Source organism: Staurois parvus, unplaced genomic scaffold, assembly GCF_062004578.1.
Source record: "Staurois parvus isolate SC_StPar_1 unplaced genomic scaffold, SC_StPar_1.0 ptg001302l, whole genome shotgun sequence".
In the NCBI taxonomy this organism is placed as follows: Eukaryota; Metazoa; Chordata; class Amphibia; order Anura; family Ranidae; genus Staurois; species Staurois parvus.
Window position 1 is genome coordinate 9,771,700 of NW_028319098.1, and position 144,179 is coordinate 9,915,878.

Genomic DNA, 144,179 nt, shown 5'->3' on the forward strand with positions numbered 1-144,179 from the left:
ACCAAAACCCTCAAACAACACAGTCGTGCCCTGGAGCGACTATGGCGCAAAACCAAATCCCAACAAGCCTTCACCCGATACAAATCTGCCTTCCACACCTACACCTCCTCCCTCCATACTGCCAAACAAGCCTACTTCCTGACCCTCATCAAGGCCCTCTCCTCCAATCCTCGCCGACTCTTCTCCGCCTTCAACTCTCTACTCTCGCCACCCCCACCTCCACCCAGCACCTCACTCACTGCCCTTGAGATTGCCAATCACTTCAAAAACAAGATTGACAAAATTCGCAAGGACATTGCCGCAACTCACACGCCGTCTCAACTCGTCCCCTCTCACACAGCTACCCCCTCATCCCCCCTCCCCCTCGACATAACCCACAGGGACTTTGTCGCTGCTCAAACTCCCTCCAACCCCCTTCCCCCTCACTCAGCTACCCCCTCTACACCCCTCTCCCACGGCCCCACCACTGCTCTAACCTCCTCTCCCACCCCACCCTACATTCCTCATACTGAAGCTCCCCCAACACTCCGCACCTTTGACCTTACTACCATCGAAGAAGTCTCCAGGATCCTCTCTGATGCCCACCTCACCACCTGCCCCCTTGACCTTATCCCCACACAACTCCTACGACCTCCCTCCCCCTCCATCCTACGCTCCCTCACCCACATCTTCAATCTCTCCCTCTCCTCCGGCACTTTCCCTTCCCCTCTGAAACATGCACACATCACCCCCATACTTAAAAAGCCCTCCCTGGACCCCAATGACCCGAACAACCTCAGACCCATCTCCCTGCTCCCATTTACATCTAAACTCCTTGAGCGCCTAGTCTACGCCCGCCTATGCTCTCACCTCAACGACAACAACCTCCTCGATCCCCTACAGTCCGGCTTCCGTCCCCTACACTCCACCGAAACTGCCTTACTCAAACTCTCCAACGACCTGCTAACCGCCAAAGCTAATGGCCACTATTCAGTGCTCCTACTCCTTGACCTCTCTGCGGCCTTTGACACAGTCGACCACCCCCTCCTCCTCAAAAAACTACACTCCCTCGGCCTCAGAGATTCTGCTCTCTCCTGGCTCTCATCCTACCTGTCACAACGCTCTTTCAGCGTTACCTATAATGCCACCACCTCCCTCTCACTCCCCCTCTCTGTTGGGGTCCCTCAAGGCTCTGTCCTCGGGCCCCTTCTCTTCTCCATCTACACCTCCTCCCTTGGCCGACTCATACACTCTCACGGCTTCAACTACCACCTCTATGCCGACGACACACAAATCTATCTCTCAACCCCCCACCTCACCCCCTCGGTCTCCGCCCGAATCACACACCTGTTGAGCGACATATCAGACTGGATGTCGCTCCACTTCCTTAAACTGAACCTCTCCAAAACCGAGTTTCTTGTCTTCCCTCCAGCCCGGACACCACCCCCCATTGACTTCTCCATCATGTCCAACAACGCCACCATCAAACCCGCCCCGCAGGCCAGAGTACTTGGTGTTATTTTGGACTCCAACCTATCCTTCCAGCCCCAAGTCCACTCTTTAACAAACTCGTGCAGACTCCACCTCCGCAACATCGCCAAAATCCGCACGTTCCTAACTCCAGAAACCACTAAACAGCTCATCCACTCCCTCATCATATCGCGACTCGACTACTGCAACTCCCTCCTCACTGGCCTGCCTCGCCGCTGGCTATCCCCGCTTCAGTCCATCCTGAATACGGCTGCCAGACTCATTCACCTTTCCAACCGCTCCGTTTCCGCCACCCCCCTCTGCCAATCCCTCCACTGGCTTCCGATTGCGCAACGGATCAAATTCAAAATCCTAACGCTGACATACAAAGCTGTCCACCATACTGCCCCGAACTACATCACTGACCTAATATCCAAGTATCGCCCAGCACGCACACTCCGCTCCTCACAAGACCTCCTTCTCTCTAGTTCCCTGGTCTCCTCCTCCCATGCCCGCCTCCAGGACTTCTCCAGGGTGTCACCCATCCTCTGGAACTCCCTGCCCCAACCCATCAGATTATCACCTACTCTCCTCTCCTTTAGGCGCACCCTGAAAACCCATCTCTTCAGGGAAGCCTACCCCGCCCCCTGCTAACTTGCCGACCTCCTCCACTCTTCCTACCACTCCATCCCCCACAGCTATCTCCTCCTGTGCCACCATCCCCTCCCTCCTAGATTGTAAGCTTGAAAGAGCAGGGCCCTCGATCCCCTCATGTTTTGCATTGTATTGGTATTGTTCTGTCACATGTTCTGTCCCCTTTGTAATGTACAGCGCTGAGTGAACTATTGGCGCTTTATAAATACTGTATAATAATAATAATAATAATATACTCTCACCTCTTTATATGACCCAAAGTGCATAGGTCAAATAGTTGACTAGAGCAAACTGCCAAAAAGGTGGTATTTGTATCAAAAGCAGAGTACAAAATACATCCATTTTGATGTATTTTGTACTCTGCTTTGGATTTAAATACCGCCTTTTTCGCAGTTTGCTCTAGTCAACTTAGTCTTTTGTATGTTATTGTTTATTTAATAATCCACACCTCTATTTATGGTGAGTCAGAATTTTTGATGCGTAGGAATTCTTTTTTTTTTTTTTGTTTATAGACCAAATAGTGCCTTTCCCTTTTAACCCGAGTAGGTATACTGTATGGATGACTCTCCTCACTCTGCTGCAAACGGTCTCGTCTCCTCAAAATTAATCTGACGAATCAGCCATTTTCCATTACATCGACTGCTTTGGTGGGTTTTTTACAGGCCTCGTCAAGCTTAAAAACGCATCAAAAACGCAAGTAGAAAAATGCAAAAAGGACAAAAAGCAAACTGTATAGGTGTGAACAGATCCTCACTGCTGGAAGGTGTAGTTGCACAGACTACATACCCACAGACACAGTCATTGTATTGAACTACCAAGAGCTCCATCTTGTGGCTAATCTATAAATCATAGTTAATGCAACTTTAAACATTGAAAAGCAATGTAAAAATCTAAAAGGTCATATAAAAAATTATAACACAAAAGATTATAACAAACACTGTAATATCTAAAATATGAACTCACTGTAAATGCACTGCATTAATGTTTACAAGCTAAAAAGGTTTGGGCACAATTCTGATATTTCGGTAAAGTTTGAATGGGTGGTTTTCAGTGCAAAGAGTAGCTGCTGCTAGCAGTGTAACCGATTCTGACTTCATCCCAATGTCCTATCACTTTTCACTTACTGAATAGCTTAGCTGTATTACTCTTAATTAGCTGAAAAAGTTGTCTACAGTTCAGGTCACCAACAGTGCATTCCAAGAGATGTTCTTATTTTCTGGCTTATCCTGTTTCTGCTGTGTGAAATTAGCGTATGCAGGAGTTCACACATTGTTCTCAAATAGAAAATATTTTAGGCTACATTACGCTCAGAATGAAAGGCAGTTGAACTTGGATGGGGGTCAGATAGCTCGCTTTCCTGCTAGAACCTAGTAAAGTTACATCAAATGTGTGTTTTAGTTACAGATGTACCAAGACAGTATACCCATGTATGTTATGGTAAGGAGGGACTAAGACTGCTATCACACTGGTTCACCTCAAAAACGCTTGAAAAATTACTAGCGTTTTTGGAGAGTTTTTGAGGCGTTTTTCAAGCGAAAGATCCTGGATATGTGACTTACTTTTGTAGCTCAAATTGGGCAGATTTGCATGTTTTTGGCAAGTTTTTATTCCCAAACCCTAGCAACAAATGATGCAATAGATGATATTTGGCACAGTTCACTAAGCGGTATCTTATGGCATCAGAGTAGGATACCGCATAGCATTTTTTTAAAAGTTTGAATTCACTAAAAATGCTACTAAAATACCGCATGAGTTATTTTATCAAGTCATGCGGTATTTTAGTAGTGAAAGCCATGCGTTAATGTTTGTTGACAGCGGGGTTCCCCACTGACAGCTGAATGTAAAAGAAAGAATTGCTGGCAATAAAAAAAAAAAATTGTCCATAACAAGCCCTTCAGGTCTGGTATGGATTTTGAGGGGAACCTACATGGCAAAAAAAAAAGGCGTGGGCCCCCCAAAATCCATACCAGGCCCTTTTCCGAGCATGCAGCCGGGCAGGTCAGGAAAGGGAGGGGAGACAAGCGAGCGCTCCACCCCCCTCCTGAACCATACTAAGCCACATGCCCTCAACATGGGGGGTACATGTTGAGACAAGGGCCTCTTCCCCACAACCCTGGACTGTGGTTGTGGAGGTCTGCGGGTGGGGGGCTTATTGGAATTTGGAAGCCCCCCTTTACCAAGGGGGTCTCCAGATCCGGCCCCCCCCCCCTATGTGAATGAATATGGGGTACATGGTACCACTACCCATTCAAAAAAAAAACAAACCGTGTGAAAAAAGACAGGAGACAGTCTTTGACAAGTCCTTTATTAAAAGAAGGAAAATAAAAGAATGTCTCCCAAAGTAGATCCAACGCCAATCACGATGCCCGCCGCTGACCCGAAAAAAAAAAAGGCTCCTCTCCCAACATCTGACTCTAACCTATCATGAATTCACTGAGCTCCTTAGAGTGAGGCAGACTGCAGGAGCAGTCTGCATGCCTAGGTGCTTGATTTTATACATCTGTAGCCATGGAGGTGATTGGAACACTTGAATCCAATGATTTGGAGGGGTGTCCCAATACTTTTGGCAATATAGTGTATATATATATATGGACTTGTTTCCTTATTTGGTACTCATTTATGTAAGAGACACTGCTTTTGTTTCACTGCATCATTATTTGTATCATGCACTGAAGAGGTGGCATTGATAAGCTGCACTGATGAGGAGGCACTTATTGGCAGCACTGATTAACACTGACAACCTACAGTGGCCAGTCTGCACTGATTTTCAGTGTAAACAATGTGCTCACTGTGCCGTCAGACTGGCCGGTTATCGGCTCTCCTTTCCTCACACACACAGAATTTGAGGAAAGGAATACCAATAACTAGCAAGTTTGTTTACATGTGACCAGCTGTGATTGGACACAGCTAATCACATGGTAAAGGGATGCTGTGATTGGCCCATTACTGTGATCAGCTGTGCCCAAATGAGGAAGGAGGCGTGCATGTCCTACCAGAACTGGAAAGTTGTGCTGTAGCCGTCTTTCTGCTATATAGATTTTGATTGATAGTTGGTAGATTCAACCATAATTTATCAATAGCTTCTCTGTTGTCACTGTGCAATCGCATGATCTGGTTGATCAAAATATAATCAAATTAATGAAATAGCATCTCAGTCCTACCGATCAAGGCAACACAATTGATCATTTTCCAGCCTCGCTGATTGAGTTTGATCGAATTCCATCAAAGTTGAGTCTAAATTAACCAGAAGAGACATTGTATTTATTCAGGTATTTAATTGGATACAATCTATATACAGTATATTCAATTATTTGCTGATTCAATAATTTTTTATTGAATTGCTTATTGATGAGATAATAAAATCAAAGCATGTATGGTAAGGTTGCCACATCATCCTTTTAAAACCGAACACATATTAATTACACAGGTTCTGTGGCTGATTAAGGTGGTAAATGAACTCGCATAGTGCCTTATCTGCATTAAACTAGCCTCAGAACCTATATAATTAATATGTGTTCGGGTTCAAAGGGATGAGGTGGCAACCCTAAGGTATGATCACCATATATCTACAACTTTAAGAAACCCTAAAAATGTGAAAATGGATTTCCACAGCTGTCAGTATAGCAGGCAGAAATTCAAAGGAGGGCTTTTCAGAAGGCGGTAAGTATTTAGTATAACCTATAGCGCCTGAACTTTCAAATGAGGCCATGTTGTTTAGATTATATACACATGCACTGCTCAAAAAAATTAAAGGAACACTTTTTAATCAGAGTATAGCATCAAGTCAATTACACTTCTGGGATATTGATCTGGTCAGTTAAGTAGCAGAGGGGGTTGTTAATCAGTTCCAGCTGCTTTGGTGGTATGAAATTAACACCAGGTGCAGGAGATGGGCAACAATGAGAGGATCCCCAAAACAAGAATGGTTTTACAGGTGTAGGGTCAGGGTCACTACTGGTAGCATGAGGCGATACCTGGAACTTACAGAGGTTGCACAGGCAGTCCAACTCCTCCAGGATGGCACATGGTTTGCTGTGTCTCCCAGCACAGTCTCAAGAGCATGGAGGAGATTCTAGGAGACAGGCAGTTACTCTAAGAGAGCTGGACAGGGCAGTAGGTCCTTAACTCATCACAGGACCGGCATCTGCTCTTTTGTGCAAGGAGGTACAGGATGAGCACAGCCAGAGCCCTACAAAATGACCTCCAATGGGCCACTGGTGTGAATGTCTCTGACCAATCAGAAACAGACTTCATGGCCTGACATCCTCTAGTGGGCCCTGTGCTCACTGCCAGGCACCATAGAGCTTGATTGGCATTTGAACACCAGAATTAGCAGGTCCACTACTGGCGCCCTGTGCTTTTCACAGATGAGAGCAGGTTCATCCTGAGCACATGTGACAGATGTGAGTCTGGAGAAGCCGTGGTGAACGTTATGCTGCTTGTAACATTGTTCAACATGACCGTTTTGGTGGTGGGTCAGTGATGGTCTAGGGAGGCATATCCCTGGAGGGACGCGCAGTCCTCTACAGGCTAGACAATGGCACCCTGACTGCCATTGGGTATTAGGATGAAATCCTTGGAGCCATTTTCAGACCCTACACTGATGCAGTCCTGGGTTCCTCCTTGTGCATGACAATGCCTGGCCTCATGTAGCAAGAGTATGCAGGCAGTTCCTGGAGGATGAAGGAATTGATACCAATGAATGGCCCCCACGCTCGCCTGACAAAAATCCAATATAACGTCTCTGGGATATCATGTTTCAGTCCATCTGATGTTGCCAGGTTGCACCTCAGACTGTCCAGGAGGTCAGTGATGTCCTGGTCCAGATCTGGGAGGAAATACCCCAGCACACCATCCGTCGTCTCATTAGGAACATGCCCTGACGTTGTCAGGCATGCATACAAGCACGAGGGGGCCATACAAACTACTGAGGACCATTTTGAGTTGCTGCAATGAAATTTCAGCAAATTGGACTAGCCTGCTGCATCATTTTTTCACTTTGATGTTTGGGGTGTCTTTGAATTCAGTCCTCTGTAGATTGATAATTTTCATTTCCATCAAACGATGGGGCATCCTTATGTTCCTAACACATTACCCAGTCCATATCAACATACAGTGGGGATCGAAAGTTTGGGCACCCCAGCTAAAAATTGGTATTAATGTGCATAAAGAAGCCAAGGAAAGATGGAAAAATCTCCAAAAGGCATCAAATTACAGATTAGACATTCTTATAATATGTCAACAAAAGTTAGATTTTATTTCCATCATTTACACTTTCAAAATAACAGAAAACAAAAAAATGGCGTCTGCAAAAGTTTGGGCACCCTGCAGAATTTATAGCATGCACTGCTCCCTTTGCAAAGCTGAGACCTGCCAGTGTCATGGATTGTTCTCAGTCATCATCTGGGAAGACCAGGTGATGTCAATCTCAAAGGTTTTAAATGCCCAGACTCATCTGACCTTGCCCCAACAATCAGCACCATGGGTTCTTCTAAGCAGTTGTCTAGAAAACTGAAACTGAAAATAGTTGACGCTCACAAAGCTGGAGAAGGCTATAAGAAGATAGCAAAGCGTTTTCAGATGTCAATATCCTCTGTTCGGAATGTAATTAAGAAATGGCAGTCATCAGGAACAGTGGAAGTTAAAGCAAGATCTGGAAGACCAAGAAAAATATCAGACAGAACAGCTCGCAGGATTGTGAGAAAAACAATTCAAAACCCACGTTTGACTGCACGATCCCTCCAGAAAGATCTGGCAGACACTGGAGTTGTGGTACACTATTCCACTATAAAGAGATACTTGTACAAATATGGTCTTCATGGAAGAGTCATCAGAAGAAAACCTTTTCTACATCCTCACCACAAAAATCATCGTTTGAACTTTGCAAATGAACATATAGACAAGCCTGATGCATTTTGGAAACAAGTTCTGTGGACCGATGAGGTTAAAATTGAACTTTTTGGCCGGAATGAGCAAAGGTACGTTTGGAGAAGAAGGGGCACAGAATTTCATGAAAAGAACCTCTGTCCAACTGTTAAGCATGGGGTTGGATCAATCTTGCTCTGGGGTTGTGTTGCAGCCAGTGGCACAGGGAACATCTCACGAGTAGAAGGAAAAATGGATTCAATAAAATTTCAGCAAATTTTGGATGGTAACTTGATGCCATCTGTGAAAAAGCTGAAGTTAAAGAGAGGATGGCTTCTACAAATGGATAATGATCCTAAACACACCTTGAAATCCACGGGAGATTACATCAAGAGGCGTAAACTGAAGGTTTTGCCATGGCCTTCACAATCTCCTGACCTCAACATAATTGAAAATCTATAGATAGACCTTAAAAGAGCAGTGCGTGACAGACAGCCCAGAAATATCAAAGAACTGGAAGACTTTTGTAAGGAAGAATGGGCAAAGATACCTCAAACAAGAATTGAAAGACTCTTGGCTGGCTACAAAAAGCGTTTACAAGCTGTGATACTTGCCAAAGGGGGCAGTACGAGATATTAACTCTGCAGGGTGCCCAAACTTTTGCAGATGCCATTTTTTTGTTTTCTGTTATTTTGAAAGTGTAAATGATGGAAATAAAATCTAACTTTTGTTGACATATTATAAGAATGTCTAATCTGTAATTTGATGCCTTTTGGAGATTTTTCCATCTTTCCTTGGCTTCTTTATGCACATTAATACAAATTTTTAGCTGGGGTGCCCAAACTTTTGATCCCCACTGTAGATATCCAGCATGATGTTTTTCCCCATTGAGATCTGATGTGTTTTCAAAGTGTTCCTTTCATTTTTTTGAGCAGTGTAAATATCTCAATAATGACTAATGCACCCACTATATTGACCCTCACCATGAGGATGTACATCTAAATCCTGTCTGTCTGGCTAGATTTCAGGTCATCATTAATTAATACCTGTCTGCTTAGTCCAGTCTCTGGGGTGTCTTCATAGGAAACAACTGTCTGCTTGCTAGTACAGCTGTGCTGCTTTTAAATTCTTACCATGGGTACAGGGAGGGGACTGGGGAATGTGAGGAGAGGGGCACAATAATATGTTACGTTACTGCTTATATATGGGTTACAATTGTGCTATGCAAACACGTTAGGCTTCATTTAAATGTGCAGTCGAGCTGTGTTTTTGCCACCGGCCACCCCCCATTAAGCTGCAATAAGCAGTGGGCGGGGGTGTTTACATGCTTTGGTTTGCACCCATTGCAAAGTTCACCTGACATGTAGAAACTGTCATTACCACAGCACCCCATCAATCAACCTGTAAGGCAAATATATGTTAAAGGAGAGAAAAATTCCAAACGTTTTTCTTTCATTTCAGAGTAAGGGAGGGTTATGATCCCTGTCAGGTTTTTTTTTGCTGCCTGTGTCCCATTGGGAAGAGTTACCTTCTCTTTCTGTGTCATAGTAAAAACAGGAAGAGAGCTGAAATTTGCATATGAATACATCATTGCTGTCATGCTGCCACCAGTGGACAGTGCTGTGTGGGTGGAGTTTTTATGAATGAGCGGTTTTCCTGCTTTTACGTGTTTCAGGGCAGCGGAGGGTGGCATACCTTCAACTTCCAAGGAAGTTGAAGATATGCAGGTCATAAATTTATGTTAAAAGATATGCTTTCAGAAGCTGCAATTACAGAAGACACAGATGTCAATAAGGCCCTTACCATGGGCGGTGCTTGAGGTGTGGCAATGGCAACCCCGTTCTTGCTCCAGGGGCCCATGCGGCCTGGTTGTAACATTGGGTTTTACACTGGGGGTCAGTAACCCATCAATCACAATCTACCTGTCGATCATGGGCAGGTGATGGGTAGATCGCATTCCTTCCTTGTCGACCCCTGTAACCTGTATGGGATCAGCTGGCTCCTCCTCTTCTCCCACTGGCTGCTGCAGGAGATGTTTCAATATGGAGAGGGGCTGGTAAAAATACTGGCCCCTTCCATTTCTGACTGAACACATTGAATAATCAGTACCGATCACTCACTGTGTTCATTCGTAACTGAAGCATAGTAAACTGTGTTTACTATGCTTCAGTTTGTTAGTGAACAGGAAGCTCTGTACAAAGCTATTTCTGTTCAATCATTCTGTGCAGCTAAGGCTGCAGAGATAGAAATTGTGGACTGCGTCCTCAATCTTCTTTCTCTGTCTCAAATGTGAGACATCGGGGGTCTATTTAGACCTCTGATATTTCAACTAAGCCCCCCAACGGGCTGCTAAAAAAACATTGTAAAAAATAATAAAACTGTAACAAAATATAATAATAATAACAATGAAATCACTACTGACACTTTCCACTGCCTTACTGACACCATCCACTGCTCCACTGACATTGTTCACATGCTATCTACTGCTCTACTGACACCGTCCACGATTCTACTGGCATTGTCCACTTTTCTACTGACACTGTCCACACACCATTCACTGCTATACTGACACCATCTACTGTTCTACTAACACTGTCCACTGACACCATTCACTTGTCTACTGACTCTATACATACACCGTCCACTGCCCTACTGGTCAACTTTTGCATCGGGCCTATGAGATTCAAGCTACGCCTTTGGCCCTTACCTTTTCTTCCCCACTGTTTTGCTCAGGGTGGAGAAGCAAATGAAATACCAGGTATGGAGGACTATATCACAGCTTAGTACGTGGACTCCAGCATCTTGTAACATACGTAGAGCTTTCTTTTCACTCCTGGTGTTTGAATGATGTGGTGTGGGAGTGGGGAGAAGTTGGGCATACTGCTGCTGGAGGAATCTGTAATAAAGTGAACCTGTCGCTGCCGCACTTGCATACTGATGTTGCCTGTTACCAATGCTGGCTATATCTTAATTCAAAACTCAATAAGACTTTTTGTAAAATAAAGCGAACATGTTGTTTTGTCCTACATGGAAAAAGACAGGATCACTTTAATGGGTGAGTTCACGTTTTCGTAACTTTTTACACCTATATTCAGGGTGTAGCAGGTAACATGTTATGATCGGACCGACCCTCGCACCCTCCACTCCCTGTTGTGACAGCTATCTTCTCCTCCCCGCTATCTGTCACAATTATTTTAAAAACGTGGCCCTGTGGGGCTCTGCCTTCCCGGCCACATCACTCATTCACAGTATTCTGTGAATGGGAAAACAAGTCCTGGTAGCCTTTGCAGCTGTCAGCTTGTAGGTTTCAATGAATTAAAACGGGGCTCCACCACACCATGGTAGTTCATTGAGCCTTCCTGTCAGTATCTGCCTGTCCATACTGGATGTATGACCAAGCAGATATACTGATAGGACAGGGGAAGACCTGCACGGCATCATCGCCGGTGCCCTGCTTTAGAGGCTCCAGAAACAAAAATAATAAATGAACATTTTTTTTAACCTGCAAAAAAATGTACATTTATTATTTTTGTTAACCGCTTGCCTGCCGCCCTACAGCAGAAATACTGCTACAGGGCGAAAAATTACGTATATATACGCAATTAAAATTTCTGGGTAGGAAGCGTGGTGCACGCTGCCCTACCCGCGCCGCCATTGATGGCTAGGCATGGCAATCACTGGGTCATGGCCAGAGATTCCTCGCCGGCACCCAGCAATTGCCTTGCAAATGGCAATGTGTAAACAACACAGGTCTATCTCCTGCCAGCAAGGACATGCTGCTTTTTATTTCTCTGCACAGCATGTCTCCAAGGTAAAACAGCACACTTTTGAGCACCCAAAAGTTAACCCCTTCCTGCCCAGTGTTATTAGTACAGTGCCAATGCTTTTTATTAGCACTGATCACTGTATTGGTGTCACTGGGGATGTTAGTGACAGTCAGTTCCCTCCCGTGTCAGAATGCCTGCTGCAGTCCCGCTATAAATCGCTGATCGCTGCCATTACTAGTATAAAAAACAAAAATTCCAGTATACATACCACCATATGTAGATGCTATAGCTCTCACGTAAACCAATTAATTCACATGTACTGGGTTTTTGTTTTTAGCAAAGACATGCAGCAGAATACATTTTGGCCTGAATTTATGATGAAATTTGATTTTTAAAATTTTTTTACTGGACATGTTTAATAACAAAAAGTCAAAAATACAGCATTTTTCAAAATTGTCGATTATATATAAATGGTTTTATAGCGCAAATGATATAAAATGCAGAGGGGATCAAATACCATCAAAAGAAAGCTCTATTTGTGAGAAAAAAAGGACATAAATTTAATTTATGTACAGCGTTGCATGACCGCACAATTTTTTGAGTAACGCAGCACCATATCCTAAAAAATGGCCTGGTCAGGAAGAGGGGTAAATCCTCTGGAGGGCAAGTGGTTAAAAAGTGAATTTATCCTTTAATGTTACCAATGGAAAGTTCTTGTGTTCACACCAGATGCCTTTAAAGCTGAACACCAGGCACACATTCTTTCATTTAAATGTATTCATCTGTAGCCACAAAAAATATAAATCTGCAATAGAATGCTTTTGCAAATCTAGATATTACCTTGTAAGAGTAGCAGTGACATCATCGTTGGGCTGAACATAGCCTGCACAGAGAGCATAGCTATGGGAGGCACCCAGCAGGCTCCACCCACTACAGACTGCCTGTAGAAAATTACAGGAGGGGGGTGAATCCACACCAGTCACCCTGCTCAAGGAGACAGAGTAGCAGTGACAGTCTTTATTAGACATGTGCAGTTTGTTACATTCAGAATTGAAATTTGAACTCATTTTTTTGTTATTTAGGGATTCAGAATTACAATAGTAACGAATTTACACAAATCTGAAATAGAAAAAACTAACAAAAGAACTAAACTAACTAAAGTAGAAACTAAATATTGTATGAAATTCAAATTGAATTCAGAAAACAAGAATAGAACAAAACAGAATAGAAAATAAATAATAGAAATGAGGAAAACAGAACAGAAGAGAATATACAATAAAATAATAGAATAATAAATAAGGGAACAGAATAGAAAAGAAAATAGAAAGAGTAAAGCGGCATAGAATAGAATAGAAATTAAGAGACTAGAATAAAAAAACAATAGAGTAAAATAGAAAGAATAGAACCAACTCTGAAATCCGAACAGAATAAATTCAAATTCGAATGCCGATTTGATACTTGAATTCAATTCGACTGAATTCGGAAAATTCAAAAAATGAATAAATGAAATCAAACTCAACAAACTCTGAAAGCAAATTGAACTAATTTAACTAACTAAAATTAACTAAACAAATCTTTTTCGTTCAGCATGTCTAGTCTTTGTTACAGGAGGATCCTCCATAGAGGAAAGGTTTGACACGGGAACACACAAAGGACTCTGACATTCATGTCTCTTGTATTCACACAATCCGTGTTCCTCCCGGGACTCGGGATTAACAATTCTCTAATGTCAGTCTATAGGATTAGGATGAGAAGACAGGAGAATGAATACTAGCAAACAGGGAAGAACTCAGTCATCACCATCCTCTCCTCATTCCCCCATCCCCATCCTCTCCACATTCCCTTATCCCCATCCTCTCCACATTCCCTCATCCCCATCCTCTCCACATTCCCTCATCCTCTCCACATTCCCTCATCCCCATCCTCTCCACATTCCCAAATCCTCATCCTCTCTTCATTCCCTTCCTCTCCTCTCTACATTCCCTTCCTCTCCTCTCTACATTCCCTCATCCCTATCCTCTACATTTCCTCTTCCTCATCTTTTCTACATTCCCTCATCTCCATCCTCTTTACATTTTCTCATCCCCTCCACATTCCTTAATCCCCATCCTCTCTACATTCCCTCATCCCCATCCTCTCCACATTCCCTCATCCCTATCCTCTCTACATTTCCTCATCCCCATCTTCTCTACATTCCCTCATCTCCATCCTCTTTACATTCCCTCATCTCCTCCACATTCCTTAATCCCCATCCTCTCCACATTCCCTCATCACCATCCTCTCTCCTCTCCTTGTTCTCCGGCACATGCGCAACACAACACCGCACACAGGCTGAGCGCAAGCGTGCCGGGAGAGGCTTCGTCTCAGTCATGTGACACGTGACATCACCCGTGGAGGGAGGGGGCGGGTTCCCATCATGGCGTCAATGCAGGTGAGTGTTGCGCGAATGTGTATCCGGATGACCCGTATGTGGAGCCTTCTAATGCGGCGGGGAGAAGGGAGTGAGTGTGGAGGGCGTACAGCCGGGGCCTCGGGGGAGATTCTTTTATTAGTTTCCTTCTAGTTTATGGCTCCAACATCCCTATACTGGAGACCTGCGTGCTGTCACTTCAGTCATCTCTCTGCTACTCACTGTGTACTACTGACTGGCACTTCACAGACAGCCCGACACCATCCCATATACACCCCGTACTCAGCCCGACACCATCCCATATACACCCCGTACTCAGCCCGACACCATCCCATATACACCCCGTACTCAGCCCGACACCATCCCATATACACCCCGTACTCAGCCCGACACCATCCCATATACACCCCGTACTCAGCCCGACACCATCCCATATACACCCCGTACTCAGCCCGACACCATCCCATATACACCCCGTACTCAGCCCGACACCATCCCATATACACCCCGTACTCAGCCCGACACCATCCCATATACACCGCGTACTCAGCCCGACACCATCCCGTATACACCCCGTACTCAGCCCGACACCATCCCGTATACACCCCGTACTCAGCCCGACACCATCCCATATACACCCCGTACTCAGCCCGACACCATCCCGTATACACCGCGTACTCAGCCCGACACCATCCCGTATACACCCCGTACTCAGCCCGACACCATCCCGTATACACCCCGTACTCAGCCCGACACCATCCCATATACACCCCGTACTCAGCCCGACACCAGCCCGTATACACCGTGTACTCAGCCCGACACCATCCCATATACACCCCGTACTCAGCCCGACACCAGCCCGTATACACCCCGTACTCAGCCCGACACCATCCCATATACATCCCGTACTCAGCCCGACACCAGCCCGTATACACCCCGTACTCAGTCCAACACCGTCCCATACACACCCCGTACTCAGTCCGACACCGTCCCGTACTCAGCCCGACACCAGCCCATATACACCCTGTACTCAGCCCGACACCATCCCGTATACACCCTGTACTCAGCCCGACACCGTCCCGTATACACCCCGCACTCAGCCCGACACCAGCCCATATACACCCCGTACTCAGCCCGACACCATCCCATATACACCCCGTACTCAGCCCGACACCAGCCCGTATACACCGCGTACTCAGCCCGACACCATCCCATATACACCCCGTACTCAGCCCGACACCATCCCATATACACCCCGTACTCAGCCCGACACCAGCCCGTATACACCCCGTACTCAGCCCGACACCATCCCATATACACCGCGTACTCAGCCCAACACCATCCCGTATACACCGCATACTCAGCCCGACACCATCCCATATACACCGCGTACTCAGCCCGACACCATCCCATATACACCCCGTACTCAGCCCGACACCATCCCATATACACCCCGTACTCAGCCCGACACCATCCCATATACACCGCGTACTCAGCCCGACACCATCCCATATACACCGCGTACTCAGCCCGACACCATCCCATATACACCGCGTACTCAGCCCGACACCATCCCATATACACCGCGTACTCAGCCCGACACCATCCCATATACACCGCGTACTCAGCCCGACACCAGCCCGTATACATCCCGTACTCAGTCCGACACCGTCCCGTATACACCCCGTACTCAGCCCGACACCAGCCCGTATACACCCCGCACTCAGCCCGACACCATCCCGTATACACCCCGCACTCAGCCCGACACCATCCCATATACACCGCGTACTCAGCCCGACACCATCCCATATACACCGCGTACTCAGCCCGACACCATCCCGTATACACCCCGTACTCAGCCCGACACCGTCCCGTATACACCCCGCACTCAGCCCGACACCATCCCGTATACACCCCGTACTGAGCCCGACACCAGCCCGTATACACCCCGTACTCAGTCCGACACCGTCCCATACACACCCCGTACTCAGTCCGACACCATCCCGTACTCAGCCCGACACCAGCCCATATACACCCTGTACTCAGCCCGACACCATCCCGTATACACCCTGTACTCAGCCCGACACCGTCCCGTATACACCCCGCACTCAGCCCGACACCATCCCGTATACACCCCATACTCAGCCCGACACCAGCCCGTATACACCCCGTACTCAGCCCAACACCGTCCCGTATACACCCCGTACTCAGCCCGACACCAGCCCGTATACACCCCGTACTGAGCCCGACACCAGCCCGTATACACCCCGTACTGAGCCCGACACCGTCCCGTACACACCCCGTACTCAGCCCCGACACCGTCCCGTACACACCCCGTACTCAGCCCCGACACCGTCCCGTACACACCCCGTACTCAGCCCCGACACCGTCCCGTACACACCCCGTACTCAGCCCCGACACCGTCCCATACACACCCCGTACTCAGCCCCGACACCGTCCCGTACACACCCCGTACTCAGCCCCGACACCGTCCCATACACACCCCGTACTCAGCCCCGACACCGTCCCATGCACACCCCGTACTCAGCCCCGACACCGTCCCATACACACCCCGTACTCAGCCCCGACACCGTCCAATACACACCCCGTACTCAGCCCGGCACCGTCTCACACACACCCGGTACTCAGCCCCGACACCGTCCCGCGTGCACCCCGTACTCAGCCCGACACCGTGCCGCGTGCACCCCGTACTCAGCCCATACACTGCCTGCTCTTAAACTCCTCTATAATCATTCTGTTTTCATACTCATCCTATTCCCTGGATACTCAGCCTGCGCCTTTGACACCCATCCCAGCCTGCGCCCCTGACACCCATCCAGGATGGATTTGATTTAAATCAAACTGATTTAAATCACTAGTCAGGCTTGATTTAAATCCTAGTTTTCTACATAAAGACTAATTCTTGCTGGTATAACTTTAATATGCAAGTAGATGAAGATTTTTAGAATCACAACTTTTCATATTAGTTTTTTTTTATCCCCAGTTTAATAGGTTAATCATTCATATTTGGACAACTTTTCTGTTGTACTGAGGAAGGAGAAAAATAATCTTTACCTTAATAATAACAATTTAAATAGATTTATTCAACTGAAACAACAACATTCCAGCATATGTTATTTGCTTAAACATCCATGTTTGTTAACTAATTTGGCTAAACAAAATATATATATTTTAAGAAACTTAGACTGTCAGCCCCTCCTCCTCACACTTAGTTTCACTTTCTTCTTGTGCAGATCTATTCCACTCCAAACAATCAGAAAAATATTGTTTCTATTCTATTCACTGAACTTCTTGAAACTTAGCACTGAAGGGGTTGATTCTGTATTCATAGGTTTGTAGAAGTTAGGATTAAGGTCTTTTTCTTAACTCTGTTCATGTTATAACATTTTTGCTGTGAAGAAGAGGCATGTGATCTCCGCTGAGTCAAATTCAGTTTTGAGAACTGCAAAAGTAAACCAATCATCTGTGATAATATCTTGTAGGTAAAGAAACTGCCCAATAATCTTACAAAAACCTCTGGAAGAGCATGACATTGTGAATGGATTCATGGAATTTATTTACCAAACAAATTAAACATATACAGCCTTATTCTACATAATTAAAAAATGAATCTTTATTTCATGATGGAATAACCTTTGGATGGTAATATATTTTCCTCAAAAAGCATTTTATTTAAAAAAAATCGATTTAAATAAAAAAAATTGTTTTTTTTAAATTTTTTTTTTAAAAATAATTGATTTTTATCCACCCCGCACCCATCCCATACTCAGGTTTGTGCCCTGCCTGCACATAACTGACTGCTTTATAGCATTTTTTTTTTTTTACTGTTGGGTGAAATGTATTAACTAATACAGATATGGTGATATTTACCTTTTCTTGGTCTAGTTCTGCTTGGGACTTGTTTTTACTAGAATGTAACCCTGTGTTCACCCACATCCAGCAACACCTGGGTGTTGTGTGTAAACACCACCATCACAGACAATTTCTCTTTGGTGGATTCTGGTTTGTGTACCTGTGTCTATGTTGATGTCAGGCAGTTCGGGAAGGTGGGCACAGTGTTTCCTTATAGATATGAAACTTTTAGGCTACATGCACACCTTTGCGCAGTGCAGTAAAATGAATCCTTCTAGCTGCTGCTTTGTTGCAGTTTCCACCTAAACACACCTTACATTGTTATCAATGTTGACATCTTGCTTGTGACTTCTTTGCAACTTTCATGCGACTTTGATATTTTTTAACTTTGGCAAATTATAACAATACAGATGTTGACACACATTATTACCGTATTTGCCGGCGTATAAGACGACTGGGCGTATAAGACGACCCCCCTACTTTTCCTGCTAAAATGTAGTGTTTGGGCTATACTCGCCGTATAAGACTACCCCTCTTCCAATGCACACCAGTGGGAGGAATAGTGCCCCATCATTGATGTCAGTGGGAGGAATAGTGCCCCATCATTGGTATTAGTGGCAGGAATAGTGCCCCATCATTGGCATTAGTGGCAGGAATAGTGCCCTATCATTAGTATCAGTGGAGGAATAGTGCTCCATCATTGGTGTCAGTGGGAGGAATAGTGCCCCATCATTGGTGTCAGTGGGAGGAATAGTGCCCCATCATTGGTATCAGTGGCAGGAATAGTGCCCCATCATTGGTATCAGTGGGAGGAATAGTGCCCCATCATTGGTATCAGTGGGGGGAATAGTGCCCCATCATTGGTATCAGTGGCAGGAATGGTGCCCCATCATTGGTGTCAGTGGGAGGAATAGTGCCCCATCATTGATGTCAGTGGGAGGAATGGTGTCCCATCATTGGTGTCAGTGAGGAGTGGAATAGTGCCCCATCATTGGTGTCAGTGGGGGGTGGAATAGTGCCCCATCGTTGGTGTCAGTGGGGGGGGAATAGTGCCCCATCATTGGTGTCAGTGGGAGGAATAGTGCCCCATCATTGGTATCAGTGACACCAATGATGGGGCACTTTTCCTCCCACTGAGACTTGCTGACCCTGTTCTCGTATGGTGCTGCTGCAGCCAGCATATGTGGTTGCAGCAGCACCTCTACACAGAACACTTACCTGCTGCTCCGGCACTCAATTTTCGCGGGGCCGCTCGGCTCCGCCCCCTCGCCGGTGATTGGCCGCCTGTGTGCCTTTCCTGAGCTACAGTTCTGGCGGCCAATCACCGGTGAGGAGGCGGAGCCGAGCAGCCGCACGAACATCCAGTGGCCGAACTGAAGGAGACGCCGCGCTTCCTGGACCGGATCGTCGTGGGACTGGATCCAGGTAAGAGACATCAGCCCCTGCAAACCCCTGTACTTAATGCCGCAGCCCCCCTAAACATGTGTACCGGCGTATAAGACGACCCCCGACTTTTGAGAAGATTTTCAAGGGTCAAAAAGTCGTCTTATACGCCGGCAAATACGGTACATAGTTAGTCTGGCTGAAAAAAGACAAAAGTCCATCCAGTTCAACCATAAAAAAAAGTTATCATCCTATACCCACAGTTGATCCAGAGAGAGGCAAAAAACCCAGCAAAGCACGATCCAATTCGCTCCTGCAGGGGAAAAAATTCCTTCCTGATCCCCCAAGAGGCAATCGGATATTCCCTGGATCAACTTTACCTATAATTATGTTATTGAACTTGCAAAACCCTCTGAAGTCGCAGCCAAAGTCACAAAGATAAGACAAAGAGATGACTTCTTTGCAGCTTTTGTGATAAACCCCTTTGCGCCGGTGCCTCCCGGCCCTTTAAGAGTTTCAGAAGCCGGGAGGCGGGTGGGGTTTTAGTCATGTGACCGCCGTGATTCACTGTCACGGCGGTTACATGGTCGGAAAAGGTCCCAATCGCAAGGGGAGATCGGGACCTTTCCGTGAGTCACGGATATATGTGCTGGGAGCGTGCAGGGCGCGCACATATATATTTTCTAATGGCACACAAATATGTAGCCACTCAGCGTCAAGGCCCAGACAACAAGAGGCTGCATATTTGCGTGCGCTCAGCGTCTAGGGGTTAACATTGCAGTCTATGGTACTCATGTCGCAAGGAAGATAAAGAAAAATAGTGCAGGCAATGCAGAGTCACACTGGAAGTCGCACGACTTTGGGGTTGCAGCAGTGTGAACTGAGCCTAAAATCATATTTTAACTAATGAAGGACACCTTTGGGGTATTTTGTGAGGGTGGTATAAAGATCAGAGTCTATTGTGGTAAAATTGAACCCATTTTTATACAGCAGTTTTCAGGGGGTTGTGGAGAAACCTGGTGCGGTTATGTTTTGAAGTGCTAAGTGATCAGCTGTGTCTTAGATTTAAAGTAGAGGGGAAAAGGGAAAAAGTGTAAGAAGGTAGTTTCTTGTAGAAAAAATTTGCATGTGCCATTTGTTTAATTTTTCTGTGCATACTGCCTATGGCCCATGGGTCTCACTGCGAATACATCCAATTGGTTGGTCAGTATAACTCCAGCACACTTGCATAGGAGTTTCATCATCAGTGGCCAAAGAAAGAAGACTTCGTATCAGGTACGTTTGTCATATTGTGCAAGTATGAAAGGCATTATGGCAAGTGTACTTGGGCCTCCAGGGTGACTACAGTTCTAATTTAACCACTTCACGTCCGGACACTTTTACCCCCTTCCTGTCCAGGCCAATTTTCAGCTTTCAGCACAATCATGCTTTGAATGACAATTGCACGGTCATGCAACACTGTTCCCGTATGAATTTTTTTTGAGACAGATAAAGCTTTATTTTGATGGTATTTATTCACCATTGGGAGTTTTATTTTTTTTTGCTATATAAATAAAAGTCCAAAAATTTTAAAAAGTATTTTTCTTATAAAATTTTGCAAATAAATAATCTTTCTTCATAAATCTTGGCCAAAATTTATTCATATGTCTTTTTAGTAAAAAAAAAATAACCCAAATTAGTTTATAACCAAAAATTATAATTTTTCCACTTTTTTTTACTTTTTTTTTTTTTTTTTTTATATTATTTGTTTTTTTACATACTGTCGCCCTAGCAGTAGTGTCACCTTGGTGACACTGTACTACTTGTGAGGGGTTATGAAGATTTTTTTTTTACACTGATTGCTTTTACACCCATAAAGGCTATAAAAGCAATCTTTTCTCTTCTCTGGCTGCATTTTTGCAGCCATTGAGAAATACTGTGTTAGCTGTGATTGGTTACAGCTTGTCACATGGTACAAGGCTGTTGTGAATAGCCTTGTACCATGTGACCTCTGTGATCACTCACAGATTTCACATGTAGTAAGCAATGATGTCAGAAGTGCTTACTACTCTTCATGTGATCACTGATTGGCCAATCGGTGATCACATGATCGGGACCTCGCACAGAGGTCCTGTGCAACGATTGGTGTTCCACTGTGTCTGGAGGACACAGCGGGCACCGGATTTCGGTGCTGCGCACTCCCAGGCAGCGCGCACAAGCAGGGGGCGGGGAGGCCGTTTATAAACGGCCACCTGCCTCTGCACTGCCACCGTCCAGCTGTTTATATACAATGGCCAGACGGGAAGTGGTTAAAGGATAAGTTCATCTTCGGGCTTACTGTTCCCCACCCAGTAACAGTAAGCCCGGGATCTTTTCCCCACACCCGCTTTTACAATTTTAATAAAAGGGTGGCCATGTGAGGCTCCTCCCACACGGTGGTGTCGTTCATTCACACACAGAGTTCTGTGAATGAATAGACTACAAGTACAGACGGCTCTTGTGGCTGACAGCTTGTAGTTATCAATGAACTGCAAGGGCGATGGTGAGCATCCTCAAAGTTCGTTGATTCTTCTTTGATCTAAGTAACTGCTTGCCTATACAGGCAGAGAGCTACACTGACAGTCTGCAGGAGCCTGACATTGCACCTGTGATGGTTGTGAGTACAATGCTTTCCAGGTTCCTAGGAAAAAAATAATAGTAATTGCACATTTTTTTTTTTTACCTGAAAATGTATCCTTTTAGCTGAAGGTCAGGGTACCAAAACAAGGGGCCCAATCAAACAGATGGCTGTCGACAATCTGCTGCCATGCACAATATGTGTGTAAACAGCTTGACCAGCAGTAATGCAGCTAGATTTGTACCCTGTAAAAAAACCTATGTACAGCACCACCGTTGTTTGCAGGTAACTGATCATTTGAGTGGTCATATGCGATTAGGGGCTTTGGTGGGCACTGGACAGTTTTCATCCAGGCATAGGAACAATTCAGCATTTTAAACTGATCTTCCAAGGTGATTGTTTACTGAAGTCCTAAATCTGTATATACACCAACGTTTCAAGGGTACACAGTCTCTTTTTCAAGGTGACAGTTTATCTTGGAAAAAAAGAGACTGTGCGTATCCTCGAAATGTTGTATCTACTGAGATGGGACCTCAATAAACAGTCATTTTGGAAGATCAGTAGCAGTGCTGGTTTTTTCTATGTTTGGACCTGCATGGTGTCACTAGGCAAACACCCATGGGCTATATGAGGTTTGTGGTTTGATGTATTCCAAGTTTGCATCTGGCCACACACAAACCAGACGCAGCTGATCGTTCAGATTATCTGCAGCTGTAGCACAGATTACTGCTGGAGCCGCATGTGGAGTTTAGCTGCATCTGAACACTGCAGTCTAGCTTCCCATCTGAAGGAAGCCATCAGGACAAAGTTCAGAGAAACCTATAAAACATGCAATATAAAGCTTTACTTGTAAAATTATCCCCTACAATTCGGTCACATGACCTTGCTTGTCTCCTCCCTATTTCCAGACAAACCAGTCTGGGAAGATATTACAGCAGAGGCTTTCATTTAGTAGCATGTGATGAACCTGCATGTCACTGTGAGATTTGCCTTGCGAACAGTCGGTAGGCATTATAGAAGGAGATAAATGCTGTCAGTCCCTGTATGGACAGAGGGAATGGTGTAGAGGAGCTGATGGCACTAGAGGGTTCCACCATCCCTGCATACTCTGAGCTGTAATGCCAGCAGGAATAGAAGAATCGCTATTGTTTTATTTTGCAGTGTTGCCACTACAGCCCATGGGTACTGTTACCCAGACTGGGACTGAGATTTAACATCTCATTAAGGCAGCATAGAAATAATGTAAACTGACTTCTAATTATGAGGAAAAACTTCTACTCTGGTCTTTGCAAGGTTTGGGCTGCAGCAGGCACACAGTATGGGGGCACCCAGGTCTAAAGTAGGCCATGACATGATACTATGAAAAACACGATAACCTTCTTAATTTGAATAGAGCCGCTGTGTTCACTAACATCCTCCTTCACATCATGATCTTTATCACTACAGCTGAATTGTACTGTATATAGGGCAATCCATGTCCAGGGTGCACCTAGACTGTTTACGTTCTCTGCAGAAATGAAGTCTCTGTGCTGCATATTTTTAGACTGTATACTCTTCACACGCTACGCTGAAGCTTTCCCATAGTCTCTTGGTACAAGGTAAGAGGAGTTTGTGCACTAGCAGAAATCTATGACATATTCTTAAAGAGCCCCTAGAGTCATTTCACTAAGAGATGAGTGCTGTATGAATTTGTCCTTAAAATAACTCCAGTAAAATGGGATATTTGTCTCCGATGTAGTCAATTCATTTAGAAAACATGCCTTATTTAACTAAAGTAAATAATTGGCTACACCAGAGGGAGATTGTTGTGTGAATGAAGGGACATAGAATTATTGTAAAACTGTCAAATCCGTATGCTAAGTTTGCACATCTGCAGGTGGAAACCGTATGCAAAATTGTGCGTATTCCTGACTCAGAGAAATGCTCTGCACTTTAGCAGACACCATTATTTTTTATGGCACTCCCACATATTGGAAACCGCAGTGTGTTTTTGCACCTGCCACAGCACCAATGCCATTCAGTGCGATTAAGAAAAAAGGTCAGGGACTTTTTCCCATGCGTTTCTGCGGGTAGGGCGGATAGTTGAAATGAATGGCCTGCCTACACGCACACCAGCACAGATATAAACAGAGCCTTAGTGTGCCTTCATCCGCAGAACACTCAGCCTCCAGTGCAATATTATATGTGTATCATCTTTAGCTAAGGGCAGAACATTTCCACACTGATTCACTTTTCTTTTAAAGTCTAAATTTACTTAACAAAATACAACATAAGCACAAGGGACATTTCTTCCCTTCAGGGTGAGGGGTTCCTTGTGCTTGTGTCTTCTAGTCTGGTGGTAATAGAACTGAGGAGCTGTCACAGGCTCTCACCAAAAGTTCCAAACACAGCTTCTTGAATGAAGTCCAATCTATGAATGTAGGACGGGTGGATGATTAAAGACCTATCCCCTCCATTCATGGATTGTGTTTCCCTGCAGTCACTGTAGATTCAAATGTGACATCCACTGCAGGAGAGAGGAGCCTCCGCACACTGTGGTGGGAGGGGGTCTTTTGCACCATAATACATCCTAAATATGGATATAACATGGCGGAGTCAGCCTTTAATAAAGGAGACCATATTTGTTGATGGTGAGCAATGTGAATTATAAAGATGATTTCAAAATTCTGCTAGGATTTAATCTTTAAAAGCTGGACTGCAGGACTGTGGCTGATGTCTGGATGAATCCAGATACTTAATATAGGTTTTTTTTTTTCCATATCCCTGTGTAAAGCTTAGGATTTAAGCAACTCGTATGTCACACAGGGCAGCTTCTGCTGTGGTGGCTGAATGGGATGATGGGAAGCAAAGATAAGGGGAGTATGAACTGACAGGGAGGGTGGATTAAATCGGAGCTGTTGCTTTTGCTGGATAGGTAAAGAACAGGTTTACTTTAAGCTTTTTGTATTTTTAGTGTGCTTAGTTTCCCTTCTTAAAGCAGAACTACATTCTTTCAATCAACACTAAGAGAAGTATGGCCAAAGCCATACTTCTCTTCTGGGTCACAGGAGTGCACATATTTTTGCACTCCTGTGGCCCAGATTCAGCTGATAGAAGGCTAAAGCCCGCTGTTGGGCTGACATCACAGAACCGGTCCAGGGTCTGCAAGGATCCAGAGTTTAAGGTTGGGCTCCATCTAGATGGCTGAACAGCAGCTGGCTCAGCAACGCAGCATGCCACTTTCCCCCGCTCTACAGCCTGGCATTCCAGTGAGCACTGGAGGGGCAGAGCAGAGAGCGGTGATTGACAGCCACTGTTCTCTGCTCAGTGAAGACCGAGAACTGAGCAATCAGCAGTCATGTGAGAGTCAGTGGGGGAGTCCACAACAAACTATGGTGGATAAAAATCAATAAATCCTGATGTACTGTACTTGAGACCCAAAAACTACAGGACAGTACAAATACCCCCCCAAATTACAATTTTCAGAAATTAGACAGTCTGAGGTATTTAGTAAGAGGCTTGGTGAGTTTTGCAGTTTTTTGTCAAAATTGTGTCACCAATGCAGTATAGCGTCATTATGTAACTGGTGTGGTGGTGATCAGGGACACTGACTGGTGACAGTATGTAAAATAAATAAATAATAATTAAAACAATTTTATTGCTTTTTATTTTGTATGCTTTTTTGTTTTCTACTCCTGTGACCAGAGCAATACAATGTTACTGTAGTAACACTTTACTACTCTGAGCAAGTGATCAGGATTTTTTTTTTTCATTGACATAAGCTAGCATTTTTACTGAATGAAACTGATTCACTCAGTAGCTTTTGTTGTGATCAGCTGTGATTGGCCACAGGTGATTACATGCTACAGATGGTCTGTGATTGGCCCAGTCTGTACATGTGACCAATCACAGCTAGCAGCACAGTTGTAAGCAATGAATAGCATGAAAGGAAACCATTCATTGTTTACAACTGTCATATGATCTGCTGTGATTGGTGACTGATCACATGACACTGGCACGGGGCCAGTGTATTGATCTGGCAGCGGCTGTATTTGGTGGACACATCTGTTGACAGATCATGCTGGAGCACAGTCTGTTGGTTGTGTGAGGTACGATTCTTGGAGGACGTCATATGACGTCCTCCCAGGATAATAGGGTTCCTGCTCGGCCATTATGTTACAATAGATTGGGAGGGAAGGAGTTAAAGGAGAAGTTCACCTTTCAAGAAAAATAATAAATGCACTTTTTTTTTTTGCAGGTAAAAAAAATGTGCATTTAATATTTTTGGTTTTGGGACCCTTTAAAGCATTGCATCAGTGATCAACAGATGGCTGATGCCATGCTGGTCTCCTGCAGACCTGTTAGTGTATCTGCTCCCCTTGTATGGGGAAGCTGATACTGATAGGAAGACTCAATGAACTACGACAGTGTTCACATCGCAGTGGTAGTTCATTGAAAACTACAAGACAACATCCACAGCGGCTGCTGGATTTGTAGTTTGCTTATTCACAGAACACTGTGAATGAGTGACGTGGCCGAGCGGACAGAGCCCCATGCGGCTGTTTTTTTTTTGTTTTTTTTTCAAATTGTGACAGCTAGCGGAAGGAGAAGATCCCCCGCTAGCTGTCACAACTGGGAGGGGGACAGTCTGTTTGTAACATGTTGCACCCTGAATTTGGATGTAACATGTTATGAAAGGTGAACTTGTCTTTTAATTCTTTCTGAAGACTGATCCTATCCCATAATATGAAACTACTCTCAGGCAGCCAGCTGTTACTATTGTCACCAGTTCTGTGTACATTCTCATTTTGAAGCTCTGTATTTCACAGCCACACTGTTCATGTTCTGTTGTACTTACGTTAGACCGTTTTATGGCATAAGAGTTTCATGAGGGGTATGGGGACTGCTAGAATATATTGCAGTTACACACAGGGCAGCAATCTTCCATGCATCCCGCCCATTCTGCCTTTGGTTGTCATCAAACTTCTGTGTAACAAATACCGGTAGGAAGCAACTTTGTGTTTGGCCTCCCATTCACTCCAGGCATTATGGTCAAAATTGTCCTAGACAAAAAGCCATTTCATTGTGTAGTTCTGCAAGTATGTGGGAGTTGCTATATTTGCTCATTATGTATGTAGATTCTGCTTCTTCCTTTGCAGTGCTACACGATGGTTGCCCATTTACAATGCAAGTGTGTGCACTACATATTTATTTATTTTTTTAACTGGAAATGCCTTTTTTAGATCACCGAGCTGGAAGTGTACAGAACACTAGTACAAAAAAATGATCAGATAATAGCAAGTAAAACAAATAAATTGACATTGACAATCCATTTGTGCTACTCAGCTTTGTATAGCTGCTCTGCGACCTTTGTCCACTCTTCTGACTTTTCTGTTTTTTTTTTTTTTATTTTGCTATTGTAAAATGAAAAATTAGCCCATTAAAATGTCACTCTTCAATTGACTTAATTATAGACTGGCTACGGATCGGCAAACATGACGATCTGACTTTACTTTGGATTTTTCACAAAGTGTTTGTGTATCCAGGGTGATTTATAATGTTTAATGGCAACAGGCTAGTTACCTTCGTTTGTATCTTTACTTTACAGTGCTTTACAAGGAAAGCCATTTTGCAGCTTCTGGTACAAGGTCATTGTACATAGATACACTTTAATTTTCTCCTGTCTATAATTGCATTTTGTGGACTGTATCTTCCATCCAACACACAATCCTTTTGTTTTATTACCCACCCTGACTTGTGTTTCTGTTTCTGCGGTGATTCCTATCACTAGTCAGGTCTCTATAGAACCACCACATCCTGCGTGCCCTCACCCCCATGATTACACAGATGAGTGCAGGAGATGAAGGGAATTTGTGAAAGGTCCTCCTCCCAGTCACATTGGGTTTGATGGACAGTTCGGTTTGTTACTGATTATATAGAACGTCTATTAAAATAAAGTGTACAAACTGTGCAATAAAGGTATTAAAAAAAACACAGTTTTTTACAATCTAAAAAAAAAACACGTTTGCCTGCTTTTCTGCTGGTCCTCTGATGCTGCGGTATTAGGGAGGAGGGACCAGCAGAAACCCACATTAGCACACTGCATGTTAGGACTTATAGTCCCACTGTCAGGCATGGGGAGAGCCTGTGCATGCACTCCAAGCAGATGTAAGGGAGAAACACGGTGCCAGAAGATGTGGTTCAGATTTCAAGGGAGACTAGAAATTTACAAAAGGAGTTGTTGAAAACGATTAGAGATGTTTTTTTAATTGAGGGTTTAATACTACTTTAATGTATGAAACTTATACAAAGGATTTTGTATAAAATGTATATTCTGTGGGAAATAAAAAATCTCTACTGAGAATAATATGGAAGCTGCTAGGTGCCTTACTCCCGTTTTCAACCTCTGAATCCTCTGGTTTTGGTTTGAGGGGTTACTAAATTGCCTGCACCTAAATTCCAGATTCTCAGGAACTGGGGTTGAATGCCCAGTGTGCATGAGGCCTAAGTCCAGGATTCATCCAGGAAGTTGCCTACATTTGGTAACTTAAAGTGATACTAAACACACATTTTTTAATTTACATTATCCCTTCTCTTTCTGTATGCGGATGATCTAAGTATCTTTTTTCTTAATCAATATACAGCTGTCACATGGCCCAGCTCTTTCTCAGCCTGTCTGCAGGGAAACAGTGGCAGGAGAAGGTTCTAGTCCTCTGCTGCTGGTCACATGTTCAAAAAAAAAAACAGCCTATGGAATGCAGAGTAAAAATAAATATTAATAAACTGTTTTAAATTGTAATACAAATATATATGAAATCAAATCTTTATTATTTTTTGGTAATAACATGATCTGAGTGGATTTCTGCCAATCACAGGCTGTCGTTCCCTTTCAGTCTGTGTATTAGAATAATGGGGAGTAAACCCACCATAGATCAAGATGTAATATTCCACCCTACAGTGTTTAAGTGGTTAGTAGGCATGGAGGAGGGAGGGAGTGGGCTGTCCTTTACCACTAAGTATATGCCCACATGTCTGACTCTATAGTCACATGGGCTGCTCAGATGTGATAAGAAGGAAATGCTCAGCATAGAAACTCACTGAAAACTGAGCATGTGCGGTAACTTCCAGCTGCACTGGGGACATGGACAGAAGGCGGAGAGAGAGAACAGCAGGATCAACCAGGTCTTTTGCAGAAAACAAATCCCATAGTGACTGAGTATGAAAAACATGTAATACAGCATTTATTGATAGTTTTTATGATGTGGGTTTATTGACACTAAATCAAGGCCTTTAGTTGCAGATAAATATTCAAAAGGTGTGCTATAACAGAGAATTTTAGGAGAAGAGTATACTCAGGCATTTTGGAAAGCATGGAAAAATATGCAAATGTACTGTATACATTTCTTCAGTGTATTTGTACTCTTGATCCATACCTTCCCTGTGCAGCCTAATCATGTATATTCTTTAAATTGAGACAGTTTGGCTCCAAACATGTCACAACACATAAGAATAGCACTGATGTGGTTGTACGCTTACTATTACATTGTAAATTAGAAGTGTATATCCCTTTTATAGAAGGGATACTTCCTAGTTGCCTAATGTTCCTTGACATGGTTACTATTATGTTTAGTGTGTGTATATTCATATATATATATATATATATATATATATATATACATATATATGTGTGTGTATGTGTGTTTTACATGAATAGGATGTTTTTGGGTTTGTGTAGGTGTGTAGGTACCTGAATTTGTCTTGGTATCAGCCTCTTCCAGTCCCCAGTAAGTTAATGTGCTGACAAGAAGCAAGCTGATGGAGAGGTCAGAGAGATGAGCTGATCTCTAAGATGCTTTTTCTTTCACTGTTCAGTCACATGCTGGTTTGGGTCCAGTGTGACCTGGGCTCTGAGGAAGTGGCTTGAATGATTCTGGTCTTCAGATTGAAGACATCTGATGCTGATTTAACCCCTCACACGGCAAGGGTTAAACAATTGTTCTGTTGTATGCCCCTTGAGGGTTAGGGACTGACATGAATGTACAATATACACCCTGTTCCAAATTATTATGCAAATGATATTTTTCTCATTTACCTAAATAATTGATGTAAATAACAGTCAGCATAATTCTCATGTTATCAGCTATTAAGAGTACAATTCAAATTTTATTGAACAAACCTCCTAATGATAACAGTATTTTTTTAAACATAAAACACTTCCAATGCACTGTTCCAAATTATTACGCACCATAAGTTTCAAAACACTTTATAGGTTGTAAAGAACTGAAAATTGTCATTTGTTGTGCTTGCAGCATATTTACTGAAATCAAAAGCTATTTCAATCAAACTTTTAACAACATTTGAACTTTTTAAACATTTTAACAGGTCACGTTACATTTTAACATAGGACCCTTATTTGATAGCAGCTTCACAAGTCTTGCATCCATTGAACTTGTGAGTTTTTGGACAGTTTCTGCTTGAATTTGTTTGCAAGATGTCAGAATAGCCTCCCAGAGCTACTGTTTGGATGTAAACTGCCTCCCACCCTCATAGATCTTTTGCTTGAGGATGCTCCAAAGGTTCTCAATAGGATTGAGGTCAGGGGAGGATGGAGGCCACACCATGACTTTCTCTCCTTTTATCCCCATAGCAGTCATTGATGCAGAGGTATTCTTTGCAGCATCATATGGTGCATTGTCATGCATGAAGATGATTTTACTATGGAAAGCATAGTTCTTCCTTCTGTACCAGGGAAGAAAGTGGTCAGTCATAAACTCCACATACTTTGCAGAGGTCATCTTTACACCTTCGGGGACCCTAAAGGGGCCAACCAGCTCTGTTCCCATGATTCTGGCCCAAAACATGACTCCACCACTGCCTAGCTGACGTCACAGCCTTGTTGGAACAGGGTGGCCATCCACCAACCATACACTACTCCATCCATCTGGACCATCCAGGGTTGCATGGCACTCATCAGTGAACAGGACTGTTTGAAAATTAGTCCTCATGTATTTTTCAGCCCAATGCAGCCGTTTCTGCTTGTTTGCATTGGTTAGTGGTGGCCGAATAGAAGGTGTATGCACAGTTGCAAGACTCAGGAGGACTCTACACCTTGATGTCCGTGGGACTCCAGAGGCACCAGCAGCTTCAAATATCTGTTTGCTGCTATGTAATGGTATTTTAGCTGCTCTCTTGATCCGATGCATGGATCTGGCAGAAATCTTCCTCAATGTGCCTTTATCTGCATGAACCCGTCTGTGCTCTGAAGCAGCCACAAATCTCTTAATAGTGTGATGATCACGCTTAAGTTTTTGTGAAATATATAATGTTTTCATACCTCGTCCAAGGCATTGAACTATTTCACTCTTTTTGGAAGCAGAGAGATCCTTTTTCTTCCGCATATTGCTTGAAAATGGTGCTCTGCTTAATAATGTGGAACACCCTCCTTTAGTAGTTTTTCCTTAAATTGGGCTCACCGGCCAATCTAATTATCACAGGTGTCCGAGATTGTTTTCAGTGATCAGAAGAGCCCTGACACACAATGCCATCCATGAGTTAAACTGAAAAACAAAATATTTAATCTTTGTGACACTTAAATAGAATTTACATAATAATTTGGAATAGGGTGTATATGTAAAGTGCTGCGTAAATTGACGGCGCTATGTAAGTACCTGAAATAAATAAATGAATAAGGTGTAAATATTTAACTTCTTCCTCGCTCTAGTGGGGCCCCTCCAATGTCATGGCCAGCCCCCCACATCCTCCTCTGTAAGCTGTGATCTGCTCTGGTCACACTCCAGCCTCCTCAGTGTGTACAATTTGTGTAAGGTAAGTACTACAGCCTGTACTTTAACCTCTAGACATAACATGCCTTTAAATCCACTGCAAGGGTGGATTTTATTTTTAATTTAATTCCTGTGGCTTGTTTTCAGTACTGCACTTGAAGCATTCAAAGGGTAAACAAATGGGTCGTGCTTTTTCCTGCGACCTTCTCTAATGGCCTGCTTTTTTTCTTCTGGTAGTAATACACATGGATGGTCATAGGCCCACTAGTGATCCTTTACAGCGTAAGATTTCATCATGATGATTACATTGTGTGAAGTACATAATGGCTGGGTTTGGTGATCATTAGATTGTGGTTGTGTTGCAATTGACATGCCTCTATGGCTGTTATACATGGATTCCTTGTTTATACTATGTAATCTGTCTGTCATTTTTTTGGTAATGTCAGGTTATTTTTATTTGAGGCCATCAGTCATAGGCTCCTAGGCTGTGATTTGGATGGGATGTGTCCGCACTACATTGAATGCACACTTTTTTTTCATTATCCTGTAACTTACAAAGCGTGGCGAAGCAGATGAATTGAAAAGGTTAAGCACTAGATGAATTCCCCAGACAGGCAATTCGTTCTCCCAGCTGTGAAGAAGAGAGGCCCCATTTCAGATGACCTGATGAAATATTTGCATACTGTGTCCTCAGATGATTTTATTCATACATATTGCTGTGTATTACCAGATACTACAAAAGGGTCAATATTGCAAGATGTTACATCAAAAATGATTTAGCTAAGTTGCTGTCTGTGTGCAATAAAAAGTTTTGTATGATTACTGCAGGACATAATACAGCAAAAAGTCTGATTCTTCACACTAGGAGATTTTACATCAGGATAATGCCCTGCTCTTGTCCATTCATCATGCAGTTCATTGAACTGAGGCCAGCTATTTAGCAGTATAAAGTGCTCTATGTGTACTGTGCCTATTTGCTTTCCTCTTGGCTTTGATATTGTTTGTACCGCCCGCATGTACAGTTTTTACGAATATTGTGATTCGTTCAGCCTGACTTGTGTCTTTCCTTAAGTCACCTTTTGTGAACTTTCACCCGGTTTTTAAGTGCGAAAACAAGCCGATGGATCCAAGGAACACTCCTCTAGCAGTTTGGATTGCTCTGGTAGAACTTGTTTGTTATAAGTTGCCTTGGTCCGTTTGTTCTTGTGATTGAAAGCTGGATAAAAATGTTTGAAATTGTCTGAAAATAATCATTTGTTTACTAGCTCCCAGTTGCTAAATATAACGAACAAATAAATCATGGCCCTCTATCATTAAAGTAGAACTATAGGCAAAACTTTTCTTTTCATATTTAACCACTTGATGCTGATCGCATGCAAATATGCAGCCTCTCGGCGTCTGGATCCAAAGAACAAAAGGTATACCACTCAAACAATCCAGATCAATCCACAACAGGTGCAGGCTCTGGCTCGCCACCACACACAATGCAATAGGAAGAAGGGTCAGTTGCACACCGGAGGGTAGATGAATATAGTGTGTATTTATTGATCCATAGGACACACAAAACACCAGGACATGAATACAGGACTTGTTGACGCCTTGATGCCAAGCGGCCGCATATTTTCGTGCAATTAGAAAATACATATGTGCTGAGAGTGCACGCTCCCAGCACATATGTCTGCGACTCCCAGAAAGGTCCCGATCTCCCCTTTCAATCGGGACCTTTTCCGATCATGTGACGGTGGTCACGTGACCCTAAAACCTCGTCCCGGCTTCTGAAACTCTTAAAGGGCAAGGAGGCACCGGCGCCAAGAGGTTAATAGAGTTAGGGAGGGTTATAACCTCTGTCAGATTTTTTTTTTTTTGCCCTCTGTGTCCCATTGCGGAGATTTCCCTTCACATCCTGTCCCATAACCAAACAGGAAGTGAGAGGAAACCCCTGCAAATTAAAGGGATTCCTTGGGGATCCCAAGGTCACCAGAACTAGAGCCCTCTATTACTTTTCTGGCAGACACAGACAGCAATAAAAACTGGCAAGCATTTGAATCCCTCGCCACTCATCCAAAACCAAAAAAAAAAAAAATGTTTTGCCTTTTAGTTATTTTTAGTTATACTTAAACGCATTGTATCAGTAAAGCCTACGGTTAGTCATACATTTATTTTTAAAACCAGCACAAGGGACAGATTTTTTTTTTTATAATTGTGAAGTGTCCCTTGTGCTCATGGCTGCTGTTTTCGTTGAAATCTGAAGTCCTCTGAACCCCCCACTACTCTCACAGTGGCAATCCCCCCATTCTGCGGGGTTACTAGCGCTGAGGGAACTGTGACAGGCACTGAAGAATGCTGATTATGCCTACCCTTTCTGCCCCCCCCTCCGCTCGTATAAGCTGTACTATAACTTGCATGAACAGGTACTGCAAGAACATAAACAAAACTGCTGGTGGTGTGTTCCTTGGATCCAATTGTTTGTTTTTCCACTTAAAAGGTAGTTGGAAGTTCACAACATATTAAACAGAACTTTAAAGCGTTAATAATGTGATATTAAAGGCCTAGTTTTTAATTTTTAAAAATCACAAACATCGTATTTACTGCTCTGAGCAATGGTTTTGCACAGAGCCCCAATCCTCTTTTTCTTGTGTGCCTGCCAGCACTTCTGGCCCCTTCCCCTTGCTGAGTGTTCCCATAGCAAGCTGCTTACTACGGGGGCACTAATGCATGCTTGTTTCAGCCCCCTTCCCTCCTCACTGGCTGTGATTGACAACAGCAGGAGCCAAGGAGGAGGGAGAGAGCTGGGAGAGCCATTGAGATCAGGCTCGGGGGGGGGGGGGGGGGGGGGGGGGGTGTTGGGGGATTGGACAGCAAACAGGAGATTTCTTACCTTCATGCATAGAGTGCGGGAAGGAAATACAAAATTCATCCTTTACAACCACTTTAAAGCCAAACCCAAAAATGTTAATATGTTGCAGCTTACTAGTCATTAGATGTGGTGGCTGCATTAGTTTTCTTTTTTAGGATCCCCCCCGTTTTCATTTGATGATCTGGCTTTTTGTATTAGAGTGCCCCACATTTGATGAAGGAACACAGAGGGCACCTTTGCACAGCATCATTGTGAGTCTTGGGGGAGGTAAGTGTTGTACTAGCAGATTTAGATACACTAACAAGTTGAAGCCAAACTTGAGCTCACTCTTTTTAAACAGTTGCAGCAAACATTTTTTCTTCTTTTTGGGATAAAGGTTTTGTATAAAAGCTGATCATTTTAAGCACCCCTGTCAGTGGTTAATGGTTTTTCTTATCTTTGTAACTGATACATTCTGCTGGAGAGTTAGTTTTTTTGAAAAACAGACTCGCTGGCTGGATTACCAAAACACATGAATGTGGCCATCACATGTAGGAAATGGTAAACTGTAAAATATAAAAAATGTTTAATTTTGGATTTAATACAGCTTTAAGTGAGTATTAAAATAATAATTTATAATAAGATCATAAATTTTTGGTGAAAAGCTATTGCACTGTAAACCAAAAACACAATACTAATGTATGAATATCACCTAATATTTTATATTTTTTAGAAACGGCTTCAGAAGGAATTGTTGGCTTTACAAAATGAGCCGCCACCCGGAATGACATTAAATGAAAAGAGTGTTCAGAATTCTATTACGCAGTGAGTAAAATGAAATCAATTCAAATTGAGCTTTTGGCAAAACAGTCAGAGTTTTTACGGTGTGAAGAATTAATGGTTATGTCTGTCGTGACTGGGTGAGACATTGTTATGAAACCATTAAAGCGCATTCTTAGTAAACATTGTGGCCAATACAATCTACTCTGGAATAGGAGCTTGAGAAATCATTTTTTAATGGAAATCACATTGTGGATTTTTATAGTTATTTTTTTAGATTTCTTTATAAATCTATATTAGCAGAGTGACCACTGGGGAAAAAGGTGGTTTACGTCACATTTTGGAGAAAACAAGCACGTTAATGATGCAGGTGTGTGCTGCATTTATATTAGAGCCAGAGAGAGAGCTCGGGGCCCCCACCTTCCTGAGGGAGGTCAGAGTGTGTGAGGGGAGCTGTTTGAGAAGCCCAGTTGGAGACGTCTCCCACACTGGTCTCATTGAAGGGTCAGAAGAAGGCCAGGAGACAAAGGTCTCAGTTCCAGGAGTCAGGTCGGCTCCTATTGGGGTGTCAGGAGAACCCCATCCATAGGCCAGAGGTGGGCCTTACAGTAAGGCACTTTGTCTAAAGGCTAGAGAGTCAAGTATCCAGGAGAGGTACTGCAAGGGAAGCTGATTTAACGTATGAGCCAGGTGACTTGGCATTTTCCAGTGTATGAATTTCTGTTCAATTTGGAGAAGATCCCCTACATGGGAAATCATTGTATTGTGAACTTTTTGCCTTCTTTTAAATAAAAATGGGATATTAAACCCCTAAAAATAGTTCCTATCTTCCGTGGACTCCCTAAAACACATCTACCACGAGACCTAACTACCCCATATCACAATAAATATATATACAGTATGTGTATGTGTGTGTGTATGTGTTCCAAAATTGAATTGAATAAGTCATGTAATGCAAGTTCCAATGTTTCCACTTTCCCAGATTTTCTTGCAGCCTGTTGTGTTTTTTTTTTTTTTTTTTTTTTTTATATATATCCAATCTGGCAAGATTAGTGTATGGATATATCCTTGCTCCCCCTTGTCACTCCATCTTCTGGGCATCTTCTAGCCTGAAGTAATTTTTCTGTCGCCATGGGGCTGCCACTGATGATGTTACTCCTCCACATGTGTGTACAAAAGCGGTGCTCTTGGAGAAATATGTTGTGCGTGCATATGTAGGTAAACGCAGCTGCAATCGGCATGTACGAAAGTACAATCACGTACAGCCATTCACCTGTATCAGTAGCTGTATGCGGCACCTTCAACTTCCCTGATGTTTGTAAATCACTGGGGATTTTGAGCTGGAGCGGTTTTCAGCTAAAAAATTTTCATGTGCATGAGGCCAAATATTGGGTTATTTGACTTTCAGGTAAATTGAGGGTCTTTCTGTTTTCTCTGTGGCTGAATATTTGCATACCATACATTAAAAAAAAAAAAAAAAGTATGTGATATGCAACAGTAAGAAATACAGTACATCTCCACGCTGCATGCTCATTCCTACAGGTTTTATCCCTTTTACAAATGCACAAATACAGAAAAATACATGTTATTCTACTAGAAAGTCACTCACAGTGCCTTATCTGAACTAAAACAGGAAATTATATCAGCCTTGCAAAATTGTTTATTGCTGAACTACAGAAACTCTTCCCCTCTCCTTGTCAACATAGGGATGAACTTTTGTAGTCCAAAATAAGATTTGGGTGGGGTAATTAGACTCCTTGAGATAACAGAGGCAAGGCAAAGGACAACTCTGAATTTCTGACAGGATCAATAGTTTGTGCACTCATCAACCTACTATAGTAAAACACTTTTAATTGTATACAGCACATATTACATATACAGTTGTGTTCAAAATAATAGCAGTGTGTTAAAAAAAAGTGAATACAGCTCAAAATCCTTCTAATAGCTTTTATTTCCATACACACAAATGCATTGGGAACACTACACATTCTATTCCAAATCAAAACATGAAGAAAAATATATCAAATGTGTTGTTCCTCTAAAAAAATTGAAGAAAAGTGAATATTAGACTGTTCAAAAAAATAGCAGTGTTTGTTTTCTTCTTTACAAACTCAAACATTCACTATATAAACTGAAAAATGTTTGAAGATTTTGCTTTCCTTTGAATCACTTAATGAATATTTAGTTGTATAAGCACTGTTTCTGAGAACTGCTGTACATCTGTGTTGCATGGAGTCAACCAACTTCTGGCACCTGTGAACAGGTATTCCAGCCCAGGATGATTGGACTACATTCCACTGTTCTCTATTTCTTGGTTTTGCCTCAGAAACTGCATTTTTTATGTCGCCCCACAAGTTTTCTATTGGATTAAGATCCGGGGATTGGGCTGGCCACTCCATAACGTCAATCTTGTTGGTCTGGAACCAAGATGTTGCACGTTTACTGGTGTGTTTGGGGTCGTTGTCTTGTTGGAACACCCATTTCAAGGGCATTTCCTCTTCAGCATAAGGCAGCATGACCTCTTCAAGTATTCTAATGTATTCAAACTGATGCATGATCCCTGGTATGCGATAAATAGGCCCAACACCGTAGTATTGAGAAACATCTCCATATCATGATGCTTGCGCACTGTCTTCACAGTGTACTGTGGCTTGAATTCAGTGTTTGGGGGTCGTCTGACAAACTGTCTCCGGCCACTAGACCCAAAAAGAACAATCTTACTTTCATCAGTCCACAAAATGTTGCACCATTTCTCTTTAGGCCAGTCAATGTGCTCTTCGGCAAATTGTAACCTCTTCAGCACGTCTTTTTTTCAACAGTGGGACTTTGCGGGGGCTTCTTGCAGATAGCTTGGCTTCACATAGGCGTCTTCTATTTGTAACAATACTCACAGGAAACTTTAGATCTTCTTTGATCTTCCTAGAGCTGATTGTTGGCTGAGTCCTTGCCATTTTGGCTATTCTATCCATTCGAATAGTAGTTTTTCACTTTCTTCCACGTCTTTCAGGTTTTGGTTGCCATTTTAAGGCATTTGCGATCATTTTAGCTGAGCAGCCTATCATTTTCTGTACTTCTTTATATGTTTTCCCCTCTCCAATCAACTTTTTAATCCAGGTACGCTGTTCTTCTGAACAATGTCTGGAACGACCCATTTTCCTCAGAATTTCAGAGAGAAATGCACTGTAACCAGCATGTACAACATTTGCTGCCTTCCTTCCTTAAATAAGGGCAATAATTGCCACCTGTTTTTCAAAGAATGAATGACCTCACTAATAGAACTCCACACTGCTATTATTTTGAACATGCCCCTTTCAATTAGTGATTCAGTTACACAGAATCAGCACCATGCATGTCATGACTGTTGGGTCTGTTGGATTTCTATTACTCTACTACACCTGCTAGTAAATTATTTGCCATGTAGAGATATAATTTCTACCAAAAACAGTGATTGATCAGGTTAGTGATGTCTGACTGCTATTATTTTTAACACAACTGTACTTTAGCTAATTAAATCTGTTGAAATCTCTGATTTTACGATCAGCAATCCTACATTTTGTTTCAGCTTCCATATGTATCTCTGTCCTGCAAAGAATTGTTTAATGAGAAAGGTAAAGCACTTTCTCCCTCCATATTTGTACATTTTTAGGAGTTATGATTTCATGTCTGATGTAATTTGATTTGTGTGTTCTCTTCCTGTATTCATTTTGCTGTGCTTTTCTATATTCTTTACATATTGCTGGCATACATATTTATATAGTGCTGTTATCTTCTGTTATGCTATACGAAGGTATAAATACATCAAAGAAGAATTGTGCATGCAATATAATACATAAGATATTTTAAAGACTAGTTCATTAAGTTGTTCAGCAAGAATAAGTAATGCTAAGAAACAACAGGAAAAGGTGTCCTGTCTAGCAGAGAGATAGAAAGCAGCAGGTCTGCTTAGTAAAACCGCGTACAGTACACAATAAAATCACTCCCTAACACACAGTTAACCCTTTGATCGCCCCAGATGTTAACCTCTTCCTGCCCAGTGTCATTAGTACAGTGCTTTTTTATTAGCACTGATCACTATATTAGTGTCAGTTCCCACCCAGTGTCAGATTGCCTGCCACAGTCCCGCTATAAGTCACTGATTGCCGCCTTTACTAGTATACAAATTTGTAGACGCTATAACTTTAACTTAAACCAATTAATATACGCTTATTGGGATTTTGTTTAGCAAAGACGTAGCAGAATATATTTTGGCCTAAATTAATGCCGACATTTTTTTATTGGATATGTTTATAGCAAAATGTCGAAAATATTGTTTGTTTGTTTTTTTTCTTTTTTTTTTGTCAGTCTTTTTTTGTTAAAAAATAAGAATGCAGAGGTGATCAAATATCACCTTAAGAAATCTCTATTTCTGAGGAAAAAATAACATAAATTTTATTTATGTATAGCGTTGCATGACCGTGCAATTGTCAGTTAAAGTAACACAGTGCCGTATTGCAAAAAATGGCCTGGTCAGAAAGGGGGGTTAAATCTTTGGAGGGCAAGTGGTTAAATGAACAGGCACACTGCCCTTCTGTGTCTTTGCATGGATTCTGAAAATAGAAATCACAGCCATTTTTAGAGCTCCCTGGATTAGGCAGATGCTAGGATAGTAGATTAAACTCCATTCCAGATGGTACATAAATAGAAAATACAGTTAAGAGTAGCCATTCTATAAAATTTGCTAGCTAATTATGCACAAGAAAATAACATTCCCAGAGATAACCAAGCACTTCTGCTTAGCTTTCTTTGTTCGTTGCTGCCAAGTGCAATTTTGCAGTTGACCTTAAAGGTACACACCCACCATGAACATTTGGTTTTTAAAGTGATTGTAAAGATTTTTTTTTTTCTTAATTTTTCAAGTAACATGTACTGGCTGTATCTGTTCTGTGCAATGCACAGAGCAGCCCCGAGCCTCCTCTTCTCAGGTCCCCCACTGGCACTCGTGACCCCATAGGCAGCAGCTTGCTCTGGGGGTACCTGAGCAGACTCGCTTCCGAGCCCCTACTTTGCGTGTCCATTCACACACAGATGCTGCTTGGCCCTGCCCCCTGTTCTCTCCTATGGCTCATCTGAACTTGGAATTTAATCAAGGTCAAGCCCTGGTTACTGCTTGGAGGGGACACTGCCTGGGTATGCCAGGTGTTGTAAGCTTTTCCCCTCCAGAGTCTAAGACGTTTTGAGAATTATCTCAGGCAGAGGATGCTAGGGCAGTTTCTGAGGTGAAATGAGACACTCAACAAGTTCGCAGGCCCTAAATCAAACAAGAGTGTGAGGTCTATCCTAGATCTCAAGGTACTAGACATAAGTCTAGACGTCCTTCTGTTTCGGATCGGATTGGTACGATCAGTGGTGGCTGCTCTGCAAGATATAGATTTCAGCTGTCAATAGTTCTTAATGATGCATATCTTCCTGTGCCAATTTGTTGTGCTCATCAGGGGTTCTGTGATTGCTATACAGAATCGCCATTTTATTGTTGTGGGGTACTGCCTTTTGGGCTGGCCACAGCTCTCCAAGTGTTTGCAAAGCTCCTACCCCTGGTGATGGGCTTGCTGAGGACAGGGTGGTGTCAAACTCATGGTACCTTAAAGTTCCTTTGCTCAGGGAGCAGTTGGTTTCAAGTTTAAAGCGAGGTATAAGAAACAATAAGTATCCAATACATGTCTGCATGAGGAAACTATAGCTACATTGAAGCAGTTTCCTTTTTGCGGTTCCACTCCAGGTCTTTTGTAGAAGAATATTCTATATGTCTGGATCATGAAGGTCCAAGCATTGTCCCATTCAGGGGACATTTGTCTCCACAGGAGGAAATACTGCCCATCATTGTTTGGAACTTCAGGCAGTATGCCTTGCACTGGATTATTGGACGAACCTGTTGCACAGGTTGTGGTCAGGGTTCAGTCCGACAATGCCATGTCAGTGGCATATATCAACCACCAGTGCAGCACCTGGAGTCAGGTGCTTCAGGAAAAGGTGAACCACATTCTTCCTGGGGCAGAACAGCATGTGCTCTCCGTCTGCAGTACATATTCCAGGAAACTGGCAGGGGTTTTTGCCCCAGAGATCAGCAGCTTATACTGGGAGAATGGTCTCTGCATCCTGAGATGTTCTCGGCAATCTGCCTGCGTTGGGAAACTGAATGTGGATTTACTGCTTTCTAGGTTCTACAACAGGTTAGACAGGTTGTGTCCATGTCGGGAGTCCCACTGGCAAAAGGGGTAGATGCACTGGGAACACCCTAGGGACCAGTTTCCCCTAATCTGTGCTTTCCCTTGATTCATCTATTGCCGTGTCTTTTGTGCAGGGTCCGGCAGGAGGTTACACTATTATTAGTGGTAGCCTGGCTTAGCTCAGGAGGGCTTGGTACACCAACATACTATATCTGGCAGGGGACACTCCTTGGACACTCCATCCTGCCAAGACCTATTGTCGTGGGTCCAATATTGTATCCTGTATATGATTGCTAGGATTGGAGGCTTGGCTTTTTAAGCCCAATTTTAGTAAGATTGGGTGTGGTCTTTGGTCCTGTTTTCTCTGCATTTTTGAGTGTTAGAAAGTCGGCGTCAGGGCGCTTTCATTACAGGACATGGAAATCTTATTTGCCTGGTGGGACGCCAGGAAGTGGTACCCGTGGATGTGGGTGATTGTAAGGTTTTTTTATCCTTTGTCCAATTGGGAGGAGAAATAAAATGTACCTTGAGTACCCTTTAGGGTCAGATTTCGTCTTTATTTTTTCCCCAGAGACCGTTGTTCTCACTCCTTGATTGGAACTTCATGCAGGGTGTAACATGGATGAGTTCCGTCTGTCAGTCTGCCTTGTGTCATTGTGACTTTGGCTCTATTGAACCCTACGGACTAAGACTGGGATGCCATTAAATGTTTATGTGCGTTTAAAGGCAGGCGTCCCAATACCTTTGGCAATATAGTGTGTTTATGTGTGTGTGTACAATATTGGGACATCGACACAATTCTAACATTTGTGGCTCTATACACCACCACAATGGATTTGAAATGAAACAAACAAGATGTGCTTTAACTGCAGACTGTCAACTTTTAATTTGAGATATTTACATCCAAATCAGGTGAACGGTGTAGGAATTACAACAGTTTGCACATGTGCCTCCCACTTGTTAAGGGACCAAAAGTAATGGGACAATTGGCTTCTCAGCTGTTCCATGGCCAGGTGTGTGTTATTCCCTCATTATCCCAATTACAATGAGCAGATAAAAGGTCCAGAGTTCATTTCAAGTGTGCTATTTGCATTTGGAATCTGTTGCTGTCAACTCTCAAGATGAGATCCAAAGAGCTGTCACTATCAGTGAAGCAAGCCATCATTAGCCTGAAAAAACAAAACAAACCCATCAGAGAGATAGCAAAAACATTAGGCATGGCCAAAACTACTGTTTGGAACATTCTTAAAAAGAAGGAACGCACCGGTGAGCTCAGCAACACCAAAAGACCCGGAAGACCACGGAAAACAACTGTGGTGGATGACGAAGAATTCTTTCCCTGTTGAAAAAAGCACCCTTCACAACAGTTGGCCAGATCAAGAACACTCTCCAGGAGGTAGGTGTATGTGTATCAAAGTCAACAATAAAGAGAAGACTTCACCAGAGTGAATACAGAGGGTTCACCACAAGATGTAAACCATTGGTGAGCCTCAAAAACAGGAAGGCCAGATTAGAGTTTGCCAAACGACATGTAAAAAAGCCTTCACAGTTCTGGAACAACATCCTATGGACAGATGAGACCAAGATCAACTTGTACCAGAGTGATGGGAAGAGAAGAGTATGGAGAAGGAAAGGAACTGCTCATGATCCTAAGCATACCACCTCATCAGTGAAGCATGGTGGTGGTAGTGTCATGTTGTGGGCATGTATGGCTGCCAATGGAACTAGTTCTCTTGTATTTATTGATGATGTGACTGCTGACAAAAGCAGCAGGATGAATTCTGAAGTGTTTCGGGCAATATTATCTGCTCATATTCAGCCAAATGCTTCACAACTCATTGGACGCCGCTTCACAGTGCAGATGGACAATGACCCAAAGCATACTGCAAAAGCAACCAAAGAGTTTTTTAAGGGAAAGAAGTGGAATGTTATGCAATGGCCAAGTCAATCACCTGACCTGAATCTGATTGAGCATGCATTTCACTTGCTGAAGACAAAACTGAAGGGAAAATGCCGTGTATCCCCCATGTATTTTATGTGCAAAAGGCAAATAAAATCCTTGTTATGATTTCTACTGATTTCCCCTGCTTCATCTCAAAGTTGGCGCAGTGACTGCTCGTAAGTAATAGTCAGGATTGGTCATTACCAGGGATACTGCAGTCTGTAAAGCTGGTCGCATACTAGTAGATTTTCAAGCGAATGTTCATACTAAAATTCTCAGTGTGTTTAATGACTTGACAAATGGTGTTTGAAACCTTGAAATTTTGTTTGCTTATAACATTTGCTTTTGAACTGTACTTTTCTGAACGAAAACAGAATTGTTTGTTCTAGAAATTTTTTTGCGTCCTTTTCCTTCAAATTTACTCATCACTTTGGTCAAAAACAAACATAGATTCAACCCTAGTAATGATTAGTAAATCAAATGAACATTCTTAAAAGTAAAAATCTTAAACAAAATGTATGGCCAGTTTTACAGATCAGGCCAACTAGGCTGGTTCAGGTAGCCCTGAATGGCCATCTTGATTAATCAGGAAAAGGTGTAACTCACACCATGCCTGCGAGTCCATTTAGGAACAAGTACATACATTTTTATTTTGTTTTACGCCATAGGCCCTCCCCAAGATTTCTGATTTTTTTTTTTTTTGTTTAAAGGAAAAACATTTCTGCAAATAATTGAAATTTCACTTTTGTTGTCCTGTAAGTTAATTTAGAGCTTGTTAATCTGGTTAAACCTGTAATGATGATTACATATCCACAGTGTATGAGTCCACACAGATGCCCTCTAGACTCGCGACTCATACAGTTAGGTCCATATATATTTGAACACAGGCACAATTTTAGTTTTTTACAGGTAGTTACCAAAACATATTCAAGCTATAGTTATATAATGGATATGGGCTGAAAGTGCGCACACTCAGGTTTAATTTGAGGGTATGTACATCCAAATTGAAAGAAGGTTTTAGCAATTTAAGCTCTTAAGAGTAGCCATCCCCCCTTTTTCAAGGGACCAAAATACATTGGACAATTGAATCAAAAGTTGTTTCATGGCCAGGTGTGGGCTACTCCTTATTACTGTTATTTCTTCACCGATTAAGCAGGTAGAAGGTTTAGAGTTGAATCTAAGTGTGGTATTTGAATTTGGAATCTTTTGCTGTGAACCTACATCATGCGTTCAAAGGAGCTGTCCATGCAAGTGAAACAGGCCATTGTAAGGCTTCAAAAACGAAACAAATCCATCAGAGATAGCAGCAACATTAGGAATGGCCAAATCAACAGTTTGCTACATTCTGAGGAAAGAAGAACGTACTGGTGAGCTCAGCAACATAAAAAGGCATGGATGTCCATGGAAGACAACAGTGGTGAATGATCGCAGGATCCTCTCTATGGTAAAGAAAAAACCATTCACAACATCCAGACAAGTGAAGGACACTCTCCAGAAGGTGGGGATATCATTTTCAAAGTCTACAATCAAGAGAAGACCTCAAGAGAGAAAATACAGAGGATTCGACAAAGGTGTAAACCATTCATAAGCCTGAAGAATAGAAAAACCAGTTTAGACTTTGCCAAAAAAAAATCTAAAAAAGCTAATCCAGTTCTGGAAAAGCATTCTTTGGACAGATGGAACTAAGAATAATCTGTACAAGAATGACAGGAAGAAAAAAGTGTGGCGAAGGCTTGGAACAGCTCATGAGCCAAAGCATACAACATCATCTGTAAAACATGGTGGAGGCAGTGTGATGGCAAGGACATGCATGTCTTCCAGTGGCACTGGGTCATTGGTGTTTATTGATGATGTGAGAGAAGACAGAAGCAGCCAGATGAATTCTGCAGTGTTGAGATATACTGTCAGCCCAGATTCAGCCAAATGCAGCAAAGTTGATTGGACAGTGCTTCAAAGTACAGATGGTCAGTGATCCAAAACACATTGCAAAATCAACCCAGGAGCTTTTGAAGGAAAAGAAGTGCAATATTCTGCAATGGCTGAGTCAATCACCTGATCTCAACCCAATTGAGCATGCATTTCACTTGCTAAAGTCAAATTTAAAGGTAGACCCACAAACAAAGAACAGCTGAAGACAGCTGCAGTTAGAGCCTGGCAAAGCATAAGAAAGGAGGAAACCCAGTCTTTAGTAATGTCCATGGGTTCCAGACTTCAGGCGGTCATTGCCAGTAAAGGATTTATGATTATATTAATTTGTCCAATTACATTTGAGCCCCTGAAAATGGAGAGACTGTGTATAAAAATGGTTGCAGTTCCTAAAATGTGTACTTGATATTTATGTTCAACCCCTTGCATTAAAGCTGAAGGTGTGCACTTCAAATTCATTTGGATTGTTTCCTTTTAAATTATTATTATTATTAATTTATACAGAGCCAAAAGTATGAAAATTGTGCCTGTGTCCAAATATGTATGGACATAACTGTATATACATATTAGGCAGTGTACATGTTACTATCCGTTCTACTTTCAAACTCTGGCGTGTTGCCATGTTCAGTAAGGACTGTAAGCATCTATTTCTTAATGAAATTATGTTAAGCCTAGGACTGGGGCCAATTACTTGTAGTTGTAAATATAGCTTTAGCATTAATTTTTCATTAAATGATTTTCAGTTCATTAGTTAATGGGTGTCCTGGAGTTAAAATGAATTCAGATATCACCATACTGGTAAGGTCAAATCTGCCAGACACTTCCATTATTGTGACTTTGGAATTACTAAAACAGCACTGTCCATATCTGTTTCCAGACAGTCCGTGACCCTTACGTTTTCAGGAATATTGTAATGAATAGAAGACATCTAATTCTCTGTGCTTCATTTCACTGTAAGGCCTCATGTACACTGCTGCTCCTAAACGTGAGTTTAGGAGCTTTTGGCATTTTTTTGCCAAAGCCCCTGAACTCAACTCAATAAAAGCCTACGTGTCCAAGTACACATAGGCTTTTACCAGCATTTAAAAGCAGCAGAGTTTAGGGGTTGTTAAACATTCCTCTTTTGAACGCAGGAGAGGAACGGTTTGGTCAAAAAACGCTTGAGCGTTTATCCATGTCAATGGAAAATGCTCTTGCCAATCAAATGAATAAACGCAGTATTGTGTTTACATGCGTCTATTTTACCACATTTAGTGTTTTTCTGCTGCCAGGAGAGTTTGACTTGGTGAGTTCTTGTGTACATGATGCCTAAGAGATTTTAGCTTTTAAAAAGTAATTATAAACCTGAATTGGAGGGTCTGGTATGGTGCCAGATGGGGGGCAGATTTTGCCCACTTTGAACTTCATATCAGTTCACTATAGTGCTACAGGGGTTAATGAGTGGCAGTGTTGGGAATGTGAACAAAACAACAGAAATGGATTGATTATAATTATTGCTGCAAATGGAAATCTGATTAATTATGGGGGAAGTTACCCTGTTCCTCCTAATTGACCAGAAGCTAAAGAACAGGTGTTTAGCTGCAGTGCACTAGACAAAAAGTTAAAAGTATATGTCCACGCAGGTTTCTTTTTCTTATTTTTGGATAGTGTGAGATTCTTCCTTAAAAATAGTTTAGTTCCTGGTATGTGACTGCATCAAGGCATTTCTGTACCATAAGCCCTGTAGCTGTATATCTACAATGTGGGATCTAAGGTACTTCTCTCTCTGCCTGCTAGTTTCAGGAGAATTAGAATGAGATTTAGTATTGCCACTACTGTGCTGGTCACTGAGTTTCTTGCTGGAGGTCCTGACACGAGGAAGCAAAACTCTGCCTCTACTAAGATGTCTGCCTTTACACTGGTACTCCGTACAGGACAAGACATGGTAAGTTAGTAATGGGGGAAATGTCATCTGCAGGAATACTACAGACAATACTGGTGATTAGTCCTTTGTCCTCTGCTTAGTTTTTTTAATGGGCACAACTTCCAGAGTTTAGTTCAATTTAAGGCTCCATGCACTCTGGGCATTTAGCCCCGGGCATGGGGCTCCAGCGTTACTGTGAGCATTATTCTTGTGTTTAGGACATTTGTCCTTTAGTGCATAATGCCCTAAACATTCACCTCTCTAGGTGTACAGTCCAGCCCCAGCAGCTATCAGCCTCTCCTAGAGTATGATGGGCTGCGGTAGTGTGGCTGAACGGGACACCTGTCCTCTCCACCTGCAGTTAAACACCAGACCTCCATAAAACGGGGCTAAACACCGTGGGGTTGATTTACTAAAACTGGAGGGTGTAAAATTTGGTGCAGCTCTGCATAGAAACCAATTGGCTTCCAGATTTTTTTTTCTTTCTTCAAAGCTTAATTGAACTTATACAGCTGCACCAGATTTTACACTCTCCAGTTTTAGTAAATGAACCCCATAATGTGCATAGCACCTTACCTTGATGGGAATTTCCTGCTTATAGGTTTTTCTAATATCTCACATTTTGTTCACTTCTCATCTTTTATACCCTCTAATAGTTTATTAACCCAGTATAATCCAATAAGTCAGTCTTAACTCGCTGATATGAGCTAGGAGGATGCAGCATGAGGTAATTTTTGAACTCTAATGGAAAGTCAGTTGCTTCAAGTGTAAATGTGTCAGATGGCAGACCCCTTTGCTCTAAATTGCTGGTTGCCTAAACAAACATAAGAAAGGAGTATCATGTTCACAATTAAACTGTTTCTGTCCATGGAAACAATAAAGAGCGAGCATTGTAACAATGATGTTAGGGTTCCTCGGTAGCGCCTAATTAGATGTCACAGACACTATAAAACATCTTACATTTACCCAGTGACACTATGCTTTTACAAAATAATTATAGCTGACATTTCTAGAAGCTGGAATTTTCAGTCAGGGTTTGTTCTAATATCCAACGCTTTGTTCATTTTTCATTCACAGCAATGATGTACATAATGTTCTGTTCGTTTTTTGGTTGTCCAAATAATGATCAAATCAATGTTAAATATATCACTGCACAGAGAGCATGGGCAAACAACATATTATCCATCATGATTCATTACGGGGAAGTTACTGCCATAGTTATTGATTCTTCATTTAAAAAAAAGTAGTATATAGAAATAAAAGCAAAGATGATACATTACGTACGTTCGTCCTCAAAACTGAGTATCCTTTAGCTGGGCCCTGGGTAGAAAGAGGGCAGACAGAGAGAAGCGAGCATGACCAAATTTGTGTTTAAAAGCCTTCTCAGGCACCACACATACACACACACACCCCGCCTGGTGTAGTCCTCCGTCCAGTGAGTGAAAGTCCTTAACTCAGAATGGGCTGTCCTTCCTACTCATTAGGAAGTATAGTATTGCCCCAGCCATCCTTCCGGACATATGTTGTTGTCTCCACCAGGGGGCACTGCTATATTGCCAAAAATGCTACGACCCAGGTCATTATTCCAGTCCACATCCCGTGTCTTCCTTCTAGCTAAAAGCCATGTAATCTGTCCTTTTAATCTTCGTGTCACCAGAGAATCTGTGCTGAGGCTCTCTTATCTCCATGACCCACCATTAGGGGGTCTGTGTGAACTCTCAGGGCAAGGATTTTGACATGCAACCTTTTGACATGTGTAACCATGCCCTGTTGTAAATACTTGCTTTATTGGCCCTCCAAGGTGACATTCAACAGGCCAAAAGGTTCTTAGTAACCAGGTAGTAAGAATGCATAAATGTCTGATATAGAAACATGTTGCCTTCCAACAGGGGTCCTGTTAAATTTCAAATCCAGGCATTGTGTAGATACCCAATTTAACATTTTCAAGTTTGTTTTCATGGCAGCCAAATAGGGCTTAGGCACGGCCTGGTAGTCCTGCACGGGTGAAGAATAAGATGTCATGGTATCTCTTGAATAAAAAGATGTCTGTGATTCTGTATTGAAAATAATTGACCATTCACTGTTGACTATTCTTGCCTTTGGGCTTGGTTACTCAGCGAGTTATTCACCCCCCCCCCCCCCCCATACAGGTTTCTTTTAACCTCTCCCCAGAAGTTAAACCCTTAAAGCTAGACCTAACTTGATTCTCACATTAAACATTAACTTAAACTTACATTACACCATTACCTTTAAAAACGTATCTGTGTTTCAGTGGACACATACAGCTTTCATGCAAGCACACACGGGTTTCTCCTTCACTGCTAGCTAGGTAAAGAAGACACCCACAAATAGAATAAGGGGGGGCAGGATATAGACTTGTTAGAATGGCATTAGGTGGCATACATACAAAGTGTCTGGATGTGGGTAGTGTAATGTAATGGCGTTTGTTAAAGTGAAGCTGCCAGCCAGTTTGGTTTTGGACGTAGTGTGGAAAGGTTAAAGCTAAACTGTTATTGTTACTGTTTTTTCGTTGTTGAGGATAATTTTTTTAACTACTTGCCCTGCTAACAAGCCAGAGGAAGTAAGAACATGATGTTCGAATAGGGTTACAGGAAGCATTTGAAAGCTATATTGATAGCTGAGCCAGATAGAGTTAGAACCTGTGTTAGGTGTTTTGTTTTTTTTTTTTGTTTTGTTTTTGGGTGCTGTGGTGTGAACTGACACCTTAAGAAATAAGACATTGTGCCTTGTCTTTACATTGGGGCTGTGCTGGACATAGATGCCAGCAAAGCTCCAACGCATCTGGTGTGAACAAGCCCTTAAAGTGGATTTCCAGGCTAAACCTAACTGGTCATAAAATGCTCCCTCCCCCCTCAAAACACCTTTGCTGACTAACCTGTGTTAGAAAGATATATATACTATTTCAGTCTGCTCTGGTCTGGTCACATAATATCCTGTGGCAGCCAGCGGCAGCTGAAGGAGAGAGGAGAGGACACTCAACTGCTAGTAAAGCCTGGAGTGGTGATGTCACCCATAGGCTCATATGGCCCATCTGTTGTCGGTGCTCCCTCCTCTCCCCTGCAACCCATGGCATGAGAATTCCCAGTTTGCATATCTATTCAAAGCTTGCAGCTTGTATATTTCTTAATACAGGCTTCCTTTAATACTTAGAAGAAAAGTTTGAAGCAGGGCTGACAGGCAGGTAATTTTCCAATTGTCTGGAGGTTTGACTGTGCCCAACAGAAAACCTACCAATGTCACGTGGCATATATTTGTATTTATGGGGTGTGTAACAATTGTAGGCAGTCCCTGGAAGAAGTGAGTTGACCGCACTCACGCTGCATTGCTGTAATGTACGTAGCACACATCAGTTCCTGTACATCACATTCATGTTGAAGAACTGAGAACACACATCCATCCCAGTTACTCAGTTTTCTTGAACACATGATATGTTTGTCATGCCTGTTGAGAGGTTATGTGTGCTCCAGTTACTTTGAGCTTTGTACTCAGAGGACCAGGACCCAGAACAAAGTATGCAGCAATTCCTGTGACTGGAGATAATTGGAGCGATTTTCAGAAATTATTTGTGGAAAACCCTTAAGAGCATGCATGCTGTCATCACTGGTGTACGAGGACCCACACCAGTATTCTTAAAAGAAACCTAAGCACTGCAAGTGCTAAGCCCTCCTGAAAATGCTATTTGCATGGCCTCAATGCTGACCATCTTCCTAACATTCTTACTGTATAGTCATTGACCTGGAGCAAGTTTTTAACTTGATCTCCATATTTGTTTCAGGTCTTTTACTAGTAAATTAAGGAAGCCAGGAGATTAAATGGCAGGCAGACAGACAACTAGCACTCTCTGGTGGAAGTGAATCTTGTGAATTTTGGTTTTACAAATAACACAACAAACACTATACAAGAAAACAACATCGTTTCATTGCACAAAGGACCCTATTTATAATGGAGGGCAGATACTGCTATCCACTCTACAGTGAACATCGCAAAGTTTATGCCACACCGCATTCTGCATTTTTCTTGTCAATCATAAAATGCAGAATGCAGTTTGGAGTCTGTGGTATCTGTTGAAGTGTGTGTGTATGTATATATGTGTGTGTATATGTATGTATATATATATTTATATGTGTGTGTATATAATATATATGTGTGTATATATATTATTATTATTATACAGGATTTATATAGCGCCAACAGTTTGCTCAGCGCTTTACAATATAACGGGAGACAATACAGCAACAATACAGTTCAATACAAGAGGGAAAGGAGGGCCCTGCTCCTTGGAGCATACAATCTAGGAGGGAGGGGCTAGTGGTACAAAAGGTAGTAACTGTGGGGGATGGACTGGTTGGAAGAGTAGAAGATTCCATTATTAGCTGAGGGCAGGATAGGCTTCCCTGAAGAGAGAGGTTTTCAGAGATCGCCTAAAAGTGAGCAGAGTAGGCAATAGTCTGATAAATTGGGGTAGAGAGTTCCAGAGGATGGGGGAAGCTCTGGAGAAGTCCTGGAGACAAGCATGGGAGGAGGAGACAAGGGAGCTAGAGAGCAGGAGGTCTTGCGAGGAGCAGAGAGTACGGTTTGGGTGATATTTAGTGACAAGATCGTTGATGTAATTTGGGGCAGAGTTATAAATGGCTTTATAAGTTATTGTTAATTGTTTGAATTTTATCCGTTGGGCAATGGGAAACCAGTGGAGGGATTGGCAGAGAGGGGTGGCAGATACAGAACGGTTAGTAAGGTTGATGAGTCTGGCAGAAGCATTCATGATAGACTGAAGAGGCGATAGCCTGCCATGAGGTAGGCCAATGAGGAGGGAGTTACAATAGTCAAGGCGAGATATAACAAGGGAGTGAATAAGTTGCTTAGTGGTTTCCAAGGTTAGGAAAGGTCGCATCTTGGAGATGTTGCGGAGGTGAAGTCTACAAGATTTGGACAGTGATTGTATTTGGGGTTGAAAGGACAGATGGGAGTCTAGGATTACACCTAGTACCCTGGCATGAGGGGAGGGACTGATGATTGTGTTATTGATCTTGATGGAGAAGTCAGGGGAGGGGGCACGGGCTGGATATATATATCTGTGTGTGTGTGTATGTATATATACATACACACACACACACACACACAGTACTGTGCCAAAGTTTTAGGCAGGTGTGGAAAAAATGCTGTAAAGAGTACTTTCAAAAATAGAAGTGTTAATAGTTTATCAATTAACAAAATGAACAGAAGAGAAAGCCAAATCAATATTTGGTGTGAACACCCTTTGCCTTCAAACCAGCATCAATTCTTCTAGGTACACTTCCACACAGTTTTTGAAGGAACTTGGCAGGTAGGTTGTTCCAGACATTTGGAGAACTAACCACAGATCTGTGGATATAGGCTACCTCAAATCCTTCTGTCCCTTCATGTAATCCCATACAAACTCGATAATGTTGAGATCACGGCTCTGTGGGGGCCAAACCATCACTTCCAGGACTCTTTCTTCTTCTTTACACTGCAGATAGTTCTTAATGACATTGGTTGTATGTTTGGGGTCGTTGGCCTGCTGAAGAATACATTTGGGGCCAATTGCACGCCGCCTCCAAGATGGTATGGCATGATGGATAAGAATCTGCCTGTATTTCTCAGCATTGAGGACACCATTGTTCCTGACCAAATCTCCAACTCCATTTGCAGAAATGCAGCTCCAAACTGCAAGGAACCTCCATCATGCTTCATTGTTGCCTGCAGACACTTATTAATGTACCACTCTCCAGTTCTTCGGTTAACAAACTGCCTCTTGGTACAGCCAGATATTTCAAATTTGGACTAACAGTCCAGGACATCTGCTGCCATTTTTCTGCATCCCCAGTTCCTATGTTTGTGTGCATAGCTGAGTTACTGAGCCTTGTTTTCTTGTCGAGTATATGGCTTTTTGGTCGCAGTTCTTCCACGAAGACTGTCTGCTCAGACTTCTTCGGACAGTAGATTGGTGTACCTGGTTTCCCCCAGTTCTGTGCTGATGGCACTACTGGACATCTTCTGATGTCAAAGGGTAGTAAGCATGATGTCTTTCATCTGCTGCATTAAGTTTCCTTAACTGACCGCTGCATCTGCTGTCCTAAATGCTGCCCTTTTGTGCTTTCTAAATAGAGCCTGAACAGTATTAACTACCCTGTGTCTTGTTGCTGTGCTCAGGCTTGCCATGGTGTGTGACCTGTGACATGTCTTCCACAACCTCACCTTAGTAGCAGAGTTTGGCTGTTTTAAGCATCCTACACAGCTGAATAAAAATAAAAAACAAACCATTTCTCCCAAATATTATCTTGGCTGATACAAAAATTCAAATTAAATTGCCAAACATATAGACGAAGAATAGCTTTTGGTCTGTACCTTTAACATGGGGAGGGTAGTCTGTTGAACTGAACAGATGGCACAATAGAAAATGCAAAGGATTAGAACCTCTGTTCATTTTTTTTTTTACTGCTTTTTGTGCCCCTTTGGCAATGTCCATTGGAATATGTGAGGAATGACCATAGGAAATGGGAGCGAATCTCTCCAAAGCAGATGCAGAAAGAAATACAAACCTCACTCCAAAAGTGAGATTGGACTTTTAAGCCAAAGTAGATGTATCGATAATTATATTTATGGGTGATAGTGTGTATCTAGAGCCACTTTTGGAGGGTGTGGTGCAGTAGCATATGAGTGCTGATTAGTGACATGGTATCATTGATTTCTCTACGCTCCGTAAATGACAGAATTTTGGTGTTCCTTAGGCCATGTTATATTAATCAGGCCGCAGGTCAGGAGGTGATATGGCTTTGTTGCAGGTTGCTTCAGGATTGGATGTGAAAGGAAGTTTGTGTTGTGGTCATGTAAAGTTAGGAGGTCTGTGGACTGAATTACATACAAGTTTCCTTCACCATGAACTCCACTGGAGATTATTTCAGTAATGACAGTGTTTCAACCTACGTATGAAATTGATGATCATTAGCACCTGCTTGGTATATTTGTTTACTCACTCATCTGCCTCTAATCCTTAAAATCCGTGACTTTGTGTAAGTGTACAAAGTGTGCTAGTTTAAAAATTGATGCTGGTTTGAAGCCAACGTGTAGACACACCAAATACTTTGATTTAGATGTTTCTTCTGTTCCCTCACTATGCATTTTGTAAATTGATAAAAATAAACAAAATATATATTTTTAACACATTCTTGGTTTACAGCATTTCTTTGCACCTACCTAAATTTTTGAGCACAAATTATAAACAATTGTTCTTATGGTAAGTAGTCCTGAGATCCAGTAAAGTACACTCTCTTAAGGTAAGACTGATAGTTACAATCTGGAAGAATAATGTCATCAGTCTGCTGCAGGCTGGACAGAACATTTCTTCAGTCTCACTCGTCTCCCTTTATTTTGACAGGTGGATCGTAGATATGGAAGGGGCACCGGGAACATTATATGAAGGAGAGAAGTTTCAACTTTTATTTAAGTTCAGCAGTCGATATCCCTTTGATTCCCCTCAGGTAATGTTAAAAATAAAAAACAAACCATTTCTCCCAAATATTATCTTGGCTGATACAAAAATTCAAATTAAATTGCCAAACATATAGACGAAGAATAGCTTTTGGTCTGTACCTTTAACATGGGGAGGGTAGTCTGTTGAACTGAACAGATGGCACAATAGAAAATGCAAAGGATTAGAACCTCTGTTCATTTTTTTTTTTTTACTTCTTTTTGTGCCCCTTTGGCAATGTCCATTGGAATATGTGAGGAATGACCATAGGAAATGGGAGCGAATCTCTCCAAAGCAGATGCAGAAAGAAATACAAACCTCACTCCAAAAGTGAGATTGGACTTTTAAGCCAAAGTAGATGTATCGATAATTATATTTATGGGTGATAGTGTGTATCTAGAGCCACTTTTGGAGGGTGTGGTGCAGTAGCATATGAGTGCTGATTAGTGACATGGGATCATTGATTTCTCTACGCTCTGTAAATGACATAATTTTGGTGTTCCTTAGGCCATGTTATATTAATCAGGCCGCAGGTCAGGAGGTGATATGGCTTTGTTGCAGGTTGCTTCAGGATTGGATGTGAAAGGAAGTTTGTGTTGTGGTCATGTAAAGTTAGGAGGTCTGTGGACTGAATTACATACAAGTTTCCTTCACCATGAACTCCACTGGTGAGATTTCTATTCCTGATTTCCAGGTCAGACTATATGATGTGACCATTTCAAAGGGGTCCCATTCTCCCATTAAACATGCTTGTTTTGCATTAGGGAAGAATGCATGAGGAGGATTGTAATACAATGAAAGAGTTTGGCAGTGTGTTTAAAGCAAACCTGCTAAATTAAAAATAAAAAAATCATCTTGCCAAAGAAGAAAATACCTACCTGTTCTGCCCCTTTGGCCTATGCATCCTCCAGCGTGATTAGTTTTACCCACCAGTCCCTGGGACTCATTAGTGGCTGGCAGAGAAAGCAGACATATGTAACAACTGGTGACCGGGTTGCTTTAAAGTTGGCTACTATTTTCCCACGGGGTCACATGAGAAACTGGGACTGTTTTGGAGAGCGGAACTTAATTCTGCTCAATATTAATTTTGGACCAGGGAAGGTTCATCAGTACATAAACATATAGAAAGCAAATAGCTGGCACTAGGAATACTAGGTACAACTCATGAAATAGGTCTCTTTCAGATGGGAATTCAGGGGCCGAGCTGGTCTTTTTCTGCTACTCGCCCTAATTGCGGAATTTTAACTTGGGCTGCAGAGTTTGACAAGTGGCACTGCTTGTCAAACTGGCTTATTGAGTTCAGTAGGGCCACGCCGCAATTGCGTGCAATGCATGTGACTGTAGCCCCATAGTCCACCAATATATAGTAAATCAGGCAGTGAGGAAGCGATAGAACACTTCCTGTCAAATTCTCTCTGAAAACCACTTTGACTGTAGAGTGAGAACATGCAATCAGGTACAGTGGGGATTTCTACAGCTCTTGACCTGGACTGAAGAACAGGTGCACAGCTCCTGGGGTTTGCAGCATGCAGTCACTAAACAAGGAAGAACTTGGCAAGGTAGCAGAGTGGTGGGACATCTCCTAGGCAATTCCCTCGCAGCAGAAGCACCAGTCTCCCCACTCTAATGTCTACCGTAACTCCCCAGGCTCTCACCTTCCAGTTCTTGCAGCTTTGCACAAGTACATCTGTGAGCATGCTTCTCTAAGTCTCTCAGCTTCCACATTGAGAAAGTCATTGAGGGCTGAATGTGGCCCTGGGTCACAATTTGCCCAGGCCTGCTTTAAAGGATAATTGTATTTCTTTTTCTTCCATTGAGGGACCCAGGAAGTCACATTCTGTTGGGTTATACTGCCTCCTTATAGAAGGATTAAACACTGGCAAGCAAAAAATGAAAAAATTCTTGGCCAGACTAGGATAATCGCTCCTAGTTCCAGCAGGCCACAGATTTTTGCTAGTGTTCTAAGATGAATGGAAAATTTTACTTCAGCTCTGCTAGGAAAAGTCTAACCCTTTTTTAATTGCTTTGTTTTCTCCTTTATTGATTCTTCTATTCTTTTTTTACAGCACTGCTTGAGCTGGTCCCTAAGATATGGACAGCAGGGGTGCATCTGAGTGCAGTGGTTATTAAAAAAACATTTTTTTAGGAAGACAATTATCAACTTACACGATACTGATGACGATAGCTGGCATGTAAGTCTAAGCACACACATGTCAGCCTCTGGGGGAGAGTCTTCTCACATCAGGTCCCTAATGATGGCAACTATCCAGATTTGGCCTTTTCTCAGCCTAGCTTTGCAGTGATATACTCGGACCCCACTAAACATGCCTGGCTAGCCCGGAAGTCATCCTAGGACACTGTGTTCCAAGGTATGCGATTTGCTGCCCCATGCTGGTAATAAGTCAGCTGCGGAGTGTTTCCAGGTTCAGAACCATTGGCGGCATTGCCTCCCAAGACTCATTTTATGAATAGGCTGATTGAGCTGAGCGTTATTTCATCATTTGCTCTGCTGGGTGTCTTTTGAAATTCCTGCTTTCCACTGCTCTTACCACAGAAGAGGTAAAGCTGAGGGGCTGAGTGCTGACATGCATGCTCTGTGTCATTTAGTGGCAAAAAAGCATTGCCCCACTGCTGCAAACAGCCTTGTGGAAACCCAATATTTGGTCTGTTCCTACTGCCAGTCTTCAGTGACATTGCTCACCTCCAGCTATATGACCCTCACCTGCTACCAGATGTATGGGTTTTGTGAGTAATTGAGGCATTTCCTTGTATCTTGAGCTTAGTTACATCAGTGCCATGTTAAAAGGGATGGTCCTGTTGTAACAGGTTACCCCTGGTCACACTCTCCTTACAGTTCTGGGGACATTTACGCTGTTTCCTCTGAATGCACTGATGCCTGCTGTATGGAATCATGTTTCCCTATGGCTATAGAAGCTCAGCTCCAGCAGAATGTTTCAGCATACATGGTTGAGTCCATCCATTTACCACTATGATTAAAATAATCAGCTATTATTTTTTCATGTAAAATCTTTATCCCCAAAAGGAAAAAAATGTTTGCTGGAACTGATTATAATGTGTTAGTTGGAGTTTGGCTTCAATTTGTTCTTAGTATTCAACTCTGCTAATACATTTAACAGTCCCCACCTGACTAACAATGCTGCTGTCTGCTGTGTCCTGGCTCATTCCTCCAAAGTGGTTTCTCACTGATACAGGTGTGTTACTGGCCAAACCACCAGGTGAAATCAGAGGGAAGGAAGCCAAAGAAATGCAGCCACCACATTTAATGATTGGTAAGCTGCACTACATTACATTTTTGGTTTTCAGTTTAATACTGCTTTAAGGAATCAGTGGCAACCTTTCATCCAGATTTAGGTCATCTTTGTCTATTTTGAATCTTTAGTTCCCTTTCATTATGATCATGCTGACTCTGAGGTATTGAACTTGGCTTTCTAAGAGGGTGTAGGAGTCACTGATTACATCTTAGATTTTTCTCTATATCAGTCATCCTTAGACTTGTTTTTGAGCAGTCTTTGCACTAGTGACTTAGATGCCTAACCTGGCAACTCTACCAGTTATACACCCCCTTCTTTCTAGACCTAGGGGTTTGGTGGGCTGGGGCTTAGAGCATTTTCTAGCCTCTGGTCTTATTTTACCAGGACATATTTTTCAGTTCCTCAGTCCTGGGAGAGGTGTTCTTCTCTGTGTTGCTTTTTTTCTTTTGGGAAACTGTTCTGTCTCTTGGTTGGTTCAGGAAGACTGGTTTCCTGTAATGGTCTCTAAATAAAGGGTTTTCCACAAACTGTGTCTCCTCACTAGCGTGAGTACTCTGGTCTCTGGCATGCCTAGTTGCTCGGTTTTTACCACCTGGTCTTGTCCTTTCCTTACCAGGTAGTGGTATTGTTCTAATTCTGTGTCAGCTTCAGGCATTAGTGTTTAGACAGCCCTTTAGGCGCACACAGTCCCAAGTTGTTGTTCATATTGGACCTGTTAGCAGTTCTTTGCTGTTGCCCACCCCTCAGTTTGATTTTGTGACCATCAATAGATGAGAAAGAAGTTGTTCTTTTTGTGACATAAAATATTTTTCTTGAAGTCTATTGTAGGGAAACAGATCTCACTCTTCTGTGTTTGATTATGCTCTTGGTACTGTTTGCTACAAAGCTGAAGGTTGCTGGTAGTAGAAGGGGTTTTCCTTGGCTGCCCTAAAATGTTTTTAATTGCTAGTGTCCAGTACTCCTGTGGGCAGCAGTAAGCTTGACAATATATGACGACTTGTGTCCTTTAATGGGCTCAAATAATACAATTTTACTGTGAGTACAAAAAAATATTAAGATTTACTTTTGGCCAGTCCTGAAGTTTTCTGCACATGCACGGAAAAAATTCCTTTCATTCTGACTCTGATAGACAGCATCTCCATAGGACAGAATTGGATTTGTCTATACATGCACAGAAGACTTTGGCACTGGCCAGGAGAGTTTCCATTGATCACTTCTTGGGGGCTGCACAGCATGGATCTCTTTGAAATGTAGGCAGGTGAATGTAAAACCTTGGGGGTGGGAGAGAGGAAAACGTTGAAAAGATTAACTTTATAAACTTAAGGTTAAGCTGGCCATACACTAGTAGAATTTTATACAAACATTCGTATGAAAGTTCTTGTCAGGACAATCCTTCTTGCCATTGAGTCAAATGATTTCATTTGAAAGCCCTTAAAGCGGTAGTAAACTGCAACCTTTAAAAAAAAAAATGCAAGATAATGTGCTAGTATGAATCGCATACTAGCACATTATGTGAAACGTACCTTAAATTGAAGTCCTCCAGTGGCACGCTGTCCCCGCTGACAGGGCTTCCATCTTCACCGGACAAGGCTCCGGGGATAGCAGCAGCTGCTGTATACAGTGGATATAAAAAGTCTACACACACCTGTTAAAATGTCAGGTTTCTGTGATGTAAACAAATTAGACAAAGCTAAATCATTCCAGAACTCTTTCCACCTTTAATGTGACATAAACTGTACAACGCAATTGAAAAACAAACTGAAATCTTTTAGGGGGGGAAGTAAACATAACAAAACTAAAATAATGTGGTTGCATAAGTGTGCACACCCTCTTATAACTGGGGACGTAGCTATGTTCAGAATTAAGCAATCACATTCAAAATCATGTTAAATAGGAGTCAGCACACACCTGCCATCATTTAAAGTGCCTCTGATTACCCCAGATAAAGTTCAGCTGTTCTAGTATATCTTTCCTGACATTTTCTTAGTCGCATCCTACAGCAAAAGCCATGGTCCGCAGACCGCTTCCAAAGCATCAGAGTGATCTCATTGTTAAGACATCAGTCAGGAGAAGGGTACAAAAGAATTTCCAAGGTATTAGATATATCATGGAACACAGTGAAATATGGCACAACAGTGACATTACCAAGAACTGGACGTCCCTCCAAAATTGATGAAAAGATGAGAAGAAAACTGGTCAGTTGCCAAGAGGCCTACAGCAACATTAAAGGAGGTGCAGGAATATCTGGCAAGTTCTGTCTGTGTGGTACATGTGACAATAATCTCCCGTATTCTTCATTTGTCTGGGCTATGGGGAAGAGTGGCAAGACAGAAACCTTTTCTTACGACGAAAAACATCCAAGCCTGGCTAAATTTTGCAAAAACACATCTGAAGTCTCCCAAAAGCATGTGGGAAAATGTATTATGGTCTGATGAAACCAAGGTTGAACTTTCTGACTATAATTCCAAAAGATATGTTTGGTGCAAAAACAACACTGCACATGACCAAAAGAACACCATACCCACAGTGAAGCATGGTGGCAGCATCATGCTTTGGGGCTGTTTTTCTTCAGCTGGAACTGGGGCCTTAGTCAAGGTAGAGGGAAATATGAACAGTTCCAAATACCAGTCAATATTGGCACAAAACATTTAGGCTTCTGCTAGAAAGCTGAACATGAAGAAGAACTTCATCTTTCAGCATGACAACGACCCAAAATATACATCCAAATCAACAAAGGAATAGCTTCACCAGAAGAAGATGAAAGTTTTGGAATGACCCAGCCAGAGCCTAGACCTGAATCCAATCGAAAATCTGTAGGGTGATCTGAAGAGGGCTGTGCGCAGGAGATGCCCTCGCAATCTGACAGATTTGGAGTGTTTTTGCAAGGATGAGTGGGCAAATATTGCATCATACATACTAGGGGAAGTACAACTGGGGGAATCAAAGGTGGAGAAGGATATTGGAGTTCTGGTAGATCACAAGCTTAATAATGGCATGCAATGCCAAGCTGCGGTTTCTAAAGCGAGCAAAATCCTCTCTTGTATTAAGAGGTATAGACTCCAGAGAGAGATATCATATTACCCCTGTACAAATCATTAGTAAGACCCCATCTGGAATATGCAGTTCAGTTTTGGGCACCAATTCACAAAAAGAACATTGGGGAACTGGAGAAAGTACATAGAAGGGCAACCAAACTGATAAGAGGCATGGAGGAGCTCAGCTATGAGGAAATATTACAGGAACTGAATTTATTCTCTCTTGAGAAGAGGAGATTAAGGGGGGATATGATCAACATGTATAAATACATTAGTGGTTCATATAGTCAACTCAGTGTAGAGCTATTCACCCTGAGGTCATCACAGAGGACAAGGGGGCACTCTTTACGTCTGGAGGAAAAGAAATTTAATCTCCAAACACGGAAAGGTTTCTTCAGTGAGAGCTGTGAAAATGTGGAATAGACTCCCTCAAGAGTTGGTTCTGGCCAGCTCAGTGGATTGCTTTAAAATAAAAGGCCTGGATTGTTTCTTAGATACACCGAATATAACTGGATACTAACATTTATAGGTAAAGTTGATCCAGGTAATATCTGATTGCCTCTCGGGGGATGAGAAAGGAATTTGTTTCCCAGCAGGAGCAAATTGGATCATGCTTTGCTGTTTTTTTTTTTGCCTTCCTCTGGATCAACTGTGGGTATAGGATTATAACTTTTTTCTTTTTTTTTCCTATGGTTGAACTGGATGGACTTTTTTTTTTCAGCCAGGCTATGTAAGTCAGGGTGTGCCATGCTGATACTCATACCCAAAAAGACTGAGGTGCTTCAACAAAGTATTAGTTTAAGGGTGTGCACACTTATGGAACCATATTATTTTAGTTTTTTTGTTTTTACTTCCCTCCACCTAAAAGATTTCAGTTTGTTGTTCAACTGAGTTGTACATTAAAGGTGGAAAAAGTTCTGAAATGATTTATCCTTTGTTTTTATATCCTGTGTGTGTGTATATAAAAAAATCTAAAATTGTGCCCGTGTCCAAATATATATGGATCAAATATATATATGTTCGATCCATATATATTTGGACACGGGCACAATTTTAGATTTTTTTTTCAGGTATTGACCAACACATATTCAGGCTATAGTTATATAGCAGATATGGGCTGAAAGAGCACACTGTTAGGTTTAATTTGAGGGTATGTACATCCAAATTGGAGGAAGGGTTTAGGAATTAAAGCTCTTAAGAGTAGCCACCCCCCCTTTTTCAAGGGACCAAGTAATTGGACAATTGAATCAAAAGCAGTTTCATTGCCAGGTGTGGGCTACTCCGTTATTTCTTCATCAATTAAGCAGGTAAACGATCTGAGGTTGGTTTAAAGTGTGATATTTGCATTTGAACTCTATTGCTGTGAACCTACATCATGCGTTCAAAGGAGCTGTGCATGCAAGTGAAACAGGCCATTGTAAAGCTTCAAAAACAAAACAAATCCATCAGAGAGATACAGTTGTGTCCAAAATTATTCAACCCCCACTGAAATTGAGTGTTTTGGCCAGTTTGACATTGCTTTTGATCATTCAGTCATCTTGCTTACATTTACATTAAAGAGGCACTTGTAGGTCAGACAAATATAACATAACAGTTATAATGAAATAACCACAAATGTCTTTTCTGTGCTCACAGCATTATCAGTTTTATTCAACCCCCAAGTGACATTCAATCTTAGTACTTAGTACAGCATCCTTTTACAGTTATAACAGCTTTTAAACGTGAAGCATAGCTTGACACAAGTGTCTTGCAGCGATCTACGGGTATCTTCGCCCATTCTTCATGGGCAAAGGCCTCCAGTTCAGTCACATTCTTAGGCTTGCGCACTGCAACTGCTTTCTTTAAGTCCCACCAGAGGTTCTCAATCGGATTTAAGTCTGGTGACTGCGATGGCCACTCCAAAATGTTCCAGCCTTTCCTCTGCAACCATGCTCTAGTGGACTTGGAGGTATGCTTGGGATCATTGTCCTGTTGAAAGGTCCAACGTCTCCCAAGCCTCAGGTGTGTGACGGACTGCATCACGTTTCCATCCAATATCTCCTGGTACTGAAGAGAATTCATGGTACCTTGCACACGCTGAAGCTTCCCTGTACCTGCAGAAGCAAAACAGCCCCAAAGCATGATTGACCCTCCACCATGCTTCACAGTAGGCAAGGTGTTCTTTTCATCATAGGCCTTGTTCTTCCTCCTCCAAACATAGCGTTGATCCATGGGCCCAAACAGTTCTAATTTTGTTTCATCAGTCCACAGAACACTATCCCACAACTTTTGTGGTTTGTCCACATGGCTTTTGGCATACTGCAGTCGACTCTTCTTATTCTTTGGAGACAGCAAGGGGGTACGCCTGGGAGTTCTGGCACGGAGGCCTTCATTACGCAGTGTGCGTCTTATTGTCTGGGCTGAAACTTCTGTACCCACATCTGACAAATCTTTTCTCAGTTCCTCAGCAGTCACACGGGGACTTCTCTCCACTCTACGCTTCAGGTAGCGCACAGCAGTCGAAGTCAGCATCTTCTTTCTGCCACGACCAGGTAGCGTTTCAACAGTGCCCTTTGCCTTGAATTTGCGAATGATGCTTCCTAAGGTGTCTCTTGGTATGTTTAACATCTTTGCAATCTTCTTATAGCCATTGCCCTTCCTGTGAAGAGAAATCACCTCTTCTCTTGTCTTCCTGGACCATTCTCTTGCCTTCACCATGTTTGTAACCACACCAGTAAATGTCTAGAAGGAGCTGAGTATCACAGTCATTTTAAAGCTGCCTAATTGGTGCTTATTATGCTTGATTGCTGCTCGGTGACATCCACAGGTGTTTTCAATACCTGATGGAAAGCACCTGTATGAACCTCTGTTCTTCAGAGTGGTAGTCTTTAAGGGGTTGAATAATTGTGGCAATGAAGAAACCACATAAGAACCATTTACTACTGTATTACATAAACAATTGATGTCATTTTAGTTGCATTTGGGTAGTTACAACGTCCTTGTAGGATTTGATTCTGAATACAATTCCAAATGTACACTATAGTCCCTAAACCCCTTTACAGCATTGGGGGTTGAATAATTTTGGACACAACTGTAGCAACATTAGGAGTGGCCAAATCAACAGTTCGGTACATTCTGAGGAAAGAAGAATGCACTGGTGAGCTCAACAACATAAAAAAGGCATGGACGTCCACAGAAAACAACAGTGGTGGATGATTGCAGGATCCTCTCTATGGTAAAGAAAAACCCATTCACAACATCCAGACAAGTGAAGGACACTCTCCAGTAGGTGGGCGTATTCTTGTCAGTCTACAATCAAGAGAAGACTTCACAAGAACAAATAGAGGGTTCACCACAATGTGCAAACCATTCATAAGCCTGAAGAATAGAAAAGCCAGATTAGTCTTTGCCGAGAAACATCTAAAAAAGCCAGACCAGTTCTGGAAAAGCATAATTTTGGACAAATTAAACCAAGATTAATCTATACCAGAATGACAGTAAGAAAAAAGTGTGGAGAAGGCTTGGAACAGCTCATGATCCAAAGCACACAACGTCATCTGTAAAACATGGTGGAGGCAGTGTGATGGCATGAGCATGCATGGCTTCCAGTGGCACTGGGTCATTGGTGTTTATTGATGATGTGACAGAAGCAGCCAAATGAATTCTGCAGTGTTTAGAGATATACTGTTAGCCCAGATTCAGCCAAATGCAGCAAAGTTGATTGGACGGCGCTTCACAGTACAGGTGGACAATGATCCAAAACACATTGCAAAAGTAACTCAGGAGCTTTTGAAGGAAAAGAAGTGGAATATTCTGCAATAGTCGAGTCAATCATATGATCTGAACCCCATTGAGCATGCATTTCACTTGCTGAAGGCAAAACTAAAGGCAGAAAGACCCACAAACAAAGAACAACTGAAGACAGCTGCAGTTAGAACCTGGCAAAACATAAGAAAGGAGAAAACCCAGTCTTTGGTAATGTCCATGGGTTTGAGACTTCAGCAGTCATTGCCAGTAAAGGATTCTCAACAAAATATTAAAAATGAACATTTTATTTATGATTATCTTCAATTATCCAATTACTTTTGGTCCCTTGAAAAAGGGGGAATGGCTACTCTTAAGAGCTGTAATTCCTAAACCCTAAACCCATCCTCCATTTTGGATGTACATACCCTCAATTATATAACTATAGCTTGAATATGTTTTGGTAAATACCTGAAAAAACAAAAATTGTGCCTTTGTCCAAATATACAGGTGAAACTCGAAAAATTAGAATATCGTGCAAAAGTTCATTTATTTCAGTGATGCAACTTAAAAGATGAAACTAATAATATATGAGATAGACTCATTACATGGAAAGCAAGATAGTTCAAGCCATGATTTGTCATAATTGTGATGATTATGGCTTACAGCTCATGAAAACCCCAAATCCACAATCTCAGAAAAATAGAATATTGTGAAAAGGTGCAATATTCTAGGCTCAAAGTTTCCCACTCTAATCAGCTAACTAAGCCTTAACATCTGCAAAGGGTTCCTGAGCCTTTAAATGGTCTCTGTCTGGTTCAGTAGGAATCATAATCATGGGAAAGACTGCTGACCTGACAGTTGTGCTCCCCATCTCTCTCCTTTTATATTAAACAGGTTTCACAACAAGATATATATATATATATATATATATATATATCGTATTTTTCGCTCCATAAGACGCACTTTTTCCCCCCAAAAGAAGGGGGGGAAATGTCAGTGCGTCTTATGGAGCGAATGTAAAGCGACCGGTCTGGTATTTCTGCCGCCACCATGTCAGGATACCGGGCCGGCCGCTCAGCTCTTCTCTCCTGCAGGACCTTACCTGTTCCTCGGTCCAGCGCTGCAGCCTTCCCGCTGCGGCTTCTGTGACAGCCGGGGGCCCACTGCGCATGCGCGAGAAGCGCTGCACTTTGTGAATGGTCCGGCGTCTTCTGGGACACATGACAGGTCCCAGAAGGCTCCGTGCCATTCACAAAGCCCAGCGCTTCTCGCGCATGCGCAGTGGGCACCCGGCTGTCACAGAAGCCGCCGCGGGAAGAAGGAAGGGCAACTCCGCGGAAGTGGGAGCGGGTACCTGTCAAATTCAGGTACCCGATCCCCCTCCCTCCCCAAAGGTCCGCAGTCTCTGGTAATCTCCTTTAATGTCTGCAGTCTCTGGTCATCCCCTGCACTGTTTGCAGTCTCTGGTCATCTGTACTGTGTCCGCAGTCTCTGGTCATCTCCTGTGCTATGTCTGCAGTCCCTGGTCATCTCCTGTAGTGTGTCCACAGTACTTGGTCATCTCCTGTAGTGTGTCCGCAGTCTCTGGTTATCTCCTGTACTGTGTCCGCAGTTTCTGGTCATCCCCTGCACTGTCTGCAGTCTCTGGTCATCTCCTGTACTGTGTTCGCAGTCTCTGGTCATTCCCTGTACTGTGTCCGCAGTCTCTGGTCATTCCCTGTACTGTGTCCGCAGTCTCTGGTCATCTCCTGTACTGTGTCCGCAGTCTCTGGTCATCTCCTGTACTGTGTCCGCAGTCTCTGGTCATCTCCTGTACTGTGCCCGCAGTCTCTGGTCATCTCCTGTACTGTGCCCGCAGTCTCTGGTCATCTCCTGTACTGTGCCCGCAGTCTCTGGTCATCTCCTGTACTGTGCCCGCAGTCTCTGGTCATCTCCTGTACTGTGCCCGCAGTCTCTGGTCATCCCCTGTACTGTGCCCGCAGTCTCTGGTCATCTCCTGCACTGTGCCCGCAGTCTCTGGTCATCTCCTGCACTGTGTCCGCAGTCTCTGGTCATCTCCTGCACTGTGTCCGCAGTCTCTGGTCATCTCCTGTACTGTGTCCGCAGTCTCTGGTCATCTCCTGTACTGTGTCCGCAGTCTCTGGTCATCTCCTGTACTGTGTCCGCAGTCTCTGGTCATCTCCTGTACTGTGTCCGCAGTCTCTGGTCATCTCCTGTACTGTGTCCGCAGTCTCTGGTCATCTCCTGTACTGTGTCCGCAGTCTCTGGTCATCTCCTGTACTGTGTCCGCAGTCTCTGGTCATCTCCTGTACTGTGTCCGCAGTCTCTGGTCATCACCTGTACTGTGTTTGCAGTCTCTGGTCATCACCTGTACTGTGTCCGCAGTCTCTGGTCATCTCCTGTACTGTGTCCGCAGTCTCTGGTCATCTCCTGTACTGTGTCCGCAGTCTCTGGTCATCTCCTGTACTGTGTCCGCAGTCTCTGGTCATCTCCTGTACTGTGTCCGCAGTCTCTGGTCATCCCCTGTACTGTGTCCGCAGTCTCTGGTCATCCCCTGTACTGTGTCCGCAGTCTCTGGTCATCCCCTGTACTGTGTCCGCAGTCTCTGGTCATCCCCTGTACTGTGTCCGCAGTCTCTGGTCATCCCCTGTACTGTGTCCGCAGTCTCCGGCCATCTCCTGTAATGTGTCTGCAGTCCATTGGTTCAGAATATTTTTTTTCTTGTTTTTCTCCTCTAAAACCTAGGCGCGTCTTATGGTCAGGTGCGTCTTTTGGAGCGAAAAATACAGTGTGTGTGTATGTATATATATATATATATATACACACATACTTTTTTTTTTTTTTTTAGATTTTTCCTAGAATCATATTTAATTTTTTTCATCACTGCAGTTGAAAATGAATGTTGATTTGAAGATCAGGCAAATGTTTAAAAAATTAAAGTTCCTATGCAAGTTACTAATGTATAGCCAGCTTTATTCACCTTGGCATTGAAGTCTCTAAGAATTGAAAGAAGCTTGTGATTAACGCAGTTCAGTAGCTCCCACCAGCAACTGAACTACTGATTATACATACAATTTGTAAATAATTGCTGAGGTCCTAAATGTAATTGTTTTCTTCTTTCAGGTTATGTTCACCGGTGATAATATCCCTGTCCATCCTCATGTTTATAGCAATGGTCATATCTGTTTATCTATTTTAACGGAGGACTGGTCTCCTGCACTATCAGTGCAATCCGTGTGTCTTAGCATAATCAGCATGCTATCTAGCTGCAAAGAAAAGGTAAAAGCCACGAGCAAGTCAACATTTAGTTATTTTGGTTTTCCTTTTTTTAAATCTTTCAAGCTTCATTTATTTTGAATAAGCACTTGAGCATTGGTCATTTTCTCCCCACTAATTCCAAAGCATTTTGTTTGGCAATACCTCTGCTCCACGTTATACCTTTTAGCGTTTGTAGTCTATTCTAACCTATTATACACTGTTTTTTTTTTGTTTTGGGGGGGGGCAGATAGGGTTTTACTTTGGTAGAAAATTTTGATAAATATATACAGCAGGTAAAATTAGTTGAACATGTCATTTTGAAGTTTTAAAGTTTGCTGCACAACATTCAGACAAGCCTGTGAAATACTGGGAGAATATAGTCTGGTCAGATGAGACCAAAACAGAACTCTTTGGATGCCATAATACACACCATGTTTGGAGGTCAAATGGCACTGCACATCACCACAAAAACACCATCCCAACAGTGACGTTTGGAGGTAGGAACATCATGGTGTGGGGCTGTTTTTCAGCATATGGTACTGGCAAACCTCATATCTTTGAAGGAAGGATGAATGGAAAAATGTACCAAGAGATTCTTGATATAAATCTGCTGTCATCTACCAGGATATTGAAGATGAAACTAGGATGGACATTTCAGCAGGACAATGATCACCAACACAAAGCCAAAATAATTGGTTTCAAAGAAAATAAAGCTGCTAGAATGGCCCTGCCAATCACCTGACTTGAATCCAATAGAAAATCTATGGAAAGAACTAAAGATCAGAGTTCATAGAAGAGGCCTACGGAACCTTCTAGATTTGAAGACTGTGTGGTTACCAACAAAGCATTTTGTGCGACGTAGTAAATAAATTTCTGTTAGCGTGTTCAATACTTTTTTCCCTGTGTCATTACATTTTATTACACATAACTTAGTTTCTGAACTTATTTGTTTTGGATTCTTTGCATGTATGGATTGCATGGATTGTTACCGACGTGGTCATATCAATTTCATGTCAATAGCACCTTTAGAAATATATTTACTGAGGATGGTGATGTGTTTAATGCTTATTTTACCCGCTGTATTTTATTTTCTTGTGTTTTTAATAAGGATTAAAAACAATCAGTGTTGAGGGTGTAGTTCCGCTTTTACTTACCGCTCTGAGTCTCCCATAGCTCTCCGTGGCCCCTCTTCCACTTTGTCCAAGGAAGAGTACCCTGAATCTATGCTATATTTTATGGGGCAGCTTGCAAATCTGTTGCTGACTCTGACCACAGAGGCTAGTTCTATGCCTTCTCCTTTTTGATCTTACAGAAGGATAAAGTGTTGAGGCTTATATCTTCTTTTCCTTCAAAGGTGCTATTAGCAATACAAATGATAGTTATTTTTGACAATTCTACATAAGCTTACTTGAAACATCTTCCTTCATGTTGGGAGTTCTGCCTGTCTGCTGGCCCTTTCTTTCCACAACTTCCTGGATTCTCTGCATGCTTTTCAGCTTCTTCTTTGCTAATTGCTTTTGATTTTGAAGGACTACATATCCCAAGATACCTTGCTCTCTGCAAGCAGTGGTTCCTAAACTGACTCCTGCAGCTCCTCCTCTCAGCACCCTGTAGTTCATAAGGCTGGCACTGGTAAATGTACGGTACAGCAATACCTACTTTCAGAGCATAGTGAATACGTGTCATAGAATTCAAGGAAGTAAATTTATGGGGTTCTTCACAAAGTAAGTTAGCAAATTTCAAGATCATTCAGATTAACCCTTTTCTGCCACCAACGTAAGGCATATGGTGGCACAGAACTGCTCCCAGCTGGGCATTTCAGTATGCCGTTGACAGCAGTCGCCATTCTGCTATAAACTTCTGATCACTTTAGTGACTACAAACGTAAAGCAGAACTATTCCCCAATCTCTGCCGGTTAAAAACAGTAGTTTTGATCAGTGGCTACCACTGCCCGCACTGTGCCACTTGCCCCTGTCTTAATGCAGGTTGTGTTCCTGTGTGTTCCCCTCTGCCTGGGTTTCCCCCCACCAGTGTAATTTCCTGTCAGCGTTCCTAGATTCTACTCTCCCTCCCCACTGGCTGTCAGTGGCTTCAGGCACATGATGGATTTTATTTCAGGATATACAATTGAATATGTCAGTACTGCAAATGCATGTAATATTTCCCATTTGCAGTGCGAGCAGAAAGCAATTTCTGCCATATAAATAGAAAAAATGTTAAAAATATACACTGACTCTATATAGCAGCCATTCCAGGAGGCACAAACCATTTCTAACTCCTTTCAAAGGCATGAGCTTTGTGGATGCCTTTTCTGCATTGGCATCCAACAACACGCATGCCCGCAGGGCCGCGCTGTGGCGCGATCTGTCACTGGCCGTGTACCTCGGACATGACCGATGACAGATCTGTGTAACGGCCCCATTGCCAGTACCATGTGACCTGCTTTGACCAATCACATCAGGTCACATGACAGTTAAATACAATAGATGGCTTCCTTTTATGCCATCCATTGTATACAAGTGTGTCTAGCTGTGAATGGTCACAGCGATCACATGCACAAGCTGGGCCAATCACAGCCCAGCTTTGTCATGTGATTTAGTCGTGGCCAAATCACAGCTAAGCACAAGAAAAAAACCCTGAATGAATCGATTTCATTCAGTTAAATGCTTGCTTGTAGCAAGTAATTCTTTGCTATAAGCAAAAGAAAAAAAAAAATACTGATCACTTCCCCAAAGTAGTGTACAGTGTTATTATGGTAACATTATACTGCTTTGGTCATAGTGAAATAGAAAAAAAAAATCTTAAAAAGAGAAAAAAAGTAATAAAAATTTTTTTTAAAAAATTAACAATTTTTTTTTTCGTACTGTCATCAGTCAGTGTCCTTGATCACGGCCATGCTAGTTATATGATGACGCTGTACTGCACTGATGACAGTTTGTAAAAAAAAAAAAAAATAGTGAAAATAATTTTTTTAATTCATTTTTCGAAAAATTATGACAAAATTACAACTTCAAAAAACTCGCCATGCCTCTTATGAAGTATGTTGGACTGTCTACTTTGCAAAAAGGGGTCATTTGGGGGATATCTGTACTGTTCTGACATTCTTGAACCTCAAGAAATTAGATTGGCCGTCAGTACTTCAGGATTGATCAATTTTCAGATATATCCCATAGTTTGTGAACTCTATAACTTTCCTACAGACTAAATAATAAATACTAATTTGGGTTATTTTCACCAAAGACATGTAGCAGAATACATCTTGGCCTAAATTTATGAAGAACAATTATTTATTTGCAAACTTTTATAACAAAGAAAAACGTGTTGTGTTTTTTTTTTTGTTTTTGTTTTTCAAAATTTTCGGGTTTTTTTTGTTAATTTTAGCAAAAATAAAAACCCCAGCGGTGATAAAATACCACCAAAAGAGAGCTCTAGTTGTGTGAAGAAAATTATAAAATTTTAGTTTGGGTACAATGTTGTATGACCGCGTAATTGTCATTCAAAGTGTGAGAGCGCTGAAAATTGGCCTGGGCAGGAAGGGAGTAAAAGTGTCCTATGGAAGTGGTTAAACAAACTAACTATCCAATGGTTTTTAACCTTTCAAAACATAATACATTTGACCAAAAACCAATTTAGTTTCCCTTTTAGGCAGAGCAAACAAATAATGCTTTTGCTACTTTAGGCCTGCGTCAGGAAGCATCTGGGCTCATTACATAACAATTTAATATCAGTCTTGTTATAGTGACAGCATTTTATAATGCGGGCAGGTTTGTTTTATTATCTGCATAAAGATCAAATTGAGGTCATTTCATTCTTGTCTCAGTAATGTAACCTAGATTTTACCCACATAGCCTCAGAACACTTGTCTCAGCCAGCACTTACTTATCAGCAAACATATCCTTATTGTAGTATGAAATATCTACCAGCATATACTTTAGTTAAGGATCTTCTAGTGGGATAGTCATATTACTTTGCCCTCTTATAACCAGGGGTCTTTGACACCTAGATGTCAAACCAAATTTCAAAGCATCTGTATGTGCCAGTTAACGTCACAATAACTCTTTAATTTACTTACTAACAATATTGTAATTTTTTTTAAAGGCATATACAGATTTTATTTTGTTCACTGTTTAATAAATTCCCTGCTTAATTTTTTAGTTTTAAGTTGTCAAATGAACAAAAATATTTTGCCATTACACTTAAAATAGTTGAAAGGGAGAAAGTTTTTCACCTAAATGTTTTCTCTGCATTAAGGTGAAAAAACCTTCTGTGTTCAACCCCCCTCAGCTGATCGATCTCGATCCAGTGTTGATCCCACCCAAGAGCAGAGGCTCTCACTTCTCCCTTTCTCTTCACTGGACCTGGATACAGGAATCATTGGCTGTCAATCAATCACAGCTTGTGGAGAGAGAGCGGGTGGTGGGAATTAGCCGTGCTGTGTGTGTCAATGGACACACACAGTCTGGTTTAGGATCAAGCCTGCATGAGTGTCCCCATAGCAAGCAGCTTGTTATGGGGCATTTGCAAGGGGGGAGATGCCATGAGCACTGGCGAAGGAACCCAGAAGAGTTAAGTATGACCTGTTTGTTATTTTAAAAAAATATACCTTTACAGTCACTTTACCAGCTAGTAAGAATGTTTTAAAGTTTTTTTTTTTTTATTATTTTTTGTTATGGGTATTTTCACTCAAATGCTGCAACATGCTGGATGCAGTTATCAATGTGACTCCCTATGACAGGCACAATGACGGCTGAGCTGGCAGTTTTGTACTGTAAGCAAACCCACATGATCACTATGATTGGTTTTCGTGATGATCACATGATGGAAAACTAATCAAGGTGGTTTCTGATCTGCAGCATTAGACCATCACTGTGAACTGGTAGTCCACACTGTTTGTCCAATACGGGAATGCAATCTACAGAAAACAGGTGCAAGCAAAAACATTAAAACTAAAAAGCATCTTAAATTTAGTTGGTTTGTACTATAGAGACAGACATTACAAGTACTAAGTAAGAATTTACAAACTATAGAATTGCTATTTTTTAGCAAAAAAGGTGGATTCTCTTTTTGGCTGTATTCGACATGGTTATTTTTATTCATTGTAGTATTTCATGTGTTTTTTTTTCCTTAGAGAAGACCTCCAGATAATTCCTTTTATGTAAGAACGTGCAACAAAAATCCAAAGAAAACAAAATGGTGGTACCATGGTAAGTGTTTACATCATAATCTCTTTATTTAAAAAAACACACAAATGCCTTTTTGCTTGAATGTTTTTATTAGAATTTTTAAAAATGATAAATATTACCTTTTTTGGGCTTAGTATCTAAGAATAAATGACATTTTATTTTTGAGCCAGCAGGTTGCACTCTAGGTTTCTTTTCTCATATTTACCAGATTAACCTTAACTGTTTTGCTTAGGAAAAAAAACACATTTTTACAGAGCCCAGACAATAACGTTGTGATTACACTCGGCTAATTGAAACCACCTTCCCTGCTCTGCATACAGATTTACGCCAGCCATACATGGATCTGAATCTGGCCAGTAGGGACCAATTGAATTTCAATCCATGTATGGGCAGGCTGGTTGTGCAGAATTTGAACTACCTACTAACTTCTGTACAACCAGCCTGTCAGATTTTCCCTGCTTGTTCTGTGCCACTGGCTGTAGCCTGCAACGCTGATCAGTGTATTCTGATGGCAGGGAAATCTCCCCACTGTCAAAATACAATAGATCAGCACGGAGGATTCCCCCATCCACACAATTGATGTCTTTTTTTTTTCGTTCAATCCGCTTGTTAAAAGAAAAAAAATGACTTGCCTATGGCCTGCTTTAGTCTTAAAGCAAATGGTTAATACTTTGTTGTTTCTTCAGAAAATGAACGCCACACGTAAAACCGTGTAATGGTTGTACCGTGTGTGAATTATTTGTGTAAATAAGTAAAAAACTAGGTTTATGCCCATTTTTTAAGCTGCTTACTTTTGTTATGCAAGTTAACTGACCCCCCCCCCCACCAAGACATCCAATATAATTGGAGTAGATTAGATCACGGTGATACTGCAGGAAGTGTGTTGTCTGTGGCCCCCCATTATTGCCAGTTGTGGTGTGCTGAGGATTTGGTGTTCACAGTTTCTGATGATCAAGCTCTGTTCCCCTGATGGTATTGTGAATCACTGACCCAGCACAAGTTTGCAGAGTTCTGATTTCATGTGCTGCATGCTTATTCTGCATCAGTGGTTCTGAGTATTAAAGTCAGACACAGCAAAGGAAATGGCATTTGCAGAAGGTGGTCAAAAATGGAAACCTCTGAATTTTTGACAGGTTTCCCTTAAAGCAGAGCTGCTCAACCTGTGAACCGCAGAACACCTGTGACCCTCGGAGCCCGCAGAACACATGTGGCTCTTGACCTCAAACTGGGGAAATGCATGCGTGGTTTGGCAACCCGTTGATCGTGATCTGGGCTTGCTTACCCACCATCCCAGAGTGCAATGAACTGGCCGTGGACTGAGCAGGAGCCACATAAGCTGATGCTTCCTCGGTAGTGCCGGCTCCTGTCCCAGGCAGAGTGATACCAAGTGCACTTCACCTGGGATCTTTCTAGCAGCCTGGAGAGCAAAGCCAGCAGAAGCTGGAAGTAGGTAAAAAAAGGTGAATGTATTAAACAACACTTACACTGCGCATTTTCATATTAGCACTTCTAAAAGGGTTAACAACTATTAGACTGCTTTCACACTGGTCCACGTGTTCAGCGCAGTGCATCTGTGGCTTTGCTGCGAGTTAGCTGCACAGAGCCATAGACATTTATTATATGCTGAGGTTTTGGTGCACCTTCTGAAAGAGCACCCAAATTCCTGAATGCAAGAGTTTTGGTGTGCTTTCAGAAAGTGCACCACACCTGCAATATTTAATAGAAGACTATGGCAAAGTGCAACTAACCTGCAGGAAAGCCGCAGGCATGCTGCGCTGCACCCGCAGTGCGGGTAAACTGCAGCGCATCAGTGTGAAAGCAGCCTTATAGGGGGCTCAGGAGAGTAAGGGCTTGTTTACATTTGTGATTTGGGGGGAAGGGCGGCGGTAAATTCCCATAATTGAAATGTGGTTTTACCACACCTCTCCCCAACTACTAGTGTAGCGTCAGGGGTTGCAGTGCTGACACCACCCCATGCTTCATGGGGGCTCCTGCGGCCTCCCTGTCACATTTTGTTTTAAACTTGGACAGGAAGGGTTACATATACAGGAACTAATTCTCTCCATTTTCCTCCTGCATCCGCTGAAATCCGGCTTCTCCTCTCGGCATTTAGCAGCTGCAGGAGGAAAATCTTCATTATGCTATTAACCGCTTGCCGCCCTGCCACTGTGTATATACGTGTGCAGGGCGGCAGTGGAGCGCAAAACCACGTTTAAAAACGGGTTCCGCGCTCCCGACACTTTCGCCGGCAGGGGGCGCGCGCGCGCGCTCCCGCCGACCCGCGGGTGACACGATTTGATCCAGGAGGGATCAATCATTAGATTTCAGCCAGTGATTTCTGGCTGAAATCACATGATCGGTCCCTGTCCTATCCTGTCCTGTGTTGACATACACACAGGGCAGGATATGATGTCATTCTTCTCTGCCTGGACACATTCCGTTCCAGACAGAGAAGAAGACATCCAAAAAGTGAGTACACAAGCACTACACTACAGTTAGAACACTCTAGGACACATTTAACCCTCTGATCGCGCCCCCCCCCCTCCCCCCCAGTTAACCCTTCACTGCCCTGTCACCAGTGTCACTGATCAGTGAAGCGATTTTTACTGATCAGTGTCGCTGGCAACTTCTGATAGAGTTAGCGCCCCTCTCAGATAGCGCCAGATTGCCCGCCAGTACACCAGTAATCCTGTTTAACCCCTTGATCGCCCCTCCCCCCCCTCCAGTTAACCCCTTCACTGCCCTGTCACCAGTGTCACTGATCAGTGAACCAATTTTTACTGATCACTGCATCAGTGTCGCTGGCGACTTCCGATTTAGTTAGCGCCCCTCCCAGATAGCGCCAGTTTGCCCACCAGTACACCAGTAATCCCGTTTAACCCCTTGATCGCCCCCCCCCCAGTTAACCCCTGCACTGCCCTGTCACCAGTGTCACTGATCAGTGAACCAATTTTTACTGATCACTGTATCAGTGTCGCTGGCGACTTCCGATAGAGTTAGCGCCCCTCCCAGATAGCGCCAGATTGCCCGCCAGTACACCAGTAATCCCGTTTAACCCCTTGATCGCCCCCCCCCCCCCGTTAACCCCTGCACTGCCCTATCACCAGTGTCACTGATCAGTGAACCAATTTTTACTGATCACTGTATCAGTGTCGCTGGCGACTTCTGATAGTGTTAGCGCCCCTCCCAGATAGCGCCAGTTTGCCCGCTAGTGCACCAGAAATCCCATTTAACCCCTTGATCGCCCCCCCCCCCCAGTTAACCCCTTCACTGCCCTGTCACCAGTGTCATTGATTACAGTGAACAGATTTTTACTGATCACTGTATTAGTGTCACTGGTGACTTCCGATAGTGTTAGCGCCCCTCCTAGATAGCGCCAGTTTGCCCGCTAATGCACGGGATTTTTTTTTACCAAAAACATGTAGCAGAATACATTTTGGCTTAAATTTATGACTAACTTTGAGTTTACGATATATTTTTTATAGCTGAAAGTAGAAATATTGATTTTTTTGTTTATAGCGCAAAAAATAAAAAGCGCACAGGTGATCAAATACCACCAAAAGAAAGCTCTATTTGTGTGAAAAAAAAGACGTAATTTTCGTTTGGGTGCAGCATTGCATGACCGCGCAATTATCATTTGAGTTAGTGCAGCGCTGTATAGCAAAAAAAGGCATAAAGTACAGTATCTATACCATAGTTTGTAGACGCTATAACTTTCACACAAAGCAATCAATATACACTTATTGGGATTTTTTTTACCAAAAACATGTAGCAGAATACATTTTGGCTTAAATTTTATGACTAACTTTGAGTTTACGATATATTTTTTATAGCTGAAAGTAGAAAATATTGTTTTTTTTCAAAATTTTCGTGGTTTTTTTGTTTATAGCGCAAAAAATAAAAAGCGCACAGGTGATCAAATACCACCAAAAGAAAGCTCTATTTGTGTGAAAAAAAGGACGTAATTTTCGTTTGGGTGCAGCATTGCATGACCGCGCAATTATCATTTGAGTTAGTGCAGCGCTGTATAGCAAAAAAAGGCATAAATTACAGTATCTATACCATAGTTTGTAGACGCTATAACTTTCACACAAAGCAATCAATATGCACTTATTGGGATTTTTTTTTACCAAAAACATGTAGCAGAATACATTTTGGCTTAAATTTATGACTAACTTTGAGTTTACTATATATTTTTTATAGCTGAAAGTAGAAAATATTGTTTTTTTTCCAAATTTTCGTGGTTTTTTTGTTTATAGCGCAAAAAATAAAAAGTGCACAGGTGATCAAATACCACCAAAAGAAAGCTCTATTTGTGTGAAAAAAGGACGTAATTTTCGTTTGGGTACAGCATTGCATGACCGCGCAATTATCATTTGAATTAGTGCAGAGCCAAACAGCAAAAAAAGGCCTGGTCATTAAGGGGGGTAAATCCTCTGGGGCTCAAGTGGTTAATATAAAAAATTTGCAATTTTGAACCATTTAATTTCATGTCATTGTGGCATGCCACCAGTTACCAAATCACTTAAGGTTGCGCACTCCTACTTTAAAAGAGAAGTATGGGAATATTTTTTTGCCCCCATATTATACTTACCTAGGTGAATGCAGCATCGATCTCCCTTTGGCTCTAAGTGTGAGAACTCAGCGATCACATGACCGCTGAGTTCTCACATCCATTGTGAGCTGAGAGAGGTGCCTGTCTGCTCAGCCCCCTTCTATTATGCATGCAAGTTTCCCAGTATGGAAAGAGAGATGTGAACAGAAGCTCTGCAGTCACGTGTCCACAGAATAAAACATTTAAAAAAAGCTACAGAACTTTTAACATTTAAAAAGAAATTGAGATTTTAGTTAGGGAATCATTTTTGCTGTGTTAGAATTTATTTGTGCAGTTGTAGAATGTTAGAATATTTTTATTATTGTCAGTATCCTGGTTGCAGATTTTCCTCACTTATCTGGTAAAACATTGTCTTCAGAACGTAAGGGTTCTAACATTTATGCCCATAACAAAAAAAAAAAAAGCTATGTCAAAGATGCACTTTAAAGCAACATTGTTTCAAACAAAAAAATAAATAGTTATTGCTCCTTTTTCACCAGTTGTCTTCCAGGGCATCCCTTTAGAGATGGATCTCCTCCCACACACATTTCCAACAAGAGTTCAAAAGGTGGACCCTCAGACAACTGGTCAGTTTTCTGATTTTCCTCCGTCCAGAGGAGGCATGTTGCCGGAGGAATCATCTTTTGTTCTGGTTGGGGGAGTGTGTCTCTTTAAAGTGATTGTAAAGCTCTTCATTTTTTTTTTTTCAAAATAACAAACATGTCATACTTGCCTGCTCTGTGCAATGGTTTTTGCACACTAGAGCCCAGATCCTCCTCTTCTCGGTTCACCCCCCTGGCGCTCCTGCCTTCTCCCCTCTGTTGAGTATCCCCCATAGCAAGCTGCTTGCTATGGGGGCACTCTTGCATGCTCGCTGCTGAGCCAGCTCTGTGTGTCCATTGACACACAGAGCCCAGCTCGCCCCTGCCTCTTGCACCTCCTCACAGGCTCTCTTTGACATCAGCAGGAGCTGCTGATTCCTGCTGATGCCTCTCTGTCCAATGACGAGAAAGAGACCTTGATTTCACAACGCTGGATCAAGATCGGCTTGGATAAATATAAGGGAGGGGCTGGTGGAAGAGGGTGCAGGAACAGCACACTGAAGGTTCTTTACCTTAGTGCAGAGAATGCATTAATGTAAAACCTTTTGGCATTGTAGGGAAGGGAGGAGCATTCTTTCCACCTGCTTGGATTGGCTGTGCTTGACCGGAAGACTCCGAGCATTGTGTCTGGAGGTCCTGGTTTCCGGCCTCCTGTGGCCCAGAGAGGAAGGGGAAGCCCTAGCTGGTGCTATTTCCAGGCACCATAGCATGGGCTCCAAGAGAGGACAGGAGGACGCAGGGGAACATGAAGACTTCCTCCCAGCTGCAGACTCTGGGTGAGGCCGGCACCAACAATACATGGATAGGCACTAGTTTTTTTATATTCTTGATGGAGGTTTTCATGTTGGTTGCACCAGAGACCTCTTGGTGGTGGATCTCAGTTGGCTTTGGGTTGTCAGGCCATGTGGTGGTTCACCTGGGTTAATTTTTGATGTTGTAAGCCAAGAGCCTTAGCATCTTTGTCTGCTATTGCCCTTGCAGGGAGAATAAGCCAGGCCCCAGAAAGACGTGCCCAAGTTGTAATGCTAAGTTAGCCTCTTTTTAAACTAAGCCACTGTCAGTATTGTATTAGAGGACTCCTTAAAGATGAATCAACTGCTGCATGCTCTTAAGTTTCTGTCATCTGTTAGGATGAGATGGCATCCACTTTTCATGCTTTTCGCTGCCTCATGGTGGAAATGCAGGGCTTATTAACTTCAGCCAGTCAGTCTATCCCAGTGCTCAGCTTCCCAGTCCAGGTGCCGTCCAGTGGTGAGGGTTCTAGTGGAAAAGAGGTCAGTGTGAATGATAGTAACCCTGATCTTTACAGTTCTGATTCAGACACGGGTGATGACCAGAACAATTCTACTAAAGGTTCCAAGTTCAAATTAACTTTGGAAGAATTATATGATCTAATGGGTTCTATTTATAAGACTTAAGTATCCAGGAGGATAAGATCCAGTTATCAAGGCATGATTTGATGTACCAGGAGTTACAGAATAAGAAATCCAGAATTGTTCCAGTACAACAGATGCTATCAGAGTCTATTCTCAAGGAATGGTCTGATCCTGAAAAAACATTTTTTTTTTCTAATAACCTTTAGAGAAGGTTTCCCTTCGATGAGGACCCAGTGTTAGTCCTGAACAAATGCCCTAAGCATAGCCAGAAAAGGCCAAAGCCTTAAAAAGTCTCTATATGGTGGATCAGAACGTATTAGTTTCTATTCCTGAACGGGGAAAAGGGGATAGGCTTCTATTCTCATGTCTTGGTAATCGTAAAGCCTTCGAGCAAGTATCGCCTAATCTTCAGTCTGAGACTTTTGAACAAGGCCATCAGGTAGAAGAGGTTTCATATGGAGTCCATTTACTCTGCAAGGAAGGATTATTTAATGGCGACCTTGGATTTAAAAGATTCATTTCTACATATTCCCATCAGGGAAAGCTTCCAGAGATTTTTATGTTTGGCAGTAGAGGTGGGAGGGAAGGTCTAGCATTTCCAAAGTGGAGCTCTCCGTTTTTTTCAAAAATATAAGCAGAGGCTGCAATATATTCTGATAGTTCCATCGCTGGATGACCTTCTTCTTTTGGCCTCTTTGGAAGATCAACTATAAAGGAACATTGTTCAGACCCAACAGTGGTTAAAAGGTCTAGCCTGGACAGTAAATTCGATAAGTCAAATTTGAATCTATCACACATAATCTCGTTTCTGGGATATGCTCTCAATTGCAGGGAACAAAGAATTTTTCTACCTGTAGAAAAAATGTTGTAGGTCAATGGTCACCTTGCTCAGCTTCAGTACAGTAAGTCAGTCTCAATAAGGGAGATCATGTCCGTTTTAGGACTCATGACTTCCACCATCCTTGCAGTTCAGTGGGCTTGGTTTTATCAGAGACTCCTTTAGTTATTGCTTCTTCAAGCCTAGAATCAGGTATCATTAGACAGGCAGATTTTGCTATCAGTCCGTGTCAAACATTCTCTATGATGATGGAGGGATCATTCCCACCTCAAGAAGGGGCTTCCTTGGACTTGGCCAGTTTCAATGAAACAGACCATTAACACCTGCAAATGGGACTGGGGAGCCCAATTAGAATCCAAAGTGGCACAAGGGAGGTGGTAGCGGGCAAACATTTGGAGGGAGTCAACTGCCCTAGCCAGGGAATGTTCCTCCTTCCAGGATTGGATAAAGGGATGTCTCCTACAGCCATTATGATGACTTTTCTAAAAAACAAGGAGGCACCAAGACTCCCTCTTTAATTCAAGTTGTGGTAACCATTTTGGTCAGGGAAAAATATGAAGTTTCTGCCATCCATCCAAAAAATGAATCCAACAAATTGCAGTAAAGAAAGGAAGCCTAAAAAACCCTTTATTATAATTTTCAGAGCTGTCCTTCAGTACTCATATTAACTAACTAGTTGTCTAAGGGGACTGCCTTTTGAACTCCTGTTGCCAATGTATTTCCTGTCCAGTGGGAGGAGCTCCATCTCTCATGGGCTATCCTGGAAGACTACAGGAAATAGTTATTGGTAAATCTGACTCTGAATCTGATGGTGTCACTGGACCTTCCTTTTTTTCCCCAGCATTGGTGGAGGAGGTCCTTACTGCTGCACTAATGACATTTGTAAAAATGTCCATACCTGAAATTCAGTTTTAAACGAACAGACTCAGATGGTGGAGGGGTATGGGCTTGATATTAAACAGGATTATTCTACCCAGTTTGTAATATATGTATGCCTAAACTGCATTACTTCTGTTTGTGTATTGGTTTTTATGTCTGTCAGATTCTGCTGCATATTATATTCTATCTTCTTTTTTCTGTTAAAAGATGACACGTGTTGATGCCAGTTTCAAGCTCCTCTAGAAGAAGATATCCTACTGAATACATGAGCACTTTGATCCTTCAAGTCTTTGAACTTTAAACTTTGACTGAAGGTGACTGAATGAAATGAAGACTACTTCCTTTTTACTGCATTTTTACTAGTGTGCATTGTGGCGCATGTTGATAGCTGTCTCAGCACATGCAGCTGACATGCTTTGTTAGTCATACTGGATAAATGCAGATGTCAGGATGAAATTCCATTTTACTTTCTCTTGCGCTTTCCAAGATTTCCCAGGTCCTCATGTATTGTGCAATAACGATGATAAATGCATGAGCGGGCCTACTGGATATGTTTACCAAATGCATTGGGATAAGAAGGCTTCCAGCATTACCTTGCCACCCATGACGCCAGGATACCTTGCACTGTGATCATGAAAATGGCTCCATGGTTGAACATGTTTGACCTGAAGGACTGCAAACCAGGAACTCTGTATATTTATTAACTTGTTTCCTTTATGTCGGGTGGTTTTGTGAATGGACAGGTACAAAAATCTCAATCCCATGCAGTAAAATATATAACTGTATATAGCTGTTGATGCAGTTTAGAGTATAGTGTGTGAGATATGCTAGGTTCTAGATAACATTAAGTGGACTTCTTACCTGTGCACACCTGACACAGTAATTTTGTGGACTTGGACACCATCCACGACCCGTGATTGCTTTTTTTTTTGGAGTGAAAAGAGGCAGTGTTAAGTTCCATTACAGTCCACAAAACTCCACTGTGAAGGTCTCCAATACTTCTACTGTGGTTGTTACAAGGCATATTTTGCTTTCTGTAGACCAGCTTTGTTACTTTGGCCTACCTATTTTTCCATTTATTCCAATGGAGAGTCTAGTAGTTGGCCAGTGATATTAATGTTACCACTTACATTCTCTTTGGTCATGGGCCTCTGTTATCAAAGTGTCTGGTTGTTGAGCTATTGTTGTCTGTATTATCTATAGTGAACAGTCTTTTTCTGTTTAGTATAGGAGTGTGAAAGAATTCTCTTCCTTCAGATGCTATGACAACTGCCTTAACAGTGTTGCTTGGAATAAAGCACAAATGACCCTGTTGTGGCTAAAGCTAGAGAAGTGGAAAGTATGATCACAGGAGTTTTGCAGATCCCTAAAGGGAACCTGTGTCAAAGTAGAGTTACCTGCATGTCATACTTTTGCTGGAAATTGCCAGTATGGTTGCAGGCTACATGCTAGTTCCAGACCAATGAAGCTGAACCTATTCAGTTTTTGTGGGATTGCCTGCACTGTGCTAGAGTGAGCCAGTGTGAACCCAGGAGCAAAAGAATGGCAGGTTTCAACAAATTCTTTACATACCTGTATTTTGTCATAGGAAAGATTCTCTAACTGCTCAACATAGGATCAAATCCTGCCCCATTCCATCTAAAATAGAGCATTCATTTTGGTCAGAGTTGCTCTTTATCCTCGGCCTTTCGGCACACTAGGGAACTAAAGACGGGTGAATTGGTAGTCTGTAATTAGGCTGCAATTTCATGAGCGCATTGGGCTGAAAAGAAGGTAGCACCATTGTATATAGGTGGGGGGTAACACTATTCAGGGCTTTATATGAGAAATGGTGACAGACTTACCTAAGCCTGAGTACCACTTCTAGCTTTTTCTTTTAGTTAATTTTTAGTTTTGTTTTCATCTGCTTGAGCCCTGCTCTGTTAAGTATTTGTTGGAAAACAAAAAAAAAACACACTTGTCATTCTTTTTCTTTTTCAGGTCATTGTTGTAAGTCATGATTAATTATTGTAATACAAAACTTCATTTAGAGACATTTATATTTTTTGTCTTCATTCTTAAAAACAGTAGAACCCATGAAATCAAATTGAGGTATATTTACCCAAGAAACAACAGGAAATATTTTCATAACCCAAGCAATTCAGCCAATTCTCTTCTCTAGAATTAGTAAACTTCTGCGTTTTTTTTTTTTTCCTTTTTAATCGGTTTATCGTTGATAGTTGTTTTCATAAGTAACCATTTTTGTACAGTACTGACTTTGTTCAGCTGTTACAGCAAGAAAGCTGTCTATGACTTAAATTTATGTATATAATACCAAGGCTGTTAATGATATTTAGTGGTTTTCTTTATTTCCAGAGCCATTATTTTAAATAATTGTAGTGCATATAAAGGCAAAGTTTTTTTTGTTTTTTTTAGTTTTGAATGAAATGAGAAAGGGTAGACCCTCTCCTAAGTTTTTATTGCAGTCTGTGCCTACAATGGGGAGTCACCCCTCCCTATTTGTCTTGATGATCATTGTCACTGAAACAAAATGTAAATCCCAAACTTCAGGGAGAGCAAGAGATGGGGAGAAATCTTCCAAAGGACATAGATGTTCTGTTGACAGTTCAAGATGGGAATTATCCTCCTTTCGAGATATTTCCTTTAACTTCCTGTTGTTTTCTGCAAGACAGGAAGTTGAGGTATATATCTCAAGCAGAAAAAGGAATTGTCTACTAAGTGTAACACTAAAGACTGTTTATTAAAATAAAAAAACTGTCAACTCACATAGTATAAAAAAAAGCAAGCTTATTGGTATTGTAAAGATCGCTGATCCCTGTGTGGTGTCTCCAACCCTCCATTCGCTGGTTGGCTCATAGTATCTGGATAGGAAATGGAAAGATTGCTGCTCGGTTTCTGGGAACCATGCTGGAATGCACGCTGGCGGAAGTGATGTCACAGCACCGAGATGTAATTGTTTTGGAGCATGCGCACTCCTTTGTCAATCACTGGCTTGACAAAGGAGTGCGCATGCTCCAAAAGCGCAGCCAATCACTTCCCATTGCCATGACATCACTTCTGTCAGTGTGCCCTCCACTGTGCTTCCCAGAAGCAGAAAGTCGAGGTGCCATCTTTCCATCTCCCATCCAACTATAACAAGCCAGCCTATGCACGGAGGAACAGAGATATACCACACAGGGAGCAGCGGTCTTTACAATACCAATGACCTTGCTGTTTTTTATACCATGTGAGCTGCCAATGTTTTTGTTTTAATAAACCGTTCCTTGTGCTACACTTAGTAGGCACTTCCCTTTTCTCCTTGTAATTATTACAGAGATTGCTTCTGCTCTGGGGACAGCTGCCACGAGTATTATGGACTATTACCAGAGACTGTACGAACTATATTGTGACAATATACATGCTCACGGGACAAACCTAATTGGACTGTGCTCCAATGCCTTTCACTTTTTCCTGAGGTATATATCTCAAGAAGGACTCAGACTGCAAAAAATGGCCTGACAGAGGCTTTTTAACCCTTCTACATTCTATCCAAAAACAAGAACACATTTTGGCTATACATACACTTTAATGAAGATGCCATGTATGAAACGTTGTCTTGCTAAATGCAAACATTCTAAAAAATGTTATTAGTTGGGTGTAAAACAACTAATTCTACTTAAGCAATGAAAACTTATCTTGCTTAGTTACCACCATTATTAAAGTGTTCAGATTATATTAGACTTTCCAACTTTTTATTGAAAGTGGATTGTCTGGAACAGCTGAAGGGGCCTCAGGAATACCATACTCCTGCTTTATTCAATTTTTTTTTCAATTAGCCATTAATTAGTTTCAGAGTATAGTCTTGCACCATGTTAGCCATTCACAAATGTGGCCTTAAACTGCTGCCTTTTCATTGGCTAACTTATCACTAAAAATATTAGTATTCCAAACCTGGCCTTTGTTGACAGGCTGTTGAAAAGAGCAAAGGGTTGTGACTGTTCAGCATTTTGGCCTCTGCAAAGTCAGCCCCACAAATGAAACTGCTTTTATGTTACCTCTGTTTTGATAATACTAAAACTTGTAGTTTTGCATCACAACAGTCTTACTCTCCTGTAATCCTCAAATCATTTACCAAAAATCTGGTGTGTGTATATATATATATATATATATATATATATATATATATATGTTCTTATGATAATAAATTGGTCATGTTAAGTGGCAAACTACAAGTGACCATAGACAGACATATCTGCAAGAATGATGGGTGTGGAGACCGCTATTTGTCCTTAAGCAAGTCTGGTAGCACTGGGGGAGATTTACTAAAACTGGTGCACTTTTCTAGCTGGAAATTAATATAATTGCACTTTCCAATTGTTTTTAAGGGTGCTTTCACACTGCTCCATTGTAAAAAATAAAAACAAAAAAATGCGATAAAAACACATGCATTTTTGTTGCGTTTTTGATGGATTTTCTACTCTGCTAACTCCAATCACACACCTGTGAAACTTGGACATGTGACTCAAAATTGCACTACAGATGCAATTTTAATGAATTTTTGGTGTGTTTTCTATGGCAATCAATAGGAGATGTGTTTTTGGTGCGCTTTTGAAATGCCCACCAAAGATGCAGCATGCAGGACTTTTTTTTTTTTTCCAATTTAAATTTTTTTTTACCAAGGCATAAAAAACAAATGCCCATTTGAACATGGTAGAGGATATCACCATTACAGACCCAATGTGTTCTTGCCAATATACAACTGATGGCATACAGGACTTTTAAAACTTACCTCGATAGAATTTAAAGTGATACATTTTTCATGCATCTTTCTTCCAACTTTCCTAGTTGATTGTTCCCTTCTTTTGCTTGAAAATGGAAAGTGAACTTTTATCAGGTATGTGCCACACCTATCTGTCAGCATAGTGAGTCTTGGCATGCCATTCAGGGACAGCAAATGTATCACCACTCATCATTCTCCATTGGACATATGCCCTCATTCTGTAGTATATAGGTTCCATTCTCCTTGTATGTAAAGAAAATTAAAATATATTTATTATAAATTAATATTTGTTCACAGACGTTTGAATGTGACACAGTTGTATCTGTGATTCTGTAGCACAGAAGGTACATTGCTTCTTTACGAAATATGCAGAACACTCTGAAATGACACACTGTGACCATATTTTTTTCAGTTATTGTCTTGTCTAGGCTATTGAGTCATGTTAAGGCTTTGAATGAAGGAGGCAGAGCAGAGTGAAAGTCTCTTGACACCAGATAACGCTGTTGCTCTAATCCAACTAATTGTTGGGTTTTATGGAGTATTCTTGGATAAATAAATTATTTTCCATATGTTATCACTGCTTTATGTTTGGTTAATATTTAATATAGCCTTTATTCCTTTGTATTCTGAAAACCAGCACTGCTGACTTTCAGAATGCCTGTAATTGGATGCAATCGTTGTTCAGCCAACAATTTTCTGCCCTACTCTTTTGATTTTTCAATCCAAGCATGTCATGCTGACCAGCCAACCTATGGAATGATTTTTGCCCAGGCCATCATTTGCTCCGTGTATGGCCAGAGTAAGTTGCTTTTTACATTCTATTTAAAAAAATGCTTACTGGGACTGGTTTGTTTCCTAAAATGTATAAATTAGATTGAAAGAGAATCTGTTGCCATTGATTTCAACAAAAATATTCACATAATTTATGCGCATTTGATATTTTATGCACTTTATTTACCGGTAGAAGCCTTCCTTATGTAGACATTCAAAACCCCTGAGCCTGCTTGCATGTGATAGCAGCCACAAGAAAAACTCAGAACTGTCACTCAAATGACTTTCTATTTCCCTTTTGCTGCTCCCTTAACATCTACATAAAAGGTATATGAAAAAGCTGGGCCAGCACAAAGAGTAATTAGACACTTTTAGGAGGGGGCAATGATGTCAAGGAGTTAAGGAGCTATGCTTGGAAATTGACTCATCCTGAAGTAGTCAAATTATCCAGCAATTTGAAAGGCACATTGCAAGTGAATAAATACATTTAAAAAAAAAAAACCCTACAAGTAAGCACTTAAAATACTTAGTTTTCCTGTACTTTTACCTGCAGTATTAAAGGTTTGTGACGGGCTCCTTGAAGTCAACTTGTCATATTGTCTCATTTAAAAGCCTCAAAGTGCTGTGCTAATTGCTGATTAAATAAGTGTTATTTTAAAAGCACAGCTAGAAACGGAAATTGCTTACAAGTGCAAGAAAACCACCCACAAATAATAACACAAATCGTGCAAATTTTGTGTAAAACATGAAAAATGGCACACAGACTATGAACAGTGAAATAACCCTATGTGATAAACCGTAAGTAATTGGCAATACTGTGTGAAACTCAGTGCAAGAATTCAAATAGTAACATGAAATATGGAAGATTACACAAAAAATTGTATATATTATGAAAAATTGCTCACTATAAGCAGTGAGATGACCATATGTGGCAATAAAAGAACTACAGTGGGTATAGAAAAGAATCACCCCCTTTAAATCATATTTTGTTGCTTTGCAGCCTGAAATGAAGACTGACACAGTTTTTGCTTTATCCAGCTGTATTTACTCAGTGCAGCTTACAATATCCAAGTAAAAAATATAACTCCAACATGTCAGAAAAAGAAAAATTAAAAAACAGAATCACCAAATTAAAAAAAAAGGATCACCCCTTATGTCAGTATTCTGTAGAACCAATTTTTGCTTTAATTACAGCCTTGAGTCTGTTGGGATATGTCTCTACTAGCTTTGCACATCTAGACTTTGCAATATTTGCCCACTCTTACTTGCAGAACTGCTCAAGTTCAGTTAAATTTGATGGTGACCATTTGTGGACTGCAGTCTTCAAGTCATTCCACAGATTTTCGACTTAAGTTTGCACTCTGACTAGGCCATACAAGGACATTCACCTTTTTCTCCTTCAACCACTGTGTGGTCAGTTTTGCTGTGTGCTTTGGGTCATTGTCATGTTGGAAGGTAAACCTTCTTCCCATTGACAATTTTTTGGCAGAGGACAGGAGATTTTCCTCAAGAATGTGATGGTGTTTTGCCCCATCCATTATTCCATCTATCCAGACAAGTGCTCCAGTCCCTGCTGAAGAGAAACACCCCATAACAAGACATTACCACCTCCATACTTTTCTGTAGAAATGGTGTTATTTGGATGGTGAGCTGTATTGGATTTCCACCAGGCATATCATTTAGTGTTGAGGGCAAGTAATTCAATTTTAGTCTCATTAGACCAGAACACCTTTTTTTTTCCATGTAACCTCAGAATCCTCAATGTGCATTTTAGCAAAGCACAGTCGCGACTTCATGTGGCCTTTCTTTAGTGGCTTTTTTCTTGCAGCCCTCCTATACAAGCCATTTGTGGAGAATTTGTGATATTGTTGTCACACGCACACAATGACCACATTGTCATAAATTCCTGCAACTGCTTCAGAGCTGCTGTAGGCCTCTTGGTAGCCTCTGACCAGTTTCCTCCTGGCTTTCTCATCCAGTTTGGAGTGACGTCCTGATCCAGGGCGGGTCTGTGTTGTACCAAATACCTTCTACGTCTTTATAATAGATTCACTGTGCTAGGCATTGATAAAACCTTTTAAATATTTTTTTGTATCCATCTCCTGACTTGTGCCTGTCCACAACTTTATCCCAGAGATCTTTTGACAGTGCTTTAGTTGCACTACCAGGGACTGAAATGCTGCTGGAAAGTCATTTTCATGCTCCGCTAATCAAAATGACCACAGCTGATCACACTTGAAAGTCAAATGGCTTTGTATGCCGTTGAGAAGGTGATATCTACACCTGATTGTATTTAGAAGTCTTTTTTTGGATGGTGTGATCCTTTCTCCAACTCAGTGATTTTGTTTTGGAATTTTTTTTTTCCTGACATGTTGGTGTTTTATATCTTTCACTTGGATGTTATAAATTGTACGAGTAAATACAGCTAGATAAAACAAACTGTGTCTGTCTTCATTTGAGGCTGGAAAGCAACAAAATGGGATAATTTTAAAGGGAGGGTGATTATTTTCTATACCTACTGTATATACAATACTGTTTGATATTCCCAGTGCAAAAATCAAAATAAATGCACAAAACGTGAACAATTGCCCATACACTATAACTTCAGAGTTTGATGATAAATGCACTCAAAAAAGTCCAGTGTAACACGCTTAGTGTATGAAATTGGTGTATCCAACAAGGAACATCCAGCTATGGTGTGATTCCGCTCCACACATTCACCATACCTGCTTACCAGAGATAATGGGTCCCCAATTAAAGAGTGTTCCACTCCTCTCAGGAAAAGATGGTATGGCAAAAGGATGAAACAAGAAAATTAGCAACCTCCATAGTGCAGTATTTGAATAAAAACAGTTTATTAAAAATAAAGATAAAAAGTGCCAACTCACAATTGTAAATGAATAGGTGCCACTTATTTCAGTATGTTTCACAAAATCCAAACACTTCAATCTGCCAGCTGTCTGGCTATTGAATTTTGTGATACATATCTCTGGCAGAAACCGTTCACAATCATACAGTACAGGACACAAACTTCTTTAACTGTGACCATATGCTACCACATTCAGGTTAGGACACTGGCAAGTTGTTAGGACAGTGATAGAGGATCTCTGTCTCCAGAGAGCAGGTTTCTTGTTTCTTATTCCAATTATACTGAAAGACTTAGGACATACTGTGGTTATGCACATGAAGAAATTCCTTGTCCCCCTGGCTGCATTGACATCAATCACTGCAGCAATACAATTCAGTAGAGTCTTGGAGAACCATACTCGGACCCTGCCACATGGAAGATGCAGGGCTGGCCTGTAATGTTGCCTCCAGCACTGGGCTTGCATTTAGCGCTCATTCTTGGTACAGCAGTACAAAACAATGTTGTTAGCTGCAGTGTGCTGTACATATAGTGGAGATTTGAATATACATAGTTCCAGTCCCTAAAAGACCTTCTTGTTTTGGAGTCCGTATGCCTTTCCTTAGCGTGCAAAGTGGGGAATTTCTTACCCCTGGGAAGGTGGTTGTACCCTAGTTTGTTGAGTCTGGGGTTGATCCCCCAGCTTGGAGAAAGTCTCAGGACACAAGGCCCCTGCCTTGGACTTTAAGGGGTAGGTGGTGAGAACATCTTGGTCAAGGAGCAGTGTGTATCAGGGCTGCTGTGATAATTTTAAATAGTTGTTTGCATCATTGCCTAGAGTGCCCCATTTAAAATGTCAGCAGAGGCGCCCATTTAACAAAAAGGAGTTTCCAAATAATGAGCACCTCTGCTGACCACACTCTGGTTCTATTTTGGGGCCTTATCCTTTTTAGCTATAAAAAGGTTGACAGGTTTGTGACAGGATCAGGGAAACCTGAAAACCAGTTTGCAGTTGAAATACTGGTAATCCCATGCGATCAGTTTATTCTTACATATGCTTCCACTATGCTGCAGATTATTCCTTTTCTGCTTTCAGGATCGAGATGGGGGGCATTCCCATGATCTTGGTGGAACCAAATTGGTCCAGAAAGACTTGGTATGTGGACTTTCTCCAACTCCTGGAAGACATCCCATGGGTAGTTCCAGACTGACCAGACCAGCTGTCTATAGAATACTCCATGGGATGTATCCTGTCCATCATTCGATCTGGCCTGGAGCAACATTATGGCCTTGAGCACCCTAAAGGGTTCAAGTCTCGGCATTGGTCATTCTCTTTAAGAGACTACTGGCCACTCATTCCCTGCCAAAGGACTTTGTTCATGGGGTGGCTCACACTGCTCCCCCTGTTTTTACATTCAGGATATTCTCTTGCCGACCTTATTCATAAGGTAGTTTTCTTGTGGTTATTGTCAGTGTGAGAGGTTTCAGAAATTGCAACTATGCCCTGTAAAGGACCCTTCCTTTTTCTTTATTCAGACAGTATTAAAAGCCTGAGCCTCGTTTCTCCCTAAGGTGGTTTTCTCCTTCCAACCTAATCATGATATTGTCCTGCTTTCTCCTTGTCTTGCTGCAAAACACCCCAGAAATATCTCTACATTGTTTAGATGTAGCAGGCATGGTGCAAGTTTATCACTTGACCACTGCTTCCATATGAACCTTGGATTCTCAGTTTGTTCTGCCTGTGGGCTCTCACAAGGGCTGTCTTGCATCGTGTTTCACCATCTCTAGGTGGATTAAGCAGGTTAACACGAAGGTTTAGGCCTTGAAGGATAGGAATCCTCCTTTCCCTTTAAGAGTCACTACTTGACTCATTCAGACGATGCCTTTTGGACTTTTAAACACCAGGCATCCATTTCTTAGATTTGCAAGGCTGCCACCTAGTTTTCTGTTAATGTATTTGTAATGTTTTACAAGGTAGATGTGCTGGCCTCTGCTGATGCCAGCTTCAGGCATAAGGTGCTTCAAATCACTCTTGGCATTGGGAACCTGGTTGGGCCTATTGGCTTTGTTTGCTTTGCTGTCCACTCCTTAGCTGCATTGCTTAGGGATGTCCCATTGTTATGTAGCCTGTGTCCAGTACTGTACAGTTAAGAAATAAGGTTTTTTGACTTGCCTGTAACAACACAGGCTGCTTTAAATCTTGATCTTGGGCTATATAATGCCACATTCAGAGTTGTGGGCAGAGTACACCAGGTCTCGGTCCTGGGACCAATTCTGTTTAACTTGTTCATAAATGATAGAGGTTAAAATAAATAGTTCAATCTCTGTTTTCCGATGACATAGTGCTAAGTAGGACTACAGGTTCACAACAGGATAAAGCAACGTTACCAAAAAACCTACTTAAAATAGAGGGTTGGGCAGCTATTTCTCAGTTGAGGTTTAATATTAAAAAATGTAAAGTAATGCACTAGTTACAAACTAGGGGGAGAACTTCTGGGGATGGAAAAGGATCCAGGGGTCATAGTAGATCAGACTCAGCAAATAGCATGCAATTTCAAGCTGCAGCAAGCAATGCTAGCAACAATTATTCTGAGTAGTAGAACTAAACACTTCAGCCAGATCAATCTGACGTTTCTCCATATATCCAAAGATATCCATGGCAGCTATCTCTTAATCCTTCTCAATGGAAGTAAATATGTGTAAAATATATAGACACAGCACCAATAAATTATATATAACGCTGCAAACCTAACCAAAGAAAAAGTAAGTGACAAAAAATATATAAAGGAATGCGCTAAATACCAAATCACCTGAAAATGCATATAAATACATAAAATAAAAAATATATTTATAAATGTCTGTAATTCATATATAAGTCCAAACACCAAAATAAGTGATTAAAAAATCTCTTAAACAAGAAAAAACACCATGTAGCGAAATCCACCACCAAATGAAATGAAACTCACCAGAGCTATTTGCTGATCAAATTATAAATCAGCAAAAATAGCAATTTCTCTGGGAGCGATGATCTGTTGGAGTATCCAGGAGCAATAGACTGCAATCAGCCAAATCAGCACACAGGGAACAGCTTTAACTGCAAGTGGTCATCATGCCTTCATAACTTTGAAAATGCTCGGGGAATCAAAGAAGAGTATCATGGTGCAGTATATTAAAACAAAGATAATTTTTATTGTAGCTTTAAATATGCACTCACAAGAAAGGTGTCCAACCGACACCAGCAATATTAGTCTCAAACAGCTAAAGCAGGGACGAGCCTCGCTCACCGCGATCACAGCCGACAATCTCGAGGAGCGTCCTGATGTCCCATCCACTAAGCCCCGCCCCCCGCTAGCAACAATTAGCATGCATTTAAAAGGGTATTTCTCTTACATTCATTGACGGACACAGCCTCTCTTCATTATTCAAGATCAATTAGGGTTTTATAGCTCCACCTACAGGAGTAGGGCACTAGGCATAAAAAAAGACTCAGCACCTTCTACGGGTAGTTCCATCTGGGCATAAAACCCCTTTCTGCTGTAGGCCTCCAGTCATTTCTGCCTAGTGTCTTCAAGAGTATGGACGTACTTTTTTTCATGCTGGGACTACTTATCCCATAGCTTTCTTTTTATTTGTCCTGGGATTTTTTTCTGTTCCTATGGAGAGCTTCTATCAACAGTCGGGCTGGGCGATGGGCTGGATAATCTAGACCCATCTTGGTCCGGGGTGGCCGGTGAGTTAATGTCTCATGGGAACACACATGACCAGGCGCCTATAGTCTGTGTCACAGTGTTACCCTGGCCCACAGCCCCCACTTCGGTGGAGAGGAGGATCTGTCATCAGAGCCTTACTTGCATATTCCAAAGGATTGGTAAGTAGATGCCCCCCCTCTTCCTTCCTCTGTGGTGTGAGAAGCAGGTACTCCCTGGGGTGGTCGGTCCTGCTGCCTCCCCTCCTCCCATACAAGCCTGGGCTCCTGTACTACCCCCCTTCCCTGCTGTGGTGGTTGGGTGTACTATGGTGGGGTGTTTTTCTGGGGCCACAGTGTTGCCTGATATCAGGTTGTCTTGCCTGTGCCCCTGTATAGGCGGGTGGCCCCCTGGTCTGGGCCTGGGGGATCAGCCAGGGCCTTGATGTGTGCACTGCACGTGTGGCCCTTCCTCCTGCCCTCAGTTGGATATGCTTAAAAGTGAGTCTGAGAGACACCTGTTGGCCTCAGCACTAACGCCCTGGGAGATGTCTGCCTTTACTGGCCGCTGCGGGAGGGATGTATTTGGGGACCCCCCCTTCCTACTTGGGTTGTAGTATTTCACCCACGGGTCTCTGCACTACGTGGTCGGGCCTTCCCCAAAATCTAGCCTGCGGCTTTGAGGCTTACATGGTCGGGTAGCGACACCCTGGTATTTTGCCTGTGGGCACCTGCCCTGTCTCTTATGTCATATTCACTCACGCTCTGTCCTGAGTCAGAGGCGGTGGTGCCTGGGGCTGGCGCCATGAGCTGAGGGGTGGGATTCAGAGGGCGGTGTTCTGGTGAACAGTCACACCACCATGTTTGTGGGCACTGACCCTTCCTCACCTCTCGACCATGGAAAGTCCTGGTGTGTCAACACGGGAGGGGGTTATGCTGCTGCATGATGTTATACTGTTGTGCAGGCGCTGCACAAGGTTGCTGAGGGTCTTCCGCAGGGCCTAGACTAGCTGAGCCTGCTGGAGGCATGGGCTGACTTGCAGGTTGAAGATTCCCAATCCATGCTAGCAATCATTTGGGCATACAAAGAACAAAAAAAAAATTACAGGAGCGATGTCCAGCTGCGGCCAGTTTTCCTAGCAAGTGAGTGCGGGCAGATTTGCCCTTCTCGCTGGGGTTACACAGCCCCTGGAGCCATGCCCCCCGTTGGTACATTCTCATGGCTCTGGTGTTTTTTCTGGGCTCCCCCTTCAGGTCATGCTTCGTATCTCTCATATGACCTGCGGTTGACAGCAGCAGCTTGGTTCTCTCCTGTTGCAGCTTGAGGGGCTCTGGCTAGTTGGATAACTACTCTGCGATGTTTCCTATGTAGCAGCGTGGGATGGCAGACGTATTGAATCTGATTATGGCAGTTGGTGGTGGGTCCCGGCCTGTTAGGGGCCACCTGGGCTGGGAGGTGGTGGCTGTTAACCGCACCAGCTTTACTGACGCCAGCTCAGCACTGCAGCCAGTGTTGGCCTAATCCCTAGTGTCTCAGATGCTCACTGAGAAGGCCTTGTTGTTACCTCAGATCTACTGCAGAGTGGTATCCTCAGGCGTTAAGGATTTCCCCTCTTGTAGGATCCCTGAAGGTGCAATGCGGGGCGGTGGCCACGACACTGGTATTCCAGACACTGCTCTTCTGGGCTTTGGTTCTGCGCTAAGCCTTGAGTACTAGTCATGTTCCCCAAGTGTATGGAGCACTATCGGACCATATGGTCCAGGGATTGATGCACGTTTGTGATGTGTCCCTGATGCAGTTCCTCGCCTCTCCAAACTTTTCTGTTGCAGCTGTGGTGCTTTGGCGGGGTCCCTTGGCTGGAGTAATAGCCCAGACTTCCAATCAGGTCGGCTGCCTTTTTGGAGTTGCATATGACAACGCTCTCAGAAACCTTATGGGTGGCAAATGTTCCCTCCTCCCTCGGGCCAAGGAGGGACAGGACCACCATGTTTGGGTCTGCCTTCCCTGCAGTCTCTATTTCTACAGCCCAGGAAGTCCTTTGTTCATATTGCTGGACAGTAGTCGAGACGAATGCCAACCAGTCAGGTTGGAATGGTAGTCCCTAGGCTTGAGGGTCCTTGGACCCTGGAGGAAGCTTGACTAGCGTTCGATGTTCTGGGTCTTCGAGCAATATGGTTGGCCCTGGTTCGCTGGACAATTTCTTCAGGGGAGCTTATTAGGATCCAATTGAATAATGCTACTGCAGTGGTTTCTGCCAGTCAACATGGCGGTACAGGGAGCACAGCAGCGGTGCTGGAGGTTTCTCTCATGCTATAGGTTCAGAAGGATGTGTTCTGACTCTGTCCACTGTACACGTTCTTGGTGTAGAATACTAGCAGGTGGATTATCTCATCCGTCTATGCTGGCTTACAGAGAGTGGCCCCTGCACCCAGAGGTGTTCCATCAGATCTGTCTTTGCTGGGAGGCACCGGACATGGATCTTCTTGTGTATCGCCTTAATGGGGAAGTTCTGAGGTTTGTGGCAAGAATGTTGGATCCTCTGGCTTATGTGACGGATGTGTTGGTAGCGTCATGGGATCAGTTCCGTCTCATCTACGCTTTTCTGCCTCTCGTGCTGATTCCTCATCTGCAGCACAGGATTGAAGCCGAAGGAATCCCGGTCATTCTGGCCCTAGACTAGTTTTGTGACACGTGGTACACTAACGTAATGTGGTTGGTGGCAGATGCTCCAGCCTGCATTACTGTCGCTGGCTTTAATAGCGTGGCTATTGAGCTCCAGGTTCTGAAGGACAGGGGGTTGTCTTGTGCGGCTGTTCCAACTATGTTAAAGGCTCATGAGTCTCCCTCCCAGACAGTTATCGCACCTGGATAGTCTAGCTCATTTGGTGTGAAGCATTGGGTTTTCATCTCTGCTCCCTCTAGCTGGCTCGGGTGTTGACCTTCCTCCTATGTAGTGTTGATCAGATGCTTGTCCACAGAACTTTTGAGGGTCAGGTCTCTGCTCTGGCTGTTTTTTTTCAAGGGCACTTGGCCACGCTTTCCCTGGTTCAAACCTTTGTCCAGGGGGTTCATCACTTGGGGCCCCCTGTGCATTCTTCGTTGCCGTCATTGAACTTGGTGCTGTCGATTCTTCAGAACCAACAACTTCCTTTTTAGAGCATTTGGGATATTCCCTTGCTTATGCTTCCTCAGTTGCCTTCCTAGTTGCTATTAATTCTGCTCGGCAGGTGTTGGTATTTGCAGCTTTGTCCTTTTAGTGTCCTTATTGGATTTTTGCATAAGGATCCCGTGTTGCCTCGGCTGTCCCCTTCTTTTATGTCCAGATGGGACTTGCCCGTAGGAGGTGCCGAGTCTTTTTTTTTTTCTGCCTAGTGTCCTATTCCTGTAGGTGGGGCTATAAAACACCTTTTTGGTCATGGATGATGACGAGAGGCTGTGTCCATCAATGAACTCAGGTAAAGGGATTTTACTGTAACAAAAAAATCCCATTTTTACTCAAACGATAAAACTATAATTCAACCACTTTACAAAACTCTTGTTCGATCACATCTTGAGTATGCCTTCTAGTTCTGGTCACCAAGCCTCAGGAAGGATGTGGAGTCCAGAGAAGGGTAATCAAAGCTAATAAGGGGGCTGGAGGACCTCTGTTATGGGGAGTGCCTATAAACATTAAAATGATTCTACCTGGAGAAGAGACACTTAAGAGGGCTGATGAATGCAATATACAAATCTTTGAATGGTGCCTCCAGCATTAGTAGGAAACTAACCAAAGGCCTTAAAAAAGACAAACGGCCACACAATGAAGTTGGAAAAGAAATGGTTCAATCTCAAACAGCGTCGGGGACTCTTTACTGTTTGAGTACTATGGAGGTTTAACTCCCTTCCGCAGTCAATGGCAGTGGGGAGTGCCGATAAATGCAAAAAATGTTGCATGGTTTTTTAGAGAGCGCAATGTACATGAAAAATAGTAGACACATAAACACTCATGTTGAAATGGTGTCCCTTATTCAACCTTACCAACTATGTTGCCTATGTGCTGTTCTGTACTCTTAAGAAAAGCTAAATCAAATCCTTTCCACTTTTGATTGACATATTTTCTTCTAGATAGATTTTTTAGTTGCTGCAGAGTCACTGGGGCTTCTTTTTTGCAGCTTCCGGAACAGTAACTTCACAGCTTTTCCCAGAGGGACTGTTCCTGGATCCTGCCAGAAAGTTAATCCTGTATTGTCACCCACTGGACACTCGATCCTGCGTTTGGCACTTACCCAGGCATGTTGTGCAATGTATTAGCTGCAGGGTGCTCTACAAATCCAGGGCTGAGGTACACCCGTTTGGTGGAACCTAGACCTTGTAGATCCCTTAGGGGGTTATCACACTAACAGGAAGTGGATTTTTATTGATGGTTGGAAGAAGGGATTGTTAATTATCAATCTCATTCCTATTTTCATCTTGCAATTTCATATTCTAATTGATGGAAATATGAGTGATATGTTTGCAGATGAAATAATTTTGATTGACTTGAGCATGAATTGGAAAATAAAACGAATCCATGGATGGCCACCAGGCCAGCCGTTAGAAATCATGGACCCAGTGTACAGCCTACCTGACAGGGCCAGCAGACGGTAACATACATTTTTCAGGGGTCAGGAGTGTTTAACATACAAAGTGCAGAGGTCAGGAGTGGGTAATGTACAGAGTTCAATGGTCAGGAGTATGTACTGTACAGTGTGCAGGGGTCAGGGTAATGCTCAGAATGCTGGGGTTGGTAATGTACTTAGTTCAAGGGTCAACAGTGGGTAATGCATATGGTGCAGGGGTCAGGAGAGGGTAATATACAGAGTAGAGGGGTTATGCACTGTACAGTGTGCAGGGGTCAGAAGTGGGTAGCGTACACGGGATCAACGCATGCATAGAGTACAGTTGTCAAGAATGTGTAATGTACATAGTTCAGAGGTCAGGCGTGGGTATTGTACATATTTCAAGGGTCAGCAGTGGGTAACGCTTAGTGTGCAGGGTTCATAGTGTGTAATGTACAGCGTGCAAGAGTTAGGAGGGGGTATACACATGCTGTGATGCTTTGCATCGTGGTGTGGCAAAAATGATCCCCTCTGTCAAGTTTGGCTGCTGAACACAACCAATTACACTGAATGGGGCCATGCTGCAGTCACGTACAATGAATACAGTTGCAGTGTGGTGGTGCAGGTTTTTAGGGGTTAAATCAGCCTGTGAGGAGGCAATCTAGTACTTTCTGAGAGTTTTGTAAAAAGTGTGACTTGTCCATTTTGTGGACCTAGTATTTCCTTTCTTAACAAGACCTTAACTGTCCCTGTTGAGGATATCCCTGCACTGGCGAGTTTTAATGGGCTTCTTTTCCCCTTTCTGTTCTCGGGGAGAGACTGTATGGACAGGGAATGCTGCCCCATTTTTTGGTTGACTGAAGCAATGGCGGCAGGTCATGCGGATCTCCTTGTTCTCAGGTGAGGGCATGTGGATGCTGATGTTTCTTGCTGCCAGTGGCACGTTTCTGGTGGTCGAGGGGAGTCCTTGACCATGTCCAAGGATGTGACGTCATTCTGGAAGGGTCTGCACTTCAGGTCAGACGAATAGGGTCATTTCGGCCACAGGGGGAGGGGGCAGGACGGGCTGGTGATAATTTCCAGTTCCGGTCAGGTGCAGCAGCATTTTTAGATTCCAGAACCAGCCCTATCCAGCTACACTTTCTGCTGCGGACTCTGCAGCGGTGGGCATAAGGCTCAGGCACCAGCAAGGCCCAGGTAAGTGGCTGGGGAGGCTCATCTTAAACTGTGGTTTTCTCTCTTTTTTTTCCTTAACACATACCCCTCCCTTGGTTCACAGGTGATGGGGACAGCTGCAGATGGATCTTTTTGCGACTCGAGAAAATGCACAGGTGCCTCTGTTCTTTACTGTGGACAGCAGCAATCATTCCCTGGGACTGGATGCGCTAGTTCACAGTTGGGAATTTCACTTCTGTTATGCTATCCCCCCATTCCAGTTGATCCCACAGGTGCTAAAGAAAATCCAGAGAGAACACGTGTCAGTATTCCTCATCACTCCATTTTGGCCCAAGAGGGAATGGTTTTCATCCCTTCTTCAGATGCAGGTCAAACCTTACAAGCACCTCTCGCTGAGACAGGATCTGCTACTTTAGGGTCCCTTAGTTCACCCAAGCTAAATCTCACTGCTTGACTTCTGAAGAGCAACTTTTAAAATGTAAAGGTTTTCAGATTGCCTAGGGACAACTCTTTTATCAAGTAGATAAACGTTACCTAGATCTATTTTATTTCAAAGTTTGGAAAGTATACCCTCACCTGCCACTTTATTAGGTACACCTGTTCAATTGCTTGGTAACACAAACTGCTAATCAGCAAATCACATGGCAGCAACTCAATATATTTAGGCATGTAGATGTGGTGAAGACGACTTCCTGAAATTCAAACCGATCATCAGAATGCGAAAGAAAGGGGATTTAACTGACTTTGAACATGGCATGGTTGTTGGTGCCAGACAAGCTGGTATGAGTATTTAAAAAACTGCTGATCTACTGGGATTTTCATACACAACCATCTCTAGGGTTTGCAGAGAATTGTCCGAAAAAGAGAAAATATCCAGTGAGCGGCAGTTGTGTGGACAAAAAAGCCTTGTTAATGTAAGTGGACAGAGGAGAATGGGCAGACTGGTTGCTGGGACAATCAGATAGTTGGGTCAGATTATGGTGTAAACAACATGAAAGGGTGGCTTCATCCTGCTTTGTATCAACGGTTCAGGCTGGTGGTGGTGTAATGGGAGATATTTTCTTGACACTAGCAAGGTGTACTTAATAAAGTGGCCGGTGAGTGTATAATTCCTGGTGCAGTGCCTTAGGTCAAAACTTGCAGGAAATTGCTTCGGTGTTGGAATATCTGTAGGATGGGGCATATAAGGGTCTGGCGGTCAGTACCCTTAAAGTGCAGGTTGCTGCCCTGGGAGTATTCTTGGCAAAAGCTATTTCTGTGAACCTTTTGGTTGCTTGATTTTTCAAGGCCCTTGCCTGGTCCAGACCAGCAGCAGTCAAATTCTTTTCCAAATGGGATCTCAGTCGTCCTGTAGGCTTTAACCAGAAAACCTTTTGAACCGATGGATTCAGGGTCTCTCAGGTTGATCACCTTGAAGACCGTTTTCTTGGTGGCTATAACACCAGCAAGATGTATTAGCAAGCTGCACACTTTGTCTATCAGGGAACCTTTTTTTTAAGTTTTTTCTGAATAGGATTGTGCTGAAGACAGATCCAAACATTTACCAAAAGTTGCTTTGACTCAGAATTGCTTGCAAGATAATGTACTTCCTACATTTTCTTCCAGCCCAAAGGGATCAATTGGAGTTTTGAATGTGGGGTGTAAAAAGAGCAGTTCTGAAATAGCTGGAAGTTACCAGATTCTCTTCTCTTAAATGCTGGTGGAAAAAATTACCAAAGTGTCTGTTGCTAGATGGTTAAGAATGGCTATTGTGAAAGCTTTGAATGCAAGAACTTCCTGCGCTAGAAATGGGGCCCTATTCACCAAGCTGCTGACACAATACTTCTTACCAACATGAGTGAATACATATAAATATAAGGTGCAGCGCTATACCTAAGTGCACTAAATAAATAAATATAAAGTGCAAAATAACTTTTCAAAGTGCTCTAAATATTACCACAAGGTACTATACTTTATGTGCAAAAATACTGTGCAACCCGTGTATTACAAAAGAATACAAATAAAGTGCAATTAGTGACAAACCAAATCACTGCAACATTTGTTATACATATTAATGAATCCAAATAAAGAGTTTTTATAAAATAAATAAATAAAAAAGTGTCCAAATGCAACAAAAACACTTTTCAATCTTCATGCATGTGTCACACGTGTCCACACTGTGTGAATCCAAACTTTAGCCGTGATGGCCCCTCACCTCCTTGTCACAACCCCACAGGGTCAGCTCGCTTAAAACAGGATACCACTTTTTAGTAGCTCACCAGGACCTCACCCGCCTCTTATACTCTCTCAGCAGTCTCCTCCACGACTCATATACAGACACAAAAGAGACTCACATAGTGTAATCCTGTTTTAATTTGTGTAGTAAATGTAAAATAAAATTGCCCACTCACATTTATGTTCATCTCCTCATAAGCCTTCAATCCCCCATGCTATGAATCTCCTGCATGGGTATTTCAATAGAGGGATTTCAAATATGGCCGCCACGCCGGAAATGACGTCACCGCGCTCCCAGAATCCTCCTCGCGTACTGACGCGTTGCGTCACGGTAACACGTGACTTCCTCAGGGTTCCATTAATTAAGTTTTTTTCCATTAATATTGAGCCAGAGCAAAATAGCAATAATGGTGAAGTATGTCTTTATTGGGTAAAACAGCAAAGTAATATGTAAAGGGACTCACAAAATGGAAAACAAAGCCCAGGTCAAACGAAGAGGTTCCCTGGTGATTAGTGGCTCCCTGGTGATCTAATGGCGTCTGTTGGGTGGATCCCCTAACATGTTTCGAGCCATGTTAGGGGATCCACCCAACAGACGCCATTAGATCACCAGGGAACCTCTTCGTTTGACCTGGGCTTTGTTTTCCATTTTGTGAGTCCCTTTACATATTACTTTGCTGTTTTACCCAATAAAGACATACTTCACCATTATTGCTATTTTGCTCTGGCTCATTATTTACGAGCCCCATCAAGGTGGAGCGATCCAGAGAAGTATTATTGGGAGAGGACTTCGTTGGACCTGCCGGCGAAACCAGAGATGACCTTGGAGAGGTTTTCCACCATTCCTGGGAGTCTTACATGGTGACCAGATGCTGTCCTATTTGCTGACCAGGCCCTGATGTCCATCTTTATACATACAACGCTCTGTTTGTATGTCTTTGTGGTAAGCGCAATAATTTACCGGATTCGTCCACAAGCCTGATTGGATTTTAATATATCCGTTTCCACTGTGGCATTTGTTTATTTCTTATCTTCATCTATATGGAACTAAAGTTTGATCGATGTTATACCGTCTTATCCATTTATTGTTGCTATAGTTACATTTATGTTTTTATATTATTTAGCGCTGCATACCATTTTTTATATTTTCTTTCTTGGTGTTGAGGATTGCCTTGTATGCTAGCTGCTATTTCGAGATTTGCGCTCACTTACCTTGTTTTAGAATAACCCAATGTTTCAGAGTACTATTCTGTGTCCTGTAATGCACTCCCAGAAAAGGCTTTTACAGGTGTTACAAACATTCTCTTCTTTTTCTATGTGTGCTAAAATAAGTCTCCCCATAGACTGCACTGTGTCTTAGTGCCCCCTGCTGTTCCCATGATAGTGTTACAATGCAATCTGATTATTAGCCTAGTGATGGACAGTCACATTTGGAGATCACGTTACATCTGGTGTGTTTGGCCATAATGCAAACACATCTCAAGGGTATTTCCATATTATGCTTACATGCAGGGTAACATAGGCTGGTGCTATAAGGAGCAGAGGGAACAAAGCAACAATTCTCTGTACACTTATCAACCATACATGTTTTCATCATCACTCTGAATATAGTCATTTGATATGAGCCAATTTAGGGCTTGTGTAGTCAGGTGTTCATGATAAATGCAGTTTTTTTCCATTAAAAAACCCTTGCAATCAAATGCAGCATTTTACAAGACATGTATGCAATCCAAATGCACTTTAAAAGGACCTTTCTACACCTGATAAAATCAACACAGACCAGGTGGACTGCAGCCTCTAAACCAGCCTTTCTCAATGCAGAGGAACTCTTGTAATGACTTTTTGGTCTTGGTGAACCCCTGCTAAAAATTACTGTAACTACAGCTCATGATACGTTCATGTGATGGTGAGTGGGAAGAATGTTCCATACACTTGTGGTCATTGAGAAGAATTACCCCCTTATAGATAGCTTAAAATATCAATGGTGTCTGTGGGAACCTATCTGAGAGGCGGCTATTGCTTGTTGCTGAAGGAACCCCTAGCAACCTCCTGGAGGAACCCCGCTCTAAACTGTCATCTACACTACTTCTTCTCTAAGGGCTAGTTCACACTAGATGCAGTCCATTGCGATGTTTTTCTGCATCAAAACTGCATGCACAGTGTTTTCCATGTATTCCAATGGCCCTAGTTCACACCAGTGCAGTCAGTTTCCAGTGCAGAAAAAAAGTAGAACATTCTGCAGGTTTTCTGCATAGAACTGTACTGGAATAATGCAAACTGCATCTAAACTGCACCGGAACGGAGTGTGGTGTGAACTGTAAGCAAAAACGTATCTGGAATGCATCTGGAGTGCATTTTTATAGTGTGAACTGGCCCGAAAGGGTATCTGCTGACCTGCTTTTGATATTTCAAGTGCAGTAATACGATGCCACAATCATCAAAGTAAGAAAAGTTCTGCACAAAAAAAGTAATCAAGCATAGGTGTGTTGGTTTGATTGCCAAAGGGTATGTGCCTGCAGACTCTAATGCTGGAAATGTGGGCCCTGCTTACATCATTACTTAACATCCAAGACAGTGGTGGACAACTTGCTAGATTTTCAAAGCCTTAAAGGATAAGTTCATCTTAGTAAAAAAAATAAATGCATATTTTTTTTATCTGCAAAAGATGTGCATTTATTATTTTACAAAGATCCTATAAAGCATTGCACCCGTGATCAGCAGATTGTGGTGCATCGATCGACTTCAGTACAGCCAGCCTGTTAGATTATTTTTACATGCGATTACTGTTGGCTATAGTGCTCTGCATGGTTGCAGGAAAGAAAATTACATAATCTATGTCTTGCACACTGCTATTGATGGTCACTGCATTAATCAATGCACCACAAGACATGCAGCTCTGCATAGAAACCAATCGGCTTCCAGGTTTTTTTTTTTTCCAAAGCTTAATTGAAGAAGCTGAAGTTAGAAGCTGATTGGCTACCATGCACAGCTGCACCAGATTTTGAAATCTCCAGTTTTAGTAAGTCAATCTCCATGGTTTGTTCATTGTGGTGCATTGGCAGCTACTATGTGTGTTTTAGGGTGCTATTCTCAAATGACACTGCAATGTACATAGTACCATGCATTAATGCCCACCTGTACAGTATATTTCCACTTCTGTAGTCATATTTGAGAACCTTCTATATGTACAGTATGTTACATGTTCCTATTCATACAGTATACCTAAAAATTATTTCTTACCTTTTAGATGTTTCTAAGGAGAAGGCTTCATCAATGGCGTCACCAGGGTTGGTGTCACCTGGTGTGATAAAACATGGTGTCACACCCCCCCCCCCCAATAATTTTTGCAAGGTTTGTTTGAGGTGTTGTTAATTTTGCACTGATGTCTACAGCAGATTGCAAGGACAGTGCAACTGGAATGTGGTGCTGGATGCCGCACGGGACCGTGACTTTCCTGCACCACATTCTAGTGTGAAATAGTGGAGCAGGGAACTCTGTTCGGTCCTGTTCACATTGGTACGTGGTGCGGGAAATCCGTGTTCCTTGCATGTTTCCCACACTGCATTCCAAATGCACTGCCCTTGCAATCTGCAGCGGATGGCAATGAAAAATTCAGGACACCCGAAATACAGATCGCAATTGCACTGCGTTTGCCCCATCCCGATTGCATTGTACAGAAGTTCCATGCAATCCAGTTGTAGTGCATTTACAAAAGTAGTGCATGCACTACTTTTGGTGTAGTGCGGTGTGATTTCAGCCTATTTGAAATGAATGGGCTGAAACTGCACTGCACTGGATTTGGATCACGTGAATCCAACAGGAACCGTTCCTATGCGATTCATGCTGGGAAAAATAAAGAACCCATTTCAAAAAGAGCCTTAACCAGAGCATCAATCGGGTGGAGCCTGAACATGGTGGCTGCGGAGGACTAGATGTAGGAGCTCTTCCAATAGACTCCTCTATCCAACCTCCCCAGGGACCCTCCCTATGCTGGTGTATGCCGGGGAGAGACCTACCTTCGCTACAGGGGCCTTGGTGTCGGAACGGAGGTCCGGGGACGCAGAGGACTGGGGGCTGTAGGTGGAGATCGATCCACCCCGGAGCTCGGCGAGTCGGAGAGCGGCGTGACCACATGGCCAGCCGCAATGGAGCGCTGGCAAGGGAGGAAGCCGGCCGGCGTCCCGAGAGGAGAGGGACTGTCGGCTCCTCAGTGTACTCCCTGGCTTGTCACCCAGACCAGAGAGAGGACGTGCGCCCTGGCATTTCTCTGAACCACGGATAGACCCCTATTAAGGAAGAACCAGGGAAACAGAACTGAAGCAACCCTGTGGAATCCCCCTGGAGATGGATCGGATGAAGGGAGTCTGATGTCTGCAGCCCAGAGCAGCTTTGCATAAAAGGAGGAGAGAGGTGGGTGAGTGAGTGCGGCTGGAGCTTAATACTTTTTAAGTGTTTCATGGTGTATATAAGAGCAAAAGATGAAGGAGAGAAGAGAGGATTCCCAGGGGCTTTGAAGCAGTGGTAAAAAGAAGATTAAGCAACCTAATAAGGAGAGTAACTGGACAATTGGTTAGGCAAAGTTGGGTCCCTACCATATATTTGCAACATCTATTATTATATGAGCTCAAAGAGGAGAATAAGACACACAGAAGACATGAAGAATAAAAGTACTAAAGGAAGTGGGCTTAAAGGGTCCCAAGCGGGTACAATTAAAAAATATACGTCTCAAGGAAATGTGACCCTAGAAAGGCTTCAAGGTATAAACAGAAAAGTTGAAGGAGATATCAGTCTGGAAAATAGTCCTAGATTATCGATGGGTTTGAATGTTAGTAGTCAACAAATAACAGGAAATATGGAGTTGAGAGTGAATTACAAGTACTGAATAAAAAAGAGATGGCAGAAATGTTTAAGGACTTAGAGAAAACAATAAAAAATGAAATGGCAACTAACAATGATTTGTGGCAGGTGCTAATGAGAGTGGAAGTAACGGAGGAGAAAAATAAATATCAGGCCCAAAACATTTCTGATCTAGAAAAGAAGATAAAGAATATGGGGAAAACCCAGGAAAAATTGTTGTATAAATTAGAGGTACAAGAAAATAGGGACAGGAGGAACAATCTTAGGATGAGAGGAATAGCAGCGATTGCAAAAGGGGAAGCATTACAAGAATTAATATGTAAAATTTTAAACTTCATAATGGACAGACCTGAATTAGAATTGATTAAAATGGACAGTGTCTTGAGAATAGGAAAGCACCATCAAAGTGCCGGGAAGGAAAAACCGAGAGACGTAATTGTTCAATTCTACAAGTATGGGGATAAAGAAGAGATTTGGAGGAAGATCAAGGGGAAAACAATAATTAAATATGGAGAAATGGACATTCAGGTTTTTGCAGATCTTACACCAGAGACTTTGTGGAGAAAGAGAACCATAAACCCTTTGGCAGAGCAGATGAGAAAAAAAAGAACGTGCCTTATAGATGGGGGACTCCAGCGGGCCTGATTGGTTGGAAAAATGGAGTAATAGCTTATTTGAGATTTCCGGAGGACTTGAGAGACTTCTGTGAAAGACTTGAGTTGCAAAGAATGGAGATTGCCGGATGGGAAGAAGAGGATAGAGAAATAGGAGAGACAAGACGAGGACTGGCAGTCTGTTAGAGGGAGGAGGTGGAAAGAGAGGAAGATTTTTTTTTTTTCCCTTCCTTTCCACTCTTCTCCATCCCCTTTCTTATAGTATTTCCTCTTGATATTTGTTTCTAGAGGTCCTTGGATTGGAAGTGATATAGATAGGATAGATTTACTACCTTATAGTGAGTCTCCAGAGTTCTTCTTTAAGGGGTTTTGTGGAACTTTAGTGAGTCAAATGAATAGAGGGTGCAGGGGAGGTGGGAGGGAGGAGGAGCTGCCCATGGGCGGAGTTTACCCCGAGTATTAAATCAAAAGTGGAAATTAGGTCCACAAATGATTAATAGGCATATTAGAAGCCTAAAAGTGGGAAAAGGTGAGGGGGGAGGGAGATGGGTGGGAGGAGGGGGGGGGGTTGAGGGGGAGGGGGAAGGGGATTAGGGTTAACACTCTGCAGGATTGAGGGAGGTACTAGAGCAAGGAAAAAAGAGGAGAGGGGAAAGAGGAGAAGAAGAGAGATTTAGGAAAGATGGAAGAGTTACAAGTTATTACTTATAATGTAAATGGGTTGAATTGTCCTGGGAAAAGATTTAGGCTATTTAAAGAGCATCATCAGTGGTTTTCTTGCAAGAGCGCATTTTGACATAGAATCAAAGATCAAGTAAAATCTAGACATTACCCAACATGGTATTATGCAGATTCCCCGATTAGGAGAGCAAAAGGGGTGGCAATAGGGTTTGCAAAAAATATAAGGTTTGAGCTGGAGGATAGAAAAGTAGACCCAGAGGGGATATATCTGTTTTTGAAAGGCAAATTGCAGGAGGTGGAGTGTACAGTAGCTAATGTGTATTGCCCAAACAAGAAGCCGGAGATATACTTGAAAAGCGTGCTAAAAAATGTATGGACTTTAGAAAGGGTTGTTTGATACTGGCTGGAGATTTTTATTTTTGTATGGACCCACAAAAGGATGCAACCTCATCTGTGCAGAGAGAGGGGGGCAAGTCTCTGAGATTACTAAAGAAAGTGATCCATGAGTTCCAATTAGTGGATACATGGAGAATTATGCATATGAAGAATAGAGACTATACTTTCTTTTCAAATGCACATGAGATGTATTCGAGGTTGGATTATATATTGGTAGACCATCGACTTATTGAATTTTTGGTTAAAGTAGAAATAGGAGCAATGTCTTTTTCGGATCATGCCCCTGTTATGTTGAAAATGGGATGGGGAAGGGGGAAGACAGGTGGTATAGGTTGGAGGTTGAATGAGGCACTTCTCCTGGAGAAAGATACTGCCCAGAAGATTGGGGAAGAAATTGAGAGATTTTTCAAAGAGAATGAGACTGAGGAGGTGTCGATAGTTACAGTGTGGGAGTCTCATAAGGTATATATAAGAGGTATCTTGCACGTGATTGGGGCAAGAAAGAAAAGAGAAAGGAGAGAGAAAATTAGCAGGCTCTTAAAAGAAATATTTGACCTGGAACAGATACACAAAAATAGTATAGTAAAAGAAATAAAGGAGAAAATAACGAAAAAGAAAGAAGAACTAGAGACTTTAATGGAGGAGGAGAGAAGGAGAGTCTATAATAAAGTGTTAAGTGAAAGGTATAGATGGGGAGATAGACCAGGAAAATATTTGAGAGCCCTAAGGAAAAAAAAAAATAGGAATTATATTGAAAAAATAAAAAGCTCCAAGGGAGAAATAGTTCACTCAAATAAGGAGATTGCTAAAGTGTTTATGGAATAATATAGAAAGTTGTATAACATCAGTTCCTATGATACTGTAAATAATACTGAAACTGAAAACAGGGAAAAAAGAAGGCTATATCTAAAAAATGCGGGCCTACCGAAATTAAAAGAAGCACAATTAAAATCTTTAGATGCAGAAATTACACAAGAAAAAATAATAGCAGCATTAAAAAACACAGAGACGGGGAAAAGTCCAGGTCCAGACGGCTACACAGTGAGGTACTATAAAAAATTTATTGAAATATTAACCCCCAAGTTAGAGAGAAATATGAACGCTCTGGGAGGAGAGATGAATGTGAGAAGAGAATCACTACAGGCTCATGTGGTGTTGCTCCATAAAGAAGGAAAAGATGCTTCTCAGTGTTCTAGCTATAGACCAATTTCATTATTGAACTCAGATACCAAGTTATATGCAAAGGTCTTAGCAAATAGGCTGAAAGAGTTTATGCCCGAATGGATACATGGGGATCAAGTGGGCTTTGTCCCGGGGAGGGAGGGTAGGGATAATGGGTTGAGATCCCTGATGCACATTCAGAAAAGTAGAAAAGGGAAGACACCGGAGGCGGTGCTTTCGATAGATGCTGAAAAGGCCTTTGATAGAGTTGATTGGGGCTTCATGATGGATACATTAGAAGCCCTGGGGATTGGAGTTAGAATGAGGGAATGGATAAGAAAGTTGTATAGGAAGCTGTCAGGGCAGGGCTGTGGAACGGACAGGTAGGCCTAGTAGCAGGGTAACGCACTGGCTGACGACAACCACCACCAACAGACTGAAGTCCCTCAGGGCGCGGAGTCTAAGTCCCAGGCTGCCCTTCACCAGGGCCCCTGATGGTGGGGATGGACTTGACGCAACCAGGGACCAGGTCGCGGCCCCGAGACACCCCAGCTGCGGTAATGGCCGCCCCCAATGGCGTGTAGCTGGTGAGAATGACAATAGCGTAGTCAGACAAGCCGGGTCAATAACAACGGGACAAAACAGTACAGAACAGTAGACAGAGAATCACAGGTCACAGGCCGGGTTCAGCAACGGAAGGTCAGATCAAAGGGAAACACAGAGAATGGTCTTAGTACAAGCCGAGTCAGAATACCAGAAGAGTCACTAGCGTATACACAGAGCTGTAGCAAGACAAAGACACAAGACACAAGTGCAAAGAGCATGTGCAGATCCCAGGCTTATATGTACTCAGCCACACCCCTCTGGGGGATGGACCTCAGAGACCTGAAGGCATAAAAGATTCCCATCATGCTCAGCAGAAATCCAAGATGGATGCTAGCACATGGAGTAACAAAACCTCTGGGAAAAGGTAGGACCTTGACAGTACCTCCTCCTCAAGGGCCCCTCCCCCTCCGCGGCTCAACAAAAGGTTTCTGAGGAAAGCGGGTATGAAACGCTCGGAGGAGGGCAGGAGCATGGACATCCGCGGAAGGAACCCAGGAACGCTCCTCGGGACCATAACCGCGCCAATGAACCAGGAACTGTAATCGGCCGCGCACCAATCGAGAGTCCAGGATCCGGCTCACCTCATACTCCTCATGACCGTCAACCCGAATGGGACGGGGCCGAGGCAGAGAGGTAGTGAAGAGATTGCAGATCAGAGGTTTCAACAGTGATACATGAAAGATATTGGAGATCCGCATCCCAGGTGAAAGGGCAAGGGCATAGGCCACCGGATTCACCTTGCGGAGAATGCGAAAAGGACCGACAAAACGGGGAGCTAGTTTGGGTGTGGGCACCCGAAGATTGAGGTTACGAGTAGACAACCACACCCGATCGCCGACCTGGTATGAAGGAGCGGGCAACCGTCTGCGATCAGCCTGGAACTTCTCACGCTGAGCCGAGTCCCTCAAAGCCCTCTGGATCTGCCCCCATGAAGAACGCAGGGCAGCAAGATGGTTCTCCACAGCCGGAATGTCCTGTGGTGAGAACCTCTCAGGTAATACCGCGGGTTGGTACCCATAGTTGGCCATGAAGGGGGACATCCCGGAGGAGGAGGAGTTGACCGCTGAGTTCCTGGCAAACTCTGCCCAAGGCAGGAGATCGGCCCAATCGTCCTGATGGTCCGAGATATAACACCAAAGGAATTGTTCTAAGGCCTGATTGGAACGCTCCGCAGCCCCATTGGACTGCGGGTGGTAGGCTGAAGAAAAGGAGAGACTAATGCCCAACTGGGAGCAGCAGGCGCGCCAGAATCTGGACACGAACTGACTCCCGCGGTCCGAGACAATCACCTTGGGCAACCCATGCAGGCGAAAAATCTCCCTGGAAAAGACTGTGGCCAGTTCTTGCGCTGTTGGTAATTTCCTGAGTGGAGTACAATGGCACATTTTGGAAAAACGATCGACGACCATGAGGATGACCGTATGGCCCCGAGACACAGGGAGGTCTACAATAAAGTCCATGCCCAGGTGTGACCAAGGACGCTCCCCATTGGGAATGGGTTGCAGAAGACCCATTGGAAGATGCCGTGGAGATTTATTCTGGGCACAGATCGAACATGCCGCTACATAAGAGGCGATGTCGGCACGGAGAGTTGGCCACCAGAACAACCGAGAGACGACCCAAGACAACTGGTTCCTCCCCGGATGCCCGGCAGTTTTGGAGTTATGGTAGGTACGCAGCAGACGGGTGCGCAACCCCTCGGGTACAAAACATCTACCCTCCGGTCTCTCGGGAGGAGCGTCAGTTTGAGCCGCCAAAATCTGCTCCCCAAGGGGAGAAGTCAGACTGGTACGAATGGCAGCCAGGATATGATCCGGAGGTATGACCGAGGTTGGCTCAGAGTCCTCCCTGGACAACTCAGAGTATTGCCGCGATAATGCATCAGCCCTGACATTCTTTGAACCAGGCAAATAGGAGACCACATAGTTGAACCGCGACAAGAACAAGGCCCATCTGGCCTGACGGGGTGTCAATCTTTTGGCCTCCGAAAGATAAGTCAGGTTCTTATGATCGGTAAGAATGAGGACCGGAACTGCGGAGCCCTCGAGCAGGTGCCTCCATTCCTTGAGAGCCAGAATGATTGCCAACAACTCCCTATCTCCAATCTGGTAGTTGCACTCTGCAGAGGAAAGCTTCCTGGAGTAGAACCCACAGGGAAGTAGGGGTCCATCGGGCGACCGACGTTGAGACAAGAGAGCGCCTACTCCTGTCTCGGATGCATCAACCTCAAGGACGAAGGGCAATCCAGGATTGGGATGAGACAGTATCGGAGCCGAAGCGAAGGCGGATTTCAGAGCCTCAAAAGCTACGATGGCCTCGGATGGCCACTCGTGAGGATTGCTGCCCTTCTTGGTTAGGTCTGAGAGAGGTTTTGCCAGCGTGGAGAAGTTCCTGATGAACTTCCGATAGTAGTTGGCAAAACCCAAAAAGCGCTGAATGGGCCGAAGACCATTGGGACGAGGCCACTGCAGAACTGCCGAAACCTTCTGAGGGTCCATGGAGAATCCCTCCGCAGAAATGATGTAGCCTAAAAAGGCAACTTGGGATCGATGGAATTCGCACTTCTCAAGTTTACAAAAAAGTTCGTTCTCACGTAATCGTTGCAGCACCTGCTTGACATCCTGGATATGGGACTCCATGGAGGCAGAGTAAACCAGGATGTCATCCAAGTAAACTACCATGCACTGCTGCAACAAGTCACGAAGGACATCATTTATGAATTCCTGAAAAACTGCGGGCGCGTTACACAACCCGAAGGGCATCACCAGGTATTCGTAGTGCCCGGTTCTGGTGTTAAACGCGGTCTTCCACTCATCCCCCTGTTTGATCCGTACGAGGTTGTACGCCGCCCTAAGGTCAAGTTTGGTAAAGACTGTTGCCCCCTTAAGGCGGTCGAACAACTCAGTAATCAAGGGAATCGGGTATGCATTCTTAGTGGTGATTCGATTGAGACCCCTATAATCGATGCAAGGCCTCAATTCACCACCCTTCTTCTTTACAAAGAAAAAGCCCGCTCCTGCTGGGGAAGTAGACTTACGAATGTGCCCCCGGGAAAGCGCATCTGCAACGTACTCCTCCATGGCCTTATTCTCCGCAACCGAGAGAGGATACACCCTGCCACGCGGAGGAGTGGCACCGGGTTGCAAGGATATGGCGCAGTCGTAAGGGCGATGAGCAGGTAAGGCACCAGCGCGTACCTTATCAAACACGTCCTGGTACTCCCCATAATCGGTGGGCAACGCAGAGTCCGAGGAGGCACACAACACCTTAACCGGCCCACGGATGCACCCGGCCCCACACTGTGGAGACCACGAGAGAATCTCGGCAGTTTGCCAATTGAAGGTTGGATTGTGCAACTGGAGCCAGGGATACCCCAAAACCACCGAATAGTGCGGAGAAGAAATCACCTGGAAACAGGCCAACTCCCTGTGAACAGCCCCAATAGCTACTTCAACTGGCATAGTCTCGTGGGTAACCTGCGGTGGTTGCAGGCGCCTCGAGAACCAATGGGGTAACTCGAGCCTGCAGGGGAATGGAGTGCTGGGCAGCAAACGAGCTGTCCATAAACAACCCGCCGGCCCCAGAATCTACCAACGCCTGGGCCATCACCGAGCCCTCCGCCCAAGAGAGGACAACGGTGATCAGTGGCTTATCTCTGCGGAACACCGGGGACGAGGAGACTCCACCCAAGATCTGTCCCCGACAGGATCTCAGGTGCGAGCGTTTCCCGGACGGACCGGACAGGACTGCCGAAAGTGCCCACCAAGACCACAGTACAGGCAGCGACCCTCCCGACGCCGAGCGGCCCGCTCCCCCTCGGAAAGGCGAGCAAACCCCAGCTGCATGGGCTCACCACCAGACAATCTATCCCCAGGAGGCGTGGGAGGAGAGGGAGGAATGGGTGGGATAGAAAACGCAGGTGCCAGTCGATTGGAAGGCCTCTGCAGGCGTTCCTTGAGTGAAGGCCTCTTTCTGAGCCTGGTATCAATCAGGATCAGGAAGGAAATTAGTGCTTCCAGCTCCACAGGCAATTCCTTGGCTGCGATCTCGTCCTTCAATGCATCAGAAAGACCCTGAGAAAACGCAGCCACCAGAGCCTCATTGTTCCAACCCACCTCTGCTGCCAGGGTACGAAACTCTATGGCGTACTCGGCCACGGTCCGTGAACCCTGATGCATAGACATGAGCAGCTTGGCAGCCGAGGCGGAGCGAGCCGGTACATCGAATACCCTATGGAAGGCATCGACAAAACCGGAAAACTCGTGAATCACTGGGTCATTCCTCTCCCATAAGGGATTCGCCCAGGCCAAGGCCTTGTCTGAGAGTAGTGAGATGAGGAAACCCACCTTTGACCTCTCAGTCGGAAAAGCGTAGGGGATTAATTCAAAGTAAATCCCCACCTGGTTAAGGAACCCACGACACTGACTCGGCTCACCCCCAAAGCGCTGTGGAAGAGGGGCTGAACCGGTCATACCTCTGGACACCGCAGGTACCGCATCAGCCGCGGCGGTAGGCACAGCAAGCGGAACAGCAGCAGGAGCGACCACCGGAGTGACAACCGGCCTAATAACACCAGGAGTAAGGTGCACGGTGCGTGCCAGCAGAGTTTGCAACGCCTGAGCGAACTGATCCAACAGGAGATCCTGTTGATCCAGTCTGGCGACCAACATTGGAAGTGAAGGCGTACCTGCACCGTCAGGATTCAAGGCACTTGTGTAATGTCAGGGCAGGGCTGTGGAACGGACAGGTAGGCCTAGTGGCAGGGTAACGCACTGGCTGACGACAACCACCACCAACAGACTGAAGTCCCTCAGGGCGCGGAGTCTAAGTCCCAGGCTGCCCTTCACCAGGGCCCCTGATGGTGGGGATGGACTTGACGCAACCAGGGACCAGGTCGCGGCCCCCGAGACACCCCAGCTGCGGTAATGGCCGCCGCCAATGGCGTGTAGCTGGTGAGAATGACAATAGCGTAGTCAGACAAGCCGGGTCAATAACAACGGGACAAAACAGTACAGAACAGTAGACAGAGAATCACAGGTCACAGGCCGGGTTCAGCAACGGAAGGTCAGATCAAAGGGAAACACAGAGAATGGTCTTAGTACAAGCCGAGTCAGAATACCAGAAGAGTCACGAGCGTATACACAGAGCTGTAGCAAGACAAAGACACAAGTGCAAAGAGCATGTGCAGATCCCAGGCTTATATGTACTCAGCCACACCCCTCTGGGGGATGGACCTCAGAGACCTGAAGGCATAAAAGATTCCCATCATGCTCAGCAGAAATCCAAGATGGATGCTAGCACATGGAGTAACAAAACCTCTGGGAAAAGGTAGGACCTTGACAGAAGCCCTCGGCAATTATTATAGTAAATGGGGAAAGAACAGAACCTATTGGGATGTCAAATGGAACAAGACAGGGCTGCCCATTGTCCCCCTTGTTGTATGTTATGTCACTGGAACCCTTGTCTACAATAAGGAAGAATGGAGATGTAAAGGGAATTCAGATAGAAACTATTGAACATAAAGTGGCTGCCTTTGCAGATGATTTGTTGTTTTATGTGGGAAATCCCAGGATAATGCTTCCAAACTTAATGAAATTATTGAAGGAATATGGGGAACTATCGAATTTGAAGATTAACCCAACAAAAACTGAGATTTTAAATATAAATATTCCAAGAAGTGAAAGAGAAAATACAAAAGGAATTCCCCTTTATCTGGAAAGAACGAGATATAAAATATCTAGGAGTAAGACTCACTGCTTCATATAAGTATCTGTATAAATTAAACTATATGTTATTATTAAATGAAATCAAGGACGAATTAAAAATATTAAAAAGAGGAATCCCGTCATGGATAGGATGCATAAACCTGGTAAAAATGATAATTGTACCTAAAATTTTATATAGATTTCAAATGATCCCAATTAAACTTCCAGAAGCTTTTTTTAAGGTAATAAAAGGAATGATAAGATACATATGGAGGAATAAAAAACAGAGATTGTCATATGAACTATTAAGTAGAAATAAAGAGAAGGGTGGACTGAGAGTTCCAGATATTAAGAGATATTACAAAGCAGTAATTTTAGGGAGAATTTTTGAATGGACGTTTAATTTAGAAAGGAAAAGTTGGGTAAAAATTGAAAATGCACTGAGTGGAACTAATTTAGGTAGAATTATATGGTTACCAGCACAATATAGAGGATTAAAAGAGGATTTAAGCGTATTTACTTTAATTGTACTAAGGGTGTGGGATAATTTACACAAATATATGAAGTGGGATTTTAATTCAATATTAATGCCATTAAGAAACACAGAATTTTTTCCCCCAGGTAGAGAGGAGATAACAGGTAAATGGTTTAAAAAGGAAGATGTCCAACTTCCTTTTTAAATATAATGGGGGAGGGGAAATTGAGATCATTCAAGGAACTGGAAAAGGAAAAGGGAGAGATATTTACTAGGATAGATGAATGGCGATATCACCAATTAAAATGTTCTATTGGAAACCTCCCAAAGCCCCTGAGAATGAAAAAGGAATGGAATTTGTTTGAAAGGTTGTTGGAATCACGGGGGGATGGGAAACATGGCACTGCTAAAATACTGAATTGGACACAAACACAAAGCCAATTCACATAGTGAAATGGGAAAGAGATATGGGGGTGGTTTTAGATGAGGACAAACAGAAGAAAATAAATAGATTAACTCACGAGAATGTAAGCATGAGAGAAGAGGAAATAAATTATAAATGTTTGACAAGATGGCACATTACACCGAGTGTTGAGCACAAGATAAATGGGGAAAAATCACCATGGTGTTGGCGGGGGTGTGGAGAACTAGGTACAGTGTATCACATTTGGTGGGAATGTCCAGAAATTCAAGTATTCTGGAAAGCAATAGTACATTTAATTGGGATCATAACTGAGATTGACATCGGGTTAGACCCAGAGGTCTGCTTGCTACATAGCACAGAGTTATCAGTCAGCAAATATAAGAAATCAGGTTTAGGGTACTATCTAAACGCAGCAAAAGGTCTGATCCCTAAGTTTTGGAGGAAAGTAGAAGTACCAAAAGAGGAAGACTGGATAGATAGAGTGAACCAGATGAGAAAGATGGGAAAGCTCTACTATATACAGGAAGATAAGATGTGGATATACTATGCGAAATGGGAAAATTGGGAAAAATCTGGAGTAAATGTGAAAAAGTGAAATATAGGATGATATAGAGTGAGTTGATAGGTAGGTTTTTCTTGCTTAAGTCAAGAGGTTGTTGAGAGAATGCAGAGTGGGTGGTTGGGGGGGGGGGGGGGAAGGAGGAAGGGAAAGGGGGGGGGGGGGGGTTGGGAGGTGGAGGGAATTGTTTTAAAGGGAAAAAAGAAAGGTAATAGGAAATAGTTATGTATATGTAATGTGAATATGATAGAAATGTGTAAATATTTGTAAAATCAATAAATATTTAAATTAAAAAAAAAAAAAAGCCTTAACCAAAAATATAAAACACTCACAAATGCAGAAGCAATCATTCATTAAAACAAAACTGTGGGGAAGATGAGACACACTGCATCTGATCACAGTTTGAATAGGAAGGAGAGCCAGCCGAAGCTGACACAGAGGGGATCTATCACCGTTTGGAGCTGAGACACCGGAGTCTTCATGCTACTCCGGCTGCTGTCAAATAAAGTCCCGCCTCCTGGATTGGCTCCTATGATGGACAGCACACTGGTCCAATGCCAGGAAATTGGACCAGTGTAACGTCTATCATAGGAGGCGGGACCTTGTTTGACAGCTGCTGGCATTTCAGCTCCAAGCTGTGTGACAGTGGAAGATCCCCTCTGTCTGCTCCGGCCAGCTCTTCTACCCATTCAAACTGTGATTGGATGCACTGTGTCATCTTCCTCACAGTTTTGATTAATGGCTGATTGCTTCTCCACTGCTTTCACCGGCCCTGCATGTCTGCAGCAGAAGCGGTGCAGCTTTTCAGGGGGCATCGGAACAGCCGGGGTGGCCCAGTCCACCCCTGATGTCAACCGTGTGCAGTCCATTACAAAATTGTATACTTAAAGGCCACATTCACACCATATATGCAGAAAAACTGATGGAAACTAACACGCAGATTTCGCTTGTAGAAACATTTGACAGTGTCTTTTATTGGACTTTTTTTTTTTGGTGGGGAAGTTTTATCTCACTCTTCGCAATCACGCCTATTCATGTCATCAGTTTTCATCAGTACCTATATTTGTGAGCAACTATTTTCAAGGATGAAGAACATGAAGGGCAAATAGAGAACGAAAATATCTGATGAGCACTTTGAGAATTGCTACTACTTTCATCAAACCAGATATTTATGCTTTAGTTTATCAAAAAGTGTCAAACATGGCACTAGTTTTATGTTGAATTCTTTTACTTTTATACTAAAAAAAAAATACAAGTTAAGTTTTATTATTCAGATAGGTACGATATCTATATCAGTGATCTACCCCACTTTTTCTGCTTATCAGCTATCCTTATTGTTAATAACTCAAAGAAAGTGCTCACGAAAGTAGCAGCTAAATGCACCAAAAAAGGAACTACAAGTCCTCTCAATGAAATCAAAATGTGCCAAGTGAGGGTGCAGCGCATAAATCAATAGAAAAATCTCACAGTCTATATATAACCATATAGGACAATAAATACAATAATAAAATAAATGAATGAATAGATGAAAAAGTCCCAGTATAAAATCTGTGACGTGAGGGTGCTAATCCAACAGGTGACATATGAACTGGAATCAAGCAAAAAGTGGAAGGTGCATAACATCCGGTGGTGTGCGATAGATTAGCAGGATTGCAGACTCACCGGAAGCGCAATCTTAATGCACATTTAGCCAATAATTGCCGGCCTGGAATGCTCTGCTGACTGGTTAGTAACATTGGCAGCACTGACTAGCTACTCTTGATCTCATACAGAGTGTCTCACTTCGCTTACCTGATTTTATATCTAAATGTGTGTACACCTTACATTCCTATTCATATTTATATTTTCTTAATAAATGACAAGAATACTACACTGAGATCCCCTATTTTTTGCTCGACCATGAGCGTTTAAACCCTCAGGACCTAGGTCCCATCAGTCTGGAAGATTAACTCCCCTATGACCAGACCACCCAAGAGAGGATCCTCTGAGTGACCTCACCTTAAGTACCCATACCATCAGAGGGAAGTATCTCCAGACCAGACTCCACCACAGGGAGATCTCCAGGCCGGCAATTATTGGCTAAATGCGCATTAAGATTGTGCTTCCAGTGAATTTGCAATCCTGCTAATCTATCGCACACCACCAGATGTTATGCACCTTCCACTTTTTTCTTGGTTCCAGTTCATATGTCATTTGTTGGATTAGCACCCTCACGCCACAGATTTTATACTGGGTCGTTTTCATCTATTCATTTATTTATTTATTGTATTTATATGGTTATATATAGACTATGAGGTTTTGCTATTGATTGTTTTATGCGCTGTATCCTTATTGTTAGTGTATTTTATATGTGGCCCAAAACAAATCCTCTTCTTCCAATTTGGCCCAGGAAAATCAAAAAGTTTGTACAAACCTAATCTTTTTGTTATGACAATGTTCAAATCTAGTACAACCAGGGCATTTATTCAGTATGAAAGCGGGGGAACGCAGTTACAGCACTAATATATGTAATGGCAAGGGGTTCTGGCAAGTCTGTTTTGCTTTCTACTGGGGGATCTATTGTCACTGTAGATATGATTTATTGCAGAAGAGACATTGCATGTATCTTTTGCAATAAAGAGCCTGCCTGCTCACAGTGAGTAAAAGTGAAACTTTAGTTACGTTTTAAAGCCATAGGATCAACATGAGAGCCAGGGAACTTACATCCCCAGAAGAAGGGCTCAGCAATAACAACCTACATATTCTCGCAGTACAGGTTACTTTTAAATGATCTCAAAAGGCCCATATGTTATAACTTTAATATATTATGTGCAAAAGGCAGGGTTTCATAAGCATACAAATATCGGTCAACATCAGCCAAAGAAGACGTACTACTATTTAATATTTATTATAGGTACTTCTATAGCGCTGTCCATTTACACAACGCTTTACATACACTATATTGCCAAAAGTATTTGGACGCCTGCCTTTACACGCACATGAAGTTTAATGGTATCCCAGTCTTCGTCCGTAGGGTTCAATTTTGAGTTGGCCCAGCCTTTGAAGCTATAAAAGCTTCAACTCTTATGGGAAGGCTGTCCACAAGGTTTAGCATTGTCTATGGGAATGTTTGACCATTCTTCCAGAAGCGCTTTTGTGAGGTCAGGCACTGGTTTTGGATGAGAAGTTCTTGCTCGCAGTCTCCATTCTAATTCATCCCAAAGGTGTTCTATCGGGTTGAGGTCGGTCAAGTTCCTCCATCCCAAACTCCCTCATCCATGTCTTTATGGACCTTGCTTTGTGCACTGGTGTGAAGTCATGTTGGAACAGGAGGGGGCCATCCCCAAACTGTTCCCACAAAGTTGGGAGCATGAAATTGTCCAAAATGTCTTGGTATGCTGACGCCTGAAGAGTTCCTTTCACTGGAACTAAGGGGCCAAGCCCAACCCTGCAAAACAACCCCTCACCACCAAACTTTACACTTGGCAAAATGCAGTCAAGCAAGTACCGTTCTCCTGCCAACTGCCAAGCCCAGACATGTCCATCAGATTGCCAGGCAGAGAAGTATGATTGGCCACTCCAGAGAACACGTCTCCCCTGCTCTAGAGTCCAGAGGTGGTGTGCTTTACACCACTGCATCCGACATTTTGCATTGCACCTTGTGATGTAAGGCTTGGATGCAGTTGCCCTGCCATGGAAACCCATTCCATGAAGCTCTCTACACACTGTTGTGCTAATCTGAAGGACAGATGAACTTTGGAGGTCTTTAGGTATTGACTCTGCAGACAACTGGCGACTTCTGCACACTGTGTGCTTCAGCATGTGCTGACCCCGCTCTGTCATTTTATGTGGCCTACTACTTCATGGTTGAGTTGCTGCTGTTCCCAGTTGCTTCCACTTTGTTATAATACCACTAGCAGGTGACCGAGGAATATTTAGTAGCAAGGAAATGGACTTATTGCACAGGTGGCAACCTATCACGGTACCACGCTTGAATTCACTGAGCTCCTGAGCGCAACCCATTCTTTCACAAATGTTTGTAGAAGCAGTCTTCATTCCTAGATGCTTGATTTTTATACACCTGTGGCCATGGAGGTGATTGGAACACCTGAATCCAATGATTTGGAGGACTGGCCCAAAACTTTTGGCAATATAGTTTATATATTGTACATTCACATCAGTTCCTGCCTTCAAGGAATGTGTACAGTCTACGGTTCCTAACTCATACATTCATACATACATATACTAGGGCCCATTTAGACAGGAGCCAATTAACCTACCAGCATGTCTTTGAAGTGTAAGAGGAACAGGTTTGAGCGTAAATGAAAACATTGGACTGGCAGCTGTAGAAATGTTACATTTCTTTTATACTAGTGTTTAAAAATCTGTAATACAATTTTTTTTTTTTTTTTTTGTGGGGTGAAATTTTGCATAATCTGCAAGTATGCTGTGCACATTTTCAGATGATGGCACACACCTCCATCTGTGCTGTCCTCCAGCGATTTATGGCTCCAGGCACCTGTCACTGCACTGATCTGTATATTCTGACATCAGGAAAGTCTCCCTGCTGTCAGAATACAAAGTCTCAGCATGGAGGATTCCGCTGTCCTGCTCAAATGAGTGGATGGGAAAATCAGGGGAAGAAGCACATGGGGAAGGAAATACGAGATTAGTTTTGGATAGATTAAGTTTGAGGAAGTGGTGAGCCATCCAGTCTGATATGTCTGTTAGTAAATCAGTGATACGTGAGGAAACTGATGGGGTGAGATGAGGGGTAGAGAGAGAGAGATTTGTGTGCCCTCAGCAAAGAAATGGTATTGTAAACCATGGGAAACTATCAGCTGACCCAAGGAAGAGTAGAAAATCACGAATAGGAGAGGTCCAAGGGCAGAACCTTGGTGGGCCCCAACGGTAAGAGAAATAGGAGAGGAGGAAGTAGAGTTCTAACACTGAAGGTGTGGAGAGATAGGTACAATGCGAACCAATGTAGAGTACAGTCATTAAGACAAAGGAAATCGTTTTTTGAGGGGGTGGTTAACTGCATTAAAGGCAGCGGAGAGGTCCAAGAGTAAGAGTACAGAATAGTGACCGTTGGTTTTCGCTGTCATTAAGTTGCTAGTGAGTCGAGAGAGAGCAGTTTCTGTGGGCAAAATCCAGAATGAAGGGGATCAAGAAGGTTATTCTCATTGTGGCAGCTTGGTGGGGTCCAATGAGGCCTTTTTAAAGCGGAGTTCCAGCTGAAAAATATAAATAAATAAAAGGTAGCAGCTACAAAAAGTGTAGCTGCTGACTTTTAAAATACAGACACTTACTTGTTCCTCGCTCCAGCGGTTTCACCGGCCGTCTTCTCTCCCTGGCGCCGGCATCTTCAGTGTGGGCACCCAACTGTGACAGCTTGCAGCTTCACAGCCGGGTGCCCACTTTGCATGCACGAGAAGCACTGCAGTTTGTGAATGGCCCCATAGTCTTCTGGGGGCTGTCATGTGTCCCAGAAGACTATGGGGAGGGGGAGGACAACTTCCACTTGCCTTAGGCAATTGCAGCGGAAGTTGGAGCGGGTACCTGTCAAATTCGGGTACCCACTCTCCCCCCGCTCCCCAAAGGTGCCAATCCTAATGGGCAAAGACTTAAAGCGGAACTTCCCCTTTTGGGTGGAGCTCCGCTTTAAGTAAGCGATTGACTAGTGCATGTTTTAGAGGGTTGGAGAAGATGCAAGTAGAAAAGGAAGGATTGAAGATATGAGTAAAGAGTGCAGGATAGAGCCAGAGGGTGACTGTAATATTTGTGAGGGAACAGGGTCCAGGGGGCAGGTGGTTAGGTGGGTGTTCGAAAAAAGTTTAGTGACTTCCGCTATAGTAGCTGGGCTAAACAAGGCAATCTTTTTGTAGCAAGCGTATGGCACCGCTCGAAGCTGGACAGAATATGCAATCACCTTGCCGGCAGAGGAAGAGAGGGGAGTAGAGTAATGATATGCCAAATGCAGAGAGAGGAAGATTGGCTGCCATTAATACCAGTCCCCAGGAGTCGGACAAGAACGATCTGTTCCAACTAGCCTCAGCTGGCACTCTGGCCACGAGCTCTGATGCATTTTGCTCCACCCCTCGGGGGCTTGGTCACAGAGGCTGGAGAAAACAGACAGCACAGAAACTATAGATAGCATCATCGGTTGTGAAAGAGTGAATGTGTGCAGGTGAGCATAATAATGAAGATAAGAAAGGAATAATTAAAAGAGAAAAAGAGGGGGGAAGGAATAAAAAAAAGAAAACAAAAGATGTGCAGTAAGATGTTCAAAAAGCACATAAATGAAAAAAAGAGAAAACAACTCACAAAAAAGAAATTGAAGATTAAATCAGTAATAAAAATAAAAGTGAGAAAATGAAAGGTAGGACAATAAAAATAATAGACTCAAAATAATAAAATAGAAAATAAAATAAAAAACAAAAGCTAACAAAGATTATATCAAGAATAAACAGATATACAAAAAGAGAAAAAAATGGGAAGAAAAAAAGGAAATTTGTAAAAAAAAAAAAAAAAAAAAAAAGATAAAAGAATTACAAGTAAATTTTATTCAAAACAATAAACCTAAAAAAGAGAGAAGGAGGATATGGGAGATAAGATGTGAATATGTGTGAATGTATGAATGTGTGAAAATGACGGTGTCATGTATAAAATTATGAAGAGTATTAGAGATCATTATAAAAACAAAATTAAGAATACCGAAGTCTGTTGTCCTAACTCAGGGACATCATGTAGGACATGGATAAGCAACAAGGAGTCCATGTAGCAGGATTAGTACTTTATTCAAGAAGATAGTTGCCAATGCTATTCCTGCCGGTGCCTTCCCTAAAATAGGCCAAGAACATGAAAACTTTCAAGGGGGTGGATACTTTTTCAGGCCCTGCGTATTGCACAGATGTTAAAATCTAAATTGTTTTCCCATAAAGAAACTGCTGTAATTGCATGTCCCTCCTGGATGAAAGTGTTTGCCATCATTATGAATAGTTGTGCAATATCAGAGTAATAACTATCTTATTATCGACAAAAATTCAAACCCCTTTTGCAAAGTGAAATAAAAAATTAAAAAAAAAAACCTTTTGCAGGGAATGCCTACCATGACTTGAATCTCATTGCAAATATTTTCTATTAAATTTTCTATAAAATTATAGGAAATGAAAGTGTCTGCAGATTGAAATGGAAACGTTTTTCTTTTGTAACTTTAAATTACACAGTTGCTTTTAAAAGAAATAATGTGTTATTCTTTTTTTTTCTCCTGCACACACACACTTCTATCCATGGCTCAGTATACAAATACAGGCAAATACCATCATCCCACTCAGAGAGGCTAAAGACACAAAAAGGTTCCTGCAGACACTCATTAAGTTGAGTTGTGAGCATAGCACATTTACTTTCAATAGTAAAATGACTTATACAAATCTTTACCAGACCTAAACAACTACATGGGAGCTATACTAGTGAATACAGGTTCACAACGTTAAAAGCCTTCAGAGATTTCCTACATTAGCAATTGCATCATCTTCCCATCAGGTTTAGCAAAGTACAAGTATATTCTGTAGGGAATATTCTACTCAGTCATATCCAGGCTCTTATAATATGGGTTTATAAATCTAAAATATACGTTGCCTTATAAAATAGATCAAGCAAACACTGGTTAGCATTGCACTTTAAATTGTAGCACATTGTGATTGTTGGGGAGTATCTTATTTCAAAGTCAAAGTCCCAGCCCTATTTCAGGTGTTTTTTTTTATAACCTAGAGCAGGGGTCTCCAAACTTTCTAAAGAAAGGGCCAGTTTACTGTTCTTCAAACTTTAGGGGGGCCAGACTGTGGCTAGTGGGAGTAGAAAATGTCCTGGCTTGGGAGTAAACAATGTACCATGATTAGTATTAGTGGGAGGAACAGTGCCCCTTCAGTGGTGTCACTGGGAGGAATAGTGCCCCATCGTTGGTGTCACTGGCAGGAATAGTGCCCCATCGTTGGTGTCAGTGGGAGGAATAGTACCCCATCATTGGCATCAATGGGAGGAATAGTGCCCTATCATTGGTGTCAGTAGGAGGAATAGTGCCCCATCATTGGTGTCAGAGGGAGGAATAGTGCCTCGTCATTGGTGTCAGTGGGAGGAATAGTGCCTCGTCATTGGTGTCAGTGGGAGGAATAGTGCCTCGCCATTGGTGTCAGTGGGAGGAATAGTGCTCCGTCATTGGTGTCAGTGGGAGGAATAGTGCCCCATCACTGGTGTCAGTGGGAGAAATAGTGCCCCATCACTGGTGTCAATGGTAGCAATATAGTGCCCCATTGTCGGTGTCAGTGGGAGGAATAGTGCCCCATTGTCGGTGTCAATGGCAGGAACTATGGCCCACTGTTGCTGTCAGTGGGGGGAGGGGAATAATGCCCCAAGGGCCAGATAAAAGCAAGCAAAGGGCCGCATCTGGCACCTGGGCCACAGTTTGAAGACCACTGACCTAGAGAATATGTTCACCTTTGCGAACATGTTACCTAGGCATTTACAGGCAATAAAACCACTACCAGTGCATTCAGGAGCAGCATTTCAATGGCTAGAATAAAATATTATTCTAGATGATTAAATTAATAAATGCCAAATGCTTGATGCGCATAAATGCAGCTAAACGCATTTGCAAAAACTTGGCTTTAGGCACCTTTTTGACAATGCTGTTCTCTTGCAGGAGAAAGGCATTTAGAAGAGCTGGACAAATGCCCAGTGTGCATGAGGACTAACACTTTGGGGTTGATTTACTTAAACTGGAGAGTGCGAAATCTGGTGCAGCTCTACCTAGAAGCCAATCAGCTTCCAGGTTTTATAGTCAAAGCTTAATGGAACAAGCTACAATTAGAAGCTTGAGTTGCGCTAACATGCTATAAGGGCTAATATACACAGACGTTTGAGATGTGCTTGCTGTGCAATCACAGTGAGGAAGAATTAAAGCACATTACATACATGTCAAATGGAGACTAAAGCCAGCCATAGATCGATCAATTCTCAGGCAGTTCATCCATTGAACTTGGATTTTTTCCATGCGATTACTGCCAGCAGCAATAGCCGCTAGCAGAAAACATTGTGTTTTGCCGTCAGGGAAGACTCCCAATCGGCAGAGCACAACTGTGCTGTGGGAGGGATTCCCCCATCAACAATAATTGTGTTGATGGTGGAATCTAGCAATTCTCTTTCCTGCAACATGTGTTTGCAGGAAAAAAAAAATATGACCTCATCTATAGCTTGTCTAAGGGGCCCCTTCACACTTCTGTTGAAGATCAATGCATTAACGCAGTGCACCACAAGACCATGGGGGTTCATTTACGAGAGGGCAAGATCTGGTGCAGCTCTGCATAGAAACCAATCGGCTTCCATTTTTATTTTTTTGTCAAAGCTTAATTGAAGAATTCAGTAGCTGATTGGTTACCACGCACAGCTGAACCAGATTTTACACTCTCCAATTTTAGTAAATCAACCCCTTTGAGTCACTGGCTGTAAAATGCTTTGACTTCCCTGATCTGCATAGTTATTCTGGGTTAGTTTCTGTAGCATTTTCAGAAGATCAGTAATGGTTCTCATCTGTTTGTTCCCCATTCTTCCACAGATGATTTATTATCACACTCCTCAATATACTTACCATTTCTCATTCACCAATATCCCTTAGGACCGCTTCTCTTTCCATCTTTGTCTCTTCCTTTTATTTTTTCTGCACCATGATTTCTCAGTAGTCTGTCTCCTGTGCCCCTTACTGCTTCTTTCTGCAGCATGGCTGTGTTCCCACTGTCCTATGTTTCACTCTTCTGCACCATCTGCTCCTTTTACACAAAGTTCTCAGTGCCATCTGTAAAGCACCACTGCTCTCTACGTCTTATCGATGCTGATCTCTTCTGTGTCTTCTTCCCAATATTTCCATGTACAGACTAGGTTCCTGGTCTCTGGCCTCTGCTTCTCCCACCTCATGTGCCTGACAATTGTCACAACACTGTGATTATCTGTCTGATGGAGAAATGTAATTATCCTTGTTATGGCTCACCGATACAGAGGAAAGGCCCACTAACACATAAGAATGTAGATGGATGTTTTTCACCTAATTGACCAAATACTAAAGGAATGTCCTTACTATGAATTGACCAAGCCCCTCCAGGAATGTGTAATTGTTCATTACTACCAATTTTCCTGCATATTGTTGTTATTATACAGGATTTATATAGCGCCAACAGTTTGTGCAGCACTTTACAGTATAAAACTGTATGTACCACAGCCGACGCTGGAATAAGTTAGTCTCTTACCAGGGTTGCTGTCTGGTTTTATCATCTGGAAAGCCGCTGGAAAACGGGCAAGACTCCTTTGCGAAATGCATCTATAGCCTATAGTTTCTTGATATGTTATTTATATATATATATGGGGGAGATCTCTGATGGGGGGCACAGTCTCTGATGGGGGTGCTGCTTCAGATTGAGTGCGGCTTAGAAGGAGTGCATAGAAGAAGCAGTTAAACACAGCAGTTGAACTAAAGCAGGAGAACTTAAGCAGCAGGAAGACACAACAGCAAGAAGCTCTACTGCATGCTGGAAGACTGCAAGCAAAACACCCTGGGAAACCTCTTACATGCCTGAGACCCACTCTGTGTACCTTTATATAATACGCCCCTCTTCTCCTTATCATATTACTATCCTCTGTTCCCAAATCTCATTTCTTTACCCCTCTGCTCCACCCCACAACCTGTACATCTCCCCCTCACTGCTATCATCTCCCTACTATTGCTCTCTTCACCTCCCCAAAATGCCTCTTCCACTCCTCCTCATTTTCCTCTCCTCCGTTCCCAAAATCCATTCACTATATCCTTCTGCCCCTCCCAAACAATTGTATATTGTGTCCTCACTGCTTCCCTCGCCCCTCTATGGCACCCACCACCTCCTCCTATTACTCCACTCTCCCACTGACCCCAACACCTCCACTAGTATTTTCTCACGCTCCTGCACATCCCGCTCCCATGCCACCTTTCTCACCCTTCTCCTCCTCCTAGCCGCGGGGGACATCTCCCCGAATCCTGGCCCTCCATCTCCCTCACCCGCTCAACACCCTCCCACCTCCACGTCCTACTGCAACCCCCACAACTTAGTATCTGTCCCCCTGCTCCCTAAAATCTCCCCCCCGTTTTCATGTGCACTCCTGAACGCCCGATCGGTGTGCAACAAGCTTACCGCCATCCACGACCTCTTTGTTTCCCGCTCCCTCAACCTCCTAGCGATCACAGAAACCTGGATCCAGCCCACTGACTCTACCTCCCCTGCTGCACTCTCCTACGGAGGTCTCACCTGGACCCACTCACCCAGGCCTAACGGTCGTAAAGGTGGTGGGGGTTGGTCTGCTCCTGTCACCGCAGAGCACCTTCCGAGTCCTCCCAAACCCCCCCTCCCTATCCTTCTCCTCCTTCGAGGCCCACTGCGTCCGACTATTCTCCCCAACCCCCCTGAAGATTGCTGTGATATACCGGCCTCCTGGATCCATACCCCGCTTCCTGGATGACTTCTCCTCCTGGCTACCCTTCTTCCTCTCCTCTGAGCTACCCACCATCATCCTTGGGGATTTCAACATCCCTGTCAACCTCGACAACCCAGACACAGCCCGTCTCCTCCACCTAACCTCCTCCTTTGCACTTGCACAGTGCATACAATCCACCACCCACTCCGACGGAAATATCCTGGACCTTGTCTTCTCCAACCGCTGCGCTCCCCACAACCTCACTAACACCCCCTTCCCTCTCTCTGACCACAACCTGATTACCTTCTCTATCTCCTCATCCTCCAACGCCTACCCCTCCAAATGTCACACTACTACCAGCCGTAACCTCCGCAACCTTAACTCTGCCTCCCTCCACTCTGCAGCTGATCAACTCCACGACCGCATCCTCCCCCTGTCCTGCCCCGACTTGGCTTTGACCGCCTACAACAATGCGCTCTCAACAGCCCTTGACTCACTAGCGCCTTTAACCACACGCAACATCAGACCCCGACCGCTCCAGCCCTGGCAGACTGATCACACCAAAACCCTCAAAAGACAAAGTCGTGCCCTGGAGCGACTATGGCGCAAAACCAAATCCCAACAAGCCTTCACCCGCTACAAATCTGCCTTCCGCACCTACACCTCCTCCCTCCATGCTGCCAAACAGGCCTACTTCTTGACCCTCATCAAGGCCCTCTCCTCCAATCCTCGCCGACTCTTCTCTGCCTTCAACTCTCTACTCTCTCCACCCCCACCTCCACCCAGCACCTCACTCACTGCCCTTGAGATTGCCAATCACTTCAAAAACAAGATTGACACAATTCGCAAGGACATTGCCGCAACTCACACACCCTCTCAACCCGTCCCCTCTCACACAGCTACCCCCTTATCCCCCCTCCCCCTCGACATAACCCGCAGGGACTTCGTCGCTGCTCAAACTCTCTCCAACCCCCTTCACCCTCACTCAGCTACCCCCTCATCACCCCTCTCCCACGGCCCCACCACTACTCTGACCTCCTCTTCCACCCCACCCTACATTCCTCATACTGAAGCTCCCCCCACACTCCGCACCTTTGACCTTACTACCATCGAGGAAGTCTCCAAGATCCTCTCTGATGCCCACCTCACCACCTGCCCCCTCGACCCTATCCCCTCACAACGCCTACGACCTTCCTCCTCCTCCATCCTACGCTCCCTCACCCACATCTTCAATCTCTCCCTCTCCTCAGGCACTTTCCCCTCCCCTCTGAAACATGCACACATCACCCCCATACTTAAAAAGCCCTCCCTGGACCCCAATGACCCGAACAACCTCAGACCCATCTCCCTGCTCCCATTTACATCTAAACTCCTCGAGCGCCTAGTCTACACCCGCCTATGCTCTCACCTCAACGACAACAACCTCCTCGATCCCCTACAGTCCGGCTTCCGTCCCCTACACTCCACCGAAACTGCCTTACTCAAACTCTCCAACGACCTGCTAACCGCCAAAGCCCCCCCCCCTCCTCCTCAAAAAACTACACTCCCTCAGCCTCAGAGATTCTGCTCTCTCCTGGCTCTCATCCTACCTGTCACAATGCTCCTTCAGCGTTACCTATAATGCTACCACCTCCCCCTCACTCCCCCTCTCTGTTGGGGTCCCTCAAGGCTCTGTCCTTGGGCCCCTTCTCTTCTCCATCTATACCTCCTCCCTTGGCCAACTCATACACTCTCACGGCTTCAACTACAACCTCTATGCCGACGACACACAAATCTATCTCTCAACCCCCCACCTCACCCCCTTGGTCTCAGCCCGAATCACACACTTACTGAGCGACATATCAGACTGGATGTCGCTCCACTTCCTTAAATTGAACCTCTCCAAAACCGAGTTTCTTGTCTTCCCCCCAACCCGGACACCACCCCCCATTGATTTCTCCGTCACATCCAACAACGCTACCATCAAACCCGCCCTGCAGGCCAGAGTACTGGGTGTCATTCTGGACTCCAACCTATCCTTCCAGCCCCAAGTCCAATCTTTAACAAACTCGTGCAGACTCCACCTCCGCAACATCGCCAAAATCCGCACGTTCCTAACCCCAGAAACCACTAAACAGCTCATCCACTCTCTCATCATATCACGACTCGACTACTGCAACTCCCTCCTCACTGGCCTGCCTCGCCGCTGGCTATCCCCGCTTAAGTAGATCCTGAATACGGCTGCCAGACTCATTCACCTTTCCAACCGCTCTGTCTCCGCCACCCCCCTCTGCCAATCCCTCCACTGGCTTCCGATTGCGCAACGGATCAAATTCAAAATCCTAACGCTGACGTACAAAGCTGTCCACCATACTGCCCCGAACTACATCACTGACCTAATATCCAAGTACCGCCCAGCACGCACACTCCGCTCCTCACAAGACCTCCTTCTCTCTAGTTCCCTGGTCTCCTCCTCCCATGCCCGCCTCCAGGACTTCTCCAGGGTGTCACCCATCCTCTGGAACTCCCTGCCCCAACCCATCAGATTATCACCTACTCTCTTCTCCTTTAGGTGCACCCTGAAAACCCATCTCTTCAGGGAAGCCTACCCCACCCCCTGCTAACTTGCCGACCTCCTCCACTCTTCCTACCACTCCATCCCCCACAGCTATCTCCTCCTGTGCCACCACCCCCTCCCTCCTAGATTGTAAGCTCGAAAGAGCAGGGCCCTCGAACCCCTCGTGTATCACATTGTATTGGTATTGTTCTGTCACATGTTCTGTCCCCTTTGTAATGTACAGCGCTGAGCGAACTATTGGCGCTTTATAAATACTGTATAATAATAATATATATATATATTTATATTACATTTGTTTTCTTTATCTGTCGTTACTTAACCACTTGCCCTCCAGAGGATTTACTCCCCCCCCCCCCCCCTTTTCCTGACCAGGCCATTTTTTGCAATACGACGCTGCGTTATTTAACTGACAATTGCATGGTCATGCAACGCTGTACATAAATAAATTTGATGTCCTTTTTCCCCCACAAATAGAGCTTTCTTTCGCTGGTATTTGATCACCTCTGCATTTTAATTTTTTTGCACTATAAACAAAAAAAGGCTGACAATTTTGAAAAAAAAAACAATGTTTTTGACTTTCTTTTGCTATTAAACACTTCCAATAAAAAATTTAAAAAATCTAATTTGGTCATAAATTTAGGCCAAAATGTATTGTGCTACATGTCTTTGCTAAAAAAAGAAATCCCAATACGTGTAAATTAATTGGTTTACGTGAAAGTTATAACATCTATAAATGGCGATATATATACTGGAATTAAAAAAAAAATGTCATACTAGTAATGGCGGCGATCGGTTACTTATAGCGGGACAGCTGTGAGCATTCTGACACTGGGGAGGAACTGACTGTCATTGACATGCTCAGTGACACAAATACAGTGATCAGTGCTAATAAAAAACACTGACACTGTACAAATGACACTGGGCAGGAAGGGGTTAACGTTTGGGTGATCAAAGGGTTAACTGTGCTTGTGTGTGTTTTACTATATTTGCTGTTTTACTGGGGAGGCATGCCATTTTGCTGTGCAGAGAAATACAAACCAGCATGTCCATGCTGACAGGGAGAGATCTGTGTTGTTTACATACATGTCAGCTTTGCACAGTGATCGCTGGGCGCTGGTGGGGAATCTCCGGACGGGACCCAGTGATTGACATGCCTAGCTGCCAATGGCGGCACGCACGCATGCTCTCTACCTGTAAATGAAAATCACGTATATATACATGATTTTGCAGAGCCCTGCCGCTCTGTAGCAGTATATCTGCTATAGGGCAGTGGGGAAGCGGTTAAACTGTTGCTAAACCCAGGACCCGGCATTCACTATATCTGGTCTTCCACAGTACACACAACATGGAAATGCAATTATTTTAGTAAATATAAACTGCTAAATACCTTTCTCGTCAGCAGAATATTGCAGTCTTGTGACTTCTATCTGTGTCCAGCTAAGCACTGGTTAAAGTGGTAGTGAACTCTTTTTTAATACTTTTACCTACAGGTAAGCTTATAATAAAGCATTATGGCACTGCTCATATCTAACCTGGCCACATAGCCTAATCCCATTATTATTTTGAAGTAACCAAACCATCCTGTAGGAAAAAAAAACTTACCTTGCATGGTGCCTCTATGCCTTTGTTGGGAAGCATGTGGAGAAATTTTGAATATTTTTTTTTTTTGTTCTTCTTGTCATTATTTTTTGTATTTCAAAGCTGATTAGACCTGAACCAAGAAAAAAAGCAGATTCCCTCTATTATGTACTGCATATTCTGATTGCTGTGATGTAAAGGAGTAGTGCACACACCTCATTTTCAAGGGTATCGAAAATTTAACTATTTTGTGCTATTTTTAGTGCATGGAAAGGAAGTAAAACCGATTTAATTAATTAGCGTCTCAATTTATATCAATAGCCCCCAGAGCCCTTTTTCAATCCAAGTTTTTCCTCATATCTGTCCTTAGGCCCAACCAACAGTTCATATGCTGTAGGTAAATCTGTATGTAGGAAACCGGTCACGAAAGACGTTTGGGGGCTGCCCATACACAGATTGAATTAATTGTTTGTTGGTTATCAATTTGCATACATTTAGTGAAAGAGATTGTATTGAGGCTGTATAATCAGACTTTAAAAACTGAGTGCAACTTTTTTTTTTCCAATAGACATGCTAAATTTTTATTTGTGAATGCTGTGCCTTCACATGTTGTATATATTTAGAAACATGTTTGAGATGTTTATGCATACTTTTTTTTAGTTGTACCCTCTTGAGGGCCGCTGTGTTTCTTGGTACCCCCAAGCTCCACACAGCCAAGCAACACGCATTTTCCATACTTGCAGCCAAAGTCAGTGAACACTCCATGAGCTTGTTTTTTGTTATTTTATTAGGGGATATTACTTGGATAGGGTAATAGGGATTATGGATGCTCAACTTCCTATTTACAGAAACAGACCCTGGCTGGTTATTTTACTTGAAAGTCATCAGTCTTTGTGGATCAGCAGCAACTGCCCCCTAGAGGCTAGGGACTTGCAGCCCCCCCCCCCCCCCAGAAGGTTAACTCAGCTTGTTGCACACTACGTACAGAGATGTTTTCTCTCCCCTGTAGAACTGCTCCTAGCTCCACAGCCTGCAGACACTACCAGCCCTCCTGGCTGCTCTGAAGATCTCCCAGCACAAGGATAAAGGATTGAGCACAATGCTGTCCTTTCAAAGCTTGCTACATGTGGCAGTCTCTCCCCCTTGTAAATCCCAGGGTGTGCTGATGTACTCACTCTGTCCTCCTTGCTCCCACTGCTCCCAAGCCTTGATTCTGTTCATGATGCTAAATCGATCCTCCTGAGCCAGCCCACCAGATCCAGGGGACCCCTCCAAGGTCACCGACAGTCTCCTCCGCACTCCATCTTCCACCCGACTCACCTGACTATTCCATATTTATGGGCTGGTCTCGCTACTATACCAGGGCCTCCAAACGTGGGATTGGTTAGACTCCCATAAACATGCAGATTAGGTCTCCACCTCTTCTGCCCACTGACTTCTGGAAGGTTCTATGGTGCTCCAGAGCCAGGTTGAGTCGATAGAGTCCCATCCTCTTAAGCCAGCAAGCCTGACCTGCAGTAAGCTGACCTAATTACAGACTCACACAGTTACCATGAGTCATACACAAAAAATTTGCCTACACTATTCTGGTAGCACACTAGAGGGTACTACATAGTAAAATTAGTTTATTGAAGCCTTTTACAACCCGGATATCTCAGGTCTGCTCAGGGGTGCCTTGCAAAATTGCCCAAAAATTGTATACAAGCCAGTGAGTGGATCAAGCCTGGCTTTTAGACACAAAGTCACAGATTTTCATTGTGCACCATTACAACCTTCCAGTTGCTAGCATCCTCCTAGCAAGCAATGACGTCATCAATTGATGAGGTTGTCAGGTGCCTACACAGCATCTTTGTGTTCCCCTACCCTGCCCCTCTCTATCATCACTGGGGGTCATATTTGCTGAGCAATGGAGAGAAATTGAGGGAGAAAAACACTGGAATAGCAGTCAGTACCTGTGTGCAAAGGTGTATTTGCTTTGCAAGAATAAATCGCCTCCAATGTTTGGTGTCCTACATGTGTGGATGTTGCTGCGTTATGTAAAACTATTAGGTTTTTCCTTTACATTTTTGAATAGGTTGACTCCAGATTGTGCAGAATTTTAAAGATTGCCTTGACTGAAAAAATGGTTGAGAAACACCAGGGTTGATTTACTAAGAGAGTGCAAAATCTGGTGCAGCTATGCATAGTAGCCAATCGGCTTCTCACTTCAGTTTTTGCCATTAAGCTTTGACAAAACCTGTAAACTGATTGGTTTCTATGCAGAGTTGCACCAGATTTTGCACTCCCCAGTTTTAGTAAATCTCCCCCATAGTTATGTTACCCTAGGTTCACACTTAAGCATTTTTCACAGTGCTTTGCGTTTTGCAGAAATGCACTACAGTCCATTTTAACATGATTTCCTATGGGACAGGTTCACATCTCTGTGTTTTCACCCGGTGCGTTTTCTGGAAAGGGTAAGTGACTTTTTTTAATGCAAAAAATTGAGTTTTTTTTTCTATAGACTGCATAGAAAATGTAGTATATTTTTGCTGCATTTTAAATCTGCCTAGCAACAAGAAAAAAAACCCTCAAAATGCGGCAAAAATGCATGTGCAAAAACACAAAACGCATTGCAGAAATGGATGAAAAGCAAATTGCATAGGTGTGAACCTAGCCTTAGATTAGTGCTCTGAACTGATGACATGCTTTACTAACCACTAGAGGGAGAGATTTACAAAAGCATCTGTAAGCTGAAACCATTGTGCATAGCAGAAAAACTGAGCTGTTCAGGTTTTGGGCGTCTCCTGCAACAAAAATACCATTTTTGGTGAGCTACACCAAAAGGGAAATCACGTCTAAAGGGTTACAGACTCTGCCATTTTCCGCATTAGAACCCTGCAGGTGCACCAGCTGATTGATAATAAAATGATTCTCATTCAGAGTCACTCTGCACATGGACACAGACAAACTGCTATTTCTTCAGAATAACAAAAGGTGGGAATCTGCAACAAAGTTTGTTAAAATCATTGTAATTTACACAGATCACCCAGAAAGGTGTTTTTTTTTTTTCAACAAAAGTGGACTTACTCTTTTTCTGCTTCAATATATTTATTAAGACAGTTTTGTTTTAAGAATACAACAAGCTCAAGATACGCCCACGCAGGGGCAGAGCAGAACAATAACACATAAACAGATACATCCTGCTGACTTGTATTAGCCAAATAATGGGATGTCCAATGACATCAAGGAGGAACGGCAAAAAGCTGAACCAAATAATAACAGCAGCAATCCATCATATTACCAGAAAAAGACAAGAAAAAAAAAAAAAAGGTTAGAAGGAAGGAAAAAGAAAATATAAAAACAGAGAGAAAAAAGAATCAGAAAGAAAACATGGAGGAAAGGAAAACTAGAAGAATCACAGATCCAGGACTAGCACAGGCAACAACTATAATAGGCCTTAACTAGTAGGTGGCAGGGATGGCAAGGAATAACGTATCCAAGGTTCCCAAACCTTAAGGAATCTCAGATGAGAATCTTGAACGCTAGACATCTGTTCATTGATCAACATAGCATTCATCCAAGTCTTCACCCCCTGGAAGACAACCGAAGGGGTTCTCCAAGCTTGAGCTATAGCACGTTTGGCTGAAATAAATAGGTAGGATGCCAATTTCTGCTGAGACCTAGACAGACCCAAAATTGGGCAATGCAGGAGGGCCACGCTTTCATCCCTACGGAAAGTAATATGAAATAGCGTTTGCAGCAAACCAAAAACCCTAGACCAGAAGCCTGTCAATCGCAGGCACGACCACCAAATGTGCAAGACGTCCCCAAGTAGACCACAGTTCTGGAAACATCTATCTCCACCAGTCAGATTAAAGTGAACAGTCCGAGCCGGGCCCCAGTACCACCGCAGGGGAACTTTGTAGGCTGCCTCAAGCGTGACTGTATTGAATGAACATTTTGCCACCAGCCCCCAGGCCCTATGCCAATCCTCCACCGCAATCGAGAAACCCAGATCTCTCTCCCATTGAGAGACATAAGACGGGTGGTGAGGAGGACCTACTGTTAAGAGAGGCATGAATTAGACTTACTCTTTTTAAGTCCCTTAATGCAGTGTTCTGTATCTGTTAACTAGTAGCCGACCGCAGATAGCCGAATGACGGCTGCACTGCGGCCGGCCAGTTCTGAGTGGACGTCATATGACGTCCTCCCAGAACGCACTCTCCTGCGCGCACCTGGCGATCTCCGTGATTGCTGTGTCCTACGGACACAGCTGATCACGTGATGTGGTAAAAGGCCAATCACAGCGGCCTTTTACCACGTGATCAGCGGTGTCCAATGACACGCTGATCAGAGGGAAATGCAAGTGCCGGTTCTCGGCTGCACTTTCCTCACGCTGTCAGATCGTGAGGAAAGTACTGCCGAGAACCGGCAGTTGTCAGAGCGGGGATCGGCACCGATCATCAGGGCACTGATGATCAGTGCCCTGATGATCAGTGCCCAGCAGTGCCACCCGCAAGTTCCACCCACCTGTGCCCAGCAGTGCACCCACTAGCTCCACCCAATTGTGCCCAGCAGTGCACCCACCTGTGCCCAGCAGTGCACCCACCTGTGCCACTCTGCAGTGTCACACACCTGTGCCCAGAAGTGCCACCTACCTGTGCCCAGCAGTGCCACCCATCTGTGCCCACCCACCAGTGCCACCCACCTGTGCCCACCCACCTGTGCCCACCCACCAGTGCCACCCACCAGTGCAGCCCAGCAGTGCCGCCAGTCAGTGTCCAGGGGTTGTGCCAGTCAGTGCCGCCAGTCAGTGCCCAGCAGTGATGCCAGTCAGTGCCGTCTATCAGTACCCATCATCAGTGCCGCCTATCAGTGCTGCATATTAGTGCCGCCTATCCGTGACACCTCATTAGTGCTGTCTATCAGTGCCGCTTATCCGTGCCACCTCATTAGTGCTGCCTATCAGTGCCCATCAGTGCCGCCTCATCAACGCACATCAGTGAAGGAGAAAAAAATACCTGTTTGAAAAATTTTATAATAGAAACAAAGAAACTTTTTTTTTTTTTCAAATTTTTTGCACTTTTTTTATTTATAGCGCAAAAAGTAAAGCGCCCAGTGGCGATTAAATACCACCAAAAGAAAGCTCTATTTGTGAGAAAAAAATGATCAAAATTTCATATGGGTACAATGTTGCATGACCGCGCAATTGTCAATCAAAGTGCGGCAGCACTGAAAGCTGAAAATTGGCCTGGTAAATAAGGGGGTATAAGTGCCCGGTAGGCAAGTGGTTAAAGATTGAACAAATGCAGAGAATGTAAAGAAAAAACATGTGTCCAACTGATGTTGCAGCTAAATAATTCTGGATAGGTTTTATTGGCCAATTCTTTTTGATACAATGGTAGCAAATTTTCTGTTACATGATTAAGTGCTACAATTTTTTCTAAAATTAGATACAGTATCTCCCACAAGTGAGTACACCCCTCACACTTTTGTAAATACTTTATTGTATCTTTTCATGTGACAACACTGAAGAAATGACACTTTGCTACAATGTAAATTAGTGAGTGTACAGCTTGTGTAACAGTGTAAATTTTCTGTCCCCTCAAAATAACTCAACACACAGCCATTAATGTCTAAATCGCTGGCAACAAAAGTGAGTACTCCCCTAAGGGAAAATGTTGACATTGGGCCCAAAGTGTCAATAATTTGTGTGGTCACCATTATTTTCCAGCACTGCCTTAACCCTCTTGGGCATGGAGTTCACCAGAGCTTCACAGGTTGCCACTGGAGTCCTCTTCCACTCCTCCATGACAACATCACGGAGCTGGTGGATGTTAGAGACCTTGCGCTCCTCCACCTTCTGTTTGAGGATGCCCCACAGATGCTCAGTAGGGTTTAGGTCTGGAGACATGCTTGGCCAGTCCATCACCTTTACCCTCAGCTTCTTTAGCAAGGCAGTGGTCGTCTTGGAGGTGTGTTTGGGGTTATGTTGGAATACTGCCCTGTGGCCCAGTCTCCAAAGGGAGGGGATCATGCTCTGCTTCAGTATGTAACAGTACATGTTGGCATTCATGGTTCCTTCAATGAACTGTAGCTCCCCAGCAGCACTCATGCAGCCCCAGACCATGACACTCCCACCACCATGCTTGACTGTAGGCAAGACACACTTGTCTTTGTACTCCTCACCTGGTTGCCACCACACACGCTTGGCACCATCTGAACCAAATCAGTTTATCTTGGTCTCATCAGACCACAGGACATGGTTCCAGTAATCCATGTCCTTAGTCTGCTTGTCTTCAGCAAACTGTTTGCAGGCTTTCTTGTGCATCATCTTTAGAAGAGGCTCCCTTCTGGGACGACAGCCATGCAGACCAATTTGATGCAGTGTGCGGCGCACTGACAGGCTGACCCCCCCCCCCCCCCACCCCTTCAACCTCTGCAGCAATGCTGGCAGCACTCATACATCTATTTCCCAAAAACAACCTTGGGATATGAGGCTGAGCACGTGCACTCAACTTCTGTGGTCGACCATGGCGAGGCCTGTTCTGAGTGGAACCTGTCCTGTTAAACCGCTGAATGGTCTTGGCCACCATGCTGCAGCTCAGTTTCAGGGTCTTGGTAATCTTCTTATAGCCTAGGCCTTCTTTATGTAGAGCAACAATTCTTTTTTTTCAGATCCTCAGAGAGTTCTTTGCCATGAGGTGTCATGCTGAACTTCCAGTGACCAGTATGAGAGAGTGAGAGCGATAACACCAAATTTAACACACCTGCTCCCTATTCACACCTGAGACCTTGTAACGCTAACGAGTCACATGACACTGGGGAGGAAATATGGCTAATTGGGCCCAATTTGGACATTTTCACTTGGGGTGTACTCACTTTTGTTGCCAGAGGTTTAGACATTAATGGCTGTGTGTTGAGTTATTTTGAGGGGACAGCAAATTTACACTGTTATACAAGCTGTACACTCACCACTTTACATTGTAGCAAAGTGTCATTTCTTCAGTGTTGTCACATGAAAAAATATAATAAAAAAATTACAAAAAATGTGAGGGGTGGAATCATTTCTGGGAGATACTGTAGGTGTACCCTCTTTGAAGATACATTGTTCTCAGTTTGGACCACTGTTTCATTTGAGTTTGCTATATCTGTATTAAATCCAAGAACAAGAATGTAATATATTGCACTTTGCAATGTGGTGGTGGCTGCAATAGCTTTTTTTTCAGGCTTTTTTACCTGTTGGTCCTGCTAGTAACACACTTCTTGTCCTATGGAGACAATATTAATTCACTGTACTGTATCTATTGAGAAGCAGTGATGTCACCCTAGGCTGCTCAGCTGATGTGGACCACAGAACATCCTTCTTCCACCATCTTCATTACATAGGGTGGAGGTGTTCTGTAGTTTCCAGACTGTGAACTGTGCAGGGCTGATAACACCACTGGAGTCCTGTAAATATCAACAGATATTTTTTCACTTATCAAACAAATATAACCACCTTTTTTAATTGTATAATTATCATAACAATGGGAACAAATACAAAAATCTATAAGGGTTTACATACACTTTGAGACGGATTTGAATCTCAGAGGACATTGCTATAGATGGGTAAATGTTTTAACAATTTTTACCTTACAGCGTGGAACACTAACCGGAATGAAGTTTTATTCGCGCGTTACTTTACATTTTTAACATGACATTTTATTACTCTACAACTGTTACAAACCAGGGAAATTCCAGCTGAACATATGATGAAATATGTACAAGCAGAAAACTACTTGGAACTAACGATAATTTCATTGTACCTAATGTTAAAATGATTCAGAGATACAAGCAGCTGAAGTTTTATGTAGAAAGTCTTTTCCTTCAAAAGTGAAGCTTTGTCCTGCCATCTGTCTCCATCTGCTTAAAGTGTAACTAAAGGCAAAACCTTTTTGCTCATTTTGAAAAGCGTAAAGGAAGGTTATACCCCCTGTCCAATTTATTTTTCCATTTTTGTTCCATTGGGGTGATATTCCTACACTTTCTATACCAGTAGCGGAAACAGGAAGTGAGAAGAAATACTTTGTTGTCACAAGGATCACCAGAACTGCCTATGCGGAAATGTATATATGAACTATTTTACCTACCAAAGAATTCATTCTGTTCAGCCATTCTTGTGATTTACACCTCTGCCTCACTACCCAGGCATGTGATACACACATTTTCTGCTTCATGTTTACAGTTTCTGGTTTTACATTTCTACCTCCCGGCTCATTAGACAGTTGATTAACTGGGTGGCTATGCTTCTTTTCCAGTAAGCAAGCATATGACACTAGAAGCTGTACAGTTAGAACAGAAAATAATGGTGTCTTCTTTCCAGCAATGCATTAGAGCAAAAGCAAGACCACCCACCAGATCACAGAGCCCAGGGCCCGATGGATGTCCTGGGGCCAAGCTTCAAAGCTGCTGCTGCAGTAAAGCAGTGGAGTAAAGCAATTGGTCAAAGTAGCGCACCTGATGAAAGTTGGCTGTACAGTAGAATTTATGGTGGAAAGTGTTAGTTTTAAGAACTTTGTTAGCAATCCAATATTCTATTTTGTCCACAGTCACGAGCAAATTCAAGAAGAATGAAAAACTTTTCTTTAAAGGATAAGTTCATCTTTCCGCAAAAAATAATACATTCACATTTTTTGCAGGTAAAAAAATGTGCATTTATTATTTTTTTTGTGTTAGGAAACTGTAAAGCATTGCAACTGCGATCAGTAGATCTCTGGTGCCATGCAGGTCTCCCTCTGACTTGTCACTATCTGCTTGCTTGTACATCTTATACTGGCATGCAGATACTTACTGACAGGAAGACTCAATGAACTACCATGGCGCTTCACAGAGCTGGTAGTTTGACAACTACAGGCCGACAGCCGCAAAGACTGTCAAAACTTGTAGTGTTCTCATTCACAGAACACTGCGAATGTGTGACGCGGCCGGACAGGTGATTTATTTATCCACTTTAAGATCGGACTCCCAGCACAAAATCAAGTGTGTGTGTGTATATACAGTTGTGTTCAAAATAATAGCAGTCAGACATCACTAACCTAATCAATCACTGTTTTTGGTAGAAATGATATTTCTACATGGCAAATAATTTACTAGCAGGTGTAGTAGAGTAATAGAAATCCAACAGACCCAACAGTCATGACATGCATGCTGCTGATTCTGTGTAATTGAATCACTAATTGAAAGGGGCATGTTCAAAATAATAGCAGTGTGGAGTTCTATTAGTGAGGTCATTCATTCTTTGAAAAACAGGTGGCAATTATTGCCCTTATTTAAGGAAGGAATGCAGCAAATGTTGTATCTGCTGGTTACAGTGCATTTCTCTGAAATTCTGAGGAAAATGGGTCGTTCCAGACATTGTTCAGAAGAAGAACAGCGTACCTTGATTAAAAAGTTGATTGGAGAGGGGAAAACATATAAAGAAGTACAGAAAATGATAGGCTGCTCAGCTAAAATGATCGCAAATGCTTTAAAATGGCAACCAAAACCTGAAAGATGTGGAAGAAAGTGAAAAACTACCATTCAAATGGATAGAAGAATAGCCAAAATGGCAAGGAATCGTCCAACAATCAGCTCCAGGAAGATCAAAGAAGGTCTAAAGTTACCTGTGAGTACTGTTACAATTAGAAGACACCTATGTGAAGCCAAGCTATCTGCAAGAAGCCCCCGCAAAGTCCCACTGTTGAAAAAAAGACGAGCTGAAAAGGTTACAATTTGCCAAAGAGCACATTGACTGGCCTAAAGAGAAATGGCGCAACATTTTGTGGACTGATGAAAGTAAGATTGTTCTTTTTGGGTCTAGTGGCCGGAGACAGTTTGTCAGACAACCCCCAAACACTGAATTCAAGCCACAGTACACTGTGAAGACAGTGAAGCATGGTTGCGCAAGCATCATGATATGGGGATGTTTCTCATACTACGGTGTTGGGCCTATTTATCGCATACCAGGGATCATGGATCAGTTTGAATACATCAGAATACTTGAAGAGGTCATGCTGCCTTATGCTGAAGAGGAAATGCCCTTGAAATGGGTGTTCCAACAAGACAACGACCCCAAAAACACCAGTAAACGTGCAACATCTTAGTTCCAGACCAACAAGATTGACGTTATGGAGTGGCCAGCCCAATCCCCGGATCTTAATCCAATAGAAAACTTGTGGGGTGACATCAAAAATGCAGTTTCTGAGGCAAAACCAAGAAATAGAGAACTGTGGAATGTAGTCCAATCATCCTGGGCTGGAATACCTGTTCACAGGTGCCAGAAGTTGGTTGACTCCATGCAACACAGATGTACAGCAGTTCTCAGAAACAGTGCTTATACAACTAAATATTCATTAAGTGATTCAAAAGAAAGCAAAATCTTCAAACATTTTTCAGTTTATATAGTGAATATTTGAGTTTGTAAAGAAGATGACAAACACTGCTATTTTTTTGAACAGTCTAATATTCACTTTTCTTCATTTTTTTTAGAGGAACAACACAAATTTGATATTTTTCTTCATGTTTTGATTTGGAATAGAATGTGTTGTGTTCCCAATGCATTTGTGTGTATGCAAATAAAAGCTATTAGAAGGATTTTGAGTACCAATAAATAAATAATTTGCGCTAGTAAATGTGTATAAATATATAAATATATATAAAGAAATCATCAAATCATAAGTCCAGAAAAAAATATATATATGCCAATACCAAAAAAAAAAAAAAAATAAAATAAAATATAAAAAAACTTTTAAGTGCAAAAAACTTTTGTGCAAAAAAAGTGTCTAAATATGAAAAATTTCACCAAAAAACCTTGATAATATAATGGCAGATCATCCATAAATATATCTTCAGAAACGGAAACTCTGCAACACACCGATCCTCATCGATCGAAATAACAGGATGAAAAACTTTGTAGTTAATAGAAAATCCACTTCTCCAATAGATAAAGGACCACCTTCAAACATATCCATGGGGGGAAATGCCAAGCACTCGAGAGAAACAGAAAGACTTCATGGTGCAATATTATAAAAACCAATTCCTTTATTAGGTACTCATTGCACTTACTCAAGAGGTGTCCCAGCCGACACCAGCATCAACAGCATAACAGCAATCACATAAACGAGCCTGGCTACTCAGCACATGCGCAGTAGCTGGCAGCCAAAAACGTAATGACGTCACATCAATCAAGCTCCGCCCTACGCGTTTCGTCATCGACGTCCTCACGGAGCGGATAGATGTGAGACGTCTCAACCTCCTTAAATATTCACTCACAGGAAACGAACAGCTGACATCAATGGGGAATCAAGCAAAGCAAGCCGCCCCACAGATGACAGGAGTCCACAAAGGATATACAATGTATCCAATATATTTGCCATCACAAGCAAAAAAACTTTAAAACAAGAGAACAAAAATAGAATAAAAAGAAATTTAAATAAAACACTAAT

The 144,179-nt window shown here is 43.0% G+C and overlaps 1 protein-coding gene across 2 annotated transcripts; it reads left to right on the plus strand.

The window, feature by feature from the left end:
- Positions 1–14,055: 14,055 nt before the first annotated feature.
- Positions 14,056–83,661, plus strand: UBE2W (ubiquitin conjugating enzyme E2 W). 2 transcript variants are annotated; one of them, XM_089661028.1, is made up of 6 exons: positions 14,058–14,166; positions 35,328–35,419; positions 54,766–54,868; positions 68,015–68,170; positions 73,279–73,354; positions 81,830–83,661. In XM_089661028.1, the coding sequence occupies exons 1-6, from the start codon at positions 14,152–14,154 to the stop codon at positions 81,841–81,843; spliced, it is 456 nt and encodes a 151-aa protein (XP_089517154.1). In that variant the 5' UTR covers positions 14,058–14,151; the 3' UTR covers positions 81,844–83,661. The 2 variants fall into 2 exon arrangements, with proteins under 2 accessions (XP_089517155.1, XP_089517154.1); XM_089661029.1 differs by lacking the exon at positions 68,015–68,170 and having other exon boundaries at positions 14,056–14,166.
- The last annotated feature ends 60,518 nt before the right edge of the window (positions 83,662–144,179 follow it).

Coding starts and splice junctions, on each gene's coding strand:
- UBE2W (XM_089661028.1), top strand. Junction 54,869..68,014: donor ATCCCTTTGATTCCCCTCAG/GTAATGTTAAAA, acceptor TTCTTCTTTCAG/GTTATGTTCACCGGTGATAA. Junction 68,171..73,278: donor TATCTAGCTGCAAAGAAAAG/GTAAAAGCCACG, acceptor TTTTTTCCTTAG/AGAAGACCTCCAGATAATTC.